The 144179-nt window shown below is 41.4% G+C and overlaps 1 protein-coding gene across 4 annotated transcripts; it reads left to right on the forward strand.

Annotated features, from left to right (window-relative positions):
- Window positions 1-9556: 9556 nt before the first annotated feature.
- PCNX1 (pecanex 1) lies at window positions 9557-121066 on the forward strand. Of its 4 annotated transcripts, none has more exons than XM_067557832.1 (37): window positions 9557-9822; window positions 24754-24962; window positions 25123-25228; window positions 29149-29194; window positions 30677-30766; window positions 32259-33947; window positions 49732-49839; window positions 54000-54132; window positions 59426-59610; window positions 68231-68321; window positions 70827-70884; window positions 73127-73344; window positions 74254-74407; window positions 75312-75344; window positions 76224-76395; window positions 78507-78617; window positions 80382-80473; window positions 80979-81088; window positions 81899-82004; window positions 83757-83849; window positions 85597-85747; window positions 87553-87694; window positions 89045-89222; window positions 93393-93501; window positions 94185-94314; window positions 95464-95522; window positions 96580-96795; window positions 97252-97505; window positions 99074-99304; window positions 102140-102240; window positions 104279-104429; window positions 107581-107811; window positions 108844-109118; window positions 110602-110807; window positions 112026-112465; window positions 113794-113934; window positions 116042-121066. In XM_067557832.1, exons 1-37 carry the CDS (start codon window positions 9670-9672, stop codon window positions 116180-116182), a joined length of 7113 nt encoding a protein of 2370 aa, XP_067413933.1. In that variant the 5' UTR covers window positions 9557-9669; the 3' UTR covers window positions 116183-121066. The 4 variants fall into 4 exon arrangements, with proteins under 4 accessions (XP_067413933.1, XP_067413934.1, XP_067413935.1 ...); XM_067557833.1 differs by having other exon boundaries at window positions 78531-78617; XM_067557834.1 differs by lacking the exon at window positions 49732-49839.
- The last annotated feature ends 23113 nt before the right edge of the window (window positions 121067-144179 follow it).

Consider the following 144179-nt stretch of genomic DNA (forward strand, 5'->3'; position numbering starts at 1 on the left):
GACCATGCCGCTTCCTCAGCCTGCTGTGCATCTGTGAGGCCAAGCTGAGTGCTTGACCTACCACCCTGCTCCACTCACACGGCTGTCAGAGCACCGGACACTGTCCAAGCTCCATCTGCACCCTGGGCTCCTCAGTGCACACCCCGTGCCCCAAATTTCAGCCCTCCCCATTCATGATGAGTTTCTGCCACTTCTGCTTCTGTGCACTCTGCAACCCATGTTGAGCCAGGTCTCATACCTTATCTTAGGAGGCAGTCAAGTAATATTACCTGCATTTTACAAATAAATTAACTGAGAGGCTGCCCACAGGTCACATTTCTGGCTAAGCTGTGAACAGAAGCTATATCGCCAATCCAAGCCTCATTCAATTAACCACCCTCTTTCAGAACTAACATACCAGCTGACTGGCTATGCTGTTTCTAACCACCAGTCTATGCTCCAGTCCCAAGGCCGGGAATGGAATAAATTTTATAATATGAAAACATCTGTCAATTATGATTGTCTTTCAAATAGTTGTGTAACCCATTAGCAAAGTGTTTTGTCTCCTTCTAGAGGCTACGCCATACAGAAGATAACAGGGACTTCCTTTTGCTCAAGCAATGGAGGTCTGTGCTGGAGATCTAAAGGACTAAAGTTTAAAGTCTGCTGATGACCTATGTGTGAAGTCCTTGTGATTATGTGTGACTTTTTTAAAAAAAGGGGTTATTTAATAACAAGCTTTATAGGCAAATACCATTGTCTTTTAGTATGGAATGATGTCCAGCAGAACATAGGTGCTTCCCCATTTTATTCATTTGTCAAATATTTCAGTTTTTTGTGTTACATGTTGGCAGATTTGAAGGCTGAGAGGTATGACAAAGGAACTCTTGCAAAAGTGTTTTGTTTCTCTATAGATACTCTGGCATCTGCTCATAGCATAATGCAGATGATATTAAAATTCCTGCTGAAGGATCAATAAATGACTCATTTTCTGAATATACATCTGAAACTTTTATTTTGAGAACTGATTAGTTATCATAGCTGTGAAATGGTGTTGACCTTACTTCCCTTTCATGTGGGACATACTTGCAGTGGCAAAAGTTACTAGTGGAAAGCAGAAAAAGTCACCATATGATGGCCCATTATTCTATATTTCAGAAGCTAATGCAGAAGCAACAAGACCCTAAAGCTTCCTTTCTTTACCAACTCCAGGGTTCTTCTTAGGAAGCTGTATATATTGATGTACAAAATGTTAAACATTAAGCGGATATTGAAACATTAAGGCAGAGAACACCATGACTGATTGAGCTGATAGGTAAATATTGACTTTATTTACCTTGAGGGACAATGTATCTTGATGCTCCATTTTCAGTTAAATAAATATACATTCTAAATGTCTGCAGCAGAAATTTTGAAATCTTTCCAGTATAGCCATGGATTTTTTTAAGGATAACACTTTCTTTTAAATTTCTGAAAGTGAATGAAAGGTCTGGGAAAAATATTCTTCTTCTGGGCCAATCAACAAGCCGAGATTTGCACGTGATCTCTGGCTGAAAGGCAACTAATTTGCACTAAACTCATTTATAACTGTAATCCATATTAAGACCTGTCTGGATTTGTCTCCACTGTGGTGGCTGGACCATGTACAGAGATTTGAATCGATTACCATCTCTAAGATAAGGAAGCCGATCCTTTTAGTTAAAACATTACAGACTCATGATTTCTGGATCCAATGATTCCAGGTTTAATCCTGGCAGATACCTCACATCAGGAATTCATCATACAATCCAGCAGAATAATGTGGTCTAGCTAGTACTGCATTAAGAGCTAGGAACCTCTGAGTTTAAACTCTCTGGCTTTGGCTAAATTGTCTAACATCTTTGTGCCTCGATTTCCACTTCTATAAAATAGAGGAAAATATTGGCCAACTTCACAGGGATGATGTGAGCATAGCTGAATGTTGGTAGTGCCATTTCAAGACAAATAATATGGCATTTTGTTTTGAACATATGGATATGATTATTTAACATTGTTCCAGCTCTCAGTATTGTTGACTGTAGTAATGTAAACAATAGAAATATTGACTTTTGATTGATTTCAGTCATGAGCCAAATTTAATATTTTATTTAAAAATACTTGTAAACAAGTATGAATTTGTAATTAATTGCTATGACAGTTATTTCTAGTTTCCAGTAACTCATTTGACTGTAATCTCACATTGTGACATCTAAATAATAGAAGTCCTGTTTGGCAAGGGGTAAAACAGGTAATACATTTGTCATTTTTACATCTTTCTCCTAAACCGCCCATCTGTGTTTGTCTGATTTCTATATCCATTGAGCCCGGTGTGCCTCTCAGTAGCTAACTTAGAAATGATAGCATCAGATGGTTCCATGAGAAAGGCTGACAATCACATAAAGGACAAATTTTCCTTTTAAAATAAAAATCCAGTAATGGTGCAAAACAGACTGCAATATCACACTTGTAAATGGTAGTGTGTTGGAGCATTTCTATAGTATACAGTAGTATTTTTAATTATTGTGATTTACTTTGTGTTTTTGTAATATCCCTTCTGACTGAGTTGTTCTAGAAATTCATCTTGAATGACCCATTTGTGTAATGTACATTTAAACCACATCTATTGCCCTATTTTTCCAAAAGCCACATTCCCATGGGTTTAGAGGGCATGGAGTGAAGAAAACCATTGTTGTACCTTATTGCAAAATCCATTCCTAGAAGGTCAATTTGAAGCCAAAACAACTATCTTTTTCATACCATGGTGTACGCTGAGAGAGCTCATAAAATGAATTTGCCAAAAAAGATCCTTAGTCTGCCAAAAAAAACAAAAACCCAAAAACCCAGAGGGGTTGTTTATGTAAATGTGGCAGCAATGTGAGTAGTCCTTAACTATATCAGCTCTTTGGTCAAAACTGTGCTGTAGGGTGGAAGGAAGAATGGTGAGCTTGGGAGACTACAGTATTTGAGTTCTGTCCCAGCACTGCCATAAATGTACTGTGTGAGCTTTGACAAATTGCTTACTTTCTGTGTTGTTTGCCTCAGTCTTGTCCTAGGTAAACAAAGGTGCAATCACTGGAAGAATGGTGATCTTCAGTTACTTATTAACTTAACATCACCCTTCCCCAAATACAGCTGCAAGTATTATTCACTTTTATTACTGTTCCCCTACCAGCTGTGATATAAAATGAGGGTAATATTTACTTCACTGTGGTGCTGTGAGGCTAAATTAATTTTCAGATCCACAGGTGGAAGGTGATTATAGATCATCTGAAACTGGTGGTGGGCACTGGGTGAGGACTTTATGTTGGACTGCAAGAGGTTCAACTTCATTTCATAGTTACATACTGGAATCCTTCCCCACATGCTATTGTCGTATGTGTAGTGCAGTGCTTTGTTCTTTCCACCCAAAAATGATCTCTGGTTTTGGATCTCTTCAATGGGGGACTGTAGCCAGGCCTGCTACCAGTTACAACAAAAGTTTTATCATAACCAGATATCTTTTTGCCATTTATATAAGCTAACTGAGAAGCAATGTTTCTTTAATGGAACATTAGTAATACAAAAATTATACGAAAAATGCATTCTTCAAAACACTTGCTATATTGACAGACTTAAAACTACTGTTAATTATTTATACTGGGATTTTGTGTTTTACTTTTGATAGTACTCTTTTTGGTATTTCCCTCCATCTTGGAAAATGAAAATTGATTAATCACATCCATTTTGGTTTAGTCAGTTTTACTTTCTGGTTCTCAAGTAGCAAAATGCTGCTGTTTGGTTCAGCTAACACTCCAGGAGAATAAAACTTTTTTCATGGAGAATTTCTGAAACTAAACAGATTTTCTCTCTCTCTAATATAGATACAGAAATATATTCCATATTTATCATGAGCATCCCTGCACAAACCAACCATCTGACAAGGTACTGCACGTGTATGAGCTACCCTACAGTAAACTTAGAGCAGTTGCATCCCACCACACGAGCTACCCTGCAGTGATCTTATGGGGTGCTCTTGTGAGTTTCCTGCTCAGTTCTTTCTAGCTAGAAAGTAATTTCCTCCCGTCTGTGTCGTATGCTTAAACTATATACATACTTCTGGGTTTTCTTTGAGTAAAATTTAATTAATTTTTAACCAAAGTAATGCTAATACTTCTTTACTCATTCATAGGGTTGTAATGGAGATAGTCTCCAGTTTGTTACTCACAGAATCACCAAGGCTAAGTGTTAAAAAATCCTGAATCAAGTCCCTAACCAACCTCATTATTTTAATAAAAGAGTATTTAATTTTTATTATTTTTATTTGCCTTCTGGTTTTTGAGCCATATACAGTGCATTTGAGTATGGTTTTGTTTCATGCTTTTTCTCTGTATCCAGGATGGCTATTTATTTTATTCATTGATTTTAATGACAATAGAGAGTTTCTTGTAATTACAAGATTCCAGAAACTGGTACTTTAAGAAAACATCAAAGCATGTGATATTCATCATAAAATTGTCATAGTTGGCAGTGGTGCATCTCATCTTATACATAGCTTGTAAGCTCTAAGCAAAATGTTTATACACTGTCTCGCATAGTGGGGCATGGGATCAGGATCTTAGGCATGTTGTGAAGATGCCTGTAACCTAAGTTGTCCAGAGTAACAAGTCCAACTCGGGCTTTTAAATAAAACTGTTTATGCAAGTCAGCAAAAATTGGAGATACGCGAACTGGGTTGTTTAGGTTTAAATAACTGTGATAAAAGGTCTCTAAGGCTTCTGGTAAAGTAATCCTAGAAATGTAGGGCTGGAGTGGACCTCAAAGTCATCAAGACCAGCTCCCTCCACTGAGGCAGGACCAAGTATCCCTAGACCATCCCTGACAGGTGTCTGTCAACCTGTTCTTAAAAACCTCCAATGATAGGGATTCCACAACCTCCCTTGGAAGACTATTCCAGTGCTTAACTACCCTTATAGTTAGAAAGTTTTTCCTAACATCTAACCTAAATCTCCTTTACTGCATCTTAAGCCCATTACTTCTTGTGCTACCTCCAGTGGACTTGAAGACCAATTGATCACAATCCTCTTTTTAACAGCTCTTCACTTATTTGAAGACTGTTATTGGGTGCCTTCTCAGTCGTCTTTTCTCAAGACTAAACATGTCCAGTTTTCTTAACCTTTCCTCACAGGTCAGATTTTCTAAATCTTTTATCATTTTTGTTGCTCTCCCTGGACTCTCTCTCCAATTTGTCCACATCTTTCTTAAGGTGTGGTGCCCAGCATCAGACACAGTACTCCAGCTGAGACCTCACCAGGTTCTAGTAGAGCAGCAGAGTTATCTCCTGTATCTTACATACAACACTGCTGTCAATATGCTCCAGAATGATACTAGCCTTTTTCACACCTGCATCACATTGTTGACTCAGTTCATTTGGGAACCAGTATAACCCCCAGATCCTTTTCAGCAGTACTTCCACCTAATCAATTATTTCCCATTTTGTAACTCTGCATTTGATTTTTTTTCCCTAAGTGCAGTACTTTGCTCTTGTCTTTATTTAATTTCATCTTGCTGATTTCAGACTAATTCTCCAATTCATTAAGGTTGTTTTCTAGCTCTGTCCACTAAAGTGTTTGCAAGCTCTCCTAAGTTTGCAAGTTTGGTGTCATCTGCAAACTTTAAAAGCATACTCTTTATTCCATCATATGTGCCATTAATGAAAATATGTTAGCATGACAATAAACTGAAAGATTAGAGAAATGGGAGGAAATGTTTATAGTTTAAAATAATTGAAATATGTTTTGACTAGTTAACATTGACCGACTGAGGTTGCTACCCCTTATTACATATTGAATCTGTGGGCTGGCATGGTTATTAATTGCAAGGAAGAGGGATATGTTGACTGGAAGGAGCAATTGTTACCATCATGGTTGTGACTCTGTCTTCTGGGGCCCCAGGATCCATCATAACACTGTTAGGCCTTCACTGTCCTGATTCTGAAAGGCATCTTGATCAGACAAGGCCAGAGAGAGGGAACCAGGTGACATCACCTTCTCAACCAGCTTCAGCCAGTTCTGGACAACTGGAATGTAAGTTTTAGGCTCCTCCTCTCTGCAGCATGTAGTTTTTCTTCCTTGATGCTCTTCTCCTTTTGCCTTCTAATAAGTCTGGCCTAGCTGGCCAAGAAACCTTTTTCAATGCTGCTCTCAGCCTGTGACAAGAGAGACACCACCCTCAACAGACAGATGCTGGTGCAAGTGTGCCTCAGTCTGCATTTTGGAGCGGTTGATAGGACCAATTGCTGTGCTTCTGTTTGTCCAGCAGTGACGTTGCAAATGACAGCACCAGAGCCAGCAGCTATATTTTCTATCTTTGCTCTTCTTTCCTCTCCCCTGCTGTGTGTGTTAAAGAAAACAGGATCGGCCACCACCTGCAGGCTGGGACCATCTCAGCTAACTTGTTTTCACCGCTTCCTAATAAAGCCCATTACTGACACTACAGGACTGTTACAGATTTCCCCTTGAAAAGACTCTACCCAGGGAAGGGAACTAGCAGTCAATGTTAAACTGAAAGCCTTGGCACTGTAAAGCAGTGGTCAGGGCTGGCCTTGGGGAAAATGGCACCATGGATGAACTTGTGTTTTGGTGCCTCTGGCCCCTGCAGGCTCCCTACTCTCCCATCACCCCATGGCCCCATTGTCTCCCTCCAGTGCTTAATTTGTTTTGAAAGTGATGCTGGGACTCAGCTCTGGCATAAATTAAGCACTGGCTGGGTGGCCAGAGAATGGCAGCCGCTGGCCGGGTGCCCAACTCCGAAGGCAGCGCTGCCACCAGCAGCAGTGCAGAAGTATATGTCACCCTTACTTCTGTATGGCTGCTGGTGGTGGCGCTGTCTTCGAAGCTGGGCACCTGGCCAGCAGCCGCCTCTCTCTGGCTGCCCAGCTCTGAAGGCAAAAAAACAGAGAACTGCTAAGTTACAAGAAATTTGTCACATCATGTGATTTGGACAAAAAAAAATTAATTTCAAAATGCTATACAGAACAGCAGATCTTTGAGTACATCGTAAAAAATGCCACTTTCTACAGCTCATCTGTCATATCTGCTCTATCCTGCTAGTTTAATACAATGCTGTGAGAAGTGATCAGTTATAGATTGGCTTTCCTTCTTGGTGGTCTGTTATTGCAGAGTTAATATTTTAAAACAAACAAGCAGGATAAAGACTTATTTTACCCATTTTGTTTTTGTATTTTGTAATTTACTTACCTCCTACTTTTTTAAAGCTAAAACAGAAGTACACTCTTTCACACATTCCGGTACAATAGGCTGTACATTGCATCATCTACTATAGGAACTTCTAGAAATCATAGCTGTGGAATTGGAGCCTCAAGAGATTAAGGCGTAAAAAACATATTCACAATAACTAGTCAAACAGATTACAGAATACACAGTACTTGCTTCTGTCATTATAATTGTATAATTAGCAACTTCTATGTTAGCTAAAAAATAAAAAGCAATGCAAATATATAACAAGTGCAAAAACCATGGCGTAAGAGGTATATATTTTGGAATCTGATATACATTGTCTGCTATTTTAAACAGTTGTTACAAAAACAATTTGATTAGGCTAATCAATATTGCAAAAGTTGATTCCAGTGCTTACTCTGAATAAATTATCTTTTTTAGAAATTAATGTGTAGCAAAATTCCTCCTGTGCAAACCCATACATTCTAGTTTTAACAATATTACACATCTGTGATGTCTGTCTCAGAATCAGCAAGAAAGCATGCTTTATCTCTCACACCATGGGCTATATGTAGCTAACAGGTGTCTGCCATATGTGATTTTTACTTCTACCATATAGTCTTCATATCCTGAACAGAGAATCGTTCTTTATTCCTCATGACAGCAGCAAAACATTAAAATGTTTGCAGCCAAATCAACACAACTACAGTGCTGCACTAAAACTCTGAACTGCTGAGCTACAGCAGGATCTGGGCCAGATCCTGCAACCTCCTTGAGTTAAATGGGATTAAGTGTAGAAGTAAGGACTCCTTGCAGAGTAAAGATTTCAGGATAAAAGCTTTGGCTCCTGCTGATAGATTTCTGCATGCTCCCACGAATAGAGTAAGAGGAGAAAACCTAGGCCGACAGAGAAGATGGACCCATCCTGTGCTAGTCGGCGATAACATTGAATGTGATTACAGCTGTCTAATGTGAGAGGTATGTCTGAAATTATTTGTAAAGTACCCAATAATAAATAACCTCTTCTCCTTCTGCCTAACCACTGCCCTCCCCTCCTGTGCCTCTTCTCCCCTAACCCCTTCTGCAACCACATGGGAAACTGAGCTGGATGCACAAAGCCCCGGGCATTGCTGCTTGTCCCCCTTTGAACGTTCCTCCACACACCCCTACGGGGGTGGGAAGGAAAGCAACGCCACGTGCTCCGTGCGTCCCCTCAGTTGCCCCACAGCCCAGATGCGGAACGTGATCGGTATGCACAGAGCGCCTGCATTGCTGCTCACCCTCCCCGCCCATTCACAGCGGGGGTGGGGAGTGGGTGCAGAGCAATGTTCAGGGGGAGGTGAGCAGCAGCAATGCCAGGCGGCGTGTCACGGCTCCCCGCACCCCGTGACCGTGTCTCAGTGGGGAGGAAGCAGGGAGACATCTGGGTGGGTGCGGCCCCCATGCATCGCCTCTGCGACTTTGGAGGGGGCCCTGCCCCTGCGCGCTGTGCTCCCTGCTGTCACTCACTGCTCTGGGTGCTCTCCTGCTCGGTGGCAGCGCACACCTCTGCGGCGCTCACGGTGGCCCCCGCCCATGGCGCCCTGGGCTGTTGCCCCCATTGCCCTAAGGCCAGTCCTGGTAGCGGTTTTCAGCCCGTGGTCCGTGACCCACGGACTGAGGCTAAGATTGCCAAAAGGCTCCGTGCTGCCATGTGACTTTTTTTTTAATGGATCCTCAAATGAGCGAAGGTTTCAAAGGGCAGCTGGCAACCATTCATGGTCGGTGCTGCCCTTAGGTAACCAACAGGTACCAGGCTTGGTAGGGGCGGTGCTGCCAAGGGAAGGGCCCAGTACTAACCCCCCGGACCCCTGCCTATATTATTCAATAACAGTGACCCCAAGGGGCCCACGCCATCCTCTTGGCCACCCCCCCACTCCCGCTGGCAGCTACTCCCGCGTGGCAGAGCGGGCGGCGGCGGCGGCTCTGGCATGCAGCTTTTAAAACCCGGGCCCTGCTGCTGCACGGGCTTCGAGTGCGGGCCGAGGGGGGCGGCGGCAGCAGCAGCCCCTGCTCTCTGACACTCAACTCGCCGCTGGGCCGACCCCCCCGCGCCAAGCAGATAGCTTGGAGCTGGGCTGCTTCACCCTCCACGCCGCAGGGGGGCGCGCGCGCGTGAGGTGGGGCGGGCTTTGCCGTGGGCGCCGCTCTCTCTGGCCGCGCCGCTCGTTGCTTCTCCCTGGCAGCGGCGAGAGGGGCGGGTGGGCAGGCAGCTCCGCCGCAAGGGCTGCTGGTCCAGAGGCGGCGCAGGGGCGGCCGCGGCCGGGGCCCGGACATAAGATGGCGGCGGCGTTGGCGGGCTGGAGGCGGCGTTGGCGGCCGCGGCCGTGCGGGCTGTCGCGGGGCGCGGGCGGGGCGCGGCTCTGGCCGGGCTCACAGGGCGGATAGAGCGGGGCCGGCGCGGCGGAGCGGGGCCGCCATGGGCTCCCAGGCGCTGCAGATCCTGCGCCAGGGAGTGTGGGCAGCGCTGAGCGGCGGTTGGTACCAGGATCCGCACCAGGGCGCCGGGGTTAACGCGCTGCACTTGTATCTGTGGCTCTTCCTGCTGGGCTTCCCCTTCACCCTCTACATGGTGAGTGCGGCCCGCAGCCGCCTCGCGCGGAGCCTCTTCCCGCCCCCGGGTCTGCGGGGCAGCGGCTGCGTGTGCGCCGGGTGCTCTCATCTGTCAGGGCTGCTCCCCCCCCCAGTCTCCCGGGGCCGGGCCGGCTCGGCGCCTGCTTCCCCCGATCTCTTCGGGCTGCTCCTGCCTCACGGGGGGGGGAGGAGGAAAACGACCTACTGCTGCGGCTGAATCGGAGCCGACCCCGAGCTGGGGAGGCCTGGCTGGCCTCTTCCTGCAGGGGGCTGGGAGCATACGGGCCCCCTCTTTGCCAGCTCCCGCGGGGCCTTTCGTGCTTAATTTCATTTATGGTAAAAAGTCCCGGGGGTGGGGAAGACGAGAGAAGCCACTTAGGTTTATTCTGAACCTCCTGCTGTTTCTTTGGTACCCAGAGTCCGTGAGGTACTCTTCAGTGACAACCTGGGCAGTAAGGGCCGGAGTCTTGCATAGCTGCCATAGATATGTCAAATATGAGACTGGATCCTTTAGGACAGTAATGCACAGCTGGATTGGTTTAAATTGACAATTGCTGCTATAATGGCCTAGAATACAAATTTTCTATTGCAAATGAATTCACATAGTTTCAGAGCTGTGGACTGGGATTCAGGAAGCCTAGATTCTGTTCCTGGCTCAGCTGTTGGCCTGCTGTGGGAGATCTTGGGCAAGTCACTTTACCTCTCTGTGCCCTCGTGTTTTTCATCTGTAGAATGGGAATAACATTGCTTATCTCCTTGTTAAAGTACTTTGAGATTGACTGATTAAAAGTGCTATATAATAGCTAGGTGATGGTATAATCATTTTATTTTTGCGGAAATGATTGATTGTCTGATGTCCACAAGAACCTTTGGATGAGACATAACCATGGTTTTGGCTGATAGAATCTTTGCAATTAGGTGACTCTTCTCTTAAAGCTAGAGAATACACTTCAAAGATCAGAGTCTAAAGGTTCTTTCATCTATTGTGTGCACTGCCTGCTCTCCTGTCTTGACTGTCATAGTAGTAAGGAAAGGCATTCCTATGCCTTAAAGCTTGTAAGGTGCTTCAGGATCCTCTAGGGGGAATAGGTGCTGTAAAAATATAATCTGCTATTAAAGGTATCTTGGTATTTAGCACCTTGATTTGTTTTTAGGCTTTTAAAAAAGGCTGGCTTGCAAACTCAGAAACTCCTCTTACTTTTTTGATGACCATTTTCTTGGTTTCCCTTTGCCCCCCATTTTTTAAATAAACTTCTAAATGTTAATACATTGTGTTTGGTCTGGGAGGGGAGAGCAGGCAGTGTGTAGTTTCCTATTATACACTACTATTCACCACTTTATCTTTTAGCATCAGATTCTGACTTATGTCATCTGTGAAACAAACTAATATTTCAGCTCATGGCTTTCTCAGCAATTGTATAGTCTGATCATTTGTGTGACGTGATTGGTCTCCGGCACAGTCAGATCTAATCTGTAAGTGTGGGAAATCAAGATGCTTTGACAATTGGAAGCAGAAGCTGATTTGCTGAAAAATGTATGTAGGCTAGTGAATGAGTCCCTGGAGTAAAACTCTGTGTGAGTTTGTAACTGCAGGAGAACTAGAGATCATAGGTCAGGCTGCTAGATTCATTAGCAAACTTTACAGGTTGGTGGAGGAGGGGGGTAGGCTTAATGTAAGTAATTAGAATATATTAAGAAATTACTGAGGTGGACGAATCATGTGAAATGTTAAGACTACAACCCTTTGAGATTACCTCTCCTTTTGTAATTCAGTGTTCCTTGGAAAATGTATATCCAAGGCTTTCCAAGTTATTGAAAAAATACTGGCAAGGAAACAGGAGGCTGTTAATTAACAACTACCTCCTTTTTAAAAAAACAAACAAAAAAACCCCTGCAGTGTGTGTAGTCAGAAACTGAATTCAATTGCTCATCTATTACACAGATGTTGTTGTATTGGGCCTCTGTTTCCATGCAAAGGCAGAAAGATCCTTTTAGAGTCTTCTGTTGAGGTGCATCTCATTGGAGTTTGTGCTGTCCTGCATTTTTATGGTAATTTAATGCTTAACAAAATAGGTTAATTAGTGAGCACCCTGTTGAGAGGGCTTGCCATAAACATTGTAAGGAACAGCAAGATGTGCATGCAGGAAACCCTTGGAAAGGCTCGTCTCTGTCTTGCTGTCTTTTCTGATAACTGGTAGAACTGGAGTAACACTGGAGTCTTGTGCTGCTTTTGGATTAGGCATTGTTGCTTAGGGGTCATTCCCTTGATTGAAATGTAAGCCCCATTTCTGCTGGTCTGTGTTATGTGCTTCCATACAAAAAAGAAAAAAGCAGGCAAAAAACAAGCTGTTTCTTTTTGAGGCAATTAGAAAAAAAATTCCCTATTGCCGTGGACAAGCTAAAGATGCAACAAGCAGTGCCAAATGCTCTGAGGAAGATTGAATCATATTTGGCTGTTCTCCCTTTTCCACCCTTTGCCGCTTTAAGTGTTGTCTAGACATAAACTAAATAGACAGAACCACTATGGTCATCTTATTCTTTAATGGGCTTTTTTTTTTTTTTTTTTTTTTTTTTTTTTTTTTTTTTTTAAAGCCACATTGTTTACTGTTGTATTCTGGAACCATACACATTATTGCAGGAATTGCACAATTAGGCAACATTTGTTAAACATCCTCGGAGGAAGCCAAAAATTTTTTTAGTGTGGCTCATAACTATGTGTAGGAGAGGATTTCAAAACTAGCTTCAAAGTACTTGTTGCTGACAAACAGCTTACATTACTTTTAAAACAAGTGCTGGCAGATCTTATTACATTTAACTATGTAAAACTTCATGCGCTTTCCCACAGTAGGAAATTCTAGGAACAAATTCCCACTTGTTTTGCTCCCTTAGGGCAGCAGTGGTTGGGACGTAATTCTAAAATATCCTGTGGTACACAAGGCCACATAGTCCCTTCAGGGGTTTGCTTGTAGCAAGCTCTCTTGAGAGCTTTCACACTTACATTTTTTATACTCCAATTACATTGAAGTGTAAGTTAGTGTTTCTTGCCTAAAAACAATCTGAGCTGATGTACCTTATTCTTCAAACCCTTAAGGCCAAATGCACCTTTGTTGTCTAAAGATGTAGCTTATTGGACCAAAAGTCTAAACTCTTCTGGTTGGTTTAGCGTATTCTGTTCCCAGAGATATACAGACAGTCCATGATTAGTACACATACAGAAGAAAACAAAACCATGCTAATTTCAACTGTGAGGTTCCTGTACCTCAAGACCCAGTGTACAGAACCAGTGATCCATGCTCCTTCATGGAGGCACACCACATGAGGCAGGAACATCCACCTCCTGGTGGGGAGAGGCTGGTAAGAGGCAAAGAGGACTGGGCTGTGCTCCCCAGCAACCCATCTCCTTCATCTTTCTACCAGGGGCACCACAAAGGCAGGAGTACTTCAGACTCCCGAGAGAGTGGAGCTGTGCCACTGCATCATTTTTAAATGTACACAAGCCCTAAAGCACAAGAAGGGGCAGCGACTTGTCCCAGCATCATCCAGCAGATCATGCCAAAGCCAGGAGTAGAACCAAGGACTCCTCAGATTATTATATAGATGCTGACTGTTGTTTCAGTAAATATAGTACTCAAACACTGCCCAAATTATTGTAAACTCCCCCCCCTCCCCCATCCAAAACAAAAAACCACTCAGAAATGAAATAGGGTGAAATCCTGGCTCCAGTGAAGTGAATGGAGTCTTGCCACTTATTTCAATGGAGCCAGGATTTCACCCCTTATCACTAAGCATGGGAGATGATATGGACAAATTCCATAAACTATAATGGCATGATTTATTTAGATAACGGGAATTGATATAATTGCCAGTCATACATAAGCAGGTCACAAATATAATTTAATAAAGAAGTATTTTACAGTAGGACTTTCTAAACAAATAGGTATGATTCCGTGATCATAGCCAGGAAGTCTAATTAGTGGAATGCCTTTCAATGAGATGTTTTCCCTGTGACTTTGTGCTTGCTTTTTCTAAGTGGCATTTAGTGTTTTGTTGTTCTTCCCAACTAGATTTGTTTTCTCAGAAAATCCCATTGTTCCTACTCTTTATTGTAACTTAACAGTTGAAGTCATAAATGCGTCATACTTGCAGGATGTCTTCACTGACTGACATTTCTCAAAATCTAAAATATGGAGTTACCTTGGAATTGGGCCCAGCTTTTCTAGTGCTTCAGGTATTCCTTATTGTTTGTTTGTTTTTGTTTTTTTTAAATAAAACTGACCACTAGATGCAGGATACAAAATCAAGGACCTTGCTTCTTGAAATTAATATTATTGCAGAGTTTTGTTCTAAAGGCCTCCTAAAAACATTCAGTACTGATTTCAACTTGGTCAAACTTTAACTCAAACTATAGCACTCTTAGTATTACTGCAGATGAAATGTCATCTACTTCATGTTAAATCTCATAGGATGCCCAAATGCTTCAAAGCCAGAAGTTCTTAAAGAAATTCTTCGGTTTGGATCACCTGAAGCTCCAGTATTGATCATTCCAAAACAGAGGTAGAAAACTTTATGGAGAAATCTTTAGCTGAGCACTCCAAATTTGGGTATTGTATTCAGCCAGTATTTAAATTTAAAAAAAAAAAAGGGGGGGGGGGGAGAGGGGAGAATTCAGAGTTGAATTAATTCGTAACAAACTTCTCCACCTTACATCTAATGAACAAGCACTTTTTGCAGTCTGTCTGCTTGATATTTTGAGATCTCAACATACGTTTGGTATTATATTACCAACAATTTGTCCCTTTAAGAGGCAAGTTAGTTTCTAGTACAATCGTATGTTTTTTCTGTGACACATGCTATAGCTACAAAAATATTGTAGAATAAGAGCTATGTGCAACCAACTAATGAACAGCATTTTTCTGAGATGTAAAATAGATATTTATACAAAAGAGAGCGTGACAAAGCTAATGAAACTCATCTAAGCTCTCTGAAGTAGTAGCTTTGTTTCAGTCACAGGTGAGAGTTAGTTGTAAAGTCATCGTTCGATTTCATGAAAACTTGTTCTTGTTATAGGATTGTGATGCATTAAGCCCAACTGGCAGTTTTCTCAGGAAAGTTCCAGGATTAGATTTGCACATGTGGTTGTAGGTCAAGATGAAGTTGCAAAATTGGGATAGTGATCTGTGCAGGAAGGGCTCATGAAATGTCTGTCTCCATCTGATATGACTAACTAGTATCAGGTGTTTTTATGAACACTACAGTTCAAACTTTATCTTGTAAGTATCACATTGCATAGTAATTTTTAGAGGACATATCTGATTGGATGCTATCAGACTGAAATAGAGCATATTTGTTATCACATTTGGTCATGAAACACAAACCTCTTGTGTTCATCTCATTTCAAATCTGTAACTTTCTTCCTTGGCTGAATGTATTTAATCCAGTGTTTTCTGCTACTGTGAAACCTATTCTGCCCATCTAGCCCAGTGGTCTGTCTCGGACAGTGGCCAATGTCAAATGTTTTGCTTATTCCCTCTGAAACAATACCGTTTTGAGTGATTGATACCATGCCATCCAGTCCCACTTCCTTGCAGGCTGGGGTTCAGGGACACCTTGAGGATGGAGTTGCATCACTAATCATCTTGGCTTATAGACATTTACACATCTACCATTAACTTACCTAGTTTTTTTTTTTTTTTTTTGAACCCCTTTATATTTCTAGCTTTCAACATGTAGTAGCAACAAGTTCCACAGGTTGGGTTGGCTGTGTGGAAAAAGTACTTCTTTCTATTTTGTTTTAGATGTGCTGCCTATTAATTTAATCAGGTGACCCTTATTTCTTGTTTTATGTGAAGGGGTACATAATATTTTCCATTTTCTCCATTCATGATTTTGTAGACCTCTATTGTATCTCCCCTCCTCCCCTTAATTGACTCTTTTTTTCTAAACTGACTTGTCCCAGTCTTTTTAATCTCTCCTCCTATGGAAGTTGTTCCATACCCCTAATCATTTTCATTGCCTTTCAGTGCACCTTTTCTGATTCTGATACATCTTTTTGCGATGAGGCAAACAGAACAGTGCGTGTGTCCGAGATGTAGGCATACCATGGATTTATATAATGGCATATTTTCTGTCTTATTACCTATCCTTTTCCTAATGGCTTCTAATATGAACCACTAACTGGTCTTCTAATTCAAAGTAGAAAATTAAATATTTCCCTATGGATCCTGCTTCTAAAATCTGTTTGGTTCATCTTTACAGGTCTACTTGACCACAAGTCCATTTAAGTCTGGCACAGGCACAAGTATGGCTTTTTCCAGGGCTTCAAGAATCTAGCTCAGAGGTCAAGTCTGTTGTAAAAACAGACTTGCAAAGCCAAGCAGTTTCTTTTTGAACTGAACAAAACACTGAATTCCATGCAGCAGATTGATTGATCAATAGATTATGATAATGACATGTTAATGATTATGATGGTAGGTTAGTTAAACTTATCCAAAAATTACTGTATTGAAAACTTCATTTTGGGCCAAGACATCAACATTTTGTTTGTTTTCCTCTTGCCCCCACCAAAAAAAACAAAAACAAAAAACTTTGGACTCCTACACTGCTCCAAACAAGTTTAAAATACTGAGTTAGCGAATCAATTTCATGTTAAAATTTTATTTGACCTGTTTTGTTTTTCAAACATTCAAGCAAGTTAATCAACCACACCTCTAACTCCTGTCTTGCTCTAATTGGGGACCTGTTGATGCTTGCAATTACAGTTTAAAGTTCTTGCGGAATCATCGCTACCAACATGTATGTATTCAAAGGAGAAAAGCTTGTATCTGTTCTAGTTATTTACTGGTAGGAATTTCCTAACTCTTCTAATTCCAGCACATCTTACTGTCTGATACTGTTGAGTCCTCACTGGAGGAGGGTGATGGTTTAAGAAAAATTTGCTGGCCTGAGAAACTCATGTTATCAGTCTGGAAATAGTGGGTCTGGATGCCTTTCATCCCTTTGTAGATCAGAGAAAATCAGATGCAGTTTTAGAATTAATTTTGTGCGTGTAAACAGAATTTGAATGCCCTGACCCCATCCAAATTGTGCAACTGTTTTTGGAAAGGCTTAGGGCATATAAAGTGGTTTTGAGTGAAAATCACGGTTTTGGAGGTAGAAATGCTGGTGTAGGCCTGAGAGCCATCTCATCTGGGAAACAGTCTGTTGAAGGATTCCAGATGGATAAGGCCCCAAACTTATCTAATCTCTGCTAACAGGAAAACTACTTCAGTAGAAAGTATAGATCTGGATAGTCTCAGGATTTGAGGTGGTCCTGCCAGATGAAGAGTCTACAGCAGTTGAAATTGCATCTGTAGATGTCTGGAAAAACTATTGGTGCCTGGGGCAACATGCTTTTAATAATTGCTTGATGACTTCAATTGAATTCCCATTATTTTGCATTAAACTGGCTTTAAATGCTTTCTACCAGCTGCTACTTGGAGCAGAGATGGTCCTTATTAAGTACTTGGAAAGCACCTAGCATACACTGGGCATTACTGTAGGTGTAAATAAACAATATAAAAATAAGAGAACATGCTGCTTTTGGGACAAGTGAATTTCTCTTGCTAAAGTCAGGACTCTTAATTTACTTGTTCCACTATGGAAGTATCCTATATTGTGGAGATCCTATTGAATGCTGACTGAATCCAAAGCAAATTTTAGGAGTCGAGAGAACCACTTTCTTAATTGTTTGCAACTCTAAGATGAAATTCCTAGTACAACCATCTGCCACGAACTGAATGGGGCCTATTTGAGAATCCTTAAAGGTGCGGAAGATTAAACTGGTTCCTGATTCTGGAAATTCCACTGATGATTGGAAAAATGTACAGATTACAGGATGCAGCATCACCATGGAACAGTTTAACACTGGCCACCATCATGCAAATTAATTGGAGACTTCGGAGGGTAGGTACTTGAAGACATTTTTATTTCATCAGGGAACTCAAGTGTTTTCTTGGACAACTGGAGTAGAACACAGAATGTACAATAGAGAACACCTGTAGGTGTGGCAGTTCCTGAGAGGACATTAGAGCGCCTCCAAAAATGGAGGAAGATGCCATGGGAGTAGAGTACTCAACACCACTGCATACTCACCAGACCTTATATCTCATATGACTAAGCAATTCTCAAATTGACTGAATAGTGATTTGAATATTTTCATATTTCAGCCTGGCCATCAGACAGACAAGTTTTGCCAGTACTCATGTTTTCAGCTATTTGCCTTGTACCATGAAGAGTCTTGATTGAATACCCAGAACATCCCCAGGAAAGGGAACCTAGTGAACTGACTCGTGTGCAATACCATCCATCACTGCCTTTTGATCCAGAGGAAGGAGAGTGGCTGGGAGGATGAAATAGTGGGTCTTGAATCTGAGAAGACTTCAGCCAGTCACCTGCAGGGTCAGGAAAGGAATTTTTTCTCCTTCCTCTGGAGCATCAGAAATGGCCATAGCTGGAGATGGGACATGGGAAGAGGTGGGCCAGTGCTTTGAGGTGGCACTGAGAATTCTCTCTGGTGGTTGGCTGGCTGATTCTTGCTCATTTGTTCAAGGTCTAACTCATTGCCGTATGTGGGCTTGGGAAGGAATTTTTCCCCCAAATCAGATAAGTGATTTTTATTCTTTTTTTTTTTTTTTTTTTTTTTTTTTGCAGTATCAGTTCTGGGTTGCTTCCCAGCATCTGGCTAATCTCATTTAATTTCCTGCCACTGCAGGGGCTTCTGCCATTGGTGCACTTCAGTCCCTTGTATTCTCTGCCTATGATACCTAATAGTCTCTTGAGCTGTAATACTTAAACCCAAGAACTGAAATTAGATCTAGTATGCAAGAGACTGGCTAGATGCTGTTGGTGCCTGTGGTATACAGGAGATCAGACTACATAAGCTGGTGGTCCCTTCTGGCAGTCAACGTTGTGATAACTTTGAGAGCCTATGTGTGGTGTGGATTTTTAACTTAAGCTTTCAAAATTTTCAAGCCAACTTCTGACTTCTAAGGAAAGATGGTAACGGTTCTAGGTGTGGTGTGTGTGGGGTTTTTTGCAGGCTTTTTTCCCTTCCTCACTGCTTTTGAAGTACTTGGTTCTGGTTGTGGCCTACAAAGACACTAGGTGGTTTTTTGGAGGCTTGCATTAATCACCTCAAATGGCTGAACAATCACCAATATACTAGGTTATACAGCTGTAAAAAGTATGCTGTTTCTGCAGCAATAACGTTTTGTTGCAGATCTAGTCCATGACCCACCCCTTGAAGATACAGAGAATGATACTTTAACTTGTGTCTTCGCAGCGACTCCATCTACTCTGAGTGAGGAGAGCCGAACAATGTCATGCTTGAAGCTCTTTGTGGAGTTATGTCTTGTGAGCATTGCAACCCTGTTCAAGTGGTTTTATGTCTGCACAACAAAATGGTGCACTCTCCTCACTTTATGCTGACGCTACAATCCTGTAGTTGTCATTCAGGTTGTTTACTAGAGTCAGCAGACTGATAGCATGGACTACTAGACCATCTGTCGGGGCCAATAAAAAAGTCTAGCCTTCCCTGCTACCCATGAAAATAAGTGGATAGAGAAAATCTTAATTGTACCTCTATCTGAAGACTTCAGCTGTTGGGGTAGTCTGATGGTGCTTGCAGTATAGTGTGGGCTGCTGTGCTGCTTTGGGAGAAGTCTGTGGCAAGTGAGGTAAAAGGCAGTCTGGGCTAAACAATGCTCGCCACTTGTGGGGGGAGGGGGGAAAAACAGGAGGTATGTTGTTGCTTGCCACCAGTGTGGGTTAGAAAACTTTGCTAAATCCCGCAAAAGAGAAATAAAGTGATAGTAAAATAGTTGGCTTGGCTACACTGACACATGCTGGGGGAAAAGTATGGTGAAATCGCAGGCCTGAGCCAAGCTGCGCAGACAGTCTCTGGAACCCAAAAAAGAACCAAATGCACAGAATCCTTAGGCTACCTTGATACAGAGGTAACTAGTTGTAAACACTGGAGTTCAAAGCTATTTGAGTTTTGCTTTTATAATGTAGGTTTTGATATCAGTGCCTGTGGGAATCAGAGCTGCCCTCAAGGGCCCTGTGTGGAGTTGTCAGAACCCTTGAGGGAGCTGTGGTGTGAAATTCCAACCAGGATAGGCACTAGAGCCACAGCCTGCTCTGGAACAAGTGGGGCAAAATAACCCAGCTATTGTGGTAGTTGGGGAGGATGGGGGAGAGAACCTAAGCTTTTCTTCTCCTCCTAACTTGCCTGCTGCTTGGGGACACTCCCTGGACACACTGTTTTACTCCAGTTAGGAGATTAAAAACAGCCAAGGATCATTCACAAATTTGCAGTTTCCGAAATGCCAGGAGCTGCTACTTAATTCCCCCTTCCCTCCCCCCGGGGTGCCTTGTCTGTTATATTTGTGTGGAGCAGAAAATGCAGAGCTCCTTGAGCCCCTTGAATCTTACCAGGGCCTGCTACATTGTCACGTTTTCTCCTGGCATACTGGTTTTTTCCAGTCTCCTGTTCTCAAAAACCTTCCTACATGTGGGGGATGGGTGGAGGGGAGAACTTAAAAAGCATACTGGATAAAACTCTTGCCTAATGATAGTTTTAAGCCTGGCCTACACTAGAAAATGAGATCTGTTTAATTGTTGATCAGGTGTGAAAAATACACAACCCTTAATGGCATTGTAAGGCTGATCTAAGTTGCTGTGCAGACAGTGCTAGGTTGACAGAGGTGGATTGCCTAGGCTGATGGGAGAACCCCCTTCCAGTTGGTCTAGGTAGTGTCTATGCTGCAGCTGTGCTGCTGTAGTGTTTAAGTGTAGAAGAGCCCTTAGAGGAACCTCTTGATTCTCTGAGGAGAAGGAGGGAGCTTTCTGAACAGGTATCCTCTGATACCTCCACAATGTGAAAGCAAGAAAGGGAAGTTGGGATGGGGAGGAAGGTGTAGTTCATTGATTACCACTTGGTTCTTCCTCTGTTTCCTTGGGGGGATAACTGGCTTGGCAGCAGCACTGCTGAAAAGGATCTGGGAGTTATGGTGGATCACAACCTCAAGATGAATCAGCAATATGATGCTGTTGCAAAAAAAGCAAATGCAATCTTAGGTTGCTTTAACAGAGGATTAGCATGCAAGTCACAGGAGGTGGGAATACTGCTTTGCTTGGTGCTGGTCAGGCCTCAGCTGGATTAATGTTTCCCAATTCTGGTCACCCAATGTATAGAAAGACTGTGGAGAAACTGGAAAGGATCTGGAGGCGAGTGACGAATATGATCAAAGGGATGAAATGCAAGCCATATGTGCAAATGCTGAAGGAATTGGGCATATTTAGTTTGGTAAAGAGGAAATTGAGGGGGTGATGTGATAGCGGTCTTCAAATACTTGAAAGGCTTCCATAAAAGATGGAGAAAAGTTGTTCTCTCTTGCCACAGAGGGCAGGACAAGAAGCAATGAGTCCAAACTACAGCATAGCAGATTTAGCTTAAATCTCAGGAAAAATTTCTGTTATCCTGTTGTTCTTACAGTTAGGAACAGACTGCTCAGGGAGGTTGTGGAAGTTTCTTCACTGGAGCAATTCTAAAGGAAGCTGGATAGCTGTCTGTCTTGGATGGTTTAGACACATAAAATTCTGCTTTTTGACAGTGGGTGGTTCCCAAACTTTTTCAGTGAAAGCCCCACTAGTTAACACTAGGTAAAACATGCACCCCGCTCACCTACCATAAACACCTATAAATACATATGATGATGATACTAACTAAATTACATTAATAATAAGAAGAATTTATCTGTTCTGTTCATAGGGCAGCTTCCATGCAGTAGCCAGCTGAACCTCTGCTCTGGCTGGTGCGGAGGTTGGGGCTACAGCTCCCTTGGGGGGACTCCAGGATCTGTGCCTGGCTGGTGTGGGGCTCAGAAGGCTAAATGACCTCAATATTACTGAACCTTATGGACCCCCAGTAATCCCCTCTGCCCCCAGGGGTGTCACACTCCAGTTTGGGAACGATTGGGTTAGATGACCCTTGCGGTCCTGTCTAACCATATGATTCAGTTCCAGGCAATGGATCACAGAACTAGCATCCAGATTTTTATAGGTATTTAGGCATTGCTGCACTCAGCATTGTGATGCCAGTCTCATTTTTCAAAACTAATCTAGGCACCTAGGACTCTAAAGCAATGGCAGTTAGGCTCTTAAGTGCCTAAAGCACTTTCTAAAATGAGAATTAGCCTTCTAAATCAATTTGGTGTCTCAGTGCCTAAATACCTTTAAAAATCTGGGCCTAGGTGCTTGTGAGGGAGAAACCAGTTTGCCATCAGATACTTGCAGCTGGCAGCGCCACCTGTCATTGGTTGGACCAGAACTTAAAGCCAGCTGGCCAGCTGTGGTTTGGTTGAGGACACATTGGTGGGGGTGTAGATGTGCACAAGTAAGACTCAAGCTTTTTATAGTTAGTCACCTAATTTTTGCAGCTTCTTCCAGGCAGGGGAAACCACATGGAAAGAGTTTTCAGAACCAGAACTGACAGTGGGAAACCCTGGAAGCATTGCTCTAATGACTGTGAAAGCAGTCTTAATCCTAGTATTATCTTGGGTTTTGAATCCATAATAATGTGCGATTCCATGGAATAGCGTAAAACCCTTAATTTCCCACTCAGGTAGATATGCTTGCTGAGCACAAACAACTCTTGGCTTAGGGTTATGTCCTGCTCAGAGTGGCTGGCTGTTATATGAAGTCCTGCTTTAATTCACCGATGTCTTTAGATTTGCTTACAAGTGTCCATGCCACTTCAGGTTGGTACATAGAAGCTGTGTTTAAAAATTGCATTGATTTATCCCCAGAATAGTTTGTGCCTAATCTTTTTTGAAAGCCCTTGTAACTAGATAAGTAATATCTCACCTGGTTGCTATACTGCAGTTTTGCTTGTTTTAACCTTTCTGGCTTTAGGAATGTTATATCAGAGCTCTTGTATCCTCATTGTCTTGTCTCCAGCTAGAAAGTGGGTAAACAAATTGGGGAACCTGTTCGTTTAAAGAAAGTGTTTCCAGTACATGGAGTCTGTTGGCTTATCCTCTTAGTACAATTTTTTACATCATATTTTGATCTTTTCAGTCCAGACAAATCATTAATCTTCTAAGGACACTAATAATATAAATCATGAAACAAGCACTGCAAACTATTAGTCAGGTACAAAGTTTTAAGGTAATTAGAAGTTACCTTAAAAGGATAAAAATGACTGGCATTATTGCCGCTATCGCAGTCATGCACGCAAGACTAGAGAATAGAGGACTTTCTATTTTGAATCCTTCATTTATGCAAGTTACACATCTTGATAAGATGTGCCAGGAGGTTAGGGGCTCCTTCAGAATTGTTCAGTGGGCCTGTATATGGAGGAGAGGTGCAAGAAAGGGGTAGGGTAGAATTAGGTTTGGTTTGGGCAGTTTTAATAATTCCATGACTTTTTGCTGTGATGCACTGAGCACAAACACAGGTTTTGAAGTGGGGATAATGCATCAGAAGGATAACAGTATTAACAGATTTTTAAAAAAGTATATTAAGGGATAATGTGGAGACTTTACATATCCATCTAATACTAAATTACCTTTAATTCTGTCATTGAACTACACTGTCAGCAGGCAGTGATGTAACTAGTGCAGAGGTTTTGCAAAGAAAAACTAGGGTTGTGCCCTTTTCTGCTGCTTTATGACAAGCAGATAATGTCTTTCTTTATATATTTGTTAGTAACTTAGGGCCTAGCTAGGCTAGAAAACTGGAGAAATAATGGAATGGTAACATCACAAAAGCCAAAGTGAAAGCAGGGCAATTGAGAGGCGGAAGAAATACTAGTTAATAAAAAAAAGTCTAACGTATAAATGAAGTCTTTAATTGAAGGAGCAAAGGAGTTAAATTTTTTAGTCACTATTCACAAACATCCCTGAGACCTCCTATTGGTCTTTTGCACACATACTGGGAAAGATCAGATCTTTTTTTCATCCTTAAATTGAAGAAAATCGTTCAAGTTTTTTACACATCAAAAAGTGTGCGTGTTTGAGGGTGGCACAACCTTGTTTTGAAAAAAATCTTTCCAGGTCACCTTTGTATTTCCACTTCTTTCTGGGCGCATATAGCTGTTCCAGCACTGCATGGTTCAAGTAACATTTGCCTTCCATATTAATTTCTGGTGAGGCTTAGGTCTGTAATCTGTGTGATATAACAATTAATCTTTCTGCATAGGCAGGAAAATGTTAGGCTTTCATGATATTGGGGTCTAGTATTTGGGAGTAGCTATTGTGCTTTCTTGATTCATCAATTTATCTAGACAGGATCCCTTTCCTCATCCCACCCCCAAAACTCTTTTTCCACACGTCACACTGAGGTCACAGCTTTTCACTGACTCTAAAACAAATAGATCATGAGACCTTGCTGCCCAGCCATCTGGGCAATGGATATGGAGTCCCCCATTCAGTGTCCAATCTTGACATCTTGTAAGTTGATGTTGTAGGAAGTATTGAGTATGATGTGGAAAACACATGCCTTCTGAAGGCTCCACCATTAAGCAATTGTGTGTTATGAATCATGGGAGGTGTTCTATGAATCATGGGAGGTGTGCCTGCTCTTGAACAGTTTTATGATAAGCCAGCACAGTATGGTGTCATCATATTGTGGTGTCTGCAAGTCTCGTTTTCTAGAATGACCTAGTTTTACTTCTTTTGCCTTCTCATGATTCCCAACTGATTCCCCTTATCAGGTTTGATAAAACTAGTTGAAACAAGTCTTACATGCTGATATCTTATATGCGTGTTTATCTTTGTTTTGGGGAATGATGGAAGAGTTCATGGCACAAATCTGTTAATACGCACTCTTACAAATTTACATATGCTTGGAGATCTAGTCTTTAATAATGTTTTAATTTTCCTTTTCAAAGGCCCTTCCTTCTTCAATGGTGATAGTAGCAGTCTACTGCCCAGTGATAGCAGCTCTCTTCATTGTTCTGAAAATGGTGAACTACCGTTTGCACAGGGCACTGGATGAGGGAGAAATTGTGGAGAAGAATGCCAATGAACATATGGACAGGAGTGCAAAAATTGAACAAGGCAATGCTTCAACCAGGAGAACAGACAGCAATGGGCCCAGGTAAGGTAGCATCATCTGCCTATGTGGTCAAAGCTAGATAGGGGAGTAGTCTATTAAATAAGACATGAAACATGCCTTTGAATTACTAGCAAATATGAGAAGATAATGGGAATAATGGCTTACAAAACAAGATTTTTTTTTTTTTGTATTTTCTCTTTAGTGACCCTGGTGGAGGGATTGAGATGTCTGAGTTCATACGAGAAGCCACTCCCCCAGTTGGTTGCAGTTCACGCAATTCTTATGCTGCTCTAGACCCAAACAAACAGGTAGGAGTTAAAGCTAATCCAACTACTGCTAATCATGACTGCAGTCATTGTTGCTGTCCTCCCTTCTTCCACTGAAAGAAAAGCTTAACAGTCTGTTCTGTCACACACACACACCCCCCTCCCCCCCCACTTTCTTTGTAAACATTCACTGTCCTAGGACACACAGTTGGGTGACCTTCTTCTTTCCTATTACTCTGTTAGTTCTACCACTTCATTTCTTTGGGAACTTCTTGCCTAGCACTTCCATATTTAAATTCACTTTTTTAGTTACCCAAATGGCAAATTTAATTTAAGATGTTAAGATTGAATGAAAATTTCTTCCTAGGGAGTTTTTTCCATTACTGCCTAGTGTGGCTATTTCTGACTCTAACTGGCTTTTTGAGAGGTTACTCTTAACAGATCATGTGCAGTAGTCATAAATGTTGATGAAAGGGAATAGAACAAGATAAGTTGGTGGGACTAGAGCTGTAGTTCTCAACCAGGGGTACGTGTACCCTTGGGTATACACAGGTCTTCCAGGGGGTACATCCACTTATAGATATTTGCCTAGTTTTACAAAAGGCTACATAGAAGGCACTAGCAAAGTTGGTACAAACTAAAATTTCATACACAGAATGACTTGTTTATACTGCTCTATATACTATACACTGACATGTAAGTACAATATTTATATTTCACCTGATTTATTTTATAATTATATGGTCAAAATGAGAAAGTAAGCAATCTTTCTATAATGGTGTGCTGAAACGCTTTTTAAAAATATTTTTGCCTGATTTTGTAAGCAAGTAATTTTTAAGTGAGGTGAAACTTGAGGTACACAACACATCAGACTTGTGAAGGGGGTACAGTACTCTGGAAGCGTTGAGAGCCACTGGACTAGAGAGACACTAAATCTCTCCTTTCTAGAAGAACTGTCAGTGTCCAAGTTACTTTGGTCTGCTGATACTTTTTTGGGGGGGATTGGAGAGGGAGTGAGTTGGGAAAGGGCTATAATTATAGGCCACTGTAGCCAAAATGGCTGGGTTATGTGAATTTTGAGTTTTCTCCGTTTTAATGTAATTGTATCATAGACTAATTGTTTCTATAGCATCACTTGAGAAATCAAAAATGAAGTCTGTTTACAGCAAGGAAACATTTCCTCCACTTAACTTTATAAAAAGCGAGTATAGGTGTTAATTATACTGTCTTGTCCACCCATCTTGCAGAAAATGGGTGTCATGGCTTTCTGTTTTCCTCAGTCCTGCCCTTTTGGGGAAGGAAAGAACTTGCTGCTGGCATTAATCTTTTCAATAGAATAAGTATTTCTGGGGTGGTGGGAGGAATATATTTATATATGAACAAGAAGATTCTTTAAAGCTGTGCTAGTTTTTAAAAAAAAAAAAAAAAACCATGGGTGCAGACCAAGTTTGAAGGGAGCTCAGATGATTTGTGGCTTTGTAATCACTTCTTGTGATTTTGATGCACTGGTATGACAGGTGGTGGTTAAAGCACATGGAGAGGGCACACAGTGCTTTCTGCTATTTGTGTCCCATTCTTGTGTTCTTTAATGCTAACTGCATAATACAGCCAAGGATATGATGGAGTGTGGATTAAAGCTGCATCTGTGCTGGCAAAATTGGGATATGCTATTCTGAAATAATGGGAGCTGTAATATTAATTGGGTATAAGGGCAGTAAACACCTGTACCCTATGTACAGTTAATGTGTTGAAGAAAACTTTTTTCCAGTGCTTATGTACCCATTCTGCTTGTTCAATCAAAGCACTTGAAGGCAGCAAGATTTACAGGAGAAAATAGCGGGATTGTGGCAGTATTACTTACACCCTTACTTCATAAAGATGAACTAAGGATGGTGCTTTACACAATCCTTTTCTGTCTTCTACTGCCACTCCTTTTTGCTTTCTGCTCTATATTCTTTCCATCTCTTCCTGTTTTCAAAGTTGCCAAGCTCAGACTTGATAGTTTCCTTTTCAAACTAGAAAATCATGAGCAGAATTGTGGAAATGCTTACAGAAAGTAAATTCCTGTGACTTCTCTCTTTCCAATCTAATGTGTTAGTGTCTGTCTTTAGCTGAAAGTATACTCCTATCACTATGTATTTGAACACTTCCCTTCTATAGTGCAGAATAGAGCTAGACAAAAAAAATTTCAGTAAAGAGAAAAATGCATTTTTGGGACACGGAAACTGTTTGCAAATTTGAGTTGAAATTAGTGAATAGTTTCATTTGAATTTTTTTTGGAAATGTCAGTTTTATTTTTACACTTTCAAATGAACCATCTTAATATTTTGTTTCTGAATGAAATGTTGATTCTAAATCACATCTTGTTTCATTTGATCTGAACCACACTTGTTTTGGCAGCTTTTTTTTTTTTTATATTAAAGAAAAACAAAACTCTTTAATTTCAAAGTGAACTAATTTTTTTCAGTCACTAAGTTGGAAGAAAAAAATAAATTATTCACTCAGCTCTAGTGTTGAGTGAAGAAGCAGAACTTGTATGCATGCTTACATGGCTTTCTAATAGTGCTAAGATAAACTTTGACTCTGAATTGTTTTAAAAAGTGGATCATATCTTCTTGCAACTTTCATGTAAAGTGCAGACTTTGAAGTTCATAAAGAGAGCATTCTGAAATAAAATGTTAGTTTTAATGCTTGAAGATGCAATTAGTAATAGGCTTTCTTAAGGCACTAAACAAATCTTGTCTTTTTAACTAGAGGTTGCAAATATGATCCAAAGACAAAAGTATGTTTTGGCCTTGCGTGGTAAAATTTGTATCTTTGTTGAATGTGTTTTGTTTTTTTAAGTTGTATACTTAACGGGGATAATTTGAAGCAAAATGTGTGGTGAAAGTTAATTCTTTTCATGACACCACCAGGTCTAATTTTAAAACAGCTACTGCTCTGCAACATTTATTGGACTAGTCCAAGTCTGTTAAGCAGACTCTCTTCTTAGGGTGAGGTGTTTTGGTTTTTGTCTTGTCTCCTGTCCCACCCAATCCCTGGAAATCAGCTATTTTAACTTTATTTTTACACCTTTCCCCTTTATTAAAAGGGTTTAATGTGGTGGGGAATGGGATAACCAGCTGAGTAAGCGGGAGCAACAGCAAAAAGAGAGGTTGCAGATTAGCAGGCTGAGATAATTGCACCTGGACAGTGCACAGTATGAGGCATTCTGTGTTGCTGGTCTCTCTTTGAAAGAGTCTATGGCGGGGATGAAAGGGGAAGTGGCATGGGACCATAGCAGCAGAGTCAACAAAGGGACTCAGCTGTGCATGTTCAAAGGATTTCAGCACTCTAGGAACGGCAAGGTCCTTGATGCATCAAAATTGAGTAGGTTATGTGAATCTGCGTTCTTAATTTTTCTTACAGCATGCATAAATGCATGCTATTTTTACTGCACTGTTCAAAGCATGAAACTTCATTTAAAATTAATGTGCATTATCCATCTTTTTTTAAATGCTTAAATTGTAATCCAGACTTTTTGCTGCAACTATATTACAGACATTAATGCCTGGGGCTGACAGTCTGATCCCCAGCCACTATCTGCTTGGATTAATATGGGGTGGGAAATGTTTGGTGCCAACATTTTGAGGTTTTCACACTCCACAGTTTTGGAAAGTAAAATTAAAATTGTGGTGGAAGCCTAATATTGTGGGATCCACAATATTGCAGATTAGGTAGGGCCTTAGTGATAATTCTTTAACAGATGCCACAGATTAGATGGTTTACTATTCACGGACAGTTGTGAAGACATACAGGACAGTTAAGTTCCAGGAGTTGGGCAACCAATTTCCATTTTGTGCCTTAGGGAATCTCCCTTACATGTATAGGCAAATAATGTACACATTGCACCAGTATGAAACAGCAGTTGCTGTAATTTATAAAAGACTTTCTCTTTTTTTCCTTTTTTGGCCTGTTCCCAGATTGGATCAGGATTATCTCGTCTTGGAACACCAGCAACTGTTAAAGGTAACATGTTGCCTATCCTTTAATATTGCATTGCAGGAGCATGTCAAGTCAGTTTTGGTAATGTGATGTGTCCAAATCCTGTCCACCATCTTTATCTTTCTGCCTGCCATTGTTATAGGTGTAAGTGAGCATGCTGCCTGCTGGCTGGACAAATTCTTAATTCTCCTTCAAAGTTGTAATTACAAGTGCAGAGAAACTTTTTTTAAAGTCACTGGGAGAGGAAAGCATAAAAATCCATGTTGCCTCACTTCCTGAAAAGGTACCTATACTTGTACATGTGTAGGAAAGGAGCTCACTTGACTGACTGACCTTTTCCTCCAGAGCATCCAGCAAATGAGGAGAGGTGCTATCCAGAATAGCTATTTTAAAATGCATTTTCATGGAAAAGATTTGTAACAGGCAAAATGGAAGGTGGCCTCCTTAAATGTGCAACTTTTTAATTTTTAAATAAGGAAATAGCTGGTTTTCTTCTCTGCCTAGGTAGTCAATCTATGTAAATTTTATCCTCTTGATGGTTCTGTTCACCCTTCCATATCTCCAGATGTGTTTGGTGACTCAGAAATGGCAGATCTTACTAATCTGTCTACAAGCTTTTTTTACTTAAACCACCATTACTGAAGCCTTGTCTACAGTGGAATTTTTTTAGTCACTAGTGTGGCTTTATGCAAACTCCTGATAGAGAAGCCATGCAGTGATGTAAACTGTGCCTTGTACCAGTGCAGTTTCACCTGACTTCAAACTGGGGAAAGCTGCAGCAGTGTAATTCACAGTTCATTCCGGTATGCTGTGTCCGCTTTACACCAGTGGCTAAAAACCCTAGGGTAAACAAGGCTCAAGGAAAATCATAGCATTTTGTTTCTGCTAGTCTTCATTGATCAGAACATTGCTTTCAAAAATAGGCAACATTTCTTATGACAGTTCTTTAAAAACCAAAACCCAACTGTTATAAGCAAGTAACTTACTGTCTACAAAATGCAGTCAAGCTAGCATGATTAACCTGCATTGCTATATGACTTCGCACAAACTAATAGGAGATTGCTGTTTTGTGAATTTGCATTTCCAGCTTATTTTAAGGGATATTGTCAATTTAAAAGCCAATAAAACTTTCTTTAAAAGTCGCTTCAGGTACTTCACCTGCTTCTGAGCAAAACCTTTTTCAGCAGGCTATTGCATTTTCCTCTTGCTATCCTGGAGACCCTCATAATCAAAAGGAGAACCTGCTTACGCACACAGTAAAACTAACTGATAAAGTAGACACTTTTTTCTCCAATTCCTTTCTGTTACAGTAATCTTATGTTAACTATGGTAGGTAAAATATTTTCAGACAAAAGTGAATAAGGTGAGGCCTTTCTAAGTGCAGATTTTGAATCTTGTCATGTTTATCATCTTACTTGGAAATTTAAATCTCTTTAAAAAGGTGTGTATCTTCAATAGGTTTACAAGTTAATATTTTAGCGCTAATATGCTTTTTACAATATACAGGAGATACTGACACTGCGAAAACTTCTGATGATATCAGTTTGAGTCTTGGCCGAAGTTCTAGCCTTTGTAAAGAAGGGAGTGAAGAACAAGGTGAGACCTCTGGTTTATAGAGCTTTAATCTGGAATTATGGTCCATTGCCCAAAAAACTACATTGGCATGCACTTTATTGGACGTTAGAAGGACTGTGAATACCCCTTTAATGTTAGTTTAGAACATTTCTTAAAAACCACAGGGTTTTTTTTTTTTTGTTTGTTTTTTTTGAATCATCAACTAACACTTCAGTTAAATACCCAGATCTGTTACATGAAGCTCATGCTTTGTCACTATTGATATTGCTGGAGAGAACATAAGTTCTCTCAAGTTACAGATGGAACCTAAGAGATGGTGTCTTGGAGTTTCTTCTTTTCTTGCTTAATTACAGTAAGGACTTTGGGTATACAGTGTGCATCCCCTGAAGTTCACCCTTTGGATGCATGTTCAATGTTCTGGCATCTTCCAAAGAGTGTTGTATGTGTATTGTATGTTCTGCTGTCCCCTTGTCACTGAAAGCTTCTAAAAGGCATGACACTGGTGGTGGTGTTTACAACTTGCAAAAGGTTAGTAAGATTTCACAGTGGGTTTTTGTAGTTGAGGGCATATCTGCAGCAAACTGCTTGCAGGATCAGACACTGCATGTTACAGTAGTGTGTGAACTATTATTGTGATGCCTGAAAATGTGTAGTTATGCATCTTTTCATTGCATGTTAACTTGTATTCTATGGTTGTCCATAGTTTTGTTTTTTAAATATCTTTTCATGGGTTTATAACTTCATGAAAACATCTTGTTAGATTTGAAGCTTAGTATAAACTTGCAGCCTAGAGAAATTTTTCATGGTGACTTGAGTCATTTTTCAGAGGAGTAGTGCACCTAAGGAATGGGCAAGTATAATTTGCACCATGTTAACCAATATTCAGGTTCCCTGTGTGTATTCAGAGTCATGACTGCTTGCTTCACTGACAAAAGTAAGTTTCAGGCTTTCTACTCCAGCTGGCACTGCTGAGCCAAGTCAGCTGGATTCTATTCCTTTTTGTGCATAAGCAGAACTACTATTTATTAAATCCCAATCACTTAATTACACTTGTATAAAACCCACTGTAAACAGTGGGGTGGTAACTGTTTGCCTAATTAGGCCTCCAGATCTTCTATATTGGTGGTAATGCACAAGACAGGAAAAGAGCTTCACTTTTGATGCTGTCTGCAAGGCAGGCAGAAGGGAAAAATCCCCATATCTCCTACAAATGATATACAATTGTGCTCTGTCTTGACACGTCCTATCTTACTCTTTAGCATTTGGTCATGTAGCCCATATTTAACTCGTGAGCGTTGCAGCGATAGTCATGTTTTTGCTAGCATGTCCACTAAATTATTGCTCAACAGGTCTCCCAGAACCTTAGATGCCTGAGTCTAGTTGATTGGACCTGTAAAAGACTTATTTCTTAGTTTGTTATAGTAACTGACTTGTCACTAAACTATTTGTTTTGATGTTGTACAGTTTTCTATGTCTTGCTGACTTTAATATTTTCAAATGTACACTTACACAGATTTGGCAGCTGATCAGAAGTTTGTTCATCTGGTCTCCAATGACTCCTTTGTCTCCATCCAGCCCTCATTGTCCTCTGGACAGGATTTGCCAAGGGACAACAGTGATAAAGTGTGCCTCCCTAACAACCACCATATGGATCAGTCTATGTCTAGTGCATGTGACACTGAAGTAGCTTCTCTTGTACCTTTGCATTCACACTCCTATAGAAAAGATCACAGACCACGAGGCGTACCAAGGACTTCTAGCTCTGCTGTTGCTTTTCCAGATGCTTCTCTAAATGACTTCCCTCTCTATCAGCAAGGACGAGGACTAGATCCAGTCAATGAGTTGGAAACTTCCAAACCCCATTGTGGATCCAAAGAATCCTTAACTGAGAATTCTTGTATTTCAGGAGTTTTTCAGTTAGATGACATCCTGAAAAGTAGCAGCCCCCAGCACCTGGCCAAGAGTGGGAAGAGCAAATCTTTGAAAGCAGACAAAAGCGTGGACAGTCTGAGAAGCCTGAGTGGTAGGAGTAGTGGTTCAACAGAAAGCTATTGCAGTGGAATTGATCGTGACACTAATAGTACCATCAGTAGCTACAAAAGTGAGCAGACCAGCTCAACTCATGTAGAAAATGTGTCCGAGCATGAGGAGACTCCTAGAGAAGAGAGAGAGAACAGCAAGAAAGAGGACTGCTATATTGACTCAGACGATGACAGCAGCTCTGCTACTGATAAAAGAACTAGTAGTGAAAGGACTGCTATAGAAATGAGCACTAACAGTGGTGTTCAAGAGGCAAAGGATTCTAACATGTCCGATGAGATAGACAGTCAAAGGGGTCTGAGTGCCTCTGCTTCAGAAGACGCCAATAAGAACCCACATGCCAATGAACTGACTACAGAAGTAGACAGGTTACCTGGGAAGGCTGCTGAAACAAGAGATGATAACAGTGAGAAACTGGCTGTCTCAGCTGATTCAAGAACTTGTAAAGAAACAGGCAGTAAACAAAAGGAAGGAGATGTACGACCTAAATCCTCTAGCTTAATCCACCGGACAGCCTCTGTTCATAAATCGAGCAGGAGACGGACAGGAAAAAAGCGGGCTAGTAGTTTTGACTCAAGCCGGCATAGGGAATACATTTCGTTTCGAGGCATATCTGGTACCAAACCTCAGAGTGCTGTGTTTTGTCATGATGAGGACTCAAGTGATCAGAGTGACTTGAGCAGGACCTCAAGCATGCAGTCAGCCCACCAGTTCAGCAGTGATAGCTCTTCCAGCACCACTTCCCATTCATGCCAGTCTCCTGAGGGCAAGTACAGTGCTCTAAAGAGCAAATACATTAAAGAAAGAGGTGGCACAGACTCTAACACCCACAAAGCCCACTTAGGCTGTGAAGGAATTAGCAAAAAACGTTCAACACGTCGGACTTCTAACACCAACGGTGTGAAGAGTCGTGCCAGAGTATTAAGTCTGGACAGTGGTACGGTAGCCTGTTTAAATAACCCAAATAGCTTAATGGCACCAGGGAACATAAAACAATTGACAACTTCAAAATCAGATTTGGAGGCCAAAGAGGGAGAGGTGCTAGATGAGCTATCTCTATTGGGAAGGGCTTCACATTTAGAGTCAGTCACTCGTTCTAGGAATAGCTTACCGAACCAGGCTATGTTTCCCGAAGGGGAAGAGCAAGAATTGGCAAGTGGAGGTAAGTAACAAAGCTACCAGAGGTAACATTACCACCTGTTGCCACTGAATTTGGTATCCATGTTTACTAGCTGTTTGACTTAAAACAAACTATGCTTCAATTCTTTCTTCAGTTCTGGTTTCAGTTTTACTAGAGACAAAAGAAAAGCTTTCCCATTGAAGCTTTGTGTGGTTTTTTTTTTTTTGTTTTTTGTTTTTTTTTTTAAAGAGGACACACAGCTTTGGGGATTGGGTGCAAGGGCATGTAATGAAATAGAATATCAACAATGGATTCTAAAACTTCTGTTTTTACGAGGACTGTCTTTGTTACATCACTATAATTGAGGTTAGACCTGCTTCATTATTGCACTCAGAACAAATTAGCTTCATCATTTTATGAAGGAAATTTTTTTTAAAACCTTTGTGCTACTTGAAATTTTAGGAATAACACTTGTCTGTTAATTGGAATTGTCTAGCATGGTTTGGCACGGCACTTAAAAAAAAAAAAAAATCTACCCTGGTCTTGAATTGCTTTTTTGATGTCTGTTTAGTTACTTTATTAAACCTTTATAAGAATTTGATTTTTTACTTTAGCCTTGCCATTGTTACTAAGTTGGTTGAACAAAGTCATTTGCATCAGGATTAGAATTTTTTCTCAACAGTCCTTGAACCCATTCCTTCATGTGACAATGAAGGGAATGTAGCTTGTTGCTTTTTAAAATTGCTTCGATCATTATAACTTCAGATGTAAAGTTGAATTATTGCTTGCAGGCAAAGTGAACTCAGGGACATAATTTTTTTTTTTTTTTCATATTTGAGGATTTCATCAGTATCTGATCTGTTTCAACTTTTGAGTTTTCATTAGTCCATTTGGCAAACTGACTATCTTAGACCACCAGAAGGTTGACTCTTGTTACTTGGTTGTGGAAATTGAATGGACTAGAAATAAGAATTTTCAGGACCTCCCATGTAGTTACTGATTATTCCAGTCTGACTTCTAGTTTCCTTTAAATTTGGATTTCATCTGATATCTGGATCCTGTTAATCAGTCATGAAAATTATAAAGCTGCAGGTGTGCAGGTAGATGTTGCCTGTATAAATATTTGTAATTAAAATTGTAAAATTGTAATTAGGTTACTGTTAGAGCAAGTACTAAGTTTGCTTAAATCCATGAAAGGTAGTGAATGTTTCTTCTTGTAAGGTTTAAAGACCAACTGGAAGACTATAAATATAACTGATGCTATCCCTTTATTGCCCTTGGTTTAGAAGCAAGCTTTATAACTTGAAGTACAATTACTTTCTGAAAAATAACTGAAACTGGCATTAGGGTTCCATGTCAGTGATTCTTGATCAAATTTCGATTGGTTTATAATATATGGTGCTGTTTAGTTGCCTTTCATGTGAACTCAAGTCTAGCATGTCTGTTACCACTAGTAATCAGTTCTAGAACATAACAAATCACCTAATGAGGCAATCTGAGTCAGAAAAGAATCCAGCTTGTTCTTTCACAAATAGCTCTTTAAGGTTAAAACATAGTAAAAACACCTTTGTCACTAAAGTGGTAAGCAGCTTTGACTTTAATACCTGCTGGGAGCTGACTAATAAAAGGACCTCTTAATGTAATCTCTGTTCTGACCATAACTGCACTGTTCTTAGTTGAAATTCACTTTGGTTTTTATTACAGTAAAGTAATTTGATCTGTACTAAGGTTTTTAATGGTTTCTGATGTGCAAACAAAGATTGATACAATACCCTGTCTCATTAGAGATGACTAATAATTTTTGTGTGCACACTAATCACTTTTAGTTTGTGGAAGAGTTGGTGCATTAATAGTAGAAATAATGCTGCCAACTTTCAGGCCCTTTATGAAGACAATTCACACCAAATCGAAAGGGATTGACCCCCTTGGTACTTAACTTCGATGGGCTGTATAAGATTTAATTTAACATGAGACGTCTTTACATTTGCTGTTCCTTTCAAAATGGCTACTTGCTGTGGTAGGGGGCACAGCTCTTTAATGCTCTGAATAGGCTGCTTGGATGAACAAGGAGAATATTTGGGAGAAACTGATCAAATTTGTAAGGTATGTGCTCTAGTTACAGAGAGCTATTCCTGAAATCTGTTCAGGGCTGATGGGTAGGAGGACATCTGGGGAGGAGTGTGAGGGGCATATGTCAGTGGGCTAAAACATCCTTGTCTCGAGCTGTTGCAAGGAAATGTTTGGCTTTATACCTTGCTATATGTCTCCGGCTTTTATTTCTCCATTGATTTCATAAGCTGGGACATGCTTCCATTCTACTTGACTCATTTCTTTTTGTTTTGTGTGTTCTTTCCTCTGCCCCTTATCACCACAGTAACTGCATCTCAAGGAATATTTTAATAGATTCTTACGGCCAGAAAGGACTGTTGTGATCCTCTAGTTTGACTCTAATGCAGGCCACAGAGCCTCATCCAATAACTTCTGCCTTGAGCCCTTAAATTGTTTCTATTGCAGCATATATTTTAGAATGACATCCAGTCTTTATTCTAAGTCTTCAAATGATGGATCTACCATATCCCTAGGTGAGTTGTTCCAATGGCTAATTATGCTATTTAAAATTTGCACCTTTATTTCTAATCTGAATTTGTCTAGCTTCAACTTCCAACCTTCGGCTCTGGGTATGTCTCTTTTTCATACTAGATTAAAGAACTGTTTTATCAGAAGTCTCTTCCCTATGTAGGTACTTGTAGACCATGAAAGTCACCTCTTAACCTTTTTTTCTGAATAGACTGAACTTCTATAGTTACTCAATGTGAAGCATGCATTCTGTTCCACAGATCACTCTTTCAGCTCTTCTGAATCTTTGAGGATTTCTCGGGATTCTTTTTGGAGCGTACACACCAGAATTGGCCATTGCATTTCAGTAATGCTCTCACTAGTAACCGTATACAAAAGTAATACACCTCCTTAAGTAATACCCTCTTAGTTCTGACATTGTACTAGAGGCTGATATTCAGTTGGTTATCCTTTTCAGAGTTACTGCTTTCCAGGGTCATCTACTATCTTGTAAGTGTGACTTGCATTCTTTTGTTCTTAGAAGTTTGAACTTGATTTGGCTGTATTAAAAGTGGAGCTCACCTGACAAAGTGGTCCAGGTTTGTCTGTATAACTGATACGAACACACCTCCAATTTAAGTAATCTGCAGATTTTACTAGAAATGGTTTTATATTTCTTCTAGATCCAATGTTACTAAATAACATTGGGCTGAGAATAGATACTTGTGGGACTCAAGTAGAAACACTTCATTGGTTGAAGATTCCCCATTTACAGTTACTTTTTGTGATCTATCATTAACCAGTTGTTAATTTACTATGGGCTACGTTGACTTAATATACTACTAATTTTTTATCAGAATGTCAAGAAATCTAATTACATTAACACAGATTTTCTCAATCAGATTTGTGATCGCTGAGATCTCAAACTGGACTTTTATTTTCCATAAAAACATGTTAATTAGCATTAAATATGCTAATCTTCTCATTCTTTCCTGATTTATATCCCAGATCAGCTGTCACATCACTTTTGTCCAAGTTTGTTGTTAGGGTAATCGCCCTGTAATTAGCAAGGTCCTTCTGTTAACCCTTTTTTTAGTCTTCTGGAACTTTGCCAGTGTTCCAAAGTTTTCTAAAAATCAACATTAATAGTTAATGGAGTTCAGACATCTCCTCAGTGTAGTCTTTTAATAATCTTGGGTATGAGTTATTAGTCTTGCAGATTTAAAAAAGTATTTCATTAGCACTGTGATATGAATACATCACCCTGCTTCTTTTTGAATGCATAACAGAAATATTGAATTCTTCTATTCTCATCACTAATAACTTTAATATCCTTGTCTCACATCAGACCTATTCAATTGGTAGGATTTTGTTTGTTCCTGATATATTTAAAAAATTCCTTATTATCCTTAATCCTACTGGCCATTGAGGTTTTTTAGTGATAACCTTTAGCTTTCCTTATCAATTGTCAGCATCATCTCAGTCGCTTCACTTGCTGAGTATTGATTCTTTTATAACTGCTACCTTCATCTAACTTTGGATTTTAACAAAAGAGCCTTCTTTCATTTTTTTTTAATCTGAGAGCATGTTTAAACAATTCCAAGTCGTTTACAGTTTTGTTTAAATATTTCCTCCCATTTGGTTTTGCTTATGTATTCTTTCAGCTTTGGAAATATGCTTTTTTGCTTTTTTTTTAAGAAAGCCCCAAATACATAGTGCTGTTTGATAGAGTAAATTACATTTGTTTAATCTCTTGCACTTAAGCAACCAAATTGATAGTTGCCTAGATCTCTTTTGATCAGAAATTGGTCTAGTATAGAATGGCAGTCCACTTGAAGTAATTCTTAGCTTTTTTTAAAGCTTTCATGTGTAAATCTTAGATCCAAGGTTATTTTACAAGTAATAACATGATACCTCCACATAAGTGGCCAGATTTCCCATTTTGACTGGAAAATCTGGTCGAAAAGGGAACCTGTCTGGTTACCTGCAGTAACTGGCCTCTGCCATTGAAGGGTGGAAAAAGCAGCTACTGCTGCTGGAGCCTGGAGCAGTTGCTCTCTGCTCAGATGCTGACCTCTGATGGAGAGAACTGGCTGGCTTCTGGAGAGAGCTCCAAAGTAGGTGGTGCCAGTGCCACTGCCTCGGAAAAGGGAGGGGAATATCCCATCTCTCCCTCCCTCCGCGGTCCCCCAATTTACCTACCCTGGCCCCTTGCTCCAGGGACCAATTCTCACCTGCCCTGTTGTGCCCTGGCCTCTCTCTCCAGGAATTGATCCCCCTTCACTCTGGGGGACTGACACCTGCTGTGCTGTGATTGAGTGGACAGGCTCCATGCGAGCTCCTCCCAGCCCAGCTCGGCAGGTGCGTCCCAGTGGAGGGGAGAGTGAGTGACTGGGGATGGGATGGGGTGGAGAGACGGGGCAAGGGTAGGACCTCAGTGGAAAAGGTGTGGTAGGGGGTGGGGCCTTGGTGGCAGTGCAGAGATACTCAGTTTTAAGCCATTAGAAAGTAGGCAACATTATAGTCCCTCTAGATTGAAACAAGGTGGATTGATTTTTAAATTAGCTACTAAAAATCCCCAGTGTTAATCTTGATCTAAATGATCAGGAAGGAAACCTTGATTTGAATAATTTAAAAAGTAATCTTGTTTTGCATTTGGGCTTACTTACCTTCCTAAAGGGGTGATTCTCAGTGGTTGGCATATGCATTAAAACATGGTTATTTGCAAATAAATTTAGCCTTTAGACTAAATTTGATGCTGCTTCTTGCTAGAATGGAGGATACACTCTGAAGATATTTGTCTTAAATTAAGAATCTGAAGTGTATATTTTTACATTTTGTTTGGAAAATGGTTACTGACATTTTTTACTGGATTATTTTTTTTTGTGTGTGACTTTTATGTTCAGCTGCATTTGGCTGGAAACTGGAACTCCAATTAAAAATACACAAATAGCATTTGAAAAACTTGTTTTTCATTAGTGAAATAAAACTACCTTAAATGTGCTGGTTACATAAGAGAATTTTAGCAAAACTGTTTTCTGTTTAAAACTGATTTATTAAACAAAAAATACTAAATATAGTTAGTGAATTGAGCAGAAACAATCCATTACAGTGAACCAGATTTTCAAAGGTAGATGAGTGCCTAGTGGGATTTTTCAAAAGCACTTTGATTATATGCTCAGCTCCCATTGATTTCAAAGTACTTTTGAAAATCTCTATATGTACCTGTCCCGATTTAAGTATATCATCTAAATACTTTTGAAAATCTGGCTCCATGTCCTTAACTCTATTAGAATTTAGATCTCACCCCCTTCCACATGGCTTTTATTCAGAGATTTGAAAGGGAAAACAAGCTTTCCTGCTTCAATTCCATGTTGGTTTCTCAATTTTGAATGAACTAGTCCAAGTGAAAAAAATATTCTCTCTGTACCTGCTAGCTAAACTGAAACCAAAAGTAAGGCAAAAACCTTTCTGCACATCAGAAATTGTAGATATTTGCACCTGGAAAACGTAAATACAGTAGCAACATTTGCTAAACTGTAAAGACTGAAAAAAATATGGTTAAAGCAGTACATAAATCTTTATTTATAATTTGACTTCAAGCTAAACATGTCCTTCTGCCCTCCCTCCTTGAATAACTTAAAAAAACCAGCATCCTTGAACTCCTCAATATTTGAGGACTCATTGCAGCATGTTTTTATCCATTTAAATAATTGACAACCTATGTCAAAGTCTAAATTTAGTATAACTGTAAATTTGAAACAGGTTTTTTTTTTTCCCAAGAGAAAAGTGTGTGTAGTTTTAAGAAATCCTTTTTGACCTCCTTGGATTGAATTTCCCCATGAAAGTGTGGGGTTTTTTTCTACACAATACAGAGGATGTTTAAGGAGCTGCTCATCTTATTCCCTTGCTGATTTGGGTTCAGCTTTTCCCCCACCATTATCCTATTTTGTGAGCTCCAACTAGAAAGCTATCTAGAATAAGGGAAACCCAAATCTTATTGCCTTTTCAGGCTGAATGTGTCAGAAGTCCATGCCTGATTGTGGTGTTTATAATCCTTAGACAACATTCCCCTTCTAAGGCAATAACATAACAGAGGATTCATGATTCCCAGGTTCCTCCACAGTGTAACAGAGAATATTGTAAGATAAAGCAAAGTATCACTTCTCCTGTATCTCACTTCTCGTGGCTGGTCCATAGATTTAAGTCTACTGCTACCAGTTATTTTTTATTTGATGTGGAGGTTAATATAGTTCCACATGTTGGATTTTCTGGGTTCTTCCTAGGAGATGACACATCTAAAACTGTTTAAAAGAATTGAGCTCTTGACTTAGCAAGCAGAAAAGTTAAGAAATGCCAGTATTAGGTCACCTATGCAACCTTAATTGGGTCTCTGTGTATATTCAGTAGGATAGTCTCTATCTAATCACAACTTGTTCTACAGGATTCCTGCCTCATTCAAATGCACAGAATGGATTGTGAATTAGGCAGAGTTACAAAAATAGATAAAAAGGTTTTCTTGTGTTGAAGGCATTGCATTGGGACCCAGAAGAGCAGTCTCATTCTTTGTTCTGCCACACGTTCTTGCCTGATTTCACATAGAAAAACTATTCCGATGCATGTGCACTTGGGCGCTGAATTAAGGTTGCAGTGGCAACCTTAAGTGTTTGACTTCTTAGCCTTAACATTCTTTTAACATAGGTTTTGGGTAGAGGGGATTTTGTTGGTAGTAAAGTAAAGGTCTGGTGTGCAGCAATTCCTTGAAAATTTAATTTGGTAGAACACACTTATCATTTAGACCTAGTTGCAGTAGGAGGCAACCAAATGGAGTGGAGTAGTTCAGAAACTTCCAGCCTCATAAGCAGCTGTTCTACACTTCATGGTGTCAATGGTAGGAACCAAGTTCATGGCAAACGTAGGACTATGACTGCAGAAAAAGCAAATTTAGGATTGAGTGGGGTAGTGGGTTATTAACCTAACCTATTTTTCCCTCTGCCTTTTGGGGGAACTTTTTCTTTCACTGGTGCTATTTCTGGCCCAAAAACTAAATGGCAATATCTGTGAAGACCAGCCACTGGGCTCAGAATAAATATTTCCAACATAGTACATTATGTGCTAAAAGAAAGCTTAACACAATAGGAAAGCATGGTACTTTGTGGAAAGTCCCTTTTCTACTAATAGGTCAGTAATTAACTGCTGCTTTCTGGTCCTCTCTATGCTCTTCTGGCTAATGTGGACAGTATAGACCTTTTCACTGGAAGTCTTATGTACCAGAATAGTTCTGCTATTACAGGTGCTTTGTATGTCACTTGAGAAACTATTGTTTTGCAAGGCCCATTTTACTGAAGCTTAGACTTCTGATCTTATCCTGAAACTGCCTAGCATTGTATTCAATATTGGATGCCCAATCAGAAGAGGATCGGTGACACCTTGATCTGATTGTTCTTTATTGCTACAGATCCTGAGTGGAGTCCTCTGATTGCTGACTTCAGAGTTTACAAGTATTTAGCATTTGATGTATGCTAAGCGGAATCCTACTGGATTAAACTTGCTTTCCAGTTAAACTGGTAATTCATTTCTTGAGTGCACTTCATAGATATGGCTAAATTTATTTGTTTTAGAGGAAGCCAAGAGCAATTTCTGATTTTCTTGATAGAGAGTAATGTATATTACCTTCTATGCACCACAGTGAAAACTTTGAACACAACTGCTAGAGGAACCTATGGGACGTAACTCTTAGCTGTACAGAATGTAGTTAAAACTTGAATACCTAAAATATGGTTTTGTGTTAAATGTGACTTGGAATGAGCAGGGGAACTGTGGTGCATATGAGCTTAATACAAAACATCTTCAATACCACCAAGAAAATAGCAGCGTGTTCTACAAGTTCTCAGTATTTTCCTTCTGATTATTCCACCTACAAAATAAAGTGTACAAGAAGCTTCACAAAAACTGTGTAAGATATGAAAGTTATCTTCAGTATAAATACTTCCGACTACTGGTTTTGATGCCCGAATTACCAGGTGACGTTCTATGGCCTGTGTTACGCAGCAAGTCGCACTAGATGAAGAAAATGGTCATCGCCTTAACCTATGAACATTAAGTGGACCATGTAGGAATACAGAAGCTTCAGGTTTCTAATGTTCTCTCGTAATGATAGCACTGAAATAAAATAAAGTAAAACTAAGAAGATTCAGAGTTTAGTCTTTGTTTGGGTATTAAAGCAAAAATTTACCCATCTTACTGCAAAATGGCCTAGAAAAATGTTTGAATATTGAACAAACAGATGGTTTCATGCCCCTAGTTAGTAATGTGCCTCACAAACTCAGAATTTGACATGGTGGGAAGTATTCATTTATCTGCTTCAATGCTGCTCTTGATGCAATCAACCAAAACATTGGAATCTTGGACCTTTTCTATAGTTGCTACCCTGCTGTTAGCCTAAAAAAAAGGAGTTTGATGGATTCTTACATTACGGTGGTGTCATCTGCACAATTTTCCTACCAAAGTTTGCTATCTTGTGGAGAATGGAGTGGGGATAACCCTTCTCTTTCTCTGTCCCCCTCCGATTCTCTTGGCAGCTTTTTCATAAATTGGCCATGGATATAACTTTCCATGGGTGCTTAGTAGATACATTACATCCACCAAAACACATCTGTTTTCTTCCCTTCCTCTGACAGAAGGCTAATATCTGCAAAGAAATTGAGGGTGTAGATTCTCAGCTGGCATAAATTGCCAGCGTGATAGTGTGAACGTATGTTGATGATGATTTACAGCAACTGAGGATCTGAAATGTTATACTCATTTTCTTGAGCTGTTACATTATAATTGTCTTTGCATGTCTATGCTGGACAATAGACCCTTACGCCACTTTGCATTTCACACTCTGCACCACGCTTTTTACATATTGGAAATTAAAATGTCCTATTTATTTAACAGCTGCTTGTTGCCAACTATTCTTCTGTTTGTAAGATTTCTAACTAATAAAACATCTGAAGCTTCTAGTTCCTGTTTTTCCTGAAACCTGGTTAACCTGTCACAGATGGGTTGGGTGCCCCCTACTGCTGTTTTGCCCACACTTCTGAGAGTGGATTCAAACACTGAAATCCCTATGTGTTAAGCTTCTCTGGGTCTTAGTAGGCTGCAGCACTGTTCTGTTCTTTAATACATATCCCTGCTACATAGCTTGAGACTAGGTGCCCAGGAAATGTCTACAGAGCAGTGGGGTGTATGAGTCTTTGTCTGAGCTACTGCCTAATGATAGCAGTATGGCCACGACAGCAGCTTGAGGTAGCTGCCGTAGTATGTACCCAGGAGGCTAAGTAGGGTTGTACTTACTCAGCTAGCCTGAGCTGCCTCATATATAGCCACAGCTATGTTGCTAATTTTAGTGCACTAGTTGGAGCAGAATTACCCCCCCCCCCCCCCTTCATGGAAATGGAGTCCCTCAGTCTAGCTGTCTAGGCCCCCAGGAGTGGTGCTGACCCCCTGCTTTCCTCCCAAGCTAGTCCAGTAGCATAAACACACCTTCCAGAACTCCACCCAAATGTATGAGATTTCAGATTTACCTCTTAAAGAGGCCATGTGGTAGGTGTATCATATAATATAATTCTAATATGTTAGTGGTGTTTGCTTAACCTACATCCTCTCAAATCTTTACAAAAATATTAAATAATAAACTCTCTATGCATTTCTTTGCTCAGTTTCCTCTCCATTTGAGCTGGCTGAAAAAATGAATCCCTTTCTGTGAAAATGTGTGCATTTTTGGGGACTTCCTTCTGAAGCAGGGTGAAATATCAAACACTGTTTTCATGGAAAGGGATTTTGGGGGAAGGAACCTCATACAGTACTTGTGAAATGGGCCGCTACTCCCCACCAATACCCCTAACTCCTGGAGCTGGAGAGGTGCTATGCCTCTGCCCTCATTTAGAGGGGGGAGGGAGAGAAGTAGAACACCTGGTGCTATACCTCTCTCCCTGGGGGTGGGAGGAGAGGTGGTCAGAAGGCACTGCAATGCTTTTGAAACTATGTTGGATGAGTAATAGATGTAGCAGAACATTTTGTTGTACTGAATTGGTATTTGCTGATGAAACATTCAGCAGAAAATCCCAAAAAGAGAGTCTGAGGTTAAGCTTTGAGTTCCATGCTCTTTTAGTTGTCTATTGAAGGTGGTGGTGGTAGCCTTTCCAATGCTAATATTTAGCTCTTCATCCATGGAGTTGTTGGTAGTCACGGTATTTTTATGGCTGACTTTGAACAATGCTTCCTCAATACTCGTCCCCAAACACCTCTCCTTTACCTACGCTACATTAATGACATTTTCATCATCTGGACCCACAGGAAAGAGTCCCTTGAAGAATTCTACCGGGTTTTCAATAATTTCCACCCCATCAACCTGCACCTGGACCAGTCCACACAAATCCACTTCCTGGATGCTACAATACAAATAAAGGAGGGTCACTTTAATACCACCCTATACTGAAAACCAACTGACTGCAGTACATATCTTCATGCCTCCAGCTTCCACCCTGGCCACATTACACAATCCATTGTCTACAGCTAAGCCTGAAGATACAACTGGATTTGCTCTGATTCCTCAGACAGAGACAAACACCTACAGGATCTCAATAAAACATTCTTAAAACTACAATACCCACCTGGAGAGGTGAAGAAACAAATTGACAGAGCCAGATGGGTACCCAGAAGTCACCTACTACAGGATAGACCCAACAAAGAAAACAACAAAACACTACTGGCCATCACCTACAGCCCCCAACTAAAATCTCTCCAGTACAGCAGTAAGGATCTACAACCTATCCTAGCAGATAATCCCTCACTCACTCAAATTGTGGGAGGCAGACCTATCCTTGCTTACAGACAGCCCCCCAACCAGAAGTAAATATTCACCAGCAACCGTACACCATACAAGAAGAACACTAACCCAGGAACATACCCCTGCAACAAACCCTGTTGCCATCTCTGCCCACACATCAACTCTAGTGACACCATTACAGGTCCTAACCACATCAGCCACACCATCAGGAGGTCATTCCACCTGCACATCTACTAATGTAATATATGCCATCATGTGCCGGCAATGCCCCTCTGCCACGTACATTGGCCAAACCGGACTGTCACTACGCAAAAGAATAAATGGACACAAATCAGACATAAAAAATAGAAACATCCATAAACCGGTAGGAGAGCACTTCAGTCTCCCAGGACACTCTGTAAATGACTTGAAAGTTGCCATACTTTTACAAAAAAACTTCAAAAACAGACTTCAAAGAGAAACTGCTGAGCTTGAACTGATCTGCAAACATGACACAATCAAACTGGGCCTAAATAGGGACTTGGAATGGTTCTCTCATTACAAGAAGTAATTGTCACTGTTCACACATTCTCACGTACTAATTAATGGTTATGAATAGGCCTCAACTATTTCCCCATTGTTGTTCCTTAGCCTTGCGGGGTGTGTGTGATTTCTATTCCTTACATTTGATGAAATGGGTTACAGCCCACAAAAGCTTATGTCTGCCGAAATTAAATTTGTTAGTCTTTAAAGTGCTATAGGGCTCTCGTTGTTTTGTTGTTGGTAGTCACTGTAGAACCTAAATAGCTGAACTTTTGGACTACTTCTTGCTGATTTGTATTTAGGGTGATTAAAAGAGCTTCTGGAAGCCACAGTCCTAATACAACCATTTTCTTTATTCTGATGGTGAGAGCAAATGTCTGACAAGCCCTTGAAGGGCGGTCCATGTGTTCTTGTAGTAGATCTGTCATAGGCTGTAAGGGTAGCATCAGCAAATAGAAATTCCCTAATTAGCACCTTTTTTTACTGTAGTCTTTGCCTTAAGTCATGAGAGATTGAAGAGTTTCCCATCTGGTCTTTTATGGAGTTACTCTTTTTCACATCTTTTAAAAGCACTGTTCAGGAGTACAGAGAAGAAAATTCCAAAGGGTGTAGGGGCAAGAGCATATCCTTGCTTCACTCTGCTTTTCATCACAAAGCTGTCCAAAATAGACCTGTCAAACTGGACATTTGCTCTCATGTTGTTGTGAAATCAACATATGAGACTTAACAAGGATTTCAATCAACCTTGTTATCTCAACGAGGGGCTGGCCTTTGGAGAAGTGTAAAGTTACCAGAGCAAGAGAAGCCAGGTGGACAAAGCAAGAAGGTTATAAAAGAATTAATGAGGAAAGTTGTAGGAATCAGGACAGAGACAGATGTGTGAGAAGGAAGGAGGGAGGAAGGAAGGGGATAGACTGGCCAAGGTATCCTGGGTTCAGCCAACCTCCTTGGTGAACCTGTTCAAGAGTGCTTAATCCTGAAGAGACCATCACTGATGAATGTTAGAACTCAATGTCCCTGGTCTGGCAAAGACAGGACATAACCTTGTCAGCTTGTGGTAGATACACATACAGGTCGTATTCATGATCAGTCCTGTTTCCAAAATCATCACATCTTCACTTCAGCCTAACTACATTTGAAGTTCCAAGTTCTTATGACATATGTAATAAGTTGCAGTGGAGCCCAAACCAGAACACTGGAATGAAACACTCTTGAATTTTTGGGACACTTAGCACTGGGTTGAGATTTTGTGGCACAGAGCTTACCTCTAATTGCAAAGGGTATGATTTACTTCATTTGTTTAGCTGGGGGTGTGTGCGTTCGTGCGTTCGTTCGTTCGTTCGTTCAGAATAAAAGGCCTACAGTGCACCATTGCAGCCATGTGGACTGAACCGCTTTCCTTTTAGAAAGAAGGTCCTAGGAGTGTCTTGGATGGAGTATTTTACCAGAATTGTCCAATTTGTATTTCAATCACTTAGGGTATGTAGATACTGAATAAAAATGTTTTGCTCATCTGGTTTGCCTCCTGAGAGTATTTAGAGTAATATGCTTATTTTACTGACAAGATTAGGGTTTCTTACTCCATGTTTAGCTTTGCCGATCTAACATAGCTAAGGAAAAACAGCCAGGATTCTCTTCTAGAAGATTTATACATCTGAATGCTTAACATCAGGTATCTAATCTGTGTGTCAAACTTCAGGCACCCAGTTTGAAACCGTGGACGTGATTAGACGTTAGGCTCTTCCTTCCTATAGTATAGGGGTGATCAAACTTACTGACCACCCCGAGACCCCCTTCCTCTCTGGGCAGAATCCTTCAGCTCCACCACCCCTTTGCAGGGCAGAAGCTCTGAGCTCCCACCCGAGTCTGGTAGGTGGAGAATGAAGGGGGGCAGCATAGGGGGAGCTGCGAGCCACACTTTAACTGTAAAAGAGCTGCATGTGGCTCCCGAGCCACAGTTGGGCCACCCCTGCTATAGTATGTATTTTGGTATGCGTGCGAGACATGGACCCTTACGGCAGAACTCAAATGGAAAATCCAGGCAGTGGAGATGAGATACTCCCGTGGCATCTCTTACCTCGACCATGTCACTAATGGAGAGGTTCGGAACATCATCACCCAATGTGCTGGGTCATATGAAGATCTCCAGATGCCTGTGAAGAAGTGCAAGCTGAAGTGGTATGGCCATGTAACAAGATCATCTGGCCTATCTAAGATCATCCTCCAAGGAACAGTATGAGGAAGAGGAGGAAGACAGAAGAAGAGATGGACTGACCACATAAGAGTGGATAGGAATGGACTTAGCGGAGACTTGGACACTGACACAGAATCGTCCAGGGTGGAGACAATTGGTTCATCGTTTATCAATGATGGTGCCCCAATGACCAATGCAGTTATGGGAACAATACCGATAACTATAATATGTGATGCACAATTCAATAATCAGTTCTGACTTTCAGATATCATGGTGCGTTTGTAGTACAAGTGGGATTTTAAATCCAGTTAGCATTTACTCTACTAGCCACACAAATGGAATGTCAGAAGGTCTGGGGTTAACTGTATTTAACCTAAAGGCAGAATTTTCAAAAGCACTTTGACTTTAATGCCTCTGATTTTTTTAGTGAGATTTGGGCTCCTAAATTACGTTTGAAAAATTTTACTCCTAGTCTCGGTAGCTCTGACAAAGAAACAAGCTGCAATTATGTAAATCTTTTCACTCAGCAGTTTACCAAACTGTGCTGACTTTGAGGATTAATTTAGGATTCTATGTTGGTTACTCTTTCTTAGTATAAAATTGAATGGAGCCTCCTTAACAGGAGGAAACATTGCATTTTCACTTCTAGTCTTTAAGTTCAATGTTGGATCGGAAACCATAACCTGTGCATAGGAGGTGCAGCATACTTTATTGTACCAAGGAGTCGGAGGGTTCTCTACAAATTCTCTACAAAACATTCTACAAATGTTCACCTACAAATATTCAAACACACTGATTTTGCTATGAAAGAGAATCAGATTGTTTTATGTCCATATGTGTTCTCTCAAACTAGTCCTATACTATATAATATACAGTTTTAGCTTCATGAGCCCTCACAGCTGTTTCAAGTAATGTTACATAATTCTACATAAAGCACTTAATGATGTACATATGCCTTCACCTGTATGTGCAAAAGGAAAGCAAGTGGGCTTTAGAAACGCATGTGTAATGGGCAGGATGGTTCGGCTAGTGTTCATATATTCCAACCATACAGTCTGCTGCTTGATGGATCTGGTGATAGTTAGTTATGCTGGGGTTTTGAAATAACCACTTGACCACCATAATGGAAGTCAATGCACCCTATCAACTTTCGCAGAACTTTTCTTTAAAGTAAAATTCTAGACCTTAATAGGAAGTCTACCTTCCCAGGGTGTGTTGTGATAGTGATGCCTTCATTACTCTCTCTAAAAGAAGGTTCCAGTGCTTTGTACTGTTGTTCATAGTGGCTTTTTACTCCAAGCAGCAACATAGTGAAATTACAATTTTTTACTCAGTTGCACTAGTTTAAATGGTGATTATTTTTAAAATTGATATGTTAGAAGAGGCTTTTTCAATTTAGCTTAAATCCATTAGGAACAGGTTTAAACTAAACTAAAACGTGTCCACACCAGGGCTTGCATTCTTCTGTAGAACTTGGCTAAACTGGTACTAGTCTGTATGCAGACCAGGCTGTAGTAATACAGTCCCTGAGCAGCTACAGCAGCGGTAAAACACTAGCCTAGATCAGAGTTCTAGGCTTCACTTTGCTGCCGCTTAGAAAAAGCTGTAAACAGCAACAGTCAGGCAACCAGCAGTTTGCAGTGGGAGGATTAAAACAAAAGGCTGAGGATGGGATAAACTAATTAAAGCTCCCCTCGCTCTCATCTCTCTCTCTTTTGCAGGAGCTGGACAAGGGAGGCAGGCAGGCAGGCAGAGATGCTCATCCAGAAGTGAGGGAGGGATTCTGCACATCCCACACCCAAAGGCTTCCATGAAAGACAGACTCTCAGGCAGGCTTAAAGGATGATGTTCTGGGTTAAATTCTACTTAATCTTCTTCCCACAGCTGGAAGTAGGGGTGGGTGGGCTGAGTTTATCACCAAGGGTTTTGTTGTGCCTCCCCAGTGGTTCTTGTATTGATCTCTGAGCTATAGCATATGTATCTAGTTATTATGTGCCTTGTAAACTTCATGTCTAGACTTTTCATACCTTGGAAGTAGCTACTAACAAGTCTGAGATGGCTCATTAAAATAAATCACTAAACAAAAGAAAAAGTTGATCTTTCAAACACCTTAACATTATAGAATTTCAACATGTGAGACCCAAAGGTTGTATTGTAAACAGTAGGTTCTGAGACCGATGCTGATGATCCAGGGGAGCCTTGCCTATGTTAACTGATTCACTTCAAAGATTTACTACTAAAAGTGGCCTTGTTAGGAAGTGGAGATGAACTAATGAATTAGTTAGTTTTAAGATAATTACAGTAATCCTGCTGTTAAATTTTGCTAACAGTGCAGCACTACTTCCTGTAATGTTAAGATTACATATAAACTCCGCCTGCCTTGTTACACACACACACATGCATATAGATTGTTTGGTTTTATGGTAGTACCTTTCGAAGTCTAGAAATATTCCCAGAATAATTCAGTCTTGTGAGTGATGCTATAGACACTGCAACCCGTCCTGCATTGCATTCTTCAGTAAACAGAATTCCTGCATGGTAGAGTAGAACAATTTTTACTGAGAGTAAGTGTTGTCCAAGATGCAACAATGGTTATCTACCTCTCAAATCTAAATGCCATTGATTCTTGAAACTTATGTGAACGTGGATGCTGGACCTCTCTCTTAGGTTTTAGGAGCCCAAGTTTTTGTGTGGACCACAAATTCACAACTCCCTGCACAAATGTAGGTAACCTCCATTCTGCTCAAATAGGAACTTTATCTTCCATTACTATTGGTGATCCAAATGGTAGGTGTTTTGCTTGAGATATATCAGTCTCCAACTGCTTCCCTCAAGCATAGGGTCAGATCCAAAAGTAATAGGTTTATTTTTAACTGCACTTAATTGCATGTTGATAATGATGCAATGCTTTAAATCTTGTGCACTTTCAGAATTAGTTTGCTTTTTTAAAAAAACACAGCAAATTAAATTGATTCAGCCTGATGTCTTAATAGTCTTCCTTAAGTTGTTTTAAACGGTAATATCATTCTTTCTGCACTGCTAGTTTGTTCTTTATTGTTTACATTAGACTGAGTTTCTTGGTTGCAGCTTTGACATATAGCTTCTTGAGAGGACAGTTTTATATAACATTCATTGACTCATAAATGTTCGGTGGACTGGATTTGACAGCAGGAGAGGCCTTTCCAGTTAAAAGCTTTTTGTCCTGTGGTCAAAAGAAGTCATTCATAATGGCTTTCATACAAGCCGCCTGGAAGACCTAATGGCAATGCAGAGAGGTTTAAATCCTCAATGGTGTCTTTTGGTTCCAGCAGCTGAAATGCCTCTGAGCACTGCCTTTGTCACCCTAGGAACAGTCTCTTAAGATCATGAAAAAAACTCCATAGGAGTCACTGTTAGATTATCTAGAATATTTCACACACAAATTACATGAAAAGAATTAGGTTGCAAAGTCAAGCATTCATAAATTAGTAAATGTCAGAATTAAGGTAGCTTGGGCAATCTTAATTAGTTCCCCTTGTGCATACGCATTCTGATACTCTTTAATTACCTGAGTGAATGTTTTTCCACGGGACCTCTGCTTCTTTCAGTGTACAGAATGGACAGTGTTCAATTAATGAGCAACTATTTTGTTTTCTCCACATTGTTTGTGGTATTGTCCCAGGCCTCTCTTTCATGCACACTATTCAAACCCTACTCTGAAGACAAAACTATTAATTTTCTTATGAGGTTTCCAACTCACAAATTTACTTTTAAAACCCTACTGTGAGGTGGGTGGAGTGGCGTTATACCTCTTTTACAGACCTAGGACCTGATTTTTTTTCAGAATGATTTTAGCCTTATATAGCACCTAAAATGTTTAAAACAGCTCCCATTGACTTCAGTAGCAGTGGTGAGCGTTCAGCACTTTTGCAGATCAGACCCCTGGGTCAAGTCAGATGACCAAAACACAAAGAACACCACACGAGTGACCATTTGTGGAAAAAGTTGATATAAATGGCTTAACTAGCATCACATACGAACTCTATGGCACAGGCAGGAATAGAATTCAGTTCAATTCTCCAGGGCAGTTCTTCAGATAATTCTGTTCTCTTCCATTAATCCCCTGCCTTGTTCACTACATGCCTTCCAACTTCTTCAAAAAGTGAAGCAGGGGTCGTGCAGCCAGCAGTCTCCTTCAGTATACACCCCTGAATTATCCTCAGAGCAGGTCTTTTCCTGTACATGGAATGGGGCAGAGGTTCTCCAGTATATGATAACTAAAGACTATATAAATGCATATGCACAATGGGTCTGAATTAAGGTTTTATGCAATCTTAAGTCTGCCATTTCCAAACTTCAGGTTTTTAACTTTACAACATTGATGTACTTTTAATGTAGACCCAAGCTTTAAATCAAAAATAATAAAAAAAGCAAACTGAAAAAGCAGAAGTGCCATCATGTGGCATATTGACACGTAAGTCATCAGCAGGGTTGGAAACTTCAGATAAACAGCACAGACTTCTGCTGAGCTAATAGCAGTCAGTGACACCAATGGTAGGTTGTTCACCTTTATGTGGACCAGCAGTAGAGGGGGATGGAACACTTTTCCAGTGGTTTTCAGATATTTGCTGACAGCAGAGGAATGGTGAGACTCAGGAATAATGCATTCTATTCCAAGCTTGGGAGAGGAGTCTTCTCTAGGGGGCCCACTTCCCCTCCACTCCGAAATGTGACCCCTTTTGTCCCATCTCTTCTAACCTGTCACTCTTTCATTCTTTTATCTTTCCTACCCGGCTCTTCATTGCAGTGCTATTCTCCTCAACTAGCCAGTCCCAGCCTCCACTGCTCGAGCTTCTTATTTCAGTTCCACATTTTAGCCTCAGCAAATCAGACTCCCAGTCCCAGTTCTCCTCTTGCACCCAGCTTTTCGTGAGATGTCTCCCTATATTACTTTCCTCCTGTCTCATTGGTTCTCTGTTCTGGTCTCCTTGTCTCAGTCAATCTCCCTAACCCCCCAGGTCCAGCTCTCATCTACTCTGCGTTCATAATCCGGTAGCTTCCTCCTTCAGGATGTCTGTACCCCACAGCAGAGTCACTGAGAGCACAGAAGAGACAAGTATACTGCTGTCAGTGAAGGGGTCCAGACTTGGACCCTGAATGGCCTGTAGTAGCCCATAGCTGCAAAACAGGAAAAGTCCTACTCCACCCTAGCCAGAAAGGCCCAGGGCAGATGCAGTTTTCTGGGAATATAGCTGCTAAAATCTAAGATTACTCCACTGAGAATATGTGAACTGACCTTTTTTTCCTAAGGTTTATACCTTGACAAAATAAGGACAGATTTTTCAAAAGGATGGAAAAAGATACATCTCTTACGCAAAGGCCACCTTGCTGCCAAATTTTAAGTCCCTGCTTCAAAGCATAGGGGTGCTAGAGCTTTTTCAAGGAATAGTACACGAGAATCTTTTAACATGGGCAAATGTATTTTTCTCTAGCCTCATTCTTGGAAACGGCTGAAAATTTTTGGCTGAACGTTTCTCAGAAATTCACCTTGAGGCAAACACCCAGCAGAGAACATCAGACCAAATGATTCAAGTTTGGCTAAGTTAATGTGCAACTGCAAACAGCATCCTATAATGGAAGTGCTAGGCAACCTTAATAGGCAGTGGTACCAGCTCCACTTATAATTTATTCCTTACATTTGGGAGCTGGAGAAATTAATCCAGTTCCCTTTCCAGCAAAATCTAAAGTCTTGAAGGAAATAGACATTTATAGCTCTTTTTGGAATCCTAGCTATTTGGACATGGGGAAAGTGAAGTAGGGTATATATTTAAAGGCAATATAAATTTAGCTATCGTAATCTTGAGTACAGAGAGTGAAAAGAACTAGTTTCTCTTGCTGGAAAGTTCATTTAACTGGAGTGTGTGGGTGGGGGAGGGGAGAGAGGCTTCAGTTGCTGTGTATATATAACTGAGCTGGATTCCTGTTTGACCTAAAGTCTGTCTTGATGCAGCAGCACAAGCCAGCGAGGAGACTGTCATGTTTCACCGTGAACGCAGCACTTTTAGGCGTCAGGCAGTACGGCGCCGGCACAATGCAGGGAGTAACCCCACCCCTCCCACATTGCTCATCGGATCACCCTTCAGGTATGGTATCTAAATGTTCCACCATCTTTAGCATGCATGCAGCAGACCACATTTCCCACACCCACTAGCATTGCCAAAAAGTACTTCCCGTCTCTCCTCACCTTTAACCTTTTTGGGCTGTCTCTGCATGTCACTGGACTTGTTGAATTGTGCATGTGTTGTACATGGCACTTTTTCCCCCACAATGATGAGGTTAGCTAATCTCTTAATATGGCACACGTGATTTTTAGGTCCACCACAGAACAAATGACTAGTAAGAAACGGATTTATATTCCAGTTCTTTCATTTTAATTTCACATCAAATCTTTGGAAACTTTTACTTTCAAACATAAATTTAAAAAAAGGTAAACCAGCATCTTTTTTCCCCCCAAGGGGAAGAGGAAAATAGGAGTATGAGCACTTCTCAGGAACTATGGTACGGAGGGTTCTGTGTCATAAATTTAGCAGGATAATGTAAACAGCTAAGCTGTCCTGCAAATGTTGTAAATGTTAGAATGCTGGCAAACCACTGCATAAATATGCGCAGGCCACAGTCAACCCTGTCAAAATATAAGTCTTTGAAATAATCCATAAACTAGCATAATCCTGTTTTTTAGATGTAATAAACCCATAATATTGTGTGGTGCTAACTCTGTTTTCATTTGGTACTTGTTATATGTGTATATATCTGTGTTTTCTTAATGTCTATCCTTAACCTTCTAAGCTAACAGCTAATTTCTCCCACTATTATGACCTGTCTAGCTTTACATTTCAGTAGTACTCCTGTAGTTTCTTTTATTGAAAGTACAGAAACTGAGCAAATTAATGCCTTAAATCCTGTCTAAACTAAACAGTTCTTAAGCTGGGAGCAAGGGATCATGGCTTCAACATGGCACTACTGAAGCAACTAGACACCGTTTCTAAAATATCCTTAGATGTGAGGATTGATGCTTACGAGGTTTTGCCTTTAGACACTTGGCATCAATTCTTGGGCGCAAAAGGGGAGGCACACTTATGTAAGAATGTACACATCATCTTCCCACTTTGAAGATGACATTTTATCCTGAAGAAGATGTAAATCTAGTGTAAAACAGTTTACGGTTGCCCACATTCACTTCTCTGTTCCCCCACCCCCAATTTAGCCATCTTTTATTTGATTCCAACAATAAAATGCAGAATTTGACACTCTACTCATTTTCCATGCAGTGGCTCTTCCTGACTTTAAGGAGTTGGGGGTGGGAAGAAGTTTAAAATGTGTTTTATGTGTCTACAGCTTACTCAAGTGTGTCTTCCATTTTCTCCCATTGGTTTGCTGCTGTTATATAGGGATACTCCTCCTGAATTTTGGAAGCCACTTTTTAATGAAGATGCATAGGTCAGATCCAGATTATTTTCTAGACACTAAGAAAAGGGCAATTGTAACCAGTTGCAGAGACAGGTGCCAGTGAGAGAGCAAAACTGCCCAAGAGACAGGAGTGCAAGAAGCTCAGATAACTGAAGTTAGACCAAAGTGTTCTTAAAGAAAATTAGTGACAGTTTGACTTCTGACATACAGCTAGGCTATTTCCACTATTCATGTTACAAGTTAGTAAGATATGTTTTTATTCGATATTACTGTACATAGCAATACTTGAGTTGATTTTTAAATTTTATTAAAAAACAGATGTTGATCGTTCTTATTGAACATGAATTATTCAAAACAATAAAAAATAGTGAATAACTTAACAGTGAGGGAGGCTGCAACTCTACATACTTTCTTGGGTCATCTCTGTCTGCTCTGCATTATATTCACTTGTACTGTGTTCTCTGCTCTTCTGACAGGGTAGAAAAATTGTCTGTAGATCATGCAGATCAGTGAGAGTACCAATAATTGCACATCAGCTAGAGAATGGTAATGTGACTTCTGTCCATCAGGCAGAGCAGATTTTGAAGCAAATGAGGAACTATCTTAGGTGTCCCTGCTGCTCAAAACTCTAGTTGGCAGGTGCGTCCTCACCCACTAGTGTGAGCGCCTAGATTTCCATGACACGATTGCCTGTGGCATATGGGTGGATTTTGTTGTGGGGACAATGAGAGCTGAATTTTGAGGTAATAAGTTCTTATTCAGAAACAAATTTTAAAGAATGGGAGAACACGGAAAAATTCTGGCCTACTAAATTGTCTTCTTTATACATGCCCCAATTTGTTTCCGTATGAAAATCCTGTGTAAATAAAAACCTGAACTCATTATCTCAGATTTCTGAACATCTACAAAGACACACATTACCAGGAATAAACTGAAATTAAGTATTTGAAATATACATGCAGATCCAAATACTGGTAGCAGACACCTTACTAAAAGTTATTTGTGATGCTCACTGGGAGCCCAATATATAATAGTTTAAAATGGCAGCCTATTTTACATCTTGCTCCCAGTCAACCAGTGTTAGAGATGACTTAATTCTTACAGCAAGAGGGTCACCAGTTGTTTATCACAAATTTGTTTTGAAATACAAACTGAAATTTATTTGGAAATTATTCATGTTAAATAATTCTTCAGACTTCTATATGATTAGTAGAAAAAAATAGATGCTCCTTTTGTATGTATAACTTTGTGTTGGGGAGTAGTATGCACACTGAAGAGACCCTTAAAATAAGAAATAAAAACGTAATGTGCGAAAAAAAAATGAAGAGAAATGTATTAATTTAATCCATTATGAACTGATATTTGTAATTTATTGAAAAGGTGTTGATCACTGCAAATATGTAGACATTTCTTATGTCTGCTAATAGGAAGTAGTTCTTTAGTTACTATATTGCTAATAAACTCTCTTGCTGCAAGTTTTAAACTTTAAAAACATTTAGGCATATTAACCGTTAGTTGTCCGGATACTGTTTTCTTTAATACTCTTGCCGATGAGACTTTTCTTTTCTAATCTCTTGACTGTGGCATAATATTAGATGTCATAGAGATGATCATTAGAAGGCCTGTGCAATCCCACTTAATGTGTCCCCCATACTCTTGTAAAAATGTGTCTGGTGAAACATTTTATTAAAATAAACTAATGGCATTGTGTAACTAGACATTTAGCCATGAATAAGATTTTAAATTAAAATCTCTAAACTCTGAAGGCATGATGGTAAAATAGGTACATGGACAAACATTGACCCTATTTAAAAAAGGAAAAAAAAAACCCCAAAACCTGACTACTTCCAAACTGCCTGCTAAGTACCAGCAGTGTGTCCGTCTGTAAGTGTGTCAGACTTCAGATTTGACTGTTAAATTTATTTGAGTTTGAAATGGAATGGCTCAAGCAGCTTTTTCAATTCAGAATTATCTTGTGGACTAGACAGAATAACATTCCTTGTTGCACATTCTATACAGACTGTTGTTCAATGTTTTGCTTTCTTATTGTCATAAGGCTTGATAACTAAAGGAAGTTAATAAATACAACTTTTAACTTACAGCTGTTTTTGAAGGGAAACCCTATTCAAGTAATTATAGACTGTTTAGATTGGCATTATTGCTCTGCTGGGTAATGCTCAACTGAAACAATGAAGCATTCTTGAGGGATGATGCATCTTTAACTTTTTCTTCCCCTAGGGCTTCTGTTGCCATGTAGTTCACCGAGACCCTTGTCTATGGCAGCAAAACACTGAATTAAATAATGTTTGAAAAGCATTCAAACCCGAATGTTAAAAAATGGTAGTAGTGACTTGCAAGCTTGCTCTTTTCCATGTGCTGTGTGCATGTCTGCTTTGTTTTGCATGTGCTTTTTAACACCCATTCTCAATACATAATCTTATGGTTTTTCCAGTGGTTTTTGTAAGAAAGGAATGAAAAACAATTTCTAGAATATATCTGTTATCAGGTATAGTCCACACACACTTTTATATATACTCAGTTGTTACTGATTTACAGTTGTCTTGTTAGCCGTAGAACAGCATCTTCCTTAAAGACCTCAAAAACCACCTACGCCATGAACTGTTAAAAGGAATGGACGAGGTTCAGTCCATCAGAGAGGAAATTCGTTTTTCACAACAGAACCATAAAACATACAACATAACAGGGCCCTCAAATCAGATAATTTCTTATTTTATCAAAGAGAAAAATACACTTTCTATACATTACAGTTGTGCGACATGCAGTTTCTTTCTTGAACAAATGAAGAAAGATAAAAACACAGTAACCTAAGATGTGATCTGCTAGACACATGTTAAAAAATAGCATATATTCTGGAATTTTTTAAAAATTTTATTTATTTATTTTTTGCTACCTTGTTTTAGAAGACTTGAGTTGTGGCTTGGCATAACCACCTACAGTGTGTCACTCTGTCCATCTTTTATTCTTTCAGATGTTTCTATTGAATAAATAGTACTTTTTATCAAGAAGGTAGTTTTGAAGTGGGAATGGGTTGTAAGAAGAAAATAGTATTTTTAGAACTTTTAAAACTGCGAGGGAAATAGTTATGCTGTAAACTCTTCTTGACCCTAGGTGGAAGTATTTGAAAAGTTATTTCTTGGTACATGTATATCTTTGGGCTTAAAAGAATCTTTATTCTTTATAACAAAATTGGGTGTTAATACTGTAATTTTAATGGAATGGAACGTTGTCACAATAGTCCAGTTTAAAAAAATCTAAACTAATAACATTAGAAATCTAGTTTTACAGTTTTATTTTACAACTGTTTTGTACTCTATTCAGCTTGGCCAGGTAAGCCAAATAAACCAATTTATCCAGAGGTTATGTAACTACAGTCCAGCTATCTGTAAGGTTTAACCCAGATTGATTAGTAACTTGGCCCGAAAGTATGGAGAGCAAAGTGCCATTGGACAGCTAGCAGGCAAGCAGATGCTCCCGTACATCCCTAACAAAAGCAAATATTAAACAGTTCAGCAGCTCTTGCTTTAAGAATCACCAAAGGCACATAAATATTAAAAAGATGGTGTCTCCGACAGTTAAGTTTAAAAAAAAAAAAAAAGTTAAAGTAATACTTTCCACAACTTTGCTATTTCACATGCAAATACACACTTTCTTAGAATAGCACTATGTGGGATATAAGGACAAATTAAAAAGCAATAAGAATAAGCAATTTTAAAATGGTGTAGTAGAACTTTCAGAATATATTTACTTCGCTAACTTCTAAATACTTTGCTGTATAGTACTCCTGAGTTGTGATAACACATTTAATGGGCCTAATGGCTTTCTTATGGTATGCTTTATTTTAATTGTCTTTTTTTTTTTTTTTTTTTTTTTTTTTATAGTTTTTACTTCACTTCTAGCTATTTTTTTATTCTTCCCTGTAATGTTTCCCCAATCCATGTTTTTTCGTAGCCTTCAAGATGGTCAGCAAGGCCAGCAATCCACAACACAGGTCAAAGTCCAGTCCCGCCCCCCTTCCCAGGCAGCTGTGCTCAGCGCTAGCGCCTCCTTGCTGGTGAGAAATGGGAGTGTCCACTTAGAAGCATCACATGACAATGCATCTGCTATAGGCGGTAGCAGTTTGCACGATGAACTTGGTATGCAGGCCTTATGTAACCTTGGTGACATGGAAGTTTTAATGCCGCAGGTTTATGGGTAGTAATGCACTGAAATTCATTTAGACTAAGATCTTCATTTCACAAATGTGTGGGGACATTTCTTAGAGAAATATTACGTTTGGTCAGTTCCCCACTCTTTCATAATTATCTTCCCCACACACTTCCTTTAGCAAGTGCACTATGCAAACTCACTTGAGGCATAGTGCTTTCATGATTTGGACAGCAAAATAATTCCAGTACATAAACTTCATTATAAACTGCTGAATTAGCTTTCTTGGTCTCTACTGACTCTATTTCATTTTGGTCACAGAGCTGAGTAGAGATTGAAGTCTGTATTTTTCTGATTCAAGATGAGTGTTTAAAAATGTACTGGCCCTAAAAGCATCTTATGGTCTTCAAAGAATTCCTGCTCCTAGTGGGTCATGATATATTGGAATTCAAATGGGTGGGTGAGTGGGGAGTGTGGGAAAGAATAGGAAGTTGAATACAGACAATGTCAGTTATTGTAAGTTGCATTTGTATAAGTCAGAAGCTTAACTCAAATTAAAGAATCTTACGGTTTGTATTTCTGAGATTGTATCCTAATGAAATATTAAGTTATGTGAATGTCATGCTGCTGCTGTTATGAGCGTTTAGTTACGTGATTAGGAAGATATCTTCTCTATGTAACTTCACTGGGCAGTTTGAAAAAATTCTGGACTTTTTCACCCTTTAAGTCAGTCTTCTCTAATTCATTGGGCCATTTTAGTGTCTTTTAGTACATATAGTGTATTTTATCTGAAGGTATCAAAGCACCTTGCAAATATTAACCCTCTCACATATGAGATTGGAAAGATCTTCGAGAAGATCATTTGAACGTTCCTCTTAGCTCACTTCCAAGATCCTTGAAGCCTTCTATAATGTTGTAGTTCTATTTGGTGTCATGTTGCTTGTTTGAATATGTATCATCGCCATTGGAGACTTGCCAGATCACTTCATAATCCTGCCCAATCTTGCCACTTCATGTTGTGTTTTTGCTCCAGGGAGACAGCAAAACATCCTTCTGTTTATTGTATCCTGTGCTAAATGTTCTGTCCACTCTTCTGACTATGAAGTCACTGATGACCATTGCTTCTCTTCTTAAGATGTTGAAGGAACCTCTTTTGGTATCTCCTTGCTTCATACTGCAAGGGACATCCATTAGATATGTCCCCGGTAGTTGTTCCATTCCTGCAGAGACAGGACTTTTGGTTGTTGATTCACTGAGTATCTGAATGATTTGATACTTCTGGCTGGGTTGGATGTCTCCTCGATTGTTCCTCTTTTGGTCACAAATTGCTGGTCTACTCCTTCAGTTGCTAATCTCTCCAGGTTCCTTATCACCCAGCCTTTCTCTTGTGGCATCAGTGTCAATGATTTAAGAATCTGGTTGACAAGAAGTGTTCATTTTCTCGAATGCTGTGTAGAGTTGAAATTTGCACTTCCAAACTAGGTATCTTCTTTACCAGTATGTCCACAACCTTGCACTTCATGAATCCAGGAATCTTATTTCCTTTGCAGAAAGGAAATCATAACACATCCAGAGCAGGACTTAGCAGTTGTTTCCTCATTGTCTTTATCCATAATCTGGTGTAGTCACACCTAAATGGAAGGAACCGCACTCCCTCCTTAACTCTCATGTCCGAAAGAGCTCAACAGGCTGAGTGTCATGTTCTTCAGAAAATCTGTCCTTGCAACCTGGGAGGCTTTTTTATATGAAATATAAGGAGCTAAATTAAATCTAATGTACATCCAACTGACAACTTTAATTTTGAGGAGGGTCTTTTGGTAATTTTAAGTCCTATGTTCTCAGTTTTGTATCCTCTCTCCTCAGTTATATGTTCCTAGCCGCATCCAAGTGCATTGTAATAGATTTGTATTTTGATCAAATCTTTGTCACTCCATCTTTTTTTAGCAATCTAGGTAAATATCTTTTTAAAGAACTGGGATTTTGATAGTGAGAGGTGTAAGACTAGAATCAGGAACTCTTCAGTAAAAGTGCTCAATTCTAATATTGTTAGTCTTCATCTTTAAGTTTTCTGTCTCTAAAATCAGAGCTTGAAAAGTCAGCTTGGAAGTGTCACATAATAAGTTTTCCTAAGTGAGTGCCATCAGCTTATGCAGGATCTAAGCTTTCATGTTTAAAAATAAATTTTAAAAAATTCTGGCCCTTGCATTTGCAAAGAGAACCTTCCAAACTTGAACAGTGTGTAGAAATGCTGTGCAGTCTTAAGTCTGTAAACAGACTCTGCTGTTACTAATGTTGAGTTTTTTCAAGTTATAACCGTGTGAAAACTGGTCTGATTCTTGTCAGCTTTCACTGCTGCTAATCAGAACCCCAGAGGTAACAGGATCAATGTCATCCTGTTGGTGCTTGGGAAATCACTGGAGCTATCCTCATAGGAAGAGGACTCAAAAATGGAGGATGGGGAAAAGAGGTATAATAGAAGATGCTTCCCATTTGGGAACAACCAGAAAGCTGAGGGAAAGGAGTAAGGGACACCTCTACTGTAGCAGCCAGGAAGCTGGGCGAAAAAGGTAATGAATAATGTAGCCATGATTTTAGCAGCCAGTGATGATGGCGCGTGAGGCACTTCACATGTACCAGACACTTCCAAGTTGAATGCAACACCCCAGATGACACATTTGAATGCGGTCCAGGGACAACACCCTGGTGAGAATCCCAGCATCCTTTCCCTTTTCAATAGCTGGAGCCGAAAGTGTGGCTTCTCAACTGGGTATTGATGGATGGATTGTGAGTAGTATCTTCAGTACTTCCATGTGGCCAGTTAGCTTTAGGAATTTAGTCCTCGTTATTAGATGTCTAGTAAAAGTTCCATGTCTGATGCTGTGGGTTGGGGTGTTTGTATAGATACTATTACTTGGAGTGTCAAAGATCTGGGGCAGGGACGGTGGCCAAAATATAGCATAGGCAGTAGAAGACAGTGTGGGGAAGGAAAAGAGAAACCTGCCGAAAATTCGGCATACTTCACCGTGCTGAAGTGTTGGTTTTTGGGGCATGATCTGGCAGCACAGATACTTTTCACCTTGGTTAGTAGACTAAGCCCTAGGGAAAATAGGTGTCAGGTAAATGTTGTGAAGTCCTTGGTCACAAAGGAATGTGAATGTTAATGTTTGAAGAAGTTTAAAAATGAAAAGTGCTAACTTATTTGACCAAGTGCTTGATTTCTAGACCTAGGATGAGATGACTGTAAACCATTCTTGTGAACTTCATCCAGCTGTATCTTTAATTTTAAAAAGTATAATATAGTTGATCTTATAGTTTTAGCACAGGTCTAGGTTTTATTCTAGGTTATGTGTCAGACTTCTGTAACCCTTGGGCAAATCTCTTTATCCTTTCTCCTCATCTGTTAAGAGAGTATGATGACTACCTCTCAGGTTTATTGCAAGGTTTTAGTTTATCAATGTTGTACCAAATTTTGAGATTCTTTGAAAGGTCCAATAGAAGATCACAATTTCCTATATTGTCTCTCAGGCTTACCCGAATTCCTTGACTGTGTGTACATGCTTGAAGTTTGAATCTGAATCAGTTCTCCTACATATATGCAAAATAATAAAACAAATGAATGTGTGGGGCTGGGGAAATTTTTAAGGCACAGATAGCAGTTAGGCATTTACTTTTCATTTGCACCTTTTGGGATAATTCCCTTTTGGTAGTTTGTAAGGTTGCTGTTGATTGTTGGGCTACTGTTTCCACAAATTCTTACCTTACACTTAAAAACCCCACTGTAGAATGCCAAAACCACAATTATATGGACACCCCTCCCCTGCACACAGCTGACAGATAAGGTCAGTGAAGAAAACAAGTCCAGTTAAATTTCCTCTCCATTTAAGAAGCTAATACTTGCTCTTAAGGCTCAATCTTGCACAGTGATGCATGTCCTTAACATCTGTTGACTTCAGTGGGTCTGTCTTGACTAGGATTTAAAGATATGGTGTTAAAAAGCATTATATAACGTGTTCTGATGCATTCTAACGTTGACTTCAACATGTGCTAAGATGGCCAAATTGCTTCATCAAGGTTTTCAGCATCTTGCAGAACTAAACCCTAGGAGGCTAAACAAAGGTAAACTGGTCTTTAGCCAATAGAAAATGTGAAGTTAGTTCTGGAAGTAACTTGTCAGGAGAATACTTCAGAACACTTATCGTTCATAAACTTTCATGCTTAAAACTAAATCTTTCTGGCTTCAGCCATCTAAACTGGTGAATACGTCTTTCTTGCACCTGGCAGCCATTGAAGGCTAGTTCAGACAGTATCCCATTGATCCCCACACTCATTCTAGAGCCACCACTTCTCTGTGCTTGGGCAGGTGGCATTCTCTGATTCTTGTAGCAAATGTACACATTCATCTCTTCCTCTTGCCATCTCAGTTCAAGAATGTATTCTGTACTTAGGTGCTTGAGTACCACTGTATTGGTTATATGCAGGTACTCCCAGGGCTTCTGTAAATAGGTTGACATAACTTAATATTCAGGAAGTATTTTTAATCTGAACACCTTTTTTAAATAGAATTTTCTTAAAATTCACAGCTCTTCCTTTGCATAAAAAGTTACTAATATTTTTGTCAGTCACTGAGCAGTGTGGGCAGATGCCATCTAATGGCCATCCATATTACTGCTTGTATTTTTGTGCTTTCAGGCTAAGTTTGGACGGTCTGCTGTACTGCTGAAATTTGTTGTTTAAATAGTCTCCTTTCTCAAATCACAATTGTTAAAACAATTATAACTTAAAGGATATATTGAGAATCTGAATACTGAAAACTGAGGTAGTCTTTTTTTTATTTACCATCTCTTTATTCTCAGGAGTAAGCAGTATCACTTAAGCTTTGCCTCAAAAAATTGCAACATAATGACTGTTGTGAAATTGTACAGATGTTTTGTACTCAAAATACTTAAATGTGACATGAGGTTTTAAAAAATGTCTTAACTTTTTTTTTCAAAGACTGCTGTGGTAAGAGGAAGGAGAGGGATAAATTCTTATTAGGTAAACATTCAGTTTCAATTCAGTGTCTCCATTATTTAAAAAAAAACAAAACAGAATTAGATATGTGTCTATTGGCACCTTTTGACTAGAACTTGGGAGAGGCACTTGAGGAAGTAGTCACAATCTGGTAATTCCTACACTGCATTGGAAGGATATCAAACGTGAACTGAAAGTCTGTCTACAAGCTTCCACGCTACACTGTCCTAATCCTGGGTTTTCTCAGCATATGGTATAAAGCCAAATGACATCTTAGCAATTCATGAAGACTGCAGTTAGAAAACTCATTTAACTCAGACTGAAATTCTGGAGTATAATAATAGAATCTCTAACAAGATCCAAAGCTTAACTTTTTTTCTCACCAAAACAATCTTGTATTAGTCTTTCCTGCTTTGGGTCACTTAATACCATAATAGAAAATCACTTCCTTTCTTTTTAAAAAAGGACAATTATATTTTATCAAGAAGATGCCAAAATTTGAATTTTAGCCGTGTTTTTTCACATAAGTGAGCTAACTTTCATTAGGAAGGGTATCCATTTTTAGCAAAAGTGTGAAGCATGGCAAATCTTGATAAAAGTGCATACATTTTGTAATTCAAATATAAATAAGAAAACTTCTTACATTTTGATTGTTTTGTCTTTTTGTTGCAGTTATTTGTTCTATTTCTATTTACATGCAATATTTATCCCACCATGAGCTTTAAGTGCTTGAAATATTCTGTATTTGCAGAGCTGGATTTTGATAGATTCAAAAAGGTGTTGGGGTGAAGAAAGTGCATTCATGCGTGTGGCCTACCTATGTTAGAATTGCCATAGCTGTAAACTTTTCTGAAACAATGCTGATGTAATAGTATAATCTTTTAATACAACAAATTTACTTTGATGTCCAGAGTAGACTAGTCCTTAATAGCACATACATTTTATTCAACTAAATGATCTAAACTCAACAGATTAAGAGGACATTTTCGGTGAATAATCAGTTCTGATTGTATTAACAAAATTGACTCTGAGTTCTAAACCAGACAGTTCCCTTAGCAGGCTGTTAGCCCAGTTGTGCAAGAACGTCAAAAATTGAGAGTACCCTAAGTCAGTGGTTCCCAACCTTTTTGGCTCAAGGGTCACAAATATAATTTTTACAATCCTGAAGGGCCACCAGCCTCCGCCAGCAACTCCCTCTTTTCCCCCACTGCAGCTAGAGGGGAAGGAGTTCAGCGAGGAGGATCTCCATCCCCCTGGCTGTAGCAGGGAAACTGTGTGCTCCACCTGGGCCCCTAGGCAGTGGCTCCCTTCTGCAGCCGGGGGGATGGGAGATCAGTGCTCCCCTTCTTCTGACTCCAGCAGGGACCCAGTGCCTAGGGACCCAAGTGGAGTGCTTTGCTATGCTCCTTGCTACAGCCAAGGGGAGGGGAGCGCTGATCTCCCGTCCCTTTGGCTGCATCAAGGAGCTTACACTGGCAACGTCTTCCATCTGGGAACTTAAGCAGTGGCTTCCTTCTGCAGCCAGCGGGAGGGGAGCTCCGGGCCACTCTGAAAGATGCCTGCAGGCTACAGGTTGGGAACCACTGCCCTAAGCTGTTTTACCTGTTTCTTTTAAAGATAATTTGTTCATAGGTTGAAATGTGATTTTTTTTTTTTCATCAGTCATAAATAATACTGTCCTGACCAGAATGAAGCATGTGATTTGATGTTGACGTTCACTTCAACTACTAAAATCTTTCCACTGATGTAATTGTGAAACTTAGTTATATAAATAGGATAAATCCATGGTGGTAGAGGAGATTCCTATATAGTGCATTAGTTAAAATTAAACTTTGCTTCAGTAACACAATCGTTCACTACATTTATGCATTGGAAAACCATGGACACTTAACTGGAGAGTCTAACTGAGGTCTTAAACTTACAAAAAGACAATGACATTTGAAACTTGAATTCAAATATCTATAGTGTCTGCTAACTACTATAATCCATAACAGATATAATTAGATATAATGGACAAACTTTCCTATACCCAAGTTTAGTGCATGTAACGTCTAACATGTATAAAATGTCTTTTTTCCATTTTTGGTCCAATTTACAAATGGTCAGTTGCTATAAGTTTCCTTTTCCCTCACTCCTTTTTACTGTTACAAGTAGCAGTTAAAGTCTACTATAATTCAGTAGGAGCTTTTTTTATTTTTGTGTAGATATTTTTAGCTCTTTGTGCATTTTAAAGCACTTTGCATCAGTTTCACTGTTCTTGCTGGCTGTCAGTTGCATTTCCTATCTCCTCATCTTCATACCCTTCTCTAGAGGGAGCTCAATGTTCTTCCCACTCCTCTCTCCAAAGAAAAGGTCTATGAGAATGTACAAGAGCTGTGTACAGAGAGGAGAAAGGAGAGGGCCTGGTTGTGTAAGGTATGGGTCTTGAGACTGCATACTACAGCTTCTAAATATCAGGGAGCAGAAAAATATTTCTTGTGAAATTAAAAAATGCTAAAGGAGATTACAATGTTGGTGTTGATTTAAAAGCTCTACATAGCTTTAACACTATATACATGAGATATTGCCGTTGGGATAGGCATGTGGAGAGGTGCTATTCTAGAAGAGAGGTAGCTGATAGCAGGACATTTTCCACTGAAAGATTTTAGAATTCATTTTCTATTCTTTGGGCTGAAATATCCTGAATCTGGTCTTTAGGTCAAGCTTCCTGGCTTTTCTGGGGGAGAAGGGTCTAGTAAGGACAAGTATCTTGTGGGTGAGGCAGTTTACTGTTTGGGCTTGATTTTCATATCTATTTTCTTCTATAGTTTTAGATTTAGGAGCAGGCTCTCTTGTTGTTCAAACAGATGTTTGTTTAGCCAATTTAAAAACATCAAATTAATGATGTTCTTTTAGTTCCCAATAACTCCTTCATTCTCCAAACCCTATTAAGTTCTTGATCCTAGATCTCTGCTTGCAGTTCTTTTCTCTTTTTTCCAAAGACAAGCACGGACATGAATATAACAGACAGTACACTTGTGCTCTCTCTAGAATTTTCTTTTCAAGCACAAACCTGGCTTAAAAGCCTCTCAATCTTGCCACCTGTGATATTTCTGCCTTAGTTAAATATCGTGGTTGCTAATGGTGGGTGATTCAGTAGACTGTTGTAACATCCACATGGCTCAAAGCTTAGTGTATTTCTATGAAACCCAACTAAAGCAATTTACCATTTCAAGTAGCTTGTCTACATATTCACTGAAAGGCTACCACTCTATTTCTGTTGGGTTAATTCACTCTTTTCTGTATTTCTGATGCTGTTTCTTATCTGGACAAGTGTAACTGATAAATTAATTAATTGTGATTGTGACTAAAACATGTATCATGAAAATTGACATGAGTGACATCACTTTGGTATTAGAGGAGAATGCTAAGCAATCTAAGCTTTTGCTATCCCTTCCTGATATTCTGTTAATCCATTATGCTAGTCACATGTTATGTGCTGACCTATTTGTTTTGAGATCTACCTTTATAGCAATCCATTAAAATGTTATTTTAGAAATTGGAACTCTAGGACAAAAAGGTATAGAATATTTGATCTCTCTTGATCTTTTTCTTTAATAGGTAAGTTTAGTTCTACACTCTACGAGACGGGAGGCTGTGACATGTCACTTGTGAACTTTGAGCCAGCTGCAAGAAGATCATCCAACATCTGGTGTGTGTGAAGGCCAGCCAAAAGGCTTCTTGTCTTATTTGCAGTACAATTAGAAGAATTTAATAGAAAAGATGGCATTTTAATTTCAGTTAATGAAGACCTTGAAGTATAAAAAATGTGATCCTGTGTCTCCACTGTTATGAAACCTGAACAAGTTTAGCACAAAACATCATTAGGGTGACAAATACCTTGGGAAATTATTGCTATTCTAAGTAATAGTAAATGCGCTCACTCAAAGATTGACAAATACATTTCCAAATAGTCTACAGGAAGCTATTTTTTTTCCTTGGGGAATTTACCTATCATCTGCAGAGTGTATGATAAATAAAATTTAGCCAGTAGGGCTGCAAAATGAACTTCCAGTTGTGAAGAAAATGTAAACTGATAGTGCTGTGTTCTTGAGTCTGTAGATAGTCTGAAACAGTCTAGAGAAGTGTAACATGCTTGAGGTGGAACATTTGGGCTGCAAACATAGCCTGAATAGCAGGCTATGCACTGGGAAGTTTTCCTGGTGCTGGAAAGAGTTCTTCATCCTCCAGAAAGCCACTTAATTGCAGCACAATTGCTCTTGGCCCACTATTCCACCTCAGGGTTGACATAACCTCTGCCATTTATGCCCATGCTGTGTGGGTGGAACAACTGTTGGATCCATATAGCTGTGGATTTAGAGACATCACTCCAAATCCCTGCCATGCAACAGGACGCAGGGATCTCCGGTGAAGCTGAATTTTGACGCAAAGTTGTGTATCCCTTGCATGGGCCTGCCAGATCTTTCCCCTGTGCCTTGTACATTTTAACAGAAGTAATTTTGCTAAGAGGGCCCTGCATAGCTGTAGAGAGAGCAGTGGAATTCACCCCAAGGGTCGTATGAATTGACCTGATCTAATTAAGGGTATTAACTTTCAACCTTCTCATTTCTGTATGTAGTTGTAATTTTGAGAGTTAAAATTTGTCTAACTTTTGAGAGGCTTTAAACATTTCCCTCCTATCTGCCCCAGAATCTCCATACCCTGAATGCATTAGCATAGTGTAGAATAAGTCTTATGATTAGAGTATGCAATTAGCTATGTTGGCCAAAACCTGCCAGAGCAGTGGAATCTCATTAGCTTGAGCTTGCAGTCAACTGCAAATCCCAAAATCCATGTATAGTGTGCCTTGAATAAATTGGCCTTTGGCAAGTTCTTGTAACCATCAGTACAACTTTTACAGCAGGCATTTTTACATGAGTGCTTTGCCATATTTTCCAGTCTAACGTGTATCTTGTCTATGGCTTTTGAGTGTAGGCTTTAAAATTAACTGGAAAAGTCCTGAAGAATGACTTACTCTTTGTTTGTTTAGATTTTTTTTTAAAAACCAAAGACTGCAACTTATTTCACATTTGATTGCTCTTACAATGAGGAGCAAGGTCTGATGGTCAGAAACAACGTATGATGGGGGCAGGTACAAATTAGAAAATATCTGGATAGCCACACTTCTGCTTTCTCTGTAAAATACCTTGTCAGATTTGATAAAATGCAAAATTAAGATGTTTTGTATCTCATGGAGAGGGAATAAAGGAAATGTGTTTAAACTTGGTGTAATTCTAACCTATCATTGCATACTACATTTACATGAAATTAATTGTCTGTGTTCTTGCTATAAATTTAACTTTGCTGCAAGAACCAAGAGCTTGATGTTGCAATCCATTGAAAGCAATCTGGCCTTGTGCCTAATGGTAAATGGGAGTGCAAATGATGAGATAACTGTTTCAACTTCTGACTAGAGATTGAGGGTAATATTTTCAAAAATGCCTATTACATTTTCAAATGTTTTAGTTTTTTAGAAATGACTTTCAATGAACATTAGACTCCTCATGGCTTAGGCATCTTTGTTATATAGTTAGGGTAAAATTTCCAATCAGCAACAATGTGGAGGTTCAGGAGAAATGGAAGAGAGAGTTGGAGATAGGAGCAGAAGTCCACCAGCACCTCTCTTACCTTTATGAACCCAAAGGAGACATACTCAGATTTTCATTAAGGGATGTCAAGTGCTCATCTTATGTGGGCTAACCAGTTTAAAAAAGAATGCGCTGAAACAAGAGAAAATGAGATGATTCCTTCTGTAACAACCACTGATAGCCAATCCAGGGATCTGTGGCAAGCTGTAGTTTTAGGTCCTAAGTAAGAAAATGACGATGGGGTGAGGAAGAAGAGAGCATTTTTATTATTGTGTCTGTAGCAGATACTGTCACATATGAGCCCTTTGCCATTCAATGTGTGAGTAAGATTTGTTGTCACACATCTTGGTTTACATTAAGAGACTTCTTAGAAAGCAAATACTTATATTTGTTTGTTTAAAATATATTAGTGTGAAGTCTGAGAAATTACAAAAATGAATGAAGAGTCCTATGCTAAAAGTTTGGTCTTGTGTTTGAGAAAAATAGAACTTCTGGCATTTTAATAAGCTGGAGTGGCTTGTTGAAGTCAAATGTAATGTTAATCTAAAGTGTTTTCCCTGTTCCTATAGTGACACGGACTCTCATGTATCAAGTTCTACCTCAGTTCGCTTTTATCCACATGATCTAGTAAGTATTTTTTTTTTAATTTGTTTGTATGATAAAGCATTCAAATAGGCTGCACATTTTTAAAGCATTGATCCACCAATACTTTGTTGTACCAGTTTAGAAAAACAACCGTTTTGACTAGGTTCAAGTGGAAAGGAGCTCATGTTCAGTATTGCAGTGCTTCTAGCATTTGCATGTGTATATGCAAGCTAAATTCATCTACAAGCATAACTACATGAGTAACTTACACTTTTTAAAATTGAAGTAAATCAATATGATCTTTAATTTTGTATAATTTGACCCTAAAGCATGTTGAAATTAGGGGTTCTTCTGACAAATATCATAAAACAGACCAAAAGATTGATGTATGTATTCAGGTAGAGCCCTACTTCTGTGCACCTCTAAGATCTATAGGAAACAGCAGTTGTGAATTTCTAGCCTGCAGTCCCCCGAACCAATCCTGACTCTATATCAGGATATATACCCCGCCACTATGATCTAATGCACAAAGCTTAGATCATGTGAAATGACACACTTGAGTCAAGCCAATGGGCCACACCAATTCATTGAACATACAGTACATGCAAAAACTCCAGGAGTTCCCAGTGTTTCTGTGACCCACAAATCACTGATATTACTGCCAGCTCCCAACATACCTGGGTGCTTCCTTCAGAGTGCACTCCCTTCCTACCATTCCCATGCCGTTCAGTCTCCAAATAACCAGAGTTCTGATGACCCACACAACTTATGGTTGAATGTTGAAACTTGTTAAACCACTTATAATAACCAAAAATAGAGGGAGGGTTGAATTTTGATGCAGCACAGAGCAGAGCAAGAAGGGGCTTGTTTCTGCCTGGCCCTGCCTTTTATGGATGATGTGATCTCCACAGCTCAATCCTGACGTCTGTTGGAAGCTCTGTGACTTCCTGTGGGAGCTTCCTTTCAAGGGAGAGCTCCCACTGGTTGATAAGTACTAAATGTGCATGTAGCCCCATCCTCTGTTCCCCTTTCTTATAGCTGTGCAAGCTGAAAGGCATGTTTACTCTTTTTAAAACAAACAATCCAGGAAATTCTGAGAAACCCAAGCCTTATGCAAGAATACAACTTGACACTTTAACCCTCTGGATTTGGCTAGCTGCATGGACCATTATGATGTGACAAATCTTTTGTAGTGACACTGCTTTTAAGGGACACTATCAACTTTAAAAAAAAAAACTAACTGGAAAAAATTCAAGTTTCTGATAGGACTCCATTTTAAATTGTATGTTCTGAATTTTGAAAATTCCTTTAAAAAAAAAAAAATAGGACTACATAAAAGAACTCTGAAACTGACTACACACATAGCTGTTGAATGTGCAAAGTAACCAAAATGAAAAATAGAATCTTTTTATTTTATTTACAATAATCTTAGATGTAACTATGTAGATGTGATTTTTTTTTCAAGTTGACAATGTCAAGCTTTAATTAAATTCCAGCTACAACACAAAATTAAAGTAATTTTTATAACCTCTATAGCATCATAGGTCAAGAATAAATTAGACATCTTTAAAATGTTGCTTGGCCTGGTTGGGCAGGAGGTTTTGTACTACATATTTTTTGTAACACTTCTTCTCACTCTTCAGTCATGTGCATCCTTGGGTATCAATAGTTCTGTGGTGTTACTGTGATTTTTAAGGAAGAACTCTGGCCATGCTTTCCTCTCTCTTCCTTCTCCTGCCATTTAATGTCAATCATGAATAATGCTTGCTAATGAGGGCAGACTTTATTATTTAAAATTTAAATGTATATTAAATATTCTGGGCTTAAGTTTGATCATTGATACATGAATATGTTGCTTTGTTCCACAAAATCAACCATTGAGCATGGGTTTGCATGCAGAATAGCTGATTACATGAGATGTCATGAATAGCCATTTATCAAAATCAGAATTAGTTTCTATCTGTAGCAAGTATTAACTTTTGTTTGCCTCGTTAGTTCACCTCTCTTCAGATCTGGAGTTTCCACCATAAATAGAATAATTAATGTAGCAGACATTTTCATGTTGCAAAAGTAAGGTGGATATTAGAATGTGAAATATCTTTTCTGCCCTCATACCAACACGTGACTGGCACCAGTGGAGGTGCATGCAAAGATAAGTGGAAACTGAGCTAGGAGTAATTAGTAAGTAGTTTTTCAAAATCAAAACCACTTAGTCTTCAAAGGTTTAGTTAGTAGAAAGTGTAATTATAACTTGAAGGTACTCTTAATACTTATTTTCTTTTAGCTTTCTCTTCCTCAGATCAGGTTGAACAGGCTGTTAACCATAGATACAGATCTGCTGGAGCAGCAAGACATTGACCTAAGCCCTGACCTTCAGGACCACATGCAACCACAAGAGGAAGCAGCCCAGAAAGTTAAACAATACTACCGCTTTTGGATCCTACCCAAGCTGTGGATTGGCATTAATTTTGATAGGCTAACTCTCTTGGCTTTGTTTGATAGGTGAGATCCTCATTTATTACCAGATTACAGCTCAAGGGAGCAATGATTAAGAACTGTGAATAATATGCTACGTAATACAAATGGATGTATCGTTGGCAATCCATATAAATTTATCGAGCACTGAAAAAAGAAACAGAACAACAACAACATTTATCATAATATTATGAAGGTTAACTATTTTCTCCTCTAACTCTCCCAATTCCCCCCCCCCCATTATTAACATGGAAAATTCTAAATTATTGTTCTAATATAAGTCACCTTGTATGGAAACAAGACAGTGACTTCTCTTGGAGCTGTTTAAAAACAGAAAGAGAAGGATTGCTGTTGCACACTTGGCTGTAAATCCAGAAAATTGGCTTGGTACAAAATAACTTCAGCTTCAAAACCACTCCAAATGATGGGTACAAACTGAAATAATGCAAGTATGATTCAAGAGGTGAAAGCAATCCCCAAAGGTCCTCTTCTAACAGCTGTTACTTGATGTCGCCTGTTGAAATAAATTGAGCGTGAATCCCTTTTGGACATGTTCAGTGTATTGAAGTTTAAACAGTAATTTTCAATTTTCCTCAGTACGATTCTGTGCAATAATAATTCTGTAAATACCTATTATTTCTGTTACTCATCACTATCCTGTGGTCTGTTTAGTCCGATTTGAGTGGCTTAGTGCCACTGAGTGGGAGAGTAATTTTAACTTCTGCATTACACAGTCCTGTTAAATGCTTACAAATAATGTAGCTAAAGTATTTTTTCTCACCTTCCTTAATGTGATAGATTGCTCCTGAGCATCCTTTATGGAACTCTGAGATTGGCCCATGTTACAGGCCACCATTCTTTTAGCTGAGCATTTAACTACTTTCTGAGGTTATCAAAGCTGTTCCTTAATATAATATAATTTTTTTGCCCCTACAGGAATCGTGAGATCCTTGAAAACGTGTTAGCTGTCATCCTAGCTATTTTAGTTGCTTTCCTGGGTTCTGTACTACTTATAGAGGGCTTTTTCAAGGATATCTGGGTCTTCCAGTTTTGCCTGGTGATAGCCAGTTGTCAGTACTCACTACTCAAGGTATCTTAGTTTTTTATCTTTATTTTTAATTACAGTTTTGAACAATAGAAATAAACTGTTTAGGACTTGTTTAACAAACTTTCTTGTTCAAAGGTGTCTGAAGGTTGAGTACTTGGGCTACCAAGAACTCTGGAAAGAGCTGTATAAAAGTGTCCTATGTAAAACAAATAGCAAATTTTGGCTTCCATTAAAGTTTGGAATAAGGCCACACAAATTCACTTCACTGGAGTAGTCTTGTGTATATTAGTTAAACAGGAACAATAAAAACCTAAACCTCTCTGCCTAGGACATACCACCACAGTTGTGGTAAGGGGAGACTACTGAGCTGACTCCCTACAGCTATAAAAAGGAGAATAATTGGCGGTGTATTCTGTTAGGGCTCTGGACCTCTGGAATTCACTTCCTTCCGGTTTGGTATGGCCTAAGTGAATAAGCCTTACAGACACATGACAAGGGCCCATCCTTTCTCCCTGTCCCCCTTTGAGATGAGTAGATGAGAGTGAGATGAGATTGGTAGAGCTGTGTATTGGTGATGTGGAGATTATGTGGAGATGTCAATTACATTTGTTGATTTGATTAGTCTGTGTATTTTTAAAAGATAGGCAAAGAAGGTCAGAACATAGGATGGACACTTATATTGTAATTTATTATTTAAATAAAGGGGGATTTCCCTCCCAAAATGCACATAGATACTTCTTCTTCTCTATATCCTAGCATTCACCAGATGTCAAATTGCCAGATGGTCATTCCAAAATATAGGGATGCAAAGATAGTGACACCCCTGGAATCTTATCTGTATAATAATCCTGTAATCTCACCTAGAATCAGAGTTGCCACCTGGAATAATGCTCTAAAGATAGCAGACTCCAAAATAATTTTGTTACTCTTTCCACTTTACTTTCAGAGTGTTCAACCAGATTCTTCTTCCCCTCGACATGTAAGTCAATGCGTATGCCATTTCAGTGAGGACTGAATCTCTTTGCCTGAGTCCTTATCATTTGGGGGAGAAATGCCATCTCTGGGACAAGAGGCTTCTGTTATTGTACAGAATTGGGAACTTGAGTATTTAATTCCAATTATGGCTTTCTGTGGGTTGGGCAAGTCACAGCCTCCTTGCTGTAGTTCTTCAATCTCTGAAATTGTGACTATTTAACTCACAGGTTAATTATGAGGACTAGTTATAAAGAACTTCTGAAATTGTTTAAATTGTTACTGTTGAACACTGAGCAGGAAATTTTATTAAGCGTGTATTAGGTTGGTGTGACTGAAATTTATTTACTTGTGACCTACACCAGAGGTGAAAAACTACATCAGTTTTCTTAAGTAAGCTATGTACAGTATTGTAGGTGGTGATTACTTTGTGCTTTTTATTAGCATATCGAACACTCTAGCTTTTTAGCAGTAGCAAAATCTGACGAATAAATACAAAATATTTCTTAGTTTGCGGTAGATGTCCAATAAAAACCTAAAAGATTCTTCAGTTAAGTTTTTACAAAAACATTCGGTGCATAATCAATATCTAAGTAAAGAATGTTGTTTAAAAACCTGATGGAGAATAAGAGCAAATCTGTTCTTGGTTTAGAAAGGCATTGAACATTAGAGCCATATGTGTCCCTTTCTTTTCAGCAATATAAGATACTACATTATAAAAACTCCTCAATGTCTTTAAATCATCTTTGAGAGATGTTGACAAACTATGGGAGAAGGCTTTTAGAGAAAAAGATGGACAAAAATTTGTGGTTATGTGATTATATCATTAGAAATGTGAAGAGAACATTTCTGTTCAGTAATGAAACAAATCTTCTATCATTTTCAGGGTCATAACCGTATCATAGCCTATAGTAGGCCTGTTTATTTCTGTTTATGTTGCGGTCTTATATGGTTGTTGGATTATGGCAGCAGAAACACATCTACAACAAGGTTCAGGTTGTATGGAATGGCTTTCACCAACCCATTGCTGCTGCTATCTGCCAGAGACTTAGTTATAGGTGAGTTACTTTCTGATACGTGAACATCCAATAACCTGGATGTTATAATAACGATGGGTTAGAGTTGGCCATTCCACCACAATGGAAACATTTTAGGCTTTTATTCTCTAAATCTCCGGTCCAGACCTTTGTGTCAGACTGTTGCAGCACTGCATTCTGACTCCACTTCATTCTCCTTTAATTTGAGAGAGCAGCTTTAGGCTTGCTGGTGTCTGTAACAGAGCTTTCAAGTGTGAGAATTTCCTTCTCTCAAACTGCCAGGAATTTAAAATAAGTGTATCACAGTTATTGGCTGTGTGTTTTATTGTTTGTGTTTGTATTGCCGTAGGGTGTAGGAGCCCTAGTCATGTACCAGGACCCCATTGTGCTAAGCGCTGTACAAATGTGGAACAAAAGATCCTCCCTGCCATAAGGAGGCTACAGACAGACTGGGGAGTACAAGTAAACAATGAGACAATATTGGTCAGTATGATGGGCAGTGGTATTTTCTCCAGGCTCTGTCCATCTTGGAGATAGCTTTCAACATACTTTAATTCTGTCTGCTGTCTAAAAATCTACTTCTTGATTTTTTTCTTCCAATATTCTGCTCAGGTAGGCTTGTCTCAACCCCTGCAATTTGTATTTGTGTTGATAATTGTGCTCATAAAACCCAGAGAGCGTGCATCATCCCTAAATTCTTCTCTTCTTCCTGAACAATTAACACTAATTTATTTAAGATAGAGGAAAGTGCCTTCAAAGCAGCTGATGATAATACTGTGGCACTGTTTCACAAAAATTCCTCAAAACTGTACAGTGGTGGCAAACATGAACTGCTAAACAGGAACAAAGAGCACAGAAATGAACCACAAGATCACCAGAATTCATTCATTTCTGAAGAAGTAAGTCCTGTCTGCCAGAGAACGCAGATGCAAGGCGAGACAAACCTCAGGGTTGATTGGCTTCATTGCGCTGTGCTGGCATCAGAGAAATGAGAGCTTAACTTGGACATCTGTTATAATTTGGCCACCAAGTGGAACTTGTGCACCTGCTTCATAGACAGTCTAAATCCACTCCAAATGTCTGTCCGAGAACAGTGCTGCAGTAGTTCAGTACAAGTAGTCTGAACTAAGATGGGAGAGGAGGAGCTTAAGATGTCTCTGTTGTGGTGGAAAAGCATATATAACCTATGTGTAATGTCTAGTTAAATGGTTGACTTCTGTCTTTGGGGGGGAGGAGGACAGGGATAGGGGATAGTATTAAAGAAACTTCCTCCTTCAATTTATAAACTTGTTTTTTGGTTCCAGTGAAGTTCTTTTTACTGTTCAACAAAACTATGGTGGCACAATAAAAGCCAGGGTGAAATTCTGGCCTGTTGAGTTAAATGGGGCCAGAATTTCCCCAGGAGTTCTACAAGTGATCTGATGAAAGGCATGAGAACCTTAATTCTAGTGAATGAGACATTTGCATGTCTTTATACCTAAAGACCCTCTTCTGATTTTTTTCTATGTAAAATTGAAAAGCTTGTGATATAAAAGTCCAGTCATGTTAGATTTCACTAGTGATTTGTAAGAATAAGATTCTGTCATGGATTCCATGACTTCTGGGGCAGGGCTGGAGCAGCTGTCAGCCCCGGCGCCACCACTGAACAGCTCACCAGTGGCCAGCCCCAGGGAAACAGCATGGATTGGGTCAGCCCATTGGGGCTGGAGGAGCTGCGGGACCGGAGCAGCTGCAAGCCCCAGCAGCTCTGTTTGTCTCCCCTACATCAAGGTATTTTTAGTTAAAATGAGGGACAAGTTGCGGGCTTCCATGAATTTTTGTTTATTACCCATGACCTGTCCCTAAAAATACCCATGACAGAATCTTAACCTTAGGGATTAGACTGGGAGTCAGCAAAGATGTGTTTTCCCTCTGAATGTTGGAATGTCCTGACTAATTTAGGCTGGAGATGGAAGTTAAAGTGAAGTCTAATATAATTGGAAACTCTTAGAAGGTACTTACAGTATAGCCATAGCAATGTTGGATTTTATCTTGTTTGACTATATCACAGAGCTTAAAGAAACTATGAGGAATATTGCAGTATATCAGATTTTTTCCATATGCACTTTTTTCACCTATCTTTCTTTCCATAGTGTTTACGCTGTGTTTCCCTATAGTATTCTTCATTGGTCTCCTGCCTCAGGTGAATACATTTGTGATGTACCTCTGTGAACAGCTGGATATTCATGTTTTTGGTGGCAATGGTGAGTGCAGCTTTTATTCAAAGATAGAGGGGAAGTATTAAATAGATCAGGCAACTGCCAACACTTTCCAAATCTAAATTATGTTATTAATCTGAAGTCTATTTATTAACATGATTTCTAGGTCTAGGCTTAAAATACAGAACCTATTGAAGTCAGTGTAAAGAACCTGAACTCAAATTCATGTAGCACAGTTTTGTAACAAAGAACAACTCCTTTTACAGTGCGAGTATAAGTAAAATAGTCCCTCAAGTATGCTTTTACTACAGGAGACATCTGTCACAGAGCTTATCGTTTCAAAAAGTCGCAAAATAACCGACTGGTAGAAAATTCAGTTCTGGGGCTGGGGAGTAGAGGAAAACTATTAATTTCCCTTTAAAAAACTACCAAATGTACATCTAATAAGAGACTAGTACCTAACGGCAGGAGCAGAAAAATCGGCCATTTGCAGAAAAATTATTCCTTCGATTGTTGTATTTGGTACCTAGACACTATGGTAAAAATCAGGTTACAATGCCTAAGATGTAGAACTGCAACATCCTTGCAATTTACAATTTATCAATTGTCAATTTATCAATTTATCAGAGTGCTTGTAGTTCCCACTTCAAGATAGGTGAAAGTGTACCTGTATTCAGAACTCCTTCTTTCCTCTCCATCTCCTTGTTGTCCTCTGTTACTTAGGGATTGCTTACTGCTTCTCCCTCACTTATACGTCCCAAAGTTTCCCTACTCTTATCCACAGTCATTCTCCAGTCTAACCAGGACCAAATTTGGTTTTAAATCCATCAACATAGCTGCTTAATTAGCTTGTGGCTTAACTGTTAAGTACTGCTAAGAGTTCTTTTCTTTTCATCTCAGACAAATTATGCATACTGTACACTCCTTAGGGTCAGGGAACGTGAAAGAGCAGCAATGTACCCAAAGCATTTCTTTGACTAATTTTAGTTGTGGTGGGAACATAAACATCTTCATTGTACCGGTATCTGTGAGGGTTCATGGACACAGTTTAGATATTGGGTACAGATTTAAATTAAAACCTTTCCTGCAGCATCCTTGTGTTTTCAGATTTATGAGCAGATGCTTTCAGTCATGCAGCGCTTCTGATGCAGTGTTGACTTGCACTAACTTTCACTAGGAATTGAGAACATCTCACTCATCACTTTATTACCAAGCTCACCTATTCTGTTACCTAATCCTGTTACCCCCAAACATATGCATTAATTACCAGCTGCCCACTTTTGTGTTTCAAAAACATTTTTTGCTAGGAATATTCATTAACAAAAACCGAAATTGTACATGAGAACAGATTATAAAAGTTGGTAGTGTTGTCAACCATGCGGAGCTCTGAATTTAACAAATGGACTCCAGCTGCTAAATGTACATTTTGTTTATAAAGGCGAAAATATTCTCTGGTTTATTGCTGAGAAATAAGACTGATCACGTAGGACCAACATAGCGTTAGCTTTTGTCTCCTACTGCTTTCGTTACAGCAGTAGTTGACTATTCCCAAGGCAGTGCTGTTGAATAAATGGTAAACAAGGCAAGTAAATCAAGCTCATTTATAAAAATAACTTGTGTGGGGAAAGAGCATCTGTATTTGCAAAGTAGGAATTGGTAAAATTTTTCTAACATCTGAGAGTATTGAAAAGAATGAATTGTTGTTCTTGTAGTTTTTTGTTCGGACAACTTTTGAAAGTATTACGTTCAAACCTAAATGTCTTCAAGTTTGTGTGGTTGATCTTTCTTTTTTCCCCCCTTTACTTCCAGCCACTACAAGCCTGCTTGCAGCCCTTTACAGTTTCATCTGTAGTATTGTCGCAGTAGCATTATTGTATGGATTGTGTTATGGCGCCCTGAAGGTGAGCAGTACATTGATAGACTATAAATAAATATTTAGAGTTTGATTCTCCACTGTCTTTCGCTTTTGTCTACTTATTTATATTTGTGAAAAGTGCGTGTAAAACGTTACCCATACTGATTCAATAAGGTTTTACACTTTGCCATATGTTTAATTTCATAAGATCATCTAACTGTCTAAATATGAACTTGTGTTCTGTGAAACTCTCCCCATCTCCCTTCAATTTATTGTGTGCTGATTCTGGGGAGGGGTCCATAACAGCTCGTCAGCTACTTGCATTATGTACATGCATTGGTGTTTTCCTGATTCACTCAAAAGGCTTTAACTTACAAAAAGTGTAATTGAACTTCATAACAAAATACCTTTATTTTTAAAAGCATATGACTTTTTAATGACCTTTAAAGTTCATTTTGCCTTTTTTTTATTACTTTGTAAGTTTTCTGATATGTGATATTGATTTTATATATTCTTGCCTTCCTGTTAAAACTTAATTCTTCTGTCCCCAGGATTCTTGGGATGGCCAGCATATTCCAGTCCTCTTTTCAATATTCTGTGGTTTGTTAGTAGCGATATCCTATCATCTCAGCAGACAAAGTAGTGACCCTTCTGTACTTTTGTAAGTGTCTGACTGTATATCTCTCCTCAAGGCAACTCTTAAAGGGGATCCCTTTTGATAATTAGTAGAAACCCAGTAGTATCACTGAAACTGATGTTGGCCCAGCCCTGTGGAAAACAAAAGGGAGGGAGGAATGATGGTCTGGTAATTAGGGTGCTGGCTGGGAACGCTCAAATCCCAGGTTCAGTTCCCTACACTGCCACAACTTCCTTTGTGACACTGAGCAAGTCACATAATTTCTGTCTGAGTTCCCCAGGTATGCGATAGGGATAATTGTACTTACCTGCCTCAGAGGCGTTGCAAAAATAAATATATGAAAGATTGTTATTATCAATAGCAATCTAGAGTGGCTGAGAACCATAAAAAAACTATAAAAAGCTTCTAAATGTGGCCATGTTAAGCTTTATTACTAGCAACATCTACTAAGAGTTTGGTTGCTCGGTCAACAAAGCCCTATAAATGAGTGTGGATTGGTCTATTAAAGCTTTAATTAGGACTAAGGAGTTCTTGGTTGCCTATTTTGCATGTGGACCAAGAAGTTACTTTTGGGGTTTTTTTACTGTAAAATCTGAACAGATTTTATTGAGCTTTTCCCTTTCGGTAAAAGAGAGATGAGGCGAACAGATAGGCTTACTTTTTTATATCTGTTGAGATTTTAAAACTCATTTAAATAAGTTGAGCCACACAAGACAGCAGATTAGGTTTGCTTATTTTCTATTAATCTGTAATAGGCCTGCTTTTGTTACCTCTTCTAAACCCTCCCAAAACAATGTATTTATCACAGTGAATTCTTGCTTTGCATCTTTTTAGCTCTTTAGTACAATCAAAATTTTTTCCTAATTCTGAAGACAAAAACCCAGAGGATCCTCTGTCTGAAGTTAAAGATCCTTTACCTGAGAAACTTAGAAATTCGGTGGTAAGTAGGCTGGCTTTTTGTAAAACTCAACCCAGACATATACTGAATCATGGCCAATAGAGTATGTACTTGTTTGGTTTGGAATTTGTTAGCATCAATTATTTGGCAGTCTAGGGCTGGGACTTTCAAAGCAGCCTCAGTGAGTAAGGCATTGAAGTCTCATTAACTTTCATTTAACTTCAAGAATTTTAGGTACTTATTTTTCACTGCGTTAAATATAACTCCTTAAGGAATGAGTTAATGCTAATGGGTATTTGAGTCAACATTTTACATTCAGAAGACCAATTGCATCTACCTTTAGAATGCATTTCCACTTTGTGTATAAAATGCTGGGTGTGTTGCCTCATTGACTATATGTATTGAAATGACACTGTCTTTATCTATACACCCAATTAAAAATACATAGCCTTGAGAAAAAGTTTAACCTTTCCCGTGTAAATACAATATAAGCTATCAGAAAAAGGCAAAATTTGGAAGGCCAGAACTCCTAAATGATTGACCAGTGAAGAACAATAATTGGTGTTCTGTAATTCATGTTCATAATTTAATATGTATTTAAACAGTGATACATGGTGTGTGTGTGAAGGCTCAAGTGAAAAAGATGAATAGTGGCCAAAAGATGTTTATCCAGAAATACTGAGTTAACAAGAGCTCTGCGCAATCTAGCCCACAGATTAAAACTAAAAACTAAGGAAAGCTGGTTTGTTTTTAATGAAGAATCTAGTAGCAGTGGAGACTTGCTCCACCTACTTATATTTATTATCAGATGTTTTGGATACCTAGAGGAAATCCATTGTAAATGCTTGTGCAAATAACAGTATCCAGTTATTGTCCTGTTTCACATGAGCAAGCAGTAAGTGACAAACTTAAGAAGCTTAGTCTATTTAATTTATGCAAGAGAGAATTAATCATGTTCTAAAAGTACCTTCATTGGGGGAAGATTTTCTGATCATATGAGGCTCTTTAACCTAGCAGACAAAGGCATAACAAGATCCAATGGTTGCAAGCTGAAGCTAGGAAATTCAGAAAAGAAATAAGGTGGGAGAGGAGGTAAAAGAATTTTATTTTTTATTTTTTTTAACAGCCAGGGTAATTAACTATTGGAAAAATTTACCTAGGAATGTGGTGGATTCTTTCATCTGAAGTCTTTAAAACATGATTACATGTCTTTCTAAGAGATGCTCTAGCACAACAAGAAGTTATGGGCTTTATGCAGGAATTACTGGATGAAATTCCTTGGCCTGAGTTATGCAGGAGATCAGACTACATCATAATGTTTCCTTCTGGTTTTAAAAGTTATTAATTCACTTATGTACATCAAGGCAATAGACTCAAACTTTAGAAGGGAAGAATATCTGGAATGAAAGACTGTTTTGTGCATTACCTTCTCACGTATGACAGTGATTAGATGTTTTGAATTAAGTAATTTGGACAAATGCTCTTGGTCAAGACCAGGTGAGTAAGGGTTATCCTCCAGGCACTGGTGCTTGCTGTAATCCTCTCTTGGCATTTGGGAAATAAAAAAGGGTGGGATTTTTGAAAGCACTTACCTAATTGCTGCTGCTTTCAAAGTCAGAAAGTAAAGTTCAGTTGACTTCAGAGGAAGCAGATTTAGGTCAGTGCAGGACTCTCTTCAAAATAACTCCCCAAATTCCTTTAACTAACCAAAGAGCTAAGCGGAGATGACCCCTAAGACTGGAAGAAGAGTACTAAAATGTATATCCTCTTAAAGTATTTTGTTTTTTTCCATAGAATGAACGTTTGCAATCTGACCTGATAGTGTGCCTCGTCATTGGTGTACTCTATTTTGCAATTCACGTCAGTACAGTATTCACGGTTTTGCAGGTAAGTTACTGCATTATGCCTCACAATTTATAAAATACCTGTACTGTCTCCTTTCCTGTAGATGCCTTTTTGCTAATGCTATTATTTAGTACTCTTTTTTTTTTTTGTTATGGTAGTCCCCAATAGTCCCATTTGGGTATGGGGCACAACTTGCACTGAAACATAGTGTGTGACTAATACCTGCCCTGAAGACCCTTTTTAAATCTCTGGGTTTTTTGGGTCCCCCAACATTCCTCTTCCTTTTCTTCCTCCCTAGCCTCACTTCTGCTTCTCTACGTAGGTGCTCCACTCTTTTTGATAAAGTGCCCTTCTTTCACTCTACCCACCCCACAGAAAAGCTAGGTTTCCACCTCTCAGCCTAACTTTCATTAGCATATGCTTGAAAATAACCGTAAATATTTTCAACTTGACATGTGACTTAAGGCCAGATCTTCCAACAGGCTTTGTGTGGATGAAGGAGTCTGTCTGAGCAGGCCCAGTAGTACAATTTGCCATTTACACATCAGGGTGGCTGCTTGCGTAACCTTCCTAAAACTGTCTAGTTTGACTATGGTATTGAAAGTAAATATAACTTTCATTCTGAGAAAATGATCAAATTACTAGAGCAAATATGATGGGGCAGGTTGTTACACATGCCGTATGCTGGATTTTGGCTACTTGGAAGAACTAGATTGATTTGTTTGTCCAGCACCACTATTCCAAGTAATTCAAAGAAAAGAAATGGGATAAATTCTGGAAGGATTTCAGTACTCTATTGCTCTCTCTAATAACAAAAATGGAGAGGTTCATAAGAGTTTGTGTTGATTTATTTTTCAAACTAAACACTTTCAGATGGAGGGTCCTTCTAATAGAGCAGAGATGACCACATGCACACTAGTTTTCTCTAGATGTCTCTTCCAGGGAAAGCCCATACTCCACCCAGTCCTGATGAATGTGGTCTCCATCCCCAACTGAATAAGTTGATTATCTGCTGTTGAGTTAGTTATATAGTTCATTGTGCTCATGTTTATTTTACATGTCCAAAGATGTCAGAAATTTAAAAATGAGCTCCTAGACACCGGGACTTGTATGAAAAGTTTAAACTTTGTGAATTCACAACCATTTTGCTACCCACGAAAATTAGCTGTGGCAGCAGACACTGCTGTAATGTAAAAAGCATACCCATGTCTCTAAAGATACTGTGCATAAAATTATTCAACAGCAATGCACACACACAAATGAAGGTGATGATATGTTGCTGTACGTAAGGGGTGTATTATAGTAAGAGGGTGCTACTCAACTCTTCCTCAAGAGACATCTTAAAAATATAATCAGAATGAGGTTCAATCTCTTCTGCACTTGCACCTCCTTTTTATCTAGCAGGCGAAAGCCTCCATCAAGTGTTAGACCTTCAAGGATAATAGTTTTACCATTTTAGAGATGAAACGCAGAAGAATCAGAACCAACTGTCTATGAAAGAAGATCAGCAGTACTATAGAAGAAAAGATGGCAACCCAATCTTCAGGAAAGACCAAAAGTAGGATAATCTGTCTAGTTTAGAAGTGTTCTCCTCTGAGGCATCCCTCATTATTTTACATTCTTAAAGTTGACACAGTACTTTCTCAAGTTAAAAGGGGAAAATTGCAATCCAGACGTGCTTTTATGGACTGATTTATAAGCTTATAGAAAACATCAAGTTGTTAGCTGATTTGCTTTTTGTTTAGAAGACTGAAAACCTGTCTTTTGTTCAACTCTGCTTTTTCTTTAGCCTGTCCTTAGCTACATTTTGTATACGTTGGTGGGCTCAGTAGGATTTTTAACCCATTATGTATTGCCTCAACTCCGAAAGCAGCTTCCTTGGCACTGCTTCTCTCACTCACTGCTGAAAACCAAGGAATATTATCAATTTGAAGTCCGAAGTAAGTATCATCAGTAATTTTTTTGAACTTGCACTAATGGTTGAGTAGTTTATATTAACCATTACTTTAACTTTTTGCTTTATAAATTGTCATTGCTTGAATGTTTCAGGGTCTCTGACAGTGTTTCAGTGTTTAGTCCTAACTCAGCATGCCTCGCTTGATCCAATGGCATTTTATGTACCGTTAGTAAGTAATTATGATGGCGTCACATTAGGAATGCTATTGTTATGATGAAGGCAGTTGCATTGAATCTTTGTTTTCAGGATCTTACAAGTGTCGAAAACTTACTCTGTGCTGAAACTTCTCTTGCACATTTTGGCAAACTTGTATATTTTTTCAATGTTTCTTTTCAGTGTTTTGGAGGGTTTAAATTGTGTCTATTTTAGATATTTCAGAAACACTTGTATACTTTCAGCTTGCTATATTGGTCCTTTTTAAAAATTAATGCTTTTGGCATGCTTGTAGAAATTTAGTTTGAAAATAACCACCAAACATCCAAAAATAGAATATAGGATAGTGCATTATATTTGTTTCAAAGGGTACTAAGTGTGAAACTGCACATATATATGTTTAAGTATGTATATATCTGCAGTATAAATCTAAACCAATGCACCTCCATTTTATTTCTTTCATTAATGAAACACTTTATGAAAGTTGTTTTCTAAGGAACTTTCATTTGAAAAATAGCAGATATACCCCAGTTAACCAAAAAAAAACCTTATAAAGTGTTAAAATGAGTTTATATTTAAATAGAGTAGTATCCTTCATATGAGGATCTCAAAAGCCTTCATAAAGGTAGAAATTATTACTCCCATTTATAAGTGGGAAAACAGACTGAGACTACAGCCTTGTCTACACTTTAAAAATAAGTCGCCCTAATATAGGCAGATTTACAGCCACCTTTGTAATTACAGCGGTGGCTGATGTCCACATTGCCCTCCTTGGGTCGGTGGAGTGCATCGTCACTAGGAGCATCCTTAGCCACGGACCTAAGGGGCAGTGTGGGGAGCTGAGAGCCCCTGCCAGGAACTCCCAGGCTCCCTGTGGGCTGCTCCCCACTCCCTGGTCCCAGTTGGGAGCTGGGGGAAGCTGTTTGGGGCTTCTCCGTTCCCCACCCTCTTCTGGAATGGGTAGCCATGTCAATTTCACGGCTCAGCCATGTAATTGACAAGGCTGCATCAGTGGGGAGCAGGTGGAGAAGCATGGGACTTCTGGCACTGGCTCCTAGCTAAGAGCAGAGACTAGCCACCAGGGTGCTTCTCCACCTGCTCTAGCCAATGCAGCCTTGTCAATTACATGGCTGAGCTGTGAAATTGACATGGCTGCCAGGTTCCCAGCCCCGAGAGAGAACCAGCCTGCCAGGTCGGGGCTTTCTTGTCAATTAAATTGAGAAGAATGACAGCCTCGCAGCCGTGTATAGGGATTCAGTGTCTCCATTGACACTGTGTCGCCCTAACTATGCCAACAAAAACCCTACATCTCTCATCAAAGTAGTTTTAGTTTGTCAAAAAAACAGGGCTGTTTTGACGACGGGGTATTGATTGCAGTGTGTACACCATCTCTGTTTTGTTAACTAAACCTGACTTTGGTTGACAAAACTCTCTAATGTAGACCAGGCCTAAGGCCCCAGTCTTGTAAGCCAGTCTGTGTGGTTGGACCCCCTATAGCTTGCATGGAGCTCCAATGGCTTTAGTGGAGCCTTACTTCACATGCATAAGCCTTTGTCCCTGCTGATCAGCACCTACATGTTTTCAACATTTAAGCCCCAGTATAATCTGTGGTCTCCTCTTTTGTTGTCCTGTTAGCTGCTGCCCATGTGATGTGGTTTGAGAAACTTCATGTATGGCTCCTTTTTGTGGAGAAGAATATTATCTACCCACTGATAGTCCTCAATGAGCTCAGCAGCAGTGCCAAGAACATTGCTAGTCCAAAGAAACTGGATACAGAGTAAGTAGAAAAGATTGTCAGTAACTTGAGTATACCCAATATGGTGGAAGAAAATGACAAAAGGGGATTATAATTGACAGCCTCAGGGGAAGTATAGTTAATACAAATTGCAATGAAAACAAAGTAGTAACTGTTCAGATTTCAAGCCACACAATTTCCTGATAATGTATCAAATTGCAGACATCATAGATAGTTCTATTACCATCCAGCCTATCCCTGCCAATGCGGGACTTCCCCACAGAACACTTTCTAATGTTTTGCCCATTTAAAGCTTACAAAAACAAGCCATGATGTCAGAGTTACTGAGCTAAATACACATGTCACCCCTCCTGTTCTTGACTGCAACCTGTCCCAGGTCTCTAGCCGTCACCTGGTTCCAGGTGGAACCACACAATTTTTCTGCTGTCAGACTGGGCCTTGACTGCACTCCCCAGGCACTGATTATTCCAGCAAATCTGTCTGTGGCTCTGATCCCTCAGAGAGCAATGTCAAAGGTTAATACATTGACCAAATGGCCTCCTTAAAGCAAGATATTATTTATTTAGAACAGCATTTTAGCAAAAACAGATTTTAAAACAATGAAACTGATTGTATGCATATCTATTTTTAAGGCTTATCATTCTGTGGGTCTGGGAAGACCTAACTTCTTTAGATTTCCCTCTGCAGAATCTCTCCATGACAGCTTTTGGCAAGTGATATGCCCGGTGCCTCTGACACACCCCTTTTGTAGGAATCAAATAACACTCGAATTGTTTGTAGCCCTTTCATCAAATGACTCCCAGCTCTCTCAGAAAATGGTTTGCAACTCAATGGAGACTGGATTCTTGAAGCTCACTGCTTGCTGCACTGTCTTTGCAATGTGTTCCTGTCTGGGAAACCAGGGTATCATCTTCATATACAAAGCCTATTGAATTTGAGCATTATAGATGTATAATATTCCACCAGTCCTAATATAAATTAACTCAGGATCATCATACAAGAAAATCTAATAACCAATGCACAATAAATTGCTTTCCCCAACCCAGTCACCTACAGTGTTTATAAATAAATTGCCTCTCAGTATTCATAACATTGTTACATATCAGCTTCACATTTGTGTCACAAGTTTTTTGCTGATCTCCTAGGGAGACTATTCCACAGATTGTGCTAATATTTTTGTAGAATGTTAATTGAATTGGAATAATGAAGGAAAGACCCTGGTTGTAACCTAAAATAACCTTTAAAATGTCTATTATGCATTGAATGTGAAGGCATTGGAATCACTTAAAAGAAGTGATTTTAGGTGAGCTTCATGCAGTAACTCTTCCAGTCAGCAGATGAGTAACTTTTTTTTCTCCACTCCTTTTGTAGGATTGGCGCTTTAATGATCACCATAGCTGGTTTGAAGTTGTTGCGTTCCTCTTTCAGTAACCCAACCTGCCAGTATGTCACTGTTGTTTTCACAGTGCTCTTCTTTACATTTGACTACAAAAGTTTTTCTGAGACGATGCTGCTAGACCTCTTCTTCATGTCCATACTCTTCAGCAAGGTAACTTCACACAAAATAACATGCTCCTGAAACTGAGTATTTGAGATCATCATGTCTGAGAATCGAGGGAATGAAAATCCTACTGGTAATTATGTAATTTCCCAGATCATCATTGCTATGAATAAATGACCATATACTATTGGATAGCTGGGAATCTCTGCTTCCCAGTAGCATTTTTTTGGCCTTGGCATGTGTTAAGGTATCTGTTCTTTGCTCCAAGGAAGTGCTGGGACTTTAAAAGAAGATGTTAATTATATGATTTAGTTTTCCATTTCCTGACATTATGGCTAGAAGCACTTCAGTAGACCAGTTCAAGTGCTTACAAGACCAGTAAGTTTTTCTAACTGCTGATAGTGAGCCAATGAGATCAAAGGGGGAAACTCTGTTTGGGCTCAATATTTGGTTCTATTTTTATTTCTAAAACTGTTAAATTTTGGAAAAAAGTAATGCTGCATTTTAAGACTGTTTTATGTTTGTTTGTTTTACGGTTGTGATTGTTCAGGGTCTATATAAGGGAGCCTTTTTTAAAAAAAAATTAATACAAAATTATATTGGTAAGTGTATATTTTACTGCAAGTCAAAGTTATGTATATTTTTCCTCAAGTGCTTGCTCATGTCAATACCAAGTAGGTGTGCACACGCTGTGTTCACAGTCGTTGGAAGATTTTTTTCCCCTGGAGGTACCAATCAGGTCAGTGCAGGCGCCTCCATGGCACAGTATATAGGGCCCTGCCGACCCACCGCCTGTTCAGTTCCTTCTTACTACCTCTGACTGTCATTGGAGCCTCTATCTTCTCTTGCTTCAGCAAGCATTTTCCCCAGTAGTCTTCTATTGTGGTTCCTGTAAATAGAATAGAATTAATTATTAGTAGTTAACTGGTTAGCTAAAGTTTTCTTTGCGGGGGGGCCCAACTACGTCTCCTTCTACCCGGGAATCAGGGCATGCCTCAGTCCCAAGGATTCAAGCTGTGTGGGAACTGCCATAAACCTATGCCAAAGGGTGATCCCCTACTAATCCTGCCTGAAGTGCCTGGGTGAATCCCACCAGGCTGATCGCTGTAGGCTTTGCAGGGGATTCTGTCCTAGGACCAAAAAGGAGAGGAACATTGGACTTAAAACACCTCCTCTTGGAAACCACTCTCTGTCCCCAACTGGCCCCAGGCCACTCGGACCCAGTACCTCAGTGCAGAGTGCACCAGACTCTATTAGAGAGTCTAGGGCACCAAAAAAGGACTCTGCACCGAGAGAATCCTGGCAACAGCATTCCCCAGCACCATTCCCACTCTCCGGTGCCTCACAAGAGGCTCAAAAAGACTGAGAGAGGGTGTTTGCTGCGTCCCATGCCGGAGCACCCAGTACCTACTCCACCAGAGGCAGCTCTGTAACTTCAGACCCACAGAGGGTTTCATCGAGCCCAGTGCCAGTGGACTCACCCATAAGGGCAAATCAGGTGGAAGAATTGGACCTCCCTTTCACCCCTGACACTTTTGAGGCAGCTAGGGAGCTGATAGCCATGATGGCACAGCAGTCCCCCGCCAGAATGGAGAGAGCACCGTAATTAAGACCTCTGGCACTGCAGCAAAGCACGGGTGTCATCTAGAGACAAACCTGCCATGATACGGCACTGCTCTCCAGTACCGTCTCACTGGGTACTGCTATGGTCCGTGATCTCAGTGTCATCGGACTCAGAGGCGGAGTCGTACACCTCAAAGCGTAGTTGGCACTGGTTGGAAGGATGCCGCTACAGGGAGGAGAAGGAGCAGGTCCCTCTCATGTGGCCTTGGTGAGCACAGTGGCAGATGCCCGCACAATGGCCCTTTTAGATGCCATGGGCATACCACCAGCCCCGGGGGTCTTACTCTAGGTGTTTCCACTTGATTGCTTCTGATAGATGGGCTCCCTAGCTGCACAAGGGATGCTTGACACCTCCTGGCACCAAGACAGATGTCAAGATCGGCACCGAGGCTGGCATGGAGTTTGATGCAGGGTCCGGCACCAGGGTCAACCACAGCACCAAGCATGTCAACCCAGCACAGGGTGAATCCCATGACCTTCTTTGGGGACCCTTCTCACAAGCAACTTCTTATGGAGGAGGTGCAAAGGATCCTAAGAGCAGGAGCAGTAGAGGAGGTTCCTCAGGAACTAAGGAGGAAAGGGTTTAACTCCTCATATATCCTAATCCCAAAGGCCAAAGTGGGTCTCAGACCCATTCTTGACCTGTGAAACCTCAACAGATTTATGGAGAAACTGAAATTCCACGTGGTATCCTTGGCTGGGTCCGGGGGACTGCTATGCTGCCCTCTACTTGAAAGACACACATTTTTATATATCAGTAGTCCCATCCCACAGAAGGTTCCCCATGTTCGTAGTAAACCACGCTCATCAGTTTACAGTCCTCCCGTGGGCCTGTCAGCAGCCCCTTGAGTATTCACCAAGTGAATGGTGGTTGTCACTGTGTTCCTAAGATGATGACAGGTACAAGTGCTCCTGTATCTAGACAACTGGCTTGTCAAGGGCCTCTCCAGTCAACCTTCAACAGACTGGTTCTACAGTTAAACATACCCAAGTTTACCTTATCCCCTACCCAAAAGAATAGCGTTTAGAGGAGCAGTCCTAGAGTCAGTCCAGCCCAGAGCAGTTCTGCCAGAGTCTTGCTTCCAGACCATTTGCTCCATCATAGGGGACTTCAGATGCTTTTCCACCATGACGGCGCACTATGGCCATATCCAACATCCCAACCTCGGGTCCCTCCACTTCACTTCAGGAAAGCTTCGTACTTGGGCTACTTCGTACAGGGAAGGGCTACGTACTTGGCCAAGTGGAAGAGGTTTTCCATTTGGGCAATGCAGAAGGGCACCCCTCTGAAGCCAGCAGCAGTACCCTTCATTTTGAACTATCTGCACATGAAGCAGCTAGGTCTGGCAGTGTCCTCCATAAAGGTGCACCAACGGCGATCTCTGCATTCCATCCTGGGGTGGATGGTCGATCAGTTTTTGCTAATCCAATGGTGACCCGTTTTCTCCAGGACATGGATAGGCTGCTTATCCCCAAATTCACTATCCAATACCAGCCTGCGACCTTAACTTGGTGCTCTCCAGGCTGATGGGCCCTCCTTTTGATCCCTTAACAACATGCTCGCTCCTTTACCGCTCAAGGAAGATGGTGTTCCTGGTCGCAATAACGTCAGCTAGGAGGGTGTCTGAGCTCAACGCCCTGACATCTGAACCTCCATACATGGTGTTCCCTAAGGACAAGATCCAGTTGTTCCTACATCCAGCCTTCCTCCCAAAGGTGGTATCCCAGTTCCATACGAGCCAGGACATCCTCTTCCCAGTATTCTTCCCTAAACCACATGTCGATAACAGGGAACGAAGTCTCCGTTCCCTGGATATTGGGTAGACACTGGCTTTCTACATCGAAAGGACAGAACCATTTTATAAATCAAACCAACTTTGTCATAGTAGCAGACAGTATGAAGGGTCTTCATGTGTCAGCCCAGAGGATTTCATTGTGGATCACATCCATTATGATCTGACAGCACACTCCATGAGGGCGCAGGCCTCCTCAGCAGCATTCCTGGCACATGTCCCTACTCAGGGCCCAAGCATGGTCATCGATCCACACATTCATTGTGCATTATGCCATCCCCCAAGAGGATGGGGATGATGCGGCATTCAGCAGAGCAGTGCTTCAGTCACTGATTCTGTAAGTTCCGACCCCTCCTATGGTCAGCTTGGGAGTCACCTACTTGGAATCGACATTAGCAAGCACTTCAAGAAAAAACAATTACCTACCTTTTTGTAACTCTTGTTCTTCGTTGCTCATGTCCATTCCAAGACCCACCTGCCTTTCCCTCGGTCGGAGCCAGCTCGCAAGAAGGAACTGAAAAGGTGATGGGTCAGCAGGGCCCTATGTATGACGCCATGGAGGTGTAACTCCAGGAGGCACCTGCACCGACCCGATGGGTACCACTGGGGGAAAGCCTTCTGACAACTGTACATATGGTGCGTGCGCACCTACTTGGAATGGACATGAGCAACACATCTTGCAGAACAACTGTTAGGAAAAGGTACTTTTTTTTTCCTGTAGAGAAATTCATACTGTAAACCACCTTGATTTTAGTTAAATCACAAAATAATTTATATTTTTCTCTTCTCCCCTTCTCTCTAGCTTTGGGAACTCTTCTATAAATTGAGATTTGTGTACACTTATATTGCTCCTTGGCAGATCACTTGGGGATCTGCTTTCCATGCTTTTGCCCAGCCCTTTGCAGTGCCACGTATCCTTTGATGATTCCAACTCGTTGTTAATTACATCTATTTATAATTTGACTCCTATTGTAGTATTCTTAATGAACTAAATCTAGAGAATACTTTATCCTGCCTAATGAATGTAAATGAAAAACTATATGCACTTGCTATCTACATAGACTAGTACAACTAGAACAGTTAAACCATAGAGAAGATCTAGAACAGGTTATTCCATTGGAAAAATTGTAGAGCTGGCCTTCTGACCAAGGTTTCCCCTTTTTTTCAGCAGCAATCTCCAGTCTTTTTAGTTCATGGTTTGTAGCCTCTGATCCATAGATAGACTTGCACTTGTTGAGTGTCCTGGATCGGTGTTCATTCTCATTTAATACAGAAGTTCCAGAATAAGAATTGCCATGTGCAATTCCAGTCTTGTTTTTCCTGTTTGCCAAAGAAGTGTGGTGCCCCCTATTGTTGAATAATTTTTCCCTTTGTATAATATGAGGGATTGGAGATCTTGTTTTTATCTTACTTGGTGCCAACATCTGTACCTCACTTTCCCCGTCTGTAAAATGGAGATAGTGATATTTACCTTCCTTCATGTAAAGTGTTTTGAGATCTGATGATTAAAAGTGCTATATAAGAAGTTTGTGGTGGTGACATTGCAAAAGAACCAGGATGATGTTTTGGTTTCCTTAACCCTTTCGCCCCACAGATTCTGCAATGTTGTTTGTCCAGGCAGCTGTGTCGGCTTTTTTCTCCACCCCGTTGAACCCTTTCCTGGGCAGTGCGATATTCATCACTTCATATGTCAGACCTGTCAAATTCTGGGAAAGAGACTACAAGTGGGTGAAGTTAAGCCGCTAAGAAACCATGTCAGCTGTGTTCAGTAGAGAAAACTGTGACTGAATGTGGTCTTTTTTTGTTTTATTTCTAGGTGCTATGGGTTTTTTTAGAGAAAACTTGTTCATGACTTTGAATACTTTCAAACAAGTATATTTTTCTGAAACATCATTGCAGCTGCTTCTACACTGACAGTGTTTATATTTCATTCATGTCATGTAGTTTTTATTTACACAAACATGTAAATTTGATCATTTTTAAGCTCCAAAATGACACAATTTTTAAGGGACGTTTGAATCTGAAATGACTGAGTGACTTTGTATACAAAGACTTTGTATACAAAGGGCATTTTGGGGTTCCTTATTTGTACTGGTAACTCCACTTGACATTGGCTCATTTTGACAGGTAAAACTTCTTTTTTCAACTCCCAAAACCAAAACTTCACCCTGATATCTTAGTTGATGTCAGTTCTTGGCTTATGCACCACCACCAATAAAAGATTCTTCAGGTCAGATAGTACCTTCAATTCAACTTTCCCTTAGACTGACACAATGAGGTTATGAAAGTGTAATTGAGGGAACAATTGGGCCTGCAGAATTTCTTACTGTTGGTGCATGAGCCAGAAAAACCCAGTTTGTCTTTCAGATGGCAGGATGAGCTTGTAGTACTAGCACTTAAGGGGAAAATCATTTTACATGTACACTGAGCAAGTTTCATGTGGAGTCACAGACAACAAATATGGATGAAACCTAGGTGCCATTTTTAGTCACTTGCTTTTAAAAACTGGTGTACAAATTTGGGTTTCACCTTCAGCCAACATAATGGCAGTTTTTGGGGTAAAGAGAACTAAAATACAGCAGCATTTGTGCTTCTTAACTACTAGTGCCACACTGAAAAGTCAACTTTGAGCACAGTCAACTGGGGTGTTTTGCTGCTTCTGTTGATTTCAGTGCAACTAACATAGCTAAAACTTCACGCAGAACTTAAAAAATGTCTAACTTAATTGGCTTTTCATGGGCAAAGGAGCGGGCTTCGTGTATTAGATTCTAACATTGCTACAGCTGAAAGGCATCGTTATGTATGGGCAGGATTCTAAGTTGAATGTACAGATGAATAAAAGGCAATGTGTTGTTTCATTTTGTTGTCTTCAGCACAAAGCGTGTGGACCATTCAAACACAAGACTTGCTTCCCAGCTTGATAGAAATCCAGGTAATACTCCTAGTTTTTGGTTGAAATGGTGGAAATGTGAGTCTGTCACGTACAGATATGCATCAACCCTGAAGAACTCTGTAATCAATTTATGGAAAGAAAAAAATCTAGCTCTTTTATAAATGTAGCTCATCTTCAGCGGGTTTTGCTTTAGCTGCGGAAGGAGATTATCACAGGAGTAAACTCAATGTACTTTAGTGTCAAAGTTCTTACTTCCTTAACTGTGAATAGCTTTAACTACGGATGATGTCTATACCCTAATCATTAGGGTTTCATTATTTTTATGTCTGAACCAATTAGGGGATAGTTTCAGTTCACCTTCTAGGAAGACATGTACCATTTACATTTTATTCTGTGTGCAAAACAAACCAATTAATCCAATAATGGAATGAGGACATCTTTCTTTTGAGAAAGAACTTGAATCAAGTTCCACCATTATCCCTCCTACTAAACCACACAACTGCAAAGGTGGAACCAATTTTGGCTGATCAGGGGTCAACTCTTCCTTCCTCACCACAGCTGTATTTTCTGATATCTTCTGTTCCTCCTATGCCTCATATCCCCTTTTTTCCAATTATTCTCCAAACTGCCATATACTTTGCCTTGTTTTTCTGCTTTCAATGTCTGCCTAGTTCTCCCCTTCCTGTTGCAATACTTGCACAGCCATTTTGTTTTCTGTAGAGCTCCTGATGGCTCTCAACAAGGGCAAGCTGGGAACTGAGCTGCTTAAAGGGTATCTAGGTGCAAGAATGGTGGGATCTTAAAGTACTACTTCTGATTGTTGCCTGACTCTTTTGTGCCTATGTGCTAAAGAATAGCATCAAGTAAGTGTATGGGAGTTGTATTAGTTAAAAAGGAGTGGCCAGGAGATCACAGGAGTTAATCATTAAGTTAGTTTTGGTTTTTTAAACTTACCAAATGGTTCAGAATGAATTCGTTAGTTGAATAGGTGCCTCTATAAAAAGAGATTAGGATCTTTGAAATTACATTCACTCCTATGTTTCCTTGACTGCAAAGTAAAAGTTGTGATTGATAGAAGCTTGGGTTTTTCCTTCAGGATCAGATGATAACAACCTGAATTCAATCTTCTATGAGCATTTAACCCGTTCCCTTCAGCACAGCCTGTGTGGAGACCTGTTGCTGGGGCGGTGGGGGAACTACAGTACTGGGGACTGCTTCATCCTTGCTTCTGACTACCTCAATGCACTAGTACACCTTATAGAGATAGGAAATGGTCTGGTCACTTTCCAGCTGAGGGGACTCGAATTCAGAGGTAAGAGTTCTGTGCTTTGATTAACCATTGGGTTCACTTACAAAGTTGACTCTTTTAAGAGATTAACTTATTTACAGTTTGGTTCCCTAAACCAGTAGCCTTGAACTTGGGCTTCAGGGTCTATGTATCTCTTCTTATGTAGGTGAGAGAAAACCAGAGTTCTCTATCAGAGCTAATAGAGGTTTCTCATTACCTTTTAACATGTTACAGGTACAATGATTGACTGTTGCCTTCTTTTCCTATACCCGAGTTGCATGCTTGAATATAGAGTAGTAGATTAAAACTAAGCAATTTTAATTTTCTTCATTAAATAGTTAAACTAGGTACAGTAGTTTAAATTACCTGCTGTTCCCAGAAACATAATTTGTGACTTACTCTGGTCTCTCAAACTTTTTAAAATATCAGTTATCTTTAAATCAGTCATCTAAATGTTTATTTTCCTTAACTTCCCCTAAGGCACTTACTGTCAGCAACGAGAAGTAGAGGCCATCACTGAGGGGGTAGAGGAAGATGAAGGGTTTTGTTGCTGTGAACCTGGACACATCCCTCATATGCTTTCATTCAATGCTGCCTTTGGCCAACGCTGGCTGGCCTGGGAAGTGCTTGTGACTAAGTACATTCTGGAAGGCTACAGCATCACAGACAACAGTGCTGCTTCCATGCTTCAAGTCTTCGATCTTCGGAAAATTCTCACCACTTATTATGTCAAGGTATGGCTGTGCACCTAGCAAACGCGGCTGTGTGGGATTTCTGCTATCCTTCAACATAGTGTTATTTTTGGGGATTGGAAGCATGAACTGTTAACACTTCATATGTATATATAGTGTCTTTCATCACAAGAGTTACACAATGCAGTACAAGCTATGAATACATGAATCCTCTCACTCACTGTAGGAGAACAGCCCTGTTTGAGGGTGTGTCTACACATTGAGCTGGGGGTGTGATTCTTAGCTTAGGGAGACCTATTTGCACTAGCTCAAATTGAGCTAGTGCACTAAAAATAGTGTAGCTGCTACCATATCAGTGGCAGGAAGGGCAATCACCTTGAGTATGTACCCATCTGAGACCACAGGTGCATATTTGGGTGGCTAGCTCCTCCTGCCACTCAGGTCATCATGTCTACACTCTGTTTTTAGTGAGCTAGAGTGAGTATGTCTCCTCGAGCTGACAATACACCTCTAGCTCTAAGTATACACATACCTTGTAGTAAAGTGTTAAATAATAGTCTAGGACAGAAAATGACCACTGTATCCAACTGAACATCAGTGGAAGCTTAGGGGACAGAAGATAATTTACCCAAATATAAACCTGGCCAGGACACAGTGGAAGCATGAAAAAAGTTGTATGCCCTTCTCCTCCAACCCCAAAACTCACCTCCCCACCCCCAAAACCAAAAAATTCTCCTTACTGTTCGATTGACACCTCTGCCTTTGAACAATATTTTGTTTGTTATAGATTGGGATTAGTGCACCTTTGTTAAGGTTACTTGCAGTAAGAGTGCAGGAAAACTGTTTAAAATGTTTGTGTAGTTAGTTATTGCAAATACAAAACCAAGATGGGCCTTGTTGAACTGGGGGGAATGCATGGAGGCTGCCATGCTCTCGTTGCTTGTGAGGGATGCAAATAAATATTACTTTTTGTGTTAATGATAGGAAATTATTCTTGCTATCTCTTCATTCCCAAGAATCCCAAAACTCTTTATAAAAGTATGTCCAGGCACCATCTTTGAAATGCATCTGGGGTGGGGAGTGGGGGTAGAAAGCCATTGTCATGCACATCACTGCATAACAGTTGTAGAGGGAAAATATTGGCCAAAGATTCCCTGGCAAATGTCTACTTCTGCTAAAATATTCCAGTGGATCTTCAGTGGCCACCCTGAGCCAACAGGCCTTGATCTCTTCAAAAGAGCCATAAGTAGACTGTCTCAAATATGATCATAACCTTTTGTACTTCTGAGGTGTAAATAATTATGGCCTTGAAATATTTGTCCGGCCTATAGCTCATGCTTAAAAGGCTATCTTTGCAACCACAGGGGCTTGAAGTTTTGTTTTTTCTTAACTAAAAGCTTTAAATTCAGTCCTTTTTAAAAACACACTAAACAAATAGGCCTCTCTTAAGTTTTCCCCAGTAATCAAAGCTGTACACTTTTTCAAACAGTACGGTGTGCTATTTGCATCCTCGTGTGTAACAGAGAAATACACATTTGACTACAGCTAATTAGATGTAAACTATTTCCTGGATATGCTAGGTCTAGTATTTTCAACTCTTGCCATTTCAGGGCATTATCTATTATGTCACAACCTCCCCCAAGCTGGAGGAATGGTTAGCTAATGAGACAATGCAGGAAGGATTACGGCCATGTGCAGACTGCAACTATGTGGATGTAGACCCTACATTTAATCCAAATATTGATGAGGATTATGACCATCGTCTAGCAGGGGTCTCCAGAGAGAGTTTCTGTGTGACTTACCTCAACTGGATAGAGTACTGCTGCTCCCAAAGAGAAAAGGTAGGCATGACTGAGTGACCAGAACTATTAAACTTTCCTAGAAAAGTCTCATGTATGTTTCCTTTGGTAGGGTTGGGTTTAATTGTCAGTTGAAAATTACCTCCAAATCAATTTGAAATCTAAGTGTTATATTGGGCTTGGGTTGATGAGTTAATGCTTTGACTTTGATCTCTTAAGACCTGAATTCAAATTAGTCTTAGATTGCAAATACTGTATTAGGTAGTTGGAAGTGCACTAGGGAAAGGAGTAGGCTACCAAATCTCACAACACAATTTGACTTGATTGGGCCTCTGCTGAGGCAGAGAAGAGTGGTCTAAGAATAGCTATGGTGTTTTCTGGTCACTTGTGTTCATCAGAACAACCCTAACTGCAAAATAATTTCTCTATAGTATCTAAAATCGACTGCCCAAAGCATTGCTAGCTACCTCATGGTCAAATTAGAAGCTCTTTTATGGACCACGGGAGTGTAATATCTTGTGGAGATGAGTATTCCATGTCCTAGCCTCTTCTTCCTCTCTCTAAACCTCCCACACCCTTTTATGGAAGTTTTATACAGATATGTGTATAGAGAATTTGTTGAAACCATAGTAAAGGACAGAATTATCAGACACACAAATGAATACGATTTGTTGGGGAGGAGGCAACATGGTTTTCGTAAAGGGAAATTATGCCTCACCAGTCTAAGCAGGTGGACAAGGGTGATCCAGTGGATATAGTGTACTTAGATTTTCAGAAAGCTTTTGACAAGGTCCCTCACCAAAGACTCTGAAGCAAAATAAGCTGTCATGGAATAAGAGGGAAAGTCCTCTCATGGATCAGTAACTGGTTAAAAGATAGGAAACAAAGGGTAGGAATAAATGGTCAGTTTTCAGAATGGAGAGAGGTAAATAGCAGTGCCCCCCCAGGGACTATACTGGGACCAATATGTTGAACTTCATTCATAAAGGATATGGAAAAAGGATAAAAGTGAGATACAAACTACTTAAGATAGTTAAGTCCAAAGCAGACTGCGAAGAGTTACAAAGGGATCCCACAAAACTGGGTAACTGGGTAACAAAATGGCAGATAAAATTCAATTTTGATAGATACAAAGTAATGCACATTGGAAAACATAATTCCAACTATATAGATAAGATGATGGGGGGTCTAAATTAGCTGTGACCATTCAAGAAGGAGCTATTGGAGTCATTGTGGATAGTTCTCTGAAAACATCCACTCAGTGTGCAGTGGCAGTCAAAAAAGCTAGCATTATGTTGGGAATCATTAGGAAAGGGATAGATAATAAGACAGAAAATATCATATTGCTTTTATATAAATCATGGTATGCCCACATCTTGAATATTGTGCACAGATCTGGTCAACCCATCTCAAAAAGAGATACTGGAATTGGAAAGATACAGAAAAGAGCAACTAAAATAATTAGGAGTATGGAAAAGCTTCCCTATGAGGAGAGATTAATAAGACTGGGACTTTACAGCTTGGAAAAGAGATGACTAAGGCGGGACATGATAGAGGTCTATAAAACATGACTGGTGTGGAGAAAATAAATAAGGAAGTGTCATTTAATCCTTCTCATAACACAAAAACTAGGGGTCATCAAATGAAATGAATAGGCAGCAGGTTTCAGACAAACAAAATAAAGTGTTTATTTCTTCACATAACAACTGGTCAACCTGCGGAACTCCTTGCCAGAGGATGTTGTGAAGGCCAACATTATAACGGGGTTCAAAAAATAACTGGGTAAGTTCATGGAGGATAGGTTCACCACTGGCTGTTAGGCAGGATAGGCAGAGATTGCCGTTTGCCAGAGGCTGGGAATGGCTGACGGGATGGATCACTTGATGATGATGATCTGTTCTGTTCATTCCCTCTGAAGCACCTGGCATTGGCCACTGTTGGAAGATATGATACTGGGCTAGATGGACCATTGGTCTGAACCAGTATGGCTGTTCTTATGAATTACACTGGCTTCTGTTTGCTTATCTAAACTCTCAAATGTGTGGTTTGACCATGGCTAGATATGGTCTTGTGGTCTATATGGAATAGGTAAAAGGAGCAGTTGATCTTTTACAGCTCCGGGTACTTCATTAAATTAAATTAAACTTCCCTTGAGGGTAAGTGACTAGGAGGAGGCCTGTTCTAGAAAGTATAGTATTTGAAAAACGTTTGCCTGTATTACATGACCATCACTGGTCAAATACTGATGGGGGGGGGAAGCAGATTTAATAACTTGGATGCATGATATTTTACTGCCTATAGAGTTGTAAATATAATGAAGTGTCACATCAGTAGTGCTTCTTTGCAAAGCACCACACATGGCTTTTTGCTCTCAGTGTTTTGCTGAGTGGAAACAGCCTAGATACTTCTGTAGTAAACTCACAAACACATATTGTTATAACTTTAAGTGAGAGGTATATTCCTTGTCCATTAAAATGCCTGTTACATCTCTATTCATTAAGGCTGTTCTTTTTATGAATCAAACCTAGAATTCAAGAACACAGTATGCATGCAGGATGGTGCATGCAGGATGGTGCATGCATGCATTCAGTTTACAACTAATTCAAATGGCAAATGTAGTGCATATTGGTTCAAACCTTATTAGTAAAGCAGCTTTTACAAAGCTCTTTTTGAAAAGAACCCCTAATTTGAATTTGGGTACTTCTGAATGCCAACCCATTTTTATTTAGCATAAGTGCTGCTTGAAGTTGATTTCTGGTAGCTTTCTGTATTTGCTCTATCACTCATATCAGAACACACTTTGCTATAGTATGAATCTCTCCCTACCTTCTCCACATGACTTTTTTTTTTTTTTTTAAATGTATGTATTACTACCAGCCGCTGGATGCAGATAAAGACTCATCCTTGGTAACTCTTTGTTACGGACTCTGTGTTCTGGGACGGAGAGCTTTGGGGACTGCTTCCCATCATATGTCTAGGTAATGCTATGCTCTTGTTTTTAGGGATTTTTGGAGGAGGGGGGTTTGTGAGCATCTAATTTTGGGGTAATGGCTAACTCTTTACACAAAAGCAGTGTTCTTCATGAATCCCCAAAAAGAACAGATACCGTAGGCCACCTTCCTTCGTAAGTACTGTGGATGATCCAGGAAGATGCACCAAGGATCAGCAAATGAAGGCTGTAGAAGACTTGAAGCTGAACATCTCACTTCCTTAACTAATAGAAATTGAGAGTTGTGGAGTGAAGGGCCTTCATGTCTTCCTTTTCTATGATACCTGCTGAAAAACGAGCAGGATTAATCAAGTTTTGAAATAGAACTCCATTGTTTGTTCCAAGCTTGAGGCCTATATATAAAAAGGGGTGAGGGGAGGAGTGTTGTCTTACACATGGCACACAGAATAATCTTCATCAAGATGCAGGTTAGACCAGTGTTAGATTCATTGGCCTGCCCCGTTCCTTGTCACCTGTGTTTGGCGGGTGTTGTATTACACATTAGTGTAGAACTTAGTTGTGTGTTTTGGCAAACCCGAAAGTTGATGATTCAAAAACAACGTATCCTAAAAAGTTATCCTTCTCCTGGACACCAAGCACAGCTCACTTACTCTTATCACAAGTAAAAGCACAACTGTTGACTAACTCCTCTTCTGAATTCACCATACTTTAGCTAGGCCACCAGGTTGCCCCCCTGAAGGATTGTCCCTATATATGATCTTGCTGAAATACAGTAAATTCACTGGGGCTTCAACAAGCTCCATAACTTTCACAGGATCTTTTAAATTAGCTTGGAAAAGGTTAGGAATCTATATGTCTAAGTCATTTTTGAAAATAGCACCTACAATAATAGCAAATTAGATTTTTAAAAAGGCTTTACAATTATAAGTAAAAGAAATGGTGACAAACCCTCGTGGTGAGTTGAATGGAGGTGATGAAGTGAAACAAAAGAAGGTAGTAAAACTCTTAATCTCTGTGCTCCAAGAATGGCACAACTGAGGCGACATGTCTCCTGGAGGATACAGACACTGTAGTGTTGCACTGCCCTGGAAAGTTCCATCTGCTTAAAAGAAGTCTCAAAATGTTGCACTCTGGTAACTTATTCTGTCCCTCAGCTTTTCTGATCAAGCATATTCTATTTAGTTCCTGTAATCATGGCATGGCCACTGCAAATGTTAATATAATTATTGTATTTTTAATTACACCCGTGTTGCTGTAACTTAAGTTTTATTCTTTTATCTGGGCCTGCCATTGCGCCCCTCCCCCCAGATTGATGTGATTGATACCTTAGAAATAGAACAAGTATAGAGAAGGGCATAAGTGATAAGGGGTATAGAAGAGCTTCCATATGAGGAGACATTAAAAAGATTGGCACTCTTCAGCTTGGAAAAGAGATAACTAAAGGGGGATATGATAGATGTCTATAAAATCATGAATGGAGTGGAGAAGTGAATAAGGTAGTGTTATTTACCGCTTCACATAACACAAGAACCAGGAGTCAGCCAATGAAATTAATCGGCAGCACACTTAAAACATAAGGAAGTACTACACACAATGCACAGTCAACCTGTGGAACTTGTTGCTGGGGATACTGTGAAGGCCAAAGTATAACTCTGTTCAAAAAGAATTAGATAAGTTCATGGAGGATAAGTTCATCCATGATCAAGATGATCAGGGATGTAACCCTATGCATTTGGTGTCCCTAAGCCTCTGACTGCTAGATGCTGAGACTGGACGACAGAGAGTGGATCACTCGGTAATTTGGCCTATTATGTTCGTTCCTTCTGAAGTATCTGACATTGGCCACTGTCAGAAGACAGGGTACTAGGCTAGATGGACCATTGGTCTGAACCAGTATGGCCATTCTTACATTGTTGTGTACAGAGGAATATCACAACTGTACCGGTCTCTATAGTTCAGTGTTACAATATGTAAATTGGTATTTCTACTGATATAAGGAAGGGATGCTGTGTATGGAGATTTTTAAATGTGTTAATGTTTTGGGGTTACTTTTCCATCCTAAACAGTAATTTGGAATCTTTCCTGTATGGGCTGCATGCCCTGTTTAAGGGCGACTTCCGTATCTCTTCAATGCGAGATGAATGGGTCTTTGCTGACATGGAACTGCTAAGGAAAGTGGTGGTTCCTGGAATACGCATGTCACTCAAACTACATCAGGTAACAGTGTTGACTTGGGGGGATGTATGGTTCTTTTGGCTCTGTCCATGCTGATTGATTAAATTGTGATACATGGAGCAGTTTCCCACACAGCTTGCTTGGCTAGTATAGCAAGCTTTAAATCATGTTTAAAGTAATTCTAAGTTGGCTAGAGCTAGCTAAGTCTATAATATGTTTTTAAAGACAGTGTTTTAAATGTTTACCCTTTCATTCTAGCCAATCAAACGAAGGTGAAACCATGTTCAGTTAACACAATATAATACAACTTCTGCCTGGTCAAACTCATTGACTTGACTGATTGGCCCTGTTAACTTATTAGGAATTCAATCGTTCTTCCGTCCCATCTGTGTGTTTTGAGTAGCGTTAAAGACACGAAATCCTTGCTAGTTAAGTGGCCCACACCAGGTATTTCTTGAGCTGGGGTGTTCCACTGGGACATCTAATTTAGCCATTCTGGTGGAGAAGCAGAAAGCAAAGAGAGAGAGAGAAAAGAGATAAGGGAGGGAAAGAAGGGCATGTGGTGGGGGTGGATAACTGATGAATAGGGAACTAAATGCAGACTTTGGGTTCACCTCACTTCCATACACTCTGCCCGCTGCAGCTCATCTCTGGTAAATGCAGCTTATGGTCAGCCTTCCAAGGGGAACAGTGAAGGCAAAAAACCCAACTGGCTTCAAGATTTAGCTTGATAAGCATATGGAGGAGATGTATGATGATATTGCCTACAATGCAGGTGGCCCATCTGCAACTGCTAGTAGCAAAAATCCCCAACGACCAGAGATGGGGCACTGGATCTGGAGGGCTTTGAGTTACGACAGAGAATTCTTTCCCAAGTGTCTGACTGATGGGTCATCAGCATGCTCAGGGTTCATCTGATGGCCATATTGGGGTCTGGGAAAGAATTTTCCCCCAGGTCAGATTGGCAGAGAGACTGGAGGTTTTTTGCCTTCCCCTGCAGCATAGGACACTGGTTACTTGCTGGTTTAAACTAGAGTACAGGATGGATTCCCTGTAACGTGAAGTCTTTAAATCATGATGTGAGGGCTTCCATAACTCAGCGAGAGGTTATGATCTCTTACAGGAGTGGGGTGGATGAGGTTCTGTGGCCTGCAACATGTAGGAGGTCAGATTATATGATCACGATGTTCCTTTCTGGCCTTTGAAGTTTACGCATCTGAGTCAAGGCTTGAAAAAATTCACTAGACACAGACTAGTTAGTGTGAAATGTAAGAAGGGGCCCCCTAGCAAGGGTCCATGGACAACTTCCCGGTGAGAAGCATAGCCACCTGTATTCGTAATTGGCTGAATGAGATGGGTCCTGCCAGTCCTTGCAATTCCTGAGCTTGCCTGGCTGAGCCCCTGGCTAAAAAATAATCAGATATATTCAAAGCTGCACAGCCCCCTCCAGCTGCTGTGATGGAAAGGAGGAGCTGTCATTTTGTTTGATGTGGTTGCTGTGAAGTGTGAAAACAACAACCAACACTTAATGTTACTCCTACCTAGGCATCAGCTGCAAATCCCAAAATCACAGTAAATACCTTCCATGTCTTCTAACGGCGCTAGTGTGAGCTTGGCTGCTTTCACCTTGTTGGGAAATTATGCTTTTGAAACAGGGTTCACCTGAAGGAATTCTCTCACATACCTGAACCAGAATTTATTTTAATGTACCATTACAGAGCCCTTAAAAAAATTGCTGGTGCAAGCACTGGTAGAAATTATTTGTAGGTCTAATTATCACTCTGTCCTGAAACAGAGCTTTCACTGTCCCTTGAAAATAAAAAAAAGTTTGCATTTCAAAACAGTGTAAGTTGGTGTCCTGCACTTCAGTGGAATGGGAGCACAGGGGAGAGGAGCAAGGTTCCTTGCCCATTGTAATGTTGGTGAAGTTCAGCAAATGTAGCAAATATCCAACTGAGATGCAACTTGTAGGGAAAGGGGATTGGCAGCTCAAAAACCTGTTCTGTTGAAACATGAAAATCATAAAGCTCCAAGCTGTGAGCAAATTAAATAAAAAAGCTTGCTCTAATTAAGTAGATCTACAGTTCTTGCCTCATTGCAATGTCTGAAAGTCACCAAAAATATCATGCATTGGCATAGCAATAATTGAGTCAGCTTGTTCCATTAGATCATGGAATTATCTAAATTTAGCAGTGTATATAAAATGACAAATGGTAGGAATAAATGTAGGAAAAAAACTAGTAGAGTAATATAAAGTAATGGTGAAAGTGGCAAAAATAAAACTTGCAAATCCTGAAATGCTCTCAAGATATTATTTAGACCACTACAAAGTTTGCACCTCAATATGGTGGGATGAAAGTGAGAAATGGAAAATGTACATAAATATACACAAATATGCATAAAAATACAAAATGTTTCTTTAAACATAACCCTTTGCACTAAATATATTACAGGTGACTTATTTCATTTGCATTGTTGTGGTGCTTTAGTCCAGTCAGGATTGTGCTAAGTACTTAAAAACAAGCAAGCAAAAAAACCTTTACCATGGTCTTTGTGTCTTGGAATTTAAATCTGTACTTTCATATCAGAAAGTGCCATGACTTAATACTGAATGGATACTGTAAATATGTGGTATAAATATGTGGCTAGCAATAGTATAATGGTGTGAAATGCATGATGATGTATGTATACGGGATATTTTGTCTGAAACTTGATTTCTTTTTAGTGTGAGAATGTGTAAGTCAGTGTTGAACACACATTCATGTATTTTTTAACTGTGTAAACGAGGCCAACTGTTGAAAAGAAGCCTCTCCCTGAATACATGGTACTTTGCATTTTGACTTTAAACGTCAAGGCTTCTGAGTCCCTGAAGCAGCTTACTAAAACCAAAATCTCTTCATAGGCCGTGTGACTAGATATACAATAAAATCAGTATAAAAATTACAGTAACCGTTACCAGTACTGGATAAACATCCTCTCTCCCTCCCTCCCCTCCCCCAATTTAAAGAAACATTTGATGTTGTGGATACTGAACTCACCTGAACAATGGTGGGACTCTGATTCTGTAATTTTGCGCAATGCATTATCTATTTATCTATTCATGTTTTGAAGTCTGAGATCTCTGCTTTCTTTATGCATTTAGCATCTATGATCCTAAGCCTTTTTCAAATAATGCTTTCATTTTTGTGTTCAGGATCACTTCACTTCCCCAGATGAATATGATGACCCTATTGTCCTCTATGAAGCCATTGTGTCCCATGAGGAAAACCTGGTTATAGCACATGAAGGGGACCCTGCCTGGAGGAATGCTGTCCTTTCCAACTCTCCCTCCCTGCTTGCCCTCCGCCACGTGATGGATGATGGCACCAATGAATATAAAATCATCGTGCTGAACAAGCGTTATCTCAGTTTCAGAGTAATCAAGGTATGTTTTTATTGTATATGCATGTGGGAAGGATATATGATATGCTGCTTCATGCTGGTTTAGAAATTAGTGTAATCATTACAGAAAAGTACTACTTCAGCCCAACCCATTACCTTTCTCAGGAAGCGGTCACTGTTCAGGCTGTCCTTCTCATGGGGGGAGAGAGAGAGAGAGAGAGAGAGCTTACTTTTTTATTAAGATGGTGCTTTCCATGAACGTTCAATATTGACAGGAAAAAAAACAGTGTAATGTCAACTCTGAAAATACCTCGTGACAATATCAGCAAAAAACAGTTTCAGCAGTCCCTTTCTGTTAATTTCATTGGACCTAATTGTTTATCTACTTATTGCCCTTTTGTCCATTATGTGTATGTGGTCTGGAAAGTGTCTAATACCTTGTAAAATCAGCATAATATTCCTAATGGTATAAACTTGGACCCAGGAAAGCATATCTATATTGTGACTCTTGCTGTTGGTGGCAATTTTAATTATCCATATTTAAATGACAATGATACATATACCCTTAGTCTGACCAGATCTTTACTTCTGCCCCTTCAGTATCTAAACAGATGCCCCCTCTTCTGAACAAAGTTTAAGCTTTCCCTCCAGGTCTCTCTCTAACTGTGGATTTCAGACTTATTTCCTGCTATTTCCCTTTGTCCACTCAAGTGTCATTCTTAAATGACCCTTTTATCTGCTTCATATGATCTGTGTATGTCCCCCTCCCACCTCCAAACTATGTTACAGAATCCTCAATTAACAAATGCCAAACTGTCACTCGCTCTTCAAAAACTAGAATCCAGCTCTTATTACGGGGCCCACCTGCCATTCCATATTTGTGTATTTTATTCTGTACTATTTGCAGCTTTGGCCCAAGTCCTTTGAAGCAAGGAGCGTGAATGCTTGGTTGTTGTACTGTGCTGTGGACACTTTATATTGCTCTATACATAATAATGTAGTTCTTCTTCCTCTCCTTGATTAGTTTTCTAATATGATGTCCTTTTTTCTTGGTTTTTGATTTGTTCTTTTGCAGGTAAATAAGGAGTGTGTGCGTGGCCTTTGGGCAGGGCAGCAGCAGGAACTTGTCTTCCTGCGTAACCGTAATCCAGAAAGAGGGAGCATCCAAAATGCAAAGCAGGCTTTGAGGAATATGATCAACTCTTCCTGTGACCAGCCCATCGGATACCCAATCTACGTCTCACCTTTGACTACTTCCTATTCAGATAGCCATGATCAGCTCAAGGAGTTTCTTGGGGGTGCTATCAGTTTGGGAAATATCAGGAACTTCATAGTGTCAACATGGCACAGGTGAGCTGTGAGAATGAGTTCTCAAGAACCTTCAGATAGTCAGTAACATCACTTCATAATTTATGGCACCTCTATCACAGAAGTGTGGATGCCTCTCAGCATTTTTCTCTTCAATCACAATTGCAATACATGGGCACTGCTATAACAAGAGTGTTATGCAGCAGGGCATGTGAACAACATCCCAAGAATTTTGTCAGTTAGAATATTGTTTGAGAAAACTGTCAATTTTAACAATTCATGAAAAAAAAATTCTAGGTGGAAGAGTTATGCCTTGAGTTCTAATCTCAGCTGTGCCAGTGACCTGCTGTGGGGTTAGAGTGTCCCTTTTCAATGCCTCAGTTTATTCCGTCGATAAAAGGAGTATGATATCCACCTCACAAAGGTGTGGGGAAGATTCATGCAGGTCTGAGACCTTAATGCTTAAATATGTGGGTAATCCCACTGAAGTAACTGAGATTCTCTCATGAGTAAAGTTATACCAGACATGAATGCTTTCAGGATTGAAGACTTTGTACAGCGCTTTGAATATGTAAAGCAGCATGTCAGTTCTAAATGTTAGTCGGTACTACACAAATGTTTGATTAAATGTAGGTATAAATGTGCTGTACCCCAGTGTATAAAGACAAATGGTCTGCTTCCCCAAAAGTGTGTGGTGTATTTTCTGCAAGCTGTGATGTATGTCTTCTCTACCCCCAATTCACTTATCCAGGATGTTGCTAGAAAAACCTATCACAGTACCATAACAAAGTATTAGATCTAAGCTAATTATCCTTCAAAATCCGAGATCAAGAAGCAAAGAGACTGGGAAAAGATTTGGCAATGTATTTGAGAACAGAAAGAGGGGTAGTACTAAGGACTGGAGAATGGGTAAATGTTTTCTTTAATGAGTCTAAATGAAGCATAGCTCTCCAAACAACATAGTAAAAATAAAAGTTTAGAGGCTCTAGCTAACACATTGATTAGCTCATCACCTAAATTTTCAAATGCTGGCACAGCCAGTATAAAAACCTCAAAGAACCATAGCATATCATAATCCCGGAAGTATGTCATAACTGAAATCCGTTGCTAAAGCAATAAGAAAAGAAACAGATGAAAAGAGGTAGCAGTTCTTTCCTGCTCATTTTAAACATAAAAAGAGAAAAAGTATGAGGAAAACCCTGAAATTAGAGATCAGATACATGGCTGGTATTACAGACAGAACACCATAAACTCTGATGCTATTATGACCACAAAATAGAAGAACAATAAATTCTAGCATTTGTTGTTAAAAGTATTGTGACAGAATTCTCAAAATAAGTCACAAATTTGTAAATAGTTGGTACTATGTAAATAAAAGTAAATGTTTGTCAGGAAAATATTTTTGTGCTCTCCCAGATAGCAACCTACAAAGTTGAGGAAAGCATAGTACAGAAGAAAAAGTAGTTGAAACTGTCTGGTCACTTTTTCTATTAGCTAATACAGTTGATTCTCCCTGTGTTCTCAGATTGAGGAAAGGTTGTGGTGCTGGCTGCAACAGTGGTGGAAACATTGAAGATTCAGATGCTGGAGGAGGGGCTTCCTGCCCAAATAACAATGCAACTGCCAATGAGTCGCAAAGCAGCATGTCACAAGGAGGAGGGAATTTAATTACAGGGCAGGGCCCTGGAACAGGACTCCACCCTCCTGTCACATCTCACCCCACACCACTAGGTAAAACTAACCTAAAGTGTATATATTATATAAGATACTGGAACTGTACATAAATACCATGCCCTCTGAGACTTTTGCTGCTGTAGATCAGGGCTGGACTATAAGTACAAAATTAATTTGTTTCTGTAATCTTAATTCCGGAAGGAAATGGATTCATATCCCAAAATCACAATGCAGTTTAGCACAATGCAGATCTCTGGACCACTATTGCAATGGTTTAAGAAGTGCGGATCAGGATTGATGTGCTGACCAAAGTTGAGTGGGATAACTTTTCATAGCACCTCCATACAGGATGGCTAACCTACACCAGTTCTACTATTCCCTTGTGTTCACAAATACCCATCTCATAGGAAGTGTTTTATAAATGTGAATATATTTGTCTTTTATGCTGCCACAGTCTTACTGCTACTGTGCAGTTAAACAGTCTTGGTCCAGGGATTCCGTTAAACAGTACCCAAGAAGGTGCAGTTAATGATCTATTGAGGAACTGGAGGTAGTTGAGCATATCTGTTTCCTGAGGTATAGTTGCTTTCATTTGCCTTTCAGGAAAAATAGAATTATTTTACAGTTCAGTACATTGCCAGATTTTGAATCTTATCATACCATAAAACATTATAAGGTCCATAATCGTGATGGGGTATCTACAACTGTCTGACACCAGAAAGGAGGTAACATGCATTAAATAACACTAATAAAAGCTAAAATTCTCATGTTTTTCTTTGCCAGCTTCAAACCTAATTAAACATTTCCAAATTAGTTAAAACAGCAGCAAGAGTAACTGTGAACTTTCTGATGCACACTTAGGAGTGCAGTCAAGACACATGCTTGATTAAGAATATTTGGTGTTCTGAAACATTGCAAGTGTTATGGAATTAGGGAACATAGAATAGGAAACTAAATTTTCAGCATTCAAGAAATACTTCCTTAAAGCATCAAGAGCTGGGCTCATATTTATCAAGGACACTTACACTTTTGCATCTAGGCTCTGAGCAGTGTAATAGCAATTTCTTAAACCAATTAAGATGAATTGAACCTAGTCAAACATTTCATTGTTAACAGGACCTTGTCTCTGAAGGATTCTAGGCATTTCTGATATTCCCGTCAATTTTGTATCTAGGTGTCAAAACACTTGTGTAAGTGTCTAAAGTCTAGAATGTGTGGGAGGCTTGTACTAAAACGATCATTTCTTCTGATTCTGTATTTTTTTTTTACTTTTAGGCACCAGTCATAGCTCCCACTCTGTGCAGTCAAGCCTCGTCAGACATTCCCCTGCCCGGGCCTCGGTAGCCAGCCATTCATCTTATTGCTACAGCAGTCGCCATTCATCACTCCGCACATCCACTACAGGCTTTGTGCCTTGCCGACGCTCTTCCACCAGTCAGATATCCCTTCGTAACCTCCCATCCTCTATCCAGTCCCGCCTATCCATGGTGAACCAAATGGAACCCACAAGCCAGACTGGCATTATCAGCGTGCAGCATGGCCTACCCTCTTCCAGCAGCTCCAGCCAAAGCATCCCAGCCTGTAAACAACATGCCCTTGTGGGCTTTCTAGGGACAGAAGGAGGGAATAATGTAACTGATGCACAGTCAGGTGGTAATGAAAGCCCTGCAAACCATACTCAAGCCAAAAGGGATAAAGTTATTTACAGAATCCAGGTGAATCAGCTAGAAGAACATGTTAATTTACACTTTTTATTTTTTCCCCACTCATTTTTTTTATCATCTTATTTACTAAATAACAACACCTGCCTTCTATCCACACATGCCCTGGAGTTTCTCAGTGCAGAATAGAAGTGCAATTCTGATTAGAAAGATTTTTTTTTTTTTCCTGAATAGGTGGCCTTGTGGTATACTGAGCAATATCTAGTCACATTAGACATGTTTTACTTTAGCAGGCAGCTGTGGGAGAGTCAGATGGATTGTGTTCTGCTTCACACATTAACAACAAAATTCAACTTAGTTTTGCTTGCAATATTTTCATTTACTGGTTGTAACATGAAAAGGCAGAAAGGCTTCCTTTGCGGTGCTGGCAGTTGTAGCTTTTGATTTGCAAACTAAGAATTTTCTGTAGACGTCACTAAAAATATTGTCAGTTTCCTGTTCATCGTTCGCTTCTTGGTTATTGCCACATAAAACGTCTTTGAGCACGTGCCAGTACACCATTGATTTAAGTTTCCAGGGGAATCCTCTGTAGCTTGATTGAAATCTGGATGTTAAACACACACTACCTCATGTGGCTTTCAATAAACCCTTATACATGTTTACAATAGTGTGGCTGGGAGAAATTTAGAAAAAGTCAATAATAGAACAAAGGTCGTATCCAGGTTGCTTCATATGGCGACATAACTTAATGCCATAGTAAAGTCTGTCTTGGTCATGGTCATTCAGTAAGCCCTGGAAAATGTGAATAAATTTGGCAGGCATCATTTTTGTAGCTTTTGTATGCTGGCAGGGGTAGGCTAAGTTAAATACAGTTAGGATCTACTAACATTACAGGGCTCCTCTTTTTAAAACTGTTTTTTTCCAAAAATATTTCTTCCATGTCCCTTCTGTAAACTCCTGTGTGATGGTGGGTATCTAAGCAGCTCCTGCTTGCTCACAAGTAAAGGGAGGTTTTCCACAATGCTTTCCTGCTGGCCTATTCCAGGTACAGAAAGCTGTTCTATGTCAAAACGCTGGCTGGTCTCTGCTGAGCATCCTAGCTGGAGCTTAGTTCTTTTGCCTAATGATAAATCCTCTGAGCCTAAATCTGGATGTTTGTGCCACTCAAGTTTTTAAAAATGTAGATCCTAGCTAACTTAGGGCTTGAATCTGCACCACTGAAATCTATTGAAGCTTTGCCATTGACTTTAGTGGGTGCAGGATCAGTCCTTTAAAGAGCAACTTTTTATGAGTAGCATCTAAGAGAACAGTTAAGGTTTCACTACTAACCATTAATTGTCACTCCATAATAGTCTAAAATCAATTTCTACTTTTCATTGTAGATAATGGATCCCAGCCAAGTACTGGAAGGGATCAACATGTCAAAAAGGAAGGAGCTGCAGTGGCCAGATGAGGTTATACGGCTAAAAGCTGGAAGAAATAGCTGGAAAGATTGGAGTCCTCAGGAAGGCATGGAAGGCCATGTAAGTTTTACTTGGAAGCTGACTTTGTGAATTAAAAAAAGTTAACTTTGTTAAAGGTCAGTGTGAAGCACAGTGTGGAAACCATTCAAAAGTTATACTTGATAATATGCTGATGCAGCAGCTCTTCTTTTGAGTTACTAGCTGTATGCAAGCAGAAGTCTAGGTCCTCACTTGAACAGGGTGGCATTTCTGAAACCAATCCAAAGGGTGAAAGATGGAGTCTTTACTGGAAAAGACAGCAACAAACAAACCCTAAAACAAAACCTTTTATGTGCATTGCATTTAAATTACTATCCTATTCACCCAACCTTCAGTTTTTCTTTCTTAAAATTATCAGCTTCTGAGTTTACTAAAGGTGAATTTACCAGTAATATTACAGGAATTGCTTGATTAATGGTATCTGGCTTTAAATCAAATCACTATAATGCAAATAGGGTTGAGTCAATTATGTTTAAATGTCACTTTATTAGATAACATAATTAGGGCTCCAGTTCACATCTGTATATAAAAAGGAATTTCTGAGATTTAACTGAAAAGAAAGATAGGCCACTGAAAAATTTAGTTAGACTATGAAATGTAACTGAGTCACTAATAAGCACACCCCACATCAAGTAGCATGTAGTTTTCTATTGAGTAACCAGGAGGAAGAGCATATCTTTCAGAGGGAGTAACTAGGGAGAGAAGCTGTGAACAAGCGCAAAAATGAACTAAAAGAAAAGGAAAAAAGTGGGGAGAGGGGAGAGAGAATGAAGAGGGAATGGACAGAATCTGTTTTTGGATACTGCATGATGGGACATGAGATGGGCAGGACCAGAGCTCCAGCAATAAAGGGTTGGGAACCACTGCTCTAAGATTTGTGCATGTACCTTCTGTACCTCGTTTGTAAGCAGTGTTTCCAAAAAAATTATAGAAAGTTAATTGTTTATGCAAGGTGTTCTATAAACTAGCTTTCAGAAAATATATATTCATTCTGTGATCTGTGAGGGGGTTTTGCTGGCCTCTACAATTATACGGTTTTTTTTAACTGTTATGCTTTTCAAGGCCAATTCTGTTACGTCATCTTTAATTTCTCCACACTCCATGCATCCTGCTTCTTTCCTAAATGTGCTTCTGCTTTTCTACTAAATACAATACAATACCCTTCTTTATGAAAGTGTGTAAGATGTATGCAAAAATAGTACAAGTTTTCTTTGTTGTTTGCTGACTATGCAGGAGCTTTGATAAACTTCAGTTCTTTAATGCTTCTGTATTATCTTTGTAAATAAGTTGTAGAGGTAGAGAACAAAGCAGTATTTTTGAAAGTCTCTCTTGGGGAGGAATGCAGTATTTCACATCGCATTAGTCTAAAACATTAGAGCATCACTATAACCTAAATTGCAGTTCAGTCAATGCAGTGCACCAAAATAATTTGGGAATATCCAAGTTTCCCCTCCCTCCCCCTCAGTTCTTCACTGAGTTTACAGTGGTTACATGTGGTCTGGCTTGGGTTAATTTGATTCCTCTTGCTGAAATCCAAACCCAGGTGTTCTTTACAATTTATATTTTAACAGTTTATGCTTGATGAGTGTGTTTTTAAACAGACCTAAGCATTATTTTAACACCCCATTCAGATAAATGGCAAAGAGTAAACCTCTGAGTTTTCATCTTTTACTGCTCTAGACAGAAAAACACAGCAGTGTAGTAATATGGAGTATGACAACTGTCTTTATATCTAGAGGACTAGAAAGTTTTGTAGCTATAGGAAAACCAAAAAAATCTAAGATTCTGCAAAGTACAGAGAAGAAGGCCCCCTCCTTTGTAGGCAGCCTCTCTCAATATAAGTCATCCTTGCATTGGATTTTGTGTGCCAGGCAGCATTTCTCTAGTTATTAGTGTATTTCCAGGATTTTCTTACTGGCATGGAGATTATAGCAGATTTCTAGTAAGTATTACAAGAATAATGTATCTGTGGATACATTAACAATGAAAAATGTGTGGTTAGGTTGTATGGCATTTTCATTACTTTTGCCTCTGCCCTGTTATGGTACAGAATTATAAATCAACATTATGAAATGGCAGTGATCCATGTGGGACTAATCTTTCATATTGTTATGATTGCCTTCTCCAGGTGATTCACCGTTGGGTGCCTTGCAGCAGAGATCCAGGGAGTAGGTCCCACATAGATAAAACCATCCTGCTGGTTCAGATTGAAGACAGATACGTTGCTGTGGTTGAAACAGGAGTCCTAGAACTTGGGGCTGAAGTGTGAGATACACTGACAATTAAACTCCTCCTCCTCCAAGGATTCAGAAGAGAGGAGGGATCAGGAGAGGATGCTCCGAGGGCATGAAACTTTGGTCCAGTTATAGGACAGGACTTGAAAACAGAGGGCTTGTATAAGGCCCTTTCCCATAATAAACAAGTGTAAGAGCTGTTTTTTTAAGTTGTTAGCTGCTGAGGAAACATTTGCATGAAGGATAAAAATTTGTTGACATCTTTTTTGTTTTTAAACTTTGTTTTATGCATTGTGTATTGCTTTAAATCAACAAACTTCAGTTCTAAAATAGGAACACCTCATATTTTTCTAATTGCTTTGCCAAAAATTGCCATGTTTTGTCACAGAGCATGTGGAGTCCATTCACCTTAAAGAAACTGACTAGCATACAAAACTTTGGTTCAGCGTAAAGCAGTACAGAGGTTTTATGTATGGCAAGAGACTGAACAGACTTATAGATTATCTTCCTTGTGATCTAAAATCTTTAATGAGAGAACTGCACTAATTTTTTTTTACAGCAATGCACTAAAATATCTGAGATTGCTCAGAACATTTATTTATATATAAATAAAATATTATTTAAATTGCCTTTGGGATTAACCCCCTCCCTCTCCATATACATGTTGACTGTAAGAGCTGTGCCATAGGTTCCGTTTGGTTCAATAGTCTGTATTTCATATCAGTGCATTTGTTGCATCCTTTTCACAATAAATGGCAGAATACCAAAAATCTAGTAATGTACTTGAGTATCCCCATAGCTATATCAAATGCTATTTTGGTGGTGGTGCATCAGTAATCTGTACAACATATCCAGCTTTAAAGTGGGCCTCAATGCACTAATTTGCATACTATGTCTCCCTTAGATAGCCCTGGCTTCTCTGCTCCTTTACACCTGGAGCTAACTACATTATATTGATGGCTCTCCTCTGGAAGAGGCACTTGACTTTTTTGAGGGAGGTAGGGGTGAATCTTAGTTCATGGTCCATGTCTGTTTTGTGGGAACCTGAAGGTTTTCAGATTCAATCTAGTTAAACATCTGAGGTTCCTCTTTAAAAACAAAAACAAAACATATATATAGCGAGGAGGTACAGCCCTAAACTGGTGTATCACTTTTACTATTTCACCTTTTCTTTCCCTTTAATCTTAATTCTTTTCTATGACTTGAATTTTATTTTCAATTATTATATATTCTATGTAACTGTAATTTGAGTATTTATAACTGTGAAGTTCAATTATTCATGTGTTACATATCCTAGGTTTTATTGTGTGTTTTTTAAAATGTATGTATTCAGGGAAACAAGTAACTCAAATTTACCATGGGGGTTGTGAGGAAAAAACTGCAATTTAAATTTAACTTGCAGTTCCTCTGACTTGCTTCTCTTAATCCATGTGAAAAATGTACATGTGGTGATTGTTTCCGGTCTCTGATCTGGAATTGTGCATAGTTCTGCAGAGAACTTCACACAGTCCTAGCTTTTGAGAGCAGCCATCTTCTTTCCCCCATCATTACCTCTTATTCCTAAATAGTGTAACTGGGAAAGACTTTTAGCAGACTGCCTGGGATATGTTGCAATTATTTTTCTGTCAGCACTGAACTCTAGTCTATTATATACTTACTTAAGAATGAGGATACAAGGGGTGAGAAGAATGTAGAAAGCAAATGCCTACTGCAAAGCATTGTTGATATTCTGACTCAAGTCACTATGTATGTTTAACTATTCCTAGTGCACTGTCGTAGGGCTTTGCTTATGTTGTATACTATGCAAAGCTTGTACACTTTATGTACAGTGCATTTTACAATTGCATATTACTGTACAGTTTATATATATGCAGTATTTAATCTTTGCATAAATGCACAGTTCAAATCTACCACCTTAGAAATAATTTTTCTGCTCCAAATAGCTTACCGAACTTGCACATGATAGTGTGGTTAAATTTATCTCCTGGCTATCTGAAAACATAGTGAAGTAGCTGACTTCATTGGCAGTCCTACAGCTTTGCTGTCACGAGTTAAGAAAACTTGTTAGAGTTGAAGCAATTTTTAATGAAGGTTTGTACTTTTATGCCCTTTCTCTGCTGACAATGACACAATCTATTTCCTTTATCACTTGGGATATTGTTTCACAAAGACTGTAAGGAATGAGCATTCTCCCTGGAGATAAACCCAATTTTTGGTATTAATACAAGGATTCTTTACTGTTCTGAAGCCTTGAGAGAATCAGATGGTTAAAAAGCAAAGTAAATACATATATGCCATTAAAAAAAGTCACAACTTGCATGAAGCAACTCTGCACATCAAAACCAGCCTTAATATATTTGAAATCTTTTACTCTCTTTTGGGCAAGGTAATGGATTTCTCCTGGCATCAAGTCCATTACTGATGATATGATAGGAATCAGTGATTTGAGGATATATAAAAATCCTACAGTAACATTTTATTACTCCTTTAAACTAAAGGTAAAGTTTAAAAGAACCAAGGTATTTTTTAGAGTAAATATGACCTATGGATCTATATTTTTAATCTTAAGACTTCCACTGTGTTGACATTTGAAGACAATTGTACCTTGGTTAGTTAACGACTTCTGATGATAGCATTATTAGTAAAAGACTGAAAGTGACATTCAGATAGCTGTATTTCACTAATAGCAAAACTGCTTGTAAATCCTAGTAATTTACTAATAACTGTTCCAGACATGCTCACTAAAAATCAACTAACTGCAATTTCTCATCCATAAGGCTTTTGAAAATTAGCTTTCACCTTCCAATATTCCAGTTACTTGGTTATGAAGTCCTTAAATTCTCTCAGTTATTTTATATTAGATTGTCTACTAGTCTGTATAAAATCACTGGGCTCTTGATTTCATGATTAAATTGACAAAAACCTATCAAAATTCTTCTAACTGCCAATATGTTACGTCAGCCCGTGCTCCAGAAAGATTTTAATTGATTGCTCTCCTTTCATTTTTGTGGTAGTATCTATCAGGAGTCAAAAGGAGGCATAAAAATTCTCTTTTTTTTTTGGTAGTTGAAGCACGGAGTATTCTCAAATTGGTGTCCTATCAGACTAGAATGCCACGGCTGTAGAATAGACTTCTTAAATTGTCTCAGCCCAGCATGGAAACTTCAGTCTTGTGGAAAGGTGTTTTGTTTTGTTTTTTCACTCCTGTCCTCTGGCAGCATTCTGTGTTGCTGGTATTTTGCTGTATTAACATTCCAGATAAGACTAGCTTTGTAGCCTCCAGCAATATAGATCCACATCTACTTGGTTTCTGTAAGTAGATTTCTCTAAAGGTGAATTATAGATACATGCAGTAAAGGCTTACTGCTGAGCTAAAATGAATATTCAAGTACAGAAATGCATGAATGTCTGTACTAAGCAGTTTGCAGAAGCATTCTGCAGCAAAACACAATTTAACTTAAATCCTTGAATGTCCCTTTCTCCTCCTCTCCTCCTCACCTACCTGTGAAATCTTTTGATACTTCCTGGTTTGCTAATGTTGACCATCACTAATAGCTGAACTTCTACACAACTCATGGTATCTGTGATGTCATGGAGTGATTGATTAATTCTGGGATCTCTGTTGCAAACCAGTAAGTGCCAAAAGATTTCACGATAGGGTTGGGGGAGGCAGGATTTAAAATTATGGAATGGCCATATATCCTGTTCAGTGGGACACTTGGCACATTTCTGACCTTGATTACAGTTTCATATTAGCCTTTTGCAGTTCATCTTTAGTCTTCCGTCTGCCCCCACTCCACCCCAGCTTTCTGTGAGATGGTGATCTCTTAAGGCAGAGCTTAGCTGAATAATGAACTAAACATTCAAAATAGATGTGCTGTGCTGTTTGTACCTTTGGCAGTTTGTGGCAGATGCCCTAAAAGTTTGGCCTTGGAGAATAATATCCAAATGTGAGTAACTTCACTGATACCACACCTGAGAGACTAGATGAACCAGTGGTACAGATACATAAATTATACTTTTAAAGATCTTTCTTAATAGACTGTGGACTCTCCCTCCAAACATTGGAGTAGAATAACTTGGACTTCTTATCGTGAATAATCACTCAAAAATATATAAGCAATTCATAGTGGATATCTTGTTAAACCACCATAGGTTTTATGTAGCCAATTTTATTAAGGGGATTTTATACCTATTATATAGGCTTCAACTTTTGTTGTCTGGCATTACTCAGTACACGATAGCCTTATGTAGTTCACTGAGTGACGCTAGTGTAAGAAATTGGAGTTGTATTTATGTGCCTTAATAAAACAGTGATTACATAACACCTTGGTGGGAGCTATATTACATGACTTGTTCCATCTCAGTGTTGTATGCATATATTTCTTAAAAGGGTGATTTAAAATGGCTGCTCCAGAAGATTTCAGGAGTGTGTGTACATTACTCAGTCACAAACATTTGAATACAAGCAATCTAATGATTCCTGGTGTACAGTTTGAATATATAACCCCTGGTAAATTCAATCATCCCATGACTTTGAGAGACTGACATCATATAGCTGAATGTTAACTTGTTCCATAAGGACCCTAAGTAGGCCTGACAATGAGCTGCTGATTAGTAAATTGAGGGAGGAGGGGAATAAAGCATTGATAAATGGGGAGAGTGGGTTAAGTTTTTAATGGGCTATGAAAAGTATACATTGCCTCTACCAGCATATGGATATCTTGCCAGGGATAAGGATACATGTACTTGCGTGTGTCTGTAAGCGTGTGTGTCTGCGTGTATGTTGTTGAAAACCGCCTGTAAATATTGTAGTTGTTTAAAATGGAAAAAAGCAGAGATTTTTTGCAATGTGTTGTATCAAAAAAGGACAGTATTGACAGTGAAGAAACACTGAGAAATAAAATTTTCTTTTTTCATTTGTGCTGTTGTCGTTCACTGCATTTTCACTTCACCTTCCATGGAATGCCAGTTTTGCAAATGATTATAAAGCACTGTTTTTAAAAATTCTACTTCAGCATATCATTCAGTTCCTCATTTATTATGAAGGAAGCCCTGATGCATTAAACTGAGATCCCTTATTCTGTACTAGGAGTGATGACAATTTAGATGTTACCTGTTGGTTACTACAAGCCTTGCCCCAACCACTTTTGCTTTGTAGTAATTTTTACAGCATGTGACTTAAACATTGCCAGTGTTTCCAGGCATCTCTGTATCTTTTGAACACCAAATTTAACAAATATTAACCAAATGTTGGCTTCACCCCATAAGTCAAGAGTAAGAAAACTCCACTATCTTTTGCCCCAACCCCCTAGTGCTAAATACTGGCTTCTTTATTAAGGGATTTATACTGTCTACTAAAACTAAAAAGTCTCACCATGAAGGGAGGCTCTTGTAACTATTAGGTTTATGTACCGTAACTGATGATAGTAACTCAGGAGGATGTTGACAGCAGCTACTAAAATCAGACACTTTTAAATCTGTGGGTCTGGATAACTTGCATCCAAGGGTTATAAAAGAATTGGGTTAGAAAAGTCTCAGAACACTGGAAGTTCTAGAGGATTAGAAGAAAGCTAAACACGTGCCAATACTTAAAAAGAGTAAATGAGATGGCTATGGCAATTGGCCTTTCGCCTGTTACTGATCTCAGACAAAATAATGGAATGGTTTACATGAGACCGGATTAATATAATCCAGTTCTCAAACTGCAGCCTATGTGACATGCTCAGGGCCATACAGGTAGTACTGGATACAGCCCACTATGTAAATAGGTTGAGAACCAGTGATAAAATCATGAGTCACCATGGGTTTATGTACAATAGATTTTATCAAACTTTTTTTTTTTGATATTACAAATTGGGTTGATAAAGGTGATGGTGGTATAATAAACTTACACTTCTGAAAAGCATTGGACTAGATACCATGTGACATTTTGATTAAGAAACTAGAACAATGCAAAATCAACATGCCACGCATTAAATGGATTAAAAACTGACTGACTGACAAAGATTTCAGTTTAACTGTGTAAACGGAGTCATCACTGAGCTGGGTGTGTTTCTAGTGGAGGCCTGCAGTGCTTGGTTCTGATGCTATTTAGCATTATCAATGATCTTGAAGAAAACATAAAATCATCACTGATAAAGTTTGCAGATGACAAAGCAGGCGTGGTAAATAAGAGGACAGGTCACTGCTACAGAGCAACCTGGATCACTTAGGCAAATATGTCTAAAACAGCTAACCCTAAAGTCCTATATCGAGGAAGAACGAATGTATGCTATACTTAGAGGATGCGGGACTCTAGTCTGGGAAGCAGTGAATCTGCTGCCTGCACTTTAAAAGGGATGCTGAAAAGCTGGAGAGCATTCAAAGAAAAGCCATGAGAATGATTAAAGGATTGGAAAACATGCCTCCTAGTGACTAGATGTTAGGGCTGCTACTAGAAGAAGAATCCATTCCTCCTCCTCCTCCCCCCATACATCAGCATTCTGCCAAACCTAACTTTTCCAGGAGCCTTGCAACTGCAAATGAAACCTGACGGATCCTTGCTGATCACTGAAAAACAGTTACTAACCTTCTGTAACTGTTCTTCGAGATGTATTGCTCATGTCCATTCCAAAGTAGGTAGGTGCTCACCCCAAGCACCGCCACCGGAAAGTTTTTCCCTCAGTAGTATCTGCAGGTCAGCTCTGGTGCCTCCTAGAGTCACGCCCTCATAGCATGGGCATATAGGGCCCTTCCCCCCTGCCCACTCAGTTCCTTACTGCCAGCTAACTCAGACGGGCACAGGATGGGTTGGAATGGACATGACCAACACATCTCAAAGAACAACAGTTACAGAAGGTTAGTAACAGTTATTTCTTCTTTGAGTGCTTGCTCATGTCCATTCCAATGTTGGTGACCTCCAACCAGGTGTAGGAGAAGGGTTTGGAGTTTGACAAGTGAACTCTGGCGCCGTTCTGCTGAATCCAGTCTCTCTGGCCTGTTGAGTGATGGCACAGTGCATTGCAAAAGTGTGGACTGAAGACCATGTTGCCATTCTACAGATGTTCTGGATGGGAACCTGTGCCATGAATGCAGCTGAAGATTCTTGTGTCCTTGTGGAATGTGCCATCACATCTGGAGCAGGGATGTTTGTCAGGTCATAGCACGTGCTGAGACAAGAAATGATCCATGATGAAATTCTCTGGGCTGAGACTAGAAGACCTTTCATCCTGTCTGCCACCGCCACGAAAAGCTGGGTAGTTATCAGAAACAATTGAGTCCTTTCTATGTAGAAGACAAGCACCCACCCGCCATCTAGTGAATGAAGGCTCTGTTTCTGCCTGTTGGTGAGCGACTGTGGATAGACGACCAGGAGAAATATGTTCTGGTTATTGTGAAATTGTGACACCACCTTTGGGAGGAAGGCTGGGTGAGGGCGCAGTTGGACCTTGTCCTTGAAGATGACTGTATATAGAGGTTCTGAAGTAAGGGCCCTAATCTCCAAGACTCTTCTGGCTGAGATGATGGCTGCCAGGAAGAAGTAGAGTAGAGAACATATTGCCAAGGGCTCGAATGGGGTCCCATGAGCCTTGACAATACCAGGTTGAAGTCCCAGGGTGAGAGAGGCTGTCCCACCTGTGCGTACAGTTTGTCCAGCCCCTTGAGAAAGTGACTACAGATCCAGTTTGCAAAGATGGACCTGCCATTCACCTATGGGTGAAAAGCCAAAATCGCAGCCAGGTGCACTCTAATCGAAGACACGGATGGCTCTTGCTGCTTCAAGTGAAGCAAATAGTGCAGAATACACAGTACTGATGATTGCGTGGGTAAGACCCCTTTTTTGCACTGACTAGATTGAGAGCCTTTTCCACTTTGCGAGGTATGTGGCCCTAGTGGACGGGTTTCTGCTCCCTAGAAGAACTTCTCAAACCAGACCAGAGCTTGCTAGCTCCAACAGGGTCAGCTATTGAGCTTCCAGGCTGTGAGATGAAGGGACTCAAGGTTTGGGTGACGTAGGCCTCCGTGATCCTGAGAGAGAGGCTGATTGGTGTTTCCACCAAAAAGTCCAGCAGGGTGGTGAACCAGTGCTGGTGTGGTAAGCCAAGCCTATCAGGTTCCTTCCTTCCTCCCTCTCTGAATTTCCGCAGGACCTTGTGTACAAGAGGAGTAGGGGGAATGCATAGCAGAGATGGTCTCTCCAAGGGAGGAGAAACGTGTCCGTGAGTGAACCCGGGCTGTGGATCAGAAGGGAACAGAACTATGTAGATGCTTTCTGTTGGGTCCAGTCGTGAACAGATTTATCTGGGGAGTTCCCCACTTCTGGAAAATGTGAGTCACAATGTCTGGGTGGATGGACCCTTCATGATTGGAGACGGACCTGCTGAGGGGATCTGCTAGTTTGCTTTGCCCCTGGGAGATAGGAGGTTTTAAGGTGGATTGAGTGGCATATGCAGAATTCCCACAGGCAGAGTTTCCTAGCATAGGTGAGAGGAGCGAGCTCCACCCTGTCTGTTTATATATATAACATCGCTGTCATGTTGTGTGTAAGCACAGATATGCATTTGTCTTCCAGCTGAAACTGAAACATTTGGAAGACCAGGCGCACCTCTTTGAGTTCCCTCATGTTGGTGTGAAGTGAGAGCTCCGCCTGGGAAATATGGATTCTGAGGGCCCCCAGATGAGCCCCTCAACTCAGGGTGGAAGTATTGGAGACTAGAGACATTGACAGCTGAGGTTTCAAGAATGGGGACACCTGCACATTCTGTCTCCGGATCTAGTCACCAAAGAAGAGTGGTAATCACCAAAAAAGGGAAGTTTGACTACCATGTCCAAGCGATCCTGGTGTTGTCGGTATATTGACGATAGGGATGTAAAAGGTTAACCATTTTAAATGGTAATCAGCTGTTTAAACATTTTAAACAGCTGATTACGGTTTAAACAGGGAGGCGGAGGGAAATATGGTAGGCACCCAGTTTGGCTTAACAAAGAAGTCTTTGATGAGCTTAAACACAAAAAAGAAGTTTACAAGAAGTGGAAGCTTGGTCAGATGACTAGAGAGGATTATAAAAATACTGCTCGAACATGCAGGAATGAAATCAGGAAGGCCAAAGCGCAATTGGAGTTGCAACTAGCAAGGGACATGAAGAGAAACAAGAAGGGTTTCTACAGGTATGTTACTAACAAGAGGAAGATTAGGGAAAGTGTGGGGGAGGCAATCTAGTGACAGTGATGTGGAGGATGTGGAGAAAGCTAAGGTACTCAATACCTTTTTTGCCTCTGTCTTTACAGACAAGGTCAGCTCCCAGACTACTGCACTGGGTGGCACAGAATGGAGAGGAGGTGAACATCCCTTAGTGCTGAAGGAACAGGTTCAGGACTATTTAGAAAGATTGGACATACACAAGTCCATGGAGCCAGATGCAATACACCCGAGGGTGCTGACTTGGCTGATGTGATTGCAGAGCCATTGGCTATTATCTTTTTGAAAGCTCGTGGCAATTGGGGGAGGTCCCTGATGATTGGAAAAAGGCAAATATAGTGCGCATCTTCAAAAAAGGGAAGAAAGAGGATCCAGGGAATTACAGACTGGTCAGCCTCACCTCAATCCGTGAAAAAATCATAGAACAGGTCCTCAAGGACTTCATTTTAAAGCACTTGGCAGAGAGGAAGTGATTAGGAACAGTCAACATAGATTCACCAAAGGCAAGTCATGCCTGACCAACCTGATTGCCTTCTATGAAGAGATGACAGGCTCTGTGGATGTGGGGAAAGTGGTAAACGTGATACACCTTGACTTTAGCAAAGCTTTTGATACAGTCTCCCACAGTATTCTTATCAGGAAGTTAAAGTAGTATGAGTTGGATGAATGGACTATAAAATGAATAGAGAGCTGGTTAGATCATCGGGCTCAATGGGTAGTGATCAATGACTCGATGTCTAGCTGGCAGCCAGTCACAAGCGGAGTTCCCCAGGGGTCAGTCCTGAGGCCGGTTTTGTTCAACATCTTCATTAATGATCTAGAGGATGGGGTAGATTGCACCCTCAGCAAGTTTGCAGATAACACTAAGCTAGGAGGAGTGGTAGATACCCTGGAAGGTAGGGATAGGATACAGAGTGACCTACACAAATTGGAGGATTGGGTCAAAAGAAAACTGATGAGGTTCAACAAGGACAAGTGCAGAGTCCTGCACTTAGGACAGAAGAATCCCATGCACAGCTACAGACTGGGGACCGACGGGCTAGGCAGAAGTTCTCTCTTCGAGTGATTGCTCACATGCATTCCAATGTAGGTGTGTGCGCGCCCCGTGCACAGATTCCCGGAACTTTTTTCCCTAGCAAGCCCCGCATGGCCAGCTCAGGCGCCCCCTGGAGTGCCGCGCTCATGTCGCGGTATAAAGGGCGCTGCTGGCTGCGCGGGTCCCCAGTTCCTTCTTTCCGCCTGTGACGGTTACTGGAACTATCGCCTCTTGCTGTGTGCAAGTAGCTCATTCCCTAGTTGTTTGACTGTTTTCAAAGTTTCTTGTTATAGTAGTAGTTATAGAGTTCGTTAGTTTGTAGTTGTAGTGATAAGTTAGAACCCCGGACGGGGTCCTCTTCTGCTGGGAGTCATGCCGGGGTCCACAGGCTTTAAGAACTGTGTCTTGTGTACTAAAGCCTTTCCTATTAGTGACCCGCATGACCGCTGTCTCCGGTGCCTTGGAGAAGAACACCGTCGAGACAAATGTAAGATTTGTAAGTCCTTTAAGCCTCGGACCCAGAAAGAACGAGACGCGAGGCTAAAGGCGATTCTAATGGAGTCAGCGCTCCGTCCAGCTTCCGAGCCGTCCCGGTCTCCGTCGGCACCGAGTGTGTCGTCGGTGCGGAGCCCCCCCACCGGCACCGCTTTCGGCACCGCCGCGGGCCTCTAAAGTGGCCAAGAAGACGGCACGGCCTTCGGCCGCACCCAAGATCTCCCTCCGGCCCGCGCAGGGTGGAGGGAGTACGGAGACGCCCCAGCCAAGCGCCGTTGAGATTACTCCGGCACCGGGGTCTCCGCGCGGGCTGCCTCCCCCGACTCCTGGTAGTGGGGGAGTGCACCTGCAAGGGCCGTCGACGCCGGAGGCGTTTACTGCGGCACGAGCCCTCATGGCCTTGCCCACGCCTCCGTCCCCCCCTCGGCAGAGGGACAAGGGACCCGCGTCTCGGGGCAAACCCGCGCTGGGTGGTCCCGGTGGTTGGAGACGCTCCCAATCTAAGTCTCCTGCCAGACGGTCACGGAGGGTGGAGAGCGTCGGCTCCCCTCCGAGTTCCGACTCCAGGTCGTCGAGCGACTCGGCACCGCGGCACCGTGGGCGGTCCCGAGTCCGTCGCCGGAGCCGCAGATCCAGCTCCGAGTTGAGCGGGGACCGGGATTCGGGCTCACGATCTACGGTGCGGAGCCCGTCCCGGCACCGATCGAGGTCACTGTCGGTCGTTTCGAGAGGCAGCGACTCACATCTGGCGGCACCGCTGATCCCGGCACCGACGCCTGCTTCGGCACTGTTGCCGGCTCCGGCACCGGTGCAACCGGCACCAATGATGGCACCGTTGCAGCCGGCACCGATGATGGCACCGTTGCAACCGGCACCGGTGATGGCACCGGCACCGACCTCAGGACGGCTGGACTCCCCTCAGCGTCACCATCGTCGGCACCGCTCTCGGTCTCGAGGGGGCAAGCGGCATCGCAAGTCCTCTCGCCGCAGGGGCAGATCGGGTGCGTCGTCGTTGTCGTCCCCGTCCTCCTCTCATCGCCGGCACCGCAGACGTCGGCACCGGTCCACGTCGTCCTCATCAGACCGCTCCACGCGTCGGCGACATAAGCGACGCACGGGGGGCTCTGGTGACATGAAGGCGGTGCGGCTGCATCAGCCTTCCCTGCAGGCCGCGGGGTGGGCCCAGGGACCTTGGCAGTGGCCGTATTGGGGACCCTGGAATGCCTCTATGCCCCAGGGCTCGGTGTCACTACACTCAGTGGTGGCCCCCCCATTCCCCCCGGCCCCTAAGGTTCATGAGCAGGGTTCGGAGGACTCGGACCCTGGGGAGGGACCCTCTTCCGCACCCCTACCCTTCTCTTCCTCATCGTCACCGGATGAGGCAGCAGCAAGGGACCGTAAAGGGCCCCTGTTTGACTTCAGGGCCCACCAAGACCTCCTCAAGAGGGCTGCTGAGAACTTGGGCATGGAGTTTAAGCTCATGTCTGAGGAGGAGGACTCCCTCTTTGGGCCCTCGGGCTCTCTGGGACCCTCCCGGGCGACCTTGCCAGTGCATGACAATGTCATGAAGATAGCGAGGAAGCTTTGGCAGACCCCTTCCTCCCTGCCTTCCACCTCCAAGGGGGTGGAACGAAAATATTATGTCCCCAAGGAACCTTTCGAATTTTTGTACAGCCACCCTGCGCCCAGTTCTCTGGTGGTCGATGCAGCCAAACAGAGGGACCGTCAGGGGGGTCAGGGTAGCACCCCTAAGGACAAGGAGGGCCGTAAGCTGGACTTGTTCGGGAGGAAGATCTACTCTACTGCGGCGCTGCAGTTTAGAGTAGCGAACCACCAGGCCCTGTTTGGGAAGTACAATAAGAACCTGTGGGCCTCGATGCAGAGGTTTGCTTCCCAGCTGCCCCCTGACCAGGAGGCGGATTTTTCCACGGTTCTGCATGAGGGATCTGCGGTGGCTACCGCTGCGCTGCAGGCGGCTAGCGACGCGGCGGACACAGCCAGTAGGGCAATGGCCTCGGCGGTGGTGATGCGCCGCTGCTCGTGGCTTCAAGCCTCTGGCCTCACTCAAGAGGTTCAGCAGGCTATCCAGGACTTGCCGTTTGATGGCCTGGGTCTGTTTTCGGAAAAGACAGACGACAAGCTCCACGCTCTCAAGGACTCTCGGGCCACCCTGAAGTCTCTGGGGTTGTATACTCCTCAGGCCTCCAGGCAGCAGTCCAGACCGCAGGCCCAAGGGCAACCACCGCCCCCGCCCAGGCCGGCTCCTCGACCACCCCAGCAGAGGAGGGGTCGTGAGCGCTACCGCGGTCCCAGCAGGGGAGGCCGCCAGGGGTCCTCTGCGAGGGGCCAGCAGGGGCCTGCAAAAGGGGGTAATCAGGCTAATAAACGTTTTTGACCCAGAGCAGGAGGGTAGTACTCTTCCTTCTCTCTGGGATCCTGGTCGGCCGTTTGGGGACAGGCTTCGCCCTTTCCTTTCAGAATGGGAAGCCATCACTACGGACCGCTGGGTCCTGGAGGTGATTGCTAAAGGGTACGCCCTCCAGCTTACAACCTCCCCTCCCAACACCCCCCAAGGCTGTCCCCCATTGGGGATCCGGCCTCGGTTCAACTCCTGGTGCAGGAGATTGGGTCGCTCCTCACGTTGGGGGCAGTGGAGGAAGTCCCACTGGCCGAAGAGGGCAGGGGCTTTTATTCTAAGTATTTTTTAATCCCCAAGGCGAAGGGAGGCCTTAGGCCCATTCTGGACCTCCGTGGCCTAAATAGGTATATTAGGCGAGTTAAGTTTCGTATGGTCTCTCTCGCCACAATCATTCCGGTCCTTGACCCAGGGGATTGGTATGCCGCCCTGGACTTGAAGGATGCATACTTTCACATCTCGATATTACCGGCCCATAGGCGGTTTTTGAGGTTTGTGGTAGCGGGACACCATTATCAGTTTCGGTCCCTACCCTTTGGGCTCTCCTCAGCACCTAGGGTTTTTACTAAGTGCATGGCTGTGGTAGTAGCCCACCTGCGCCGTAAAGGTGTTCAAATCTTCCCCTACCTGGATGACTGGTTAATCAGGGGGAGGTCGAGTGCCCATGTGAGACATAGTCTGTTCCTCACACGCGACTTGTGTGCTAGACTGGGGCTGATTATCAATGAGCAAAAGTCCACACTCACTCCGGTACAATGTATTGAGTTTATTGGAGCCAGGTTAGATGCAGTACAAGCCAGAGCCTTCCTGCCTCAAGCAAGATTTGAGGCGATGGCAGCCATAATATCGGATCTCCACTTGTCCCCCATGACGACAGCCAGGCACTGCCTGCAGCTGTTGGGACATATGGCGGCTTCTACATATGTAGTGAGACTGGCCCGATTGAGGCTTAGACCTCTCCAGGCGTGGTTGAATTCGGTGTATGTACCACACAGGCATTCTCTAACTAGAGTGGTCCTGGTTCCCCCACAGGTGCTGTCGTCCCTCGATTGGTGGAGGGACCCCAGGGAAGTGATGATGGGCGTCCCCTTCAGAGTGTTCGCCCCATCTGTGACGCTCATCATAGACGCATCCGATTGGGGATGGGGAGCCCACATTTCTCACGATCAGGGCACCCAAGGGCTTTGGTCTCTGGAGGAGAGAGCTCTGCACATCAATGTGCGCGAGCTCAGAGCGGTCCGGTTGGCCTGCAAGGCCTTCCTCCCCTTCCTCAGGGGCAGAGTGGTCCAAGTCCTTACGGACAATACGGCAGCCATGTTCTACATGAACAGGCGGGGGGGGCACGCTCCTCGGCACTTTGCCAGGAAGCCATTCACCTCTGGAACTTGGCGGTGAGACACGGTTTTCATTTATGGGCCTCTCACCTCCCGGGGGTACGAAACAGCGAGGCGGACCGCCTCAGCAGAATTTTTTCTCCCCGCCACGAATGGTCCTTACACCAGGACATAGTGGCTTCCCTTTTCCAACGGTGGGGCTCTCCCCGTCTGGACCTGTTCGCTACAGCGGAGAACAGGAAATGCCCGAGGTTTTGCTCGCTCAGGGGTCGCGAGCCGGGCTCTCTGTCCGATGCCTTTTTGGTTCCCTGGACAGGGGAGTTAATGTATGCTTTTCCCCCTGTCCCGCTCCTGCCCCAAGTCCTCCTAAAAATCAAGAGGGACAGGGCGGACGTTATCCTGATTGCTCCAGCGTGGCCGAGGCAGCAATGGTACAGCGTGCTGCTCGACCTCTCCATCACCGAACCGATTCCGCTACCCAGACGGTGCGACCTGATCTCCCAGGACCATGGGAGATTGTTGCACCCCGACCTGGCCTCCCTCCACCTCACCGCCTGGAGACTTTGTGGCTGACGGAGGGAGAGAGAGCCTGTTCCATGCAGGTTCAACAGGTCCTCCTGGGCAGCAGGAAGCCGTCCACGCAAGTAACATACAAAGCTAAGTGGCGGAGGTTTTCGGGGTGGGCAGAAGCGAGAGGGTTACACCCTAGCATCTCCCCTATTCAGGCCATCTTGGAGTACTTACTGCAGCTTAAACTGCAGGGCCTGGCTTTGGCCTCCCTCAAGGTCCACCTAGCAGCCATCTCGGCCTTCCACCAACCCATGGAGGGCCGCTCCCTGTTTTCTCACCCGATGTCGGTGAGGTTCCTTAAGGGGGTGGAGAGGACTTTCCCTCAGGTGCGGGACCCGGTGCCACCCTGGGACCTCAACTTGGTCCTTAACGGGCTGATGGGTCACCCATTCGAGCCCTTGGCTACATGCTCCCTTCTACTCTTGTCATGGAAGGTGGCCTTCCTAGTGGCTATCACCTCGGCCAGAAGGGTCTCCGAACTGAGGACGTTAACCTCGGAGCCCCCTACACGGTTTTTTATAAGGATAAGGTCCGGCTGAGGCCTCACCCGGCTTTTATGCCTAAGGTGGTGTCTCAGTTCCACTGTAACCAGGACATTTTCCTTCCTGTGTTCTTTCCAAAACCCCATGGGTCGGAGGAGGAAAGGAGGGGACATTCGCTGGACGTCAGGCGAGCCTTGGCCTTCTATCTCGAGAGGACCAAGCCTTTCCGGAAGTCGACACAGCTCTTCGTAGCTGTGGCGGATAGGATGAAGGGCTTGCCTGTCTCCACCCAGCGCATCTCCAAGTGGATTACTGCCTGCATTAAAGCATGCTATGAGCAGGCAGGAGTACCCCTCCCAGGGCCGGTGAGAGCACACTCCACTAGGGCCCAGGCCTCTTCCGCAGCCTTTCTAGAGAGGGTTCCCCTGCAGGACATCTGCAGGGCAGCGACCTGGTCGTCAGTCCATACGTTCACGTCGCATTACGCCATCGTGGAACAAGCGAGGGAAGACGCAGGGTTCGGCAGAGCCGTGCTGTCTAGATCAGGTCACCGATACCTCCTACCCTCCTCCAAGGTACGGCTACGCAATCACCTACATTGGAATGCATATGAGCAATCACTCGAAGAGAGAAAACAAGGTTACTTACCAGTAACTGTTGTTCTTCGAGATGTGTTGCTCATATCCATTCCAAACCCACCCCCCGTCCCCACTGTCGGAGTTGGCAGAAAGAAGGGACTGGGGACCCGCGCAGCCAGCAGCGCCCTTTATACTGCGACATGAGCGCGGTACTCCAGGGGGCGCCTGAGCTGGCCATGCGGGGCTTGCTAGGGAAAAAAGTTCCGGGAATCTGTGCACGGGGCGCGCACACACCTACATTGGAATGGATATGAGCAACACATCTCGAAGAACAACAGTTACTGGTAAGTAACCTTGTTTTCTGCAGAAAAGGACCTGGGGGTTACAGTGGATAAAAAGCTGGATATGAGTCAGCAGTGTGCCCTGGTTGCCAAGGCTAATAGGATATTGAGCTACATTAGTAGGAGCATTGCCAGCAGATCAAGGCAAGTGATTATTCCCCTCTATTCGGCATTGGTGAGGCCGCATTTGGAGTATTGTGTCCAGTTTTGGGCCCCCCACTACAAAAAGGATGTGGACAAATTGGAGAGAGTCCAGCGGAGGGCAGCAAAAATGATTAGAGGGCTGGAGCACAAGACTTATGAGGAGAGACTGAGGGAACTAGGCTTTGTTTAGTCTGCAAAGGAGAAGAATGAGGGAGGATTTGATAGCAGCCTTTAACTACCTGAAAGGGGGTTCCAGGGAGGATGGAGCTAGGCTGTTCTTAATGGTAGTAGATGACAGAACAAGGAGCAATGGTCTCAAGTTGCAGTGCGGGAGGTCTAGGTTGGATATTAGAAAAACATTTTTCACTAGGAGGGTGGTGAAGCACTGGAATGGGTTACCTAGGGAGGCAGTGGAATCTCCATCTTTGGAGGTTTTTAAGCTGCGGCTTGAGAGCCCTGGCTGGAATGATTTAGCTGAGGTTAGTCCTGCTTTGAGCAGGGGGTTGGACTAGACGACCTCCTGAGGTCCTTTCCAACTCTATGATTCTACGACGCATGGCAACAGCTCTAAAACTTACAGCAGAAGACATCACAGAATGAATTCTTGAACATCCTTCAACCGTCAGGCCCAATTAGGATAGTGCTACCCATTCATAAGGCTATCTTACAGCCAGCACGAGTGATCTGGCACACCACAGTCTCTTATGCACCAACACCCAAACGGGCCAAACGCAGATACCTGGTACCAGCCAAGAATGCAGACTTCCTTTTTATACACCCGCCACCTAACTCACTGGTGGTTCAAGCTGTAGTACAGCAGTCCAGGCAGCAACACCCTAGAGCCACCCCTCCACACCAGGCCACAAAAAAGCTAGATCTTATTGGCTGCAAGGTGTACTCTTTGGCAGGCCTTCAATTTCACATAGCCAGCTACCAAGCCATACTGGTGAAACATGACTTCCAGTCTCATGCTAAACTAGCAGAGTTCCAGGCCTTGTTGCCAGAGGACAAACACAGAATTTAAGGCCTTAATAAAGGAAGGCAAGCTGGTCTCCAAAGTTGCCCTCCAGGCAACAGCAGACACAGTGACACGGTCCCTTGCATTGGTACTTATTCTGCAACGTGACTCTTGGCTACGGATCTCAGGCTTTCCAAAAGAGGTCCAAATGACAGTGGAAGATTTACCATTTGACAATTATCCAACTCTACTCTCAATGACTGCAGAAGCAACAATGCCACCGGCAACGGTCGCAAAGCCCTCACCACTCCCCAGCTACCATGCCCACGTCCTCTACCCTACACCAACGACCGAGACAATGCTTTTGACTCTGAACAAGAGAACCGTGAACCTACCTCCGAACCAACCTCAGCCCCACCCATTCAATTTGGAGGCTGTCTTGCTCACTTTTACAATGAATGGAGCAAGATTACCACCAACCAATGGGTGCTAGATATCGTATAACAGGGCTACTCTGTAGAGTTCCACACACTCCTGTCCCACCGCCCACCATGAGCAATCAAGGTGGATGCAAAGCAAATCTACCTTCTATGGCAAGAGACTCTAACACTACTCAAAAGGGGAGCAATAGAATGAGTTCCCTCCCGCTACAAGAACCATGGGTTATACTCTCCTACTTCCTCATTCCAAAGAAAGGGGGAGATCTCAGACACATTCTGGACTTACAGACGCTAAACAAATTCATTCGCAAATTCCACTTTCGGATGGTAACAATACCACAAATCACCCTCTGACTCAATCAAGGGGCCTGGTTCGCAGCTCTCAGTATGAAAGACCCATATTTTCACATAGACATCTACCCAGTCCACCACAAATTTCAAGTTGGGTTATCTCACTATCAGTTCCGTGTTCTCCCCTTCGGGATAGCTACAGCACCTTAGATGTTCACAAAAGTCTTCACCGTCATGGCAGCTTACATTCGACGACGAGGCCACTCTGTTTCCTTACCTGGATGACTGGTTACTGGTGGCATCATCACGTGAATGCCTGCTAGTAACTATCCTGACCCTACATGATCTGTTCGCCAACCTCGGCATTTGTGTCAATAAGGACAAATCCACACTTATTCCTACTGGGAACCTCATGTTTATCGGAGCCACACTGGACTCTTGGGTAGCGCAGGTGTTCCTTCCCAAAGACCCGCTACACTGCCCTCTCGAACATTATTGCATGATTGCGACAACATCCATGTACACGTGTTCGACTATGTGTCTCCCTCCTGGGACACATGGCAGCATCAACATTGGTCACACCATATGCCCAACTCCACATGCGCCACCTACAACATTGGTTATGATTGGTTTATGACCCAAACAAGGACCACCTGGACAAATGGACCTCCCTGACATGGTGGTAGGATCTCTTCAAGGTTGTCGTGGGCATATCCTTTCACCAACCCAAAACAGACACAATCCTCATGATGGATGTGTCTCTCATGGGTTGAGGGGGCCCACATACAGAGCCACACAGCTCAAGGACTATGGTCTCCCTTGAGAGGTGAGGATGCATATCAACATCCTAGAAATAAAAGTGGATCAATGTGCATGCACCGCCCTCATTCCCCTACTCCAGAGCAAACTCATCCAATTCTTGATGGACAACATGTCAATGGTATTCTACGTAAAAAAACAAGGAGGGGCCAAATCCCTGTCCCTATGCCAGGAGGCGATCCGCCTATGGAACAGGTGCCTGTGGCAAAATATAACATTAAAGGAGGTGCACTTACCTGGAACAGACAATGTCTTTGCAGACGAGCTCAGCCACTCCTTTCATCACTCCCACGAATGGGAACTCCATGACTCAACTCTCCAGGACGTTTTCTGACAGTGGGGAATGCCCATATGGGACGTCTTTGCCTCGGCAATAAGCAGCAAACTCCCCCTCTTCTGCTCCAGGGGTTCCTTGGGACGGGAGTCACAGGGGGACGCTTTCTTCATTCCACGGACATCAGGCATTTGGTACGCCTTTCCTCCCCTTCCGCTCATTCCTCAAGTACTCAACAAGCTGAAACAAGACTGTGCACAGATCATACTCATAGCCCTGTCCTGGCCCAGCCAGCATTGGTACTCGGACCTACTGCACCTGTGGACCCACCCTCCAATAGAATCATAGAATATTAGAGTTGGAAGGGGCCTCAGGAGGTCATCTAGTCCAACCCCCTGCTCAAAGCAGGACTAACCTCAGCTAAATAATCCCAGCGAGGGTTTTGTCAAGCCGCAGTTTAAAAACCTCTAAAGATGGAGATTCCACCACCTCCCAAGGTAACCCATTCCAGTGCTTCACCACCCTCCTAGTGAAAAACTTTTTCCTAATGTCCAACCTAGACCTCCCCCCTGCAACTTGAGACCGTTGCTCCTTGTTCTGTCATCTGCCACCACTGAGAACAGCCTAGCCCCATCCTCCCTGGAACCCCCTTTCAGGTAGTTAAAGGCCGCTATCAAATCCTCCCTCATTCTTCTCTTTTGCAGACTAAACAAGCCCAGTTCCCTCAGCCTCTCCTCATAAGTCCTGTGCTCCAGCCCACTAATCATTTTTGTTGCCCTCCGCTGGACTCTCTCCAACTTGTCCACATTCTTTTTGTAGTTGGGGGCCCAAAACTGGACACAATATTCTAAATGCAGCCTCACCAATGCCGAATAGAGGGGAATAATCACTTCCCGTGACCTGCTGGCAATGCCCCTCCTAATGCAGCCCAATATGCTATTAGCCTTCTTGACAACCAGGGCACACTGCTGACTCATATCCAGCTTTTTATCCACTGTTACCCCCAGGTCCTTTTCTGCAGAGCTCCTGCCCAGCTCGTCGGTCCCCAGTCTATAGTTGTGCATGGGATTCTTCCTTCCTAAGTGGAGGACTCTGCACTTTTCTTTGTTGAACCTCATTAGATTTCTTTTGGCCCAATCCTCCAGTTTGTTTAGGTCACTCTGTATCCTATCCCTACCTTCCAGGGTATCTACCACTCCCCCAGCTTAGTGTCGTCCGCAAACTTGCTGAGGGTGCAATCTACCCCATCCTCCAGATCATTAATAAAGATGTTGAACAAAACCGGCCCCAGGACCGACCCCTGGGGAACTCTGCTTGTGACCGGTTGCCAGCTAGACATGGAGCCATTGATCACTACTCGTTGAGCCCTATGCTCTAGCCAGTTCTCTATCCATTTTATAGTCCATTCATCCAACCCATACTTCTTTAACTTGCTGATAAGAATACTGTGAGAGACCGTATCAAAAGCTTTGCTAAAGTCAAGGTATATCACATCCACCGCCTTCCCTACATCCACAGAGCCAGTCACCTCATCATAGAAAGCAATCAGGTTGGTCAGGCATGACTTTCCCTTGGTGAATCTGTGTTGACTGTTCCTGATCACCTTCCTCTCTTCCAAGTGCCTTAAAATGGATTCCTTAAGGACCTGCTCCATGATTTTTCCAGGGATTGAGGTGAGGCTGACCGGTCTGTAGTTCTGGATCCTCTTTCCTCCCTTTCTTGAAGATGGGCACTATATTTGCTTTTTTCCAGTCCTCAGGGACCTCCCCCTGTTGCCATGAGCTTTCAAAGATAATAGCCAATGGCTCTGAAATCACCTCAGCCAACTCCCTCAGCACCCTCGGGTGCATTGCATCCGGCCCCATGGACTTGTGTATGTCTAAGCCTTCTAAATAGTCTTGGACCCGTTCCTTCAGCACTGCGGGATGTTCGCCTCCTTCCCATTCTGTGCCACCCAGTACAGCAGTCTGGGAGCTGATCTTGTCTGTGAAGACAGAGGCAAAAAAGGTATTGAGAACCTCAGCTTTCTCCACATCCTCCGTCACTAGGCCCTTAGAGAATGAGGGGCCCACACTTTCCCTAATCTTCCTCTTATTGGCAACATGCCTGTAGAAACCCTTCTTGTTCCCCTTCACGTCCCTTGCTAGCTGCAACTCCAATTGTGCTTTGGCCTTCCTGATTTCATTCCTGCACGTTCAAGCAGTGTTTTTATAATCCTCCCTAGTCATCTGACCAAACTTCCACTTCTTGTAAGCTTCTTTTTTGCGTTTAAGATCACCAAGGACATCCTTGTTAAGCCAAACTGGACGCCTACCATATTTGCTATTCTTTCTGCACTCTCCCCCTCATACCGAACCTACTTTCCAACAGGGCAGCCGCATCCAGCACCCTCCCCTCCCCCCACCCCCCCCAGCACCATTCCACCTCACAGCTTGGTGTTTGGATGGGGATTGCAAGTAGACGACGCCTGCTCCTCCCCGGTGCAACGGGTGCTCATTCACTCAGCTGCCATCCCACAACCAGGGCCTGTTATCAGGCCAAATGGCCACGGTTTACCCAGTGGACTTCAGACAATCACCACTCATTATCAACCATGAGTATTCCGATAGTCGTAGACTACTACTCCTTACAACAACTCAAGCTTGCACATTCCTCTCTAAAGGTTCACCTGGTGGCCATAAGTGCCTTCCTCCCTCTTGTGGATGGGTCCTCTATTTTCAGTCAACGTACCGTTGCTACATTTACGAAAGGCCTACTTAACTTGTTCCCAACTGTCAGGGACCCCACTCCAGCCTGGGACCTCAACCTACTCCTATCCACGCTTACAAAGTCACCCTTTGAACCCTTGTCCTCCTGTGCCCTCCCTTACCTATCTATGAAGACAATCTTTCGCATCGCTATTACCTCAGCTCGATGAGTTAGTGAACTAGCGCTAATGATGGCAGACCCTCCTTTTACCATCTTTCACAGGGACAAAGTCTCCCTGAGACTTCACTCCAAGTTTCTCCCTAAGGTAGCTTCCCAGTTTCATCTCAAACAAGTTATTCACCTCCCTGTTTTTTAACCCTAAGCCGCACTCCTCTACCAGGGAAAAGACCCTACGCTCCCTTGATGTCGGACAGGCGCTTGCCTTCCACTTACAATGCACTCGCCCTTTCAGAATCTCATCAAAACTCTTTGTGGCGATAGTGGATTGCTGCAAGGGGCATGCACTTTCTTTCCAACATATCTCTCACTGGATCGTTAGATGCATCAAAGAATGCTACTCCCTCTGGCAAGTTCAACTTCCACCTCGTGTCAGAGCACACTCCACAAGGGCACAAGCAACCACGACAACCTTCCTCGCTGATGTCCCATGGCAGGATATTTGCAAAGCAGCAACCTGGACTACCATACACACGTTCACAGCTCAGTACGCTTTGACTAATGCCACATCCACTGACACATCAGTGGCCTCTGCAGTCCTATGAACTCTGGCATCTATGGAGCCCTAGCCCCACCTACACACTGGTTACTGCTAGCTACACTCCCATGATGGAATTCACATAGGGACCATCACCCAAAGAAGGGGAGGTTACTTACTGTAACTGATGGTTCTTCGAGATGTGTGATCCCTATCGGGATTCTAATCCTGCCCCCATCCCCTCTGCTTAGGGCTCGATGCCTGGGTGAAAGAGGAAACTGAGGGGGTGTCAACCCATGCAGACATATAAGACCTCGGGCGCACCACGTGGGCAACCCGAGGAGTGCATGCAGGTCAACGGACACTGCTTTCAGCAATTCCGGCTCCGGCGCATGGTGCGCATGCGTGTACCCATTATAGGGACCACACATCTCAAAGAACCATCAGTTACAGTAAGTAACCTCCCCTCCTTCAAGTCAAGGGCGGCATACCAGTCCCCTGGATCCAGAGAGGGGATAATGGAGACCATGCAGAACTTCACTTCTTCATGAATCTGTTGAGGTTTTGCAGGTCCAAGATGGATCTGAGACCACTGCTGGCCTTGAGGATTAGGAAATATTGGGAGTAGAACTCCCTGCCCCTTAGCTCTGGAGGAACCTCTACTGTTCCCACTTGCCGGAGCATTCACACCTCCTGGATTAGAAATTGCTCATGAGCAGCATCCCTGAAGAGGCATGGGGGGGAGGAAGGGTGAGAAGGAGAGGAAAAACTGAATTGCAGGCATGACACCCAGCAGTCTGATGTGGTAACGGCCCACGCCTCATAGAAATGGGATAACAGGTCCACAAAAATTGGGATAAGACACTCATGATGGCTCCGAAGAAGCCAAGATGTCCACCAAGGCATGGGAGGATTCCACAATTTCCTCCGCCTGGATCCCCAAGTTTTGGGTTGAGGCCGTCCTGAGCAGGCACAATCAATCTCCCCACTACTGTCTCATCAGGAGAGGAAGAGGAGGATGTTTTGACAGGTACAGGGCCCTGTTTCTGTCCTTAAGCACATGAAGGATCCGGCTGTATCAGGTCCTGAAGTTCAGTACTGGGCTTCGTACCAGGTCATGGTTCCTGTACCAAGGAAGGTGGTGAGGGAGCTCTACACTGACACAATGGAGTAAGATCTCTTCAACTGTGATCCCTGGACTGGTTGGAACATCCAAGAATTCCAGAAAGGCCATTGCACAAGCATCTGCCATTGTGCTGGCCAGGTCATTGGTGGGAACCCTTGCCCCATATCAGTCATCGGGTACCAGCCGTTGGCCTGGTGTTGGCTCCTACAGGAGGTGTAAGATTCCACCTCACAGTCTGACTGCAAGGAGTCGCTCCTCGGTGACAACGATGGAGTGGTGCCAGGAGAGAGGTGACCAGTGCTGTGACTTCATTGCCGGTTTCCCCTTCGGCACCTGTTGCCTCAGTGCCATGGCAGCTCTCGCCTCCAGTGTCCCTTCATGCCTAGTGGGGGTTGGCAGTACTGGGAGAAATAGTAGCTTCCTTGCTGTCTCAAATGCCTCTGGCATAGATGGAAGTGCTAGGGTTACACTCCAATGGCTCCCCCTTGGTGGAGAGTCCAATAGTACTGGACTCAGTGTCCCTTCCAGAATCAACAGTACTGAAATGGCAGCTCTCAAATCCGAGTGGCCCAACACGGGTCTCGTTCTGCTGGTATCCCTGTGACCTGCAGGCCTCAAAGGTGGGGAAGAACCTGTCCGTTTTTCTTTGTTTCTTCCTCGGCACTAGTGACTGGGAGAGGTGCCAAAAATCCCATTAGCCGTAGGCCTCCTCTGTATCGGAGAGCCCTGATGGTGCTGAGAATCCCAGGACATGGACAAGGAGCCTTTTCTCAGTGCCAGAGAGGCTGAGCTATGCTGCATGTCTCTCAAAGAACTAGTGCAATTCTCACTGAGGTAGAGGTACTTGGGAGTCTGAGGGAGGATGGAGAGCTGCCTCCATAAGCAGGAATTTGAACCTTTGGTCATAGTCCTTTTTGGTATGGAGTTTTGAACCTCTTACAAATCCTGCAGCTCTTCTGCAGGTGGGACGCCCCCAAGAACTTAAGGCAGATAGAGTGGGGTCACTAATGGTTATAGGCTTATGGCAAGTAGTACACTGCTTAAACCCCGGGCACTGAGGCATGCTGTGGTGCTGGGGAAGGGTAAGCGAGGTTCTAAACTATTAACTACACTAAACTGTAAATTCTAACTACTATATTATTAACTATATACAAAAAAAAAGAACCAAAGTCCACTGAGGAGAGTTCTTGTGTGAAATGCAAGGATGAGCAGAAGTTTCAGCAACCGTCACTGGCGGTAAGAAGGAACAGAGGGGGCGGCGGGGTCCTACATACCAGCGCTATGAGGGCGCAACTCCAAGGGGCACCAGTGCCGACCCGATTGATACCACTAAGGGAAAAACTTTCCGCCAGCAGTGCTCAGGGCCAGCATGCACCTACTTTGGAACGGACATGAACAAGCATTCGAAGAAGAACTTGTCTAATCCTATACACCTTCTCTTGCACAGGTAAAGGTTTAAAAGCTAGAAACCTGCCAGCAGATGGCAGCATCTATACATCCCACATTGGAGAAGGATTTCTCTTACATCTGGATGTCTCGTGAGGATACCTATTTAAATTAGGCGCACTGGCTATAAAATTGGACATTGCATATATCTTCTCTCAACAGATTCACCTGCTTTGCTTCCTTTTTCCCAGCCTTCACAGCACTGTGCATAGTAGGGGAGCTAGTTGTGACAACCTGACTCTTTGTGCCGTGTTTGAGAAGGAGGTGAGATGTGTGGGCTCTATGGAACAATGGAATGGCCAATAACAGGGCAATTAATGCAAACTGCTCACCCAACCTGTCAAAGAGGAGGTTTCAATTTGCTATAGGATAAACACTGTGCTTTTTAATAGGGATAAAATAATGTTCTTGGCATGAAGAAGTGGAAGAGCCCTAGTAGCCTTTTTGGGATGTGCCAGGCCCAGTGATTGCAAATTCCAAGCATGCAGGAGATATTAAAAAATGCAATTTTTAAATATCTTTTGTAAAGTTGTCTTTCTTATCTCAAAAATGGATATTTTTCAACCAAATTCTATGCTTGCTTATATGTTGTATGCAGGAATTAGATTATTTTTACATAGTTCCACTTTAATTTCCATCCCCAATCAGAATATCTAGACTGCTAAAGTAAACAGTAAAGTTGTTAAGTGTTCATGTTTAATTTGCCATCATTAGGCTTCAGAGTCAATCATCTATTGAGATTGATATAGCTGTTCATGCCCACCAGAGCCATGGTTTCAGGCTGTCTGCTCATTATCAGTGCAGCACTAGGATTACAAAAGGCTAGTGAAGAAATCCCCACACAGCTGGAAACCTGCTCAAGCCAACCCTGACTCAGTATGTTCACATAAATACTAATCCAAACACTTCTTAGATTAAGTTAGCCTCATGATCATTGGTGATGTGTACTGGATAGGTAAATCTAGTGTACTCTAGTGTACTGGATAGGCATATCACAATCCCCGCTTCTTCCTTTCCCCTTTGTCCTGAGTGACTGAAATTTCTCATAGCAAGATCAAACAATTTGCTTTGCATAAACTAGAGTTGCTCTTAAATTTAAAAAGATTGTGTTGCATTATGGATTTATGTCAAAGGGGAGCCAAAAAGCAACTATAGTCAGTCATGTGAGATCAACAAAAAACAAGGTACTCCTAGAGAACGAGTGAAGCCATGAATATTTAAGAGTAGAGGAAAAAAGGATAGGACTAGATGGCTCAAGGTGACGATAAAAGCTATGAGAGCTGGTAGTGACCAGATATTGTTCCATAAGCAAGGATTGAATGAGAGAGGATTATCCTAATCTCTTTTTGGGTGTTTCCAAGACAGGGAAAGGTGACTGTTTGGAGGGTACCTCCACTGCCTGTCCTATACTTATTCTGTGCCATGAGTGCCTCAAAGTGTAGCTGAGCATTCATCATCTCGGACTAGAAACGAGTGCCCCTGATGTCTTCTGAGCAATACTTTCCTTCCTCTCCTCCTGCCACAATCCTGCAGCATCTTGGCATGCGGACGATTGCAAAGTCCCAGTTAGTGCACAGCTCAAGCTTCATAGATTCCAAGGCCAGAAGGGACCATTGTGATCATCTAGTCTGACCTCCTGTACAACACAGGCCAGACAACTTTCCCAAAATAATTCCTAGACCATAGCTTTTAGAAATGCATCCAGTCCTGATTTTAAAATTGCCTATGAAGGAAAACCTACCATGAGCCTTGGTAAATTGTTCCAATGGTTAATTAGCTTTATTGTTACAAATGTCTGTCTTATTTCCATTATAAATTTGTCTAGCGTCAATTTCCAGCCATTGGATTGTGTTATATCTTTCTCTGCTAAACTGACAAGTCCATTATCACATATTTGTTCCTCATGTAGGTACTTATACACTCTAATCAAGTCACCCCTTAACCTTCTCTTTGTTAAGCTATATAGCGCTCTTTGAGTCTGTCACTATAAGGCAGGTTCTCTCTTCGAGTGATTGCTCATATCCATTCCATTATAGGTGTGTGTGCGCACCCCGTGCACAGATTCCCGGAACTTTTTTCCCTTAGCTAGCTCTGTAGGGTCGGCTCAGGCGCCCCCTGGAGTACCGCACTCATGCCGCGGTACATAGGGCGCTGCCGACCCTGCGGCCCCTCAGTTCCTTCTTTCCTCCTGTGACGGTTACTGGAACGTCTGTCTCTTGCATATAAATGCAAGTAGCATCCCTTAGTACTATAGCTTTATTGTTCGAGTTCTAGTTCATTGTTTTCTAATAGTGATTAGTAAGTAGTTAAGTAGATAGTGCCCTTAGGGGCTAGAGCTGAGCCATGCCTGGCTCCACTGGCTTTAAAGCCTGCACTGCATGTGCAAAACCCTTCCCCGTGAGTGACCCTCACGACTGTTGCCTCCGATGCCTCGGGGAGCAACACAGGAAAGAAAAATGCAGGATCTGTAGGTCCTTCAAGCCAAGGACCCAGAAGGAGAGGGATGCGAGACTGAAGGCGATCCTCATGGAGTCCATGCTCCGCCCGGACTCCGAGCCGTCACGTTCTCCTGCGGCACCAAGTGTCTCATCGGTGCGGAGCGCTCTACCGGCACCGGCACCGCTATCGGCACTGAATAAAAAGAAGCGGCGGGAGGCCGCACACATGGACTCCCCCCTGCTACCGGGAAAGCAGGGGG

Source organism: Emydura macquarii, unplaced genomic scaffold (genome assembly GCF_026122565.2).
Source record: "Emydura macquarii macquarii isolate MOO-44397 ecotype Brisbane River unplaced genomic scaffold, CSIRO-AGI_Emac_v2 contig_1876, whole genome shotgun sequence".
In the NCBI taxonomy this organism is placed as follows: domain Eukaryota; kingdom Metazoa; phylum Chordata; order Testudines; family Chelidae; genus Emydura; species Emydura macquarii.

What these genes read in the sequence shown, in the direction of transcription:
- PCNX1 (XM_067557832.1), top strand. Translation starts at nt 9,670, where the DNA reads ATGGGCTCCCAGGCGCTGCAGATCCTGCGCCAGGGAGTGTGGGCAGCG. An exon ending in TCACCACTTATTATGTCAAG is followed by an intron (nt 97,506 to 99,073) that starts GTATGGCTGTGC and finishes TTGCCATTTCAG; the next exon opens with GGCATTATCTATTATGTCAC. An exon ending in GCTTCCCATCATATGTCTAG is followed by an intron (nt 102,241 to 104,278) that starts GTAATGCTATGC and finishes CATCCTAAACAG; the next exon opens with TAATTTGGAATCTTTCCTGT.